Source organism: Oryctolagus cuniculus, chromosome 1, assembly GCF_051225735.1.
Source record: "Oryctolagus cuniculus isolate XC-2025 breed Fujian yellow rabbit chromosome 1, ASM5122573v1, whole genome shotgun sequence".
NCBI classification, from domain to species: Eukaryota; Metazoa; Chordata; class Mammalia; order Lagomorpha; family Leporidae; genus Oryctolagus; species Oryctolagus cuniculus.
In genome coordinates this window covers 231,302,087-231,424,507 of record NC_142867.1, presented here as the reverse complement: position 1 = coordinate 231,424,507, position 122,421 = coordinate 231,302,087, and the positions used below count along the sequence as shown (strand labels likewise).

The 122,421-nt window shown below is 57.2% G+C and overlaps 2 protein-coding genes across 4 annotated transcripts in view; one reads left to right on the top strand and one right to left on the bottom strand.

The window, feature by feature from the left end:
- Positions 1-8,544: 8,544 nt before the first annotated feature.
- On the bottom strand, positions 8,545-72,682 carry STXBP1 (syntaxin binding protein 1). Of its 3 annotated transcripts, none has more exons than XM_070057122.2 (20): positions 72,452-72,622; positions 44,645-44,694; positions 41,702-41,783; positions 40,104-40,180; positions 39,384-39,462; positions 38,535-38,638; positions 35,482-35,630; positions 33,294-33,378; positions 32,531-32,661; positions 30,842-30,949; positions 28,642-28,702; positions 27,419-27,484; positions 26,711-26,791; positions 23,745-23,883; positions 22,929-23,038; positions 21,989-22,090; positions 20,534-20,619; positions 18,006-18,160; positions 16,274-16,399; positions 8,545-10,381 (listed from the first exon to the last, which is right to left on the bottom strand). In XM_070057122.2, the coding sequence occupies exons 1-19, from the start codon at positions 72,486-72,488 to the stop codon at positions 16,290-16,292; spliced, it is 1,812 nt and encodes a 603-aa protein (XP_069913223.1). In that variant the 5' UTR covers positions 72,489-72,622; the 3' UTR covers positions 8,545-10,381; positions 16,274-16,289. The 3 variants fall into 3 exon arrangements, with proteins under 3 accessions (XP_069913223.1, XP_069913228.1, XP_069913226.1); XM_070057127.2 differs by lacking the exon at positions 72,452-72,622 and adding an exon at positions 61,272-61,358; XM_070057125.2 differs by lacking the exon at positions 16,274-16,399 and having other exon boundaries at positions 72,452-72,682.
- A 19,087-nt stretch (positions 72,683-91,769) lies between these two features.
- The window catches only part of NIBAN2 (niban apoptosis regulator 2), a 45,922-nt gene continuing 15,270 nt past the window's right edge, over positions 91,770-122,421 (top strand). Inside the window, exons 1-2 of the mRNA XM_051854992.3 lie at positions 91,770-91,965; positions 120,591-120,721. Of these exons, the coding sequence (XP_051710952.3) occupies positions 91,911-91,965; positions 120,591-120,721 (186 nt within the window). The 5' untranslated portion in view covers positions 91,770-91,910. The remainder of the gene's footprint in view (positions 91,966-120,590; positions 120,722-122,421) is intronic.

Here is a 122,421-nt window from a genome sequence, read left to right as displayed (position 1 = left end):
TATCTTTCCACTCTGTCTCTTCTCCTCTCTCTATAATTTTACCTTTCAAAGAAACAAATATAAAAAAAAATATAAAAAAATGCACAGTGAGAGAGAGAGAGAGAGAGAGAGAGATCTTCTGTTTGCTGGTTCACTCCCCAAGGGGCTACAATAGGCAAGGCTGGGACAGGCCGAAGCCAGGGTCCAGGAGCTCCACCTGGGTTTCCCATGTGAGTGGCAGGGCCTTGAGCACTTGGGCCACCTTCTGCTGCCTTCCCAATGCTTCAACAGGGAGCTCGATCAGAAGTAGGCGGCTGGGACTCCAACTGGTGCTCTGGGGTGGGCACCGGCCTTGCATGCGGACGGCGGCTTCACCCGCCCCGCCGCAACGCCGCCCCGTCTTGTCAGTTTCTTGCTGACGCCCCTCCATGGCAAAACCAGCCTTCCTGCTTCTTCCAGAGGGGGCTGGGGCAGGCGGGCAGGTAAGAAGGGGCCTTTTATGGTGGAGGCTCCCAAGCTGGGTTCCTGGGGCACCCTGGTCGGGGGCTGCAGAGGGTCTGCCCATCCAGCAGTGACCAAGGCACACAAAGCCCATTTTGTGGCTTTTGGCCCGGGGCAGGGGAGCAGTAGGTGTCTAACTGGCAGATGCCCTGGTTGGCAGCTGTGTGCCCGCAGGCTCTGCCTCCAGCCCTGCCCCTGGGCCGTGGCTGCGTGCCTGCTCCTGTCTCCCACTGAGACCGCGGCCAGGTCCTCTTTGTCCCTCTAGTCCCAGGTCTCGGCAGTTGGCAGGGGATGGCCTGGTTCCACCTGACAGTCTGATGCACAGGTGGGGGAGGCACAGTGGGCCTCAGCAAGTGTGCTGCGCTCAGGCAGGCAGAGCTGGTGAGCAGGAGGACCCTCGGGGTGGGTGGGAAGCATGTGTTTGCCATGGGCACTGGGTGGGCTGCAGAGGGGCTTGCTTGCTTAAAAGTGGGCTCCGGGGCCGGCGCCGCAGCTCACTAGGCTAATCCTCCGCCTAGCGGCGCCGGCACACCGGGTTCTAGTCCCGGTTGGGGCACCGGATTCTGTCCCGGTTGCTCCTCTTCCAGGCCAGCTCTCTGCTGTGGCCAGGGAGTGCAGTGGAGGATGGCCCAGGTGCTTGGGCCCTGCACCCCATGGCAGACCAGGAAAAGCACCTGGCTCCTGGCTCCTGCCATCAGATCAGCGCGGTGCGCCGGCCGCAGCACGCCGGCCACGGCGGCCATTGGAGGGTGAACCAACGGCAAAGGAAGACCTTTCTCTCTGTCTCTCTTTCTCACTGTCCACTCTGCCTGTCCAAAAAAAAAAAAAAAAAGTGGGCTCCGGTTGGGCCCTGGGCCAGTGTCCTGGACTCTCTGAGCTGTGAAATGGGGAAATCAGCTGCGGATGGAGCCGTACCTTCTTTTTTTTTTTATATAAATACTTGATTTATTTATTTGAGAGGTAGAGTTACAGACAGAGAGAGGTCTTCCATCCGCTGGTTCACTCCCCAAATGGCCGCAACGGCTGGAGCTGCGCCGATCCGAAGCCAGGAGCCAGGAGTTTCCTCCGGGCCCCCTACGCGGGTTCAGGGGCCCAAGGACTTGGGCCATTCTCCACTGCTTTCCCAGGCCACAGCAGAGAGCTGATTGGAAGAGGAGCAGCCGGGACTAGAACTGGCGCCCACATGGGATGCTGGCGCCGCAGGCCAAGGCTCAGTCCGCTACACCACAGCAGCAGGTGGGACCCGCGCTGCTCGGTCTCTCCCAGGGTGCCCGTTCCCTGCAGCAGGGACCATCCTGGGAGGGCAGAAATGCGCCCGCAGGAGGCAGCGGCACTGGGATTCTGGCGTGAGCCGCACGTGCCGACCGCGGTGACATGGGGGGCCCCATGGCAGGCCTGGCCGGTGCCCAAGTTCCAGGACCTGCAGAGCGCTGCCCCTCCCGGCCTGTGCGTGGTCACTGTGTCCCTGCCTGAGCAGCTCCTCCTTGCAGAAGCCTGGCCAGGCCTAGGGGCTCCTGGGGCCCTCAGCCGCCCCTCTGCCTCCCCACAGAGCCCTTCTGCTTCCTTCTTCCCCCGCCCTCATCTCAGGGTGTGGCTCTAATTTTCAGCGCAGCAGAAGACAGCAGCTCTGCCCCCCACCCCCAGCCTGGAGCCCACAGAGTCCTGAGGCCTGACCCTGCAGCTCGGGGATGCTGGTTCCTGAGCTGGGGCCACACCTCCCCCACCCCGTAATCCTATCAACCCACCTGTCAATCAGACTACGTGACCACTCCCCTTTTCAAAACTCTGAAGCAGTTGGTGAAGGGCTGGGCTGGCCCTCGCCCCTCAGGGACCCAGGAAAAGCTGGGTGTGGACGTGGCTCTCCCCTTCCTGGCCCCCTCTCCCTGCACGAAGCCCTCGTGTTCCTGTGTCATCGCCTCATCCTGTGATGGGCCTTATCAGGATCCACACCACGCTGTGCCTGCACTTAGAATTCTACTCCCAGTAAAAGGCAAGAGCCTGAGATAGGCCTTGGAGTCTAACCTAGCCCACAACACCGGGGGACAGGGCCAGGCTTACCAACACGGCTGCAGTCACAGGGCAAGAGTGACCAGCTGGGGGCTGGCGCTGTGGCGTAGCGGGTAAAGCCTCCGCCTGCAACGCGGGCATCCCATATGGGCACTGGTTCAGGTCCCGGCTGCTCCTCTTCCAATCCAGCCCCCTGCTAATGTGCTCGGGAGAGCAGTGCAAGATGGCCCAAGTGCTTGGGCCCCTGCACCCACGCGGGAGACCTGGAAGAAGCTCCTGGCTTTGTTAGGCAGGAAGTTAGGTATGAGCTTATGTGTGTGTGACAAAGGCCTCCGGAGAAGACTCCTACGTCCAACATTTTCATCTGCATCTCCAAGTCATCCCGATAATGCTTCAGGGGCAGCCCAGTGTTCCCATCCTGCCCTGCCCCCTCCTACCCGATAACCTGCCAGGTGGGGGCCCCGCCCCTTCTGCCTGACAAATCTCCCACAATCTCCCAGGTGCAGCCCAGTGTCTGCATGTCAAACACCCTGCTCCGGATCCCCATTCTCTAGGGGGTCCTGCTCACCCTTCCTCTGAACCCAGGATGGCCCAGCTAGGCTTCCTCCTGTCTGATACCTTCAGGGAAAACTCAGATAGGAGCTTCTTAATATTTACAGCCATAAAACCCTTTGTTTGGGAGATGTGTGAAGACAAAGACCCATCTCCTTAAAACCCCCGGCCTCAACCGGACTGCGCGCTCAGCCCTCTGCCTCTATGCTAAGTCGCCCGCCTGCCTGGCCAGGTGTCATCTCTCCACTCAACCATGTAACCTCGCTCCTTCCCCTGTCCGAGCGACGGCTCTCTCCCCCAGGTCCTGTCTGGAGAGGTGCCCATCCGTTCTTGCGGTTGTCCCTACCCTCATAAACTTTGCTACTTCTACTTTCCACTACTGCCTCACACCTGAATTCTTTCTTGCGTGAAGACAAGAACCCTCCAATTTTCTCCGGTAACAGCTTCAGCCTGGCCCAGCCCTGGCCATTGTGGTCATTTGGGGAGTGAACCAGCAGATGGAAGATTCTTCTCTGTCTCTTTCTGTAACTCTCAAATAAACAGTCTTTTTTTAAATAAAGAAAAGAAAGAGGGAGCAGCTGTGTTACCGGTGAATGGCAGGGTTCTTGTCTTCGCGCAAGAAAGAATTCAGGCGTGAGACAGAGTAGTGGAAAGTAAAAAGTAGCAAAGTTTATGAGGGTAGGGACATCCCCAAGAACGGATGGGCACCTCTCCAGACAGGACCTGAGGGGGAGGGTTTAAGGGGGGGGTTTAAGGAGATGGGTCTTTGTCTTCACACATCTCCCAAACAAAGGGTTTTATGGCTGTAAATATTAAGAAGCTCCTATCTGAGTTTTCCCTTGAAGGTATCAGACAGGAGGAGGCCTAGCTGGGCCATCCTGGGTTCAGAGGAAGGGTGAGCAGGACCCCCTAGAGAATGGGGATCCGGAGCAGGGTGTTTGAAATGCAGACACTGGGCTGCACCTGGGAGATTGTGGGAGATTTGTCAGGCAGAAGGGGGGGGGCCCACCTGGCAGGTTATCGGGTAGGAGGGGGCAGGGCAGGATGGGAACACTGGGCTGCCCCTGCAGCATTGTCAGGATGACTTTAAGATGCAGATGCATATGCTGAACACATGGCCTGTTACACACACATAAGCTCATATCTGACTTCCTACCTACCAGCTAGACCTCCAGGCCAGCCTCCCCGGGGTGGGGGTGGGGACGGGGAGACTGCAGGTGGGAGAGTCTCCCCAAAGCACCCCATTCTGGGGCCCAGGGACATCCCTGTCGCCCTCTGACGACTGATTCTGATGGGCCCAGGGTTGTGGGAGGCTGCCAGGCTACCAGCTCAGAGGGCCGGGAGGGGCGGGGCTGGAAGGGGCGGGGAGGCACCTGGAGTCTGATGAAGGCCAGAGACCCTGTCCTAGGCTAGAGAAGGGTGCCTGTCAGTGGGTCAGCACCAGGAGCAGGGTGCAGGCAGGAGCTGGGAGGGGCTGTGCGGGGAACCTGTCGGGAGACCAGGGAGTCCACCCTGGAGCGACAGTCGCGGCTTTTTCTTTTCTATTTTTTTTTTTTAAAGATGTAGTTATTTGAAAGTCAGAGAGAGAGAGGAGGGAGAGACAAGCCCATCTCCTATCTGCTGATTCACTTCCCGAATGGTGGCAATGGCCCAACAGCCAGGGCTGAGCCAGGCCAAAGGCAGGAGCCTGGAACTCCATCCTGGTCTCCTCCGTGGGTGCAGGGGCCCAAGCACTTGGGCCGTCTTCCGCTGCCTTCCCAGGCTCAATGGCCAGGAGGTGGATAGGAAGTGGGGCAGCTGGGTCTACAACCAGCGTCCATATGGGGGTGCCGGAGCTGCTGGTTCACGGGCTGTGGCTTAACCTGCTGGCTTTGTCTATGTGCTAGGTCCTGCCTTCGGGGCTCCACACAGAGGACATCCCTACCCCCACAGAGGCCCCTTAGAGGAGGCACTTGTGTTACTACAACTCTATTAAGAACTCCTGGTCACTCTGGGCAGTCAGGGGTTAAATCCAAGCCCAACTCCAAAGCCCCTCTGTCAATAAATCCTGCAATAAACTGAGGATTGCAGAAGAGGAGGCCATTGTTCTGTGGCCATGGTAACAGGTGCCTACCTGAACCAGTTCCAAACCCCGCTAATGCCTGAATGACTAATCCCTGCTACAGCCCCGCCTTGGAACTCCAACCAATCAGCAACTGTCTCCAGTAACCCCACCTCCACGGCCAGGGGAGCCAATCCCTAACCAGTTGTGCTGGTAGCGGCCCACAAATCCCTGGAGCCCTGGCTTCCTCGGACCTGTGGCTTCCATGCCTAGGGCAGCGTTTCCTGCTGCTTTGCCTTCAGGCTGTTTGTGGGCTAGAGCTGTGCCCGGTCTGCCGGGCTCTGCCGGGCTCTGCCAGCTCGGTGCCGGTTCCACTTGGGTTGGCGGGAGCGTGGTCCTCTGCAGAAGCTCTGGGGCCACCTCCAGGTGACATCCTGGCCTCCAGAGCCACCCTCCTCAGGGAGCGCTCGGGCCCCCACTCACTGAGATGCTGCGACACCGCAGGTTAATCCCGGGGGCGGGGACGGCTCTGGGGGAGCAAACTGGGCCTTGGAGCCCTTCCCTTCTGTCGCCTGTGACGCAAGACTCCGAGGGACCAGGAGGCGAGCTCAGCTCTGAGCAGCCCAGCAGAAGGCCAGGGGACAGCTCTCGCCCTTCCTGGGTCTCTTGTCCCCCTCTTGCCGAGAACTGCCTAGCGGGGGCCGGATGAGAGGGCCTGAGGGGGCAGCTGGGGCATGGGAAGCTGATACTGCTTTACTCGCTATGCCAGACATTTTTAAACATCACCTCTAGGTTACTTATGACACTTCATATGACCCACATAGTTCCGATGCTGTCATGTTTAGGGAACAGTGACAAGGAAAAACGCCTGCACATGTTCGGGACGGGCGCAATCCGGTTTTTTCCAGGACACCAGCACTGTGGCACAGATTTGCCAGCATCCCATGCGGGTACCAGTGTGTGTCCCGGCTGCTCCACCTCCAATCCAGCTCCCTGCTAATGCACTGGGAAAGTGGCAGAGGATGGCCCGAGTATCTGGGCCCCTGCCACCCATGTGGGAGACCCAGATGAAGCTCCTGGCTCCTGGCTTTGGCCTGGCTCAGTCCTGGCCATTGTGGCCATCTGGGGGAGTGAACCAGCAGATGGAAGGTCCCCTCCCCCTTGTAACTCTTTCAAATAAATAAATAGGTCTTTAAAAAAATATTTCCTGGGGCTGGCGTTTGTGGCATAGCAGGTAAAGCCACTGCCTGCGGTGCTGGCATCCCATATGGGTGCCAGTTCAAGTCCCAGCTGCTCCTCTTCCAATCCAGCTCTCTGCTATGGCCTGGGAAAGCAGTGGACGATGGCCCACGTCCTTGGGCCCCTGCACCCGCGTGGGAGACCTGGAAGAAGCTCCTGGCTCCTGGCTTAGAATCAGTGTAGCTCCAGCCACTGCAGCCATTTGAGGAGTGAACCAACAGAAGGAAGACCTTTCTGTTTGTAACTCTACCTCTCAAATAAATAAAATCTTAAAAAAAAAAAAAAAAAGGAAGGGGCTTCTGACATAGCTACACCATTCGAAGACATTGTGCTAAGTGACATCGGCCATGAAAAAGACAAATACTGCGGGATTCCCCTTTGGCAAGGTCCCTAAAGAAGTCAGTCACAGGAACAGAAAGTCAAATGAGGGCAGGCACTCGGCACAGAGGTCACGGTGCCACCCGGAGGCCTGCACCCTACACCGCTCACGTCCTGCTGGGAGTCCCGGCTCTGCTCCCAGTTCCGGCCTCCTGCTGATGCACACCTGGGAGGCAGCAGGGGATGGTTCGAGTACTCGGGTCCCTGCCTCCCATGTGCGAGCCCTGGAAGAGTCCTTGGCTGCTGTGTGGGCCTGGCCCAGCCCTGGCTGTCACAGGCACTGGGGCTACGAACCAGCGGACGGCAGCCACCTCTCTCTGTCACAGGAAGGGGCCCGGGGCGACAGTGAGCCAGGTGGGACAGGAAGGACACAGAAAACCTGGGCCAGCGAGACAGAAGCCCCACGGCCTGGAGGGACAGCTGACCCTGGGAAGGAGGAGCAAACGGTACCTCCTTGGCTTCAACGTTAACCCAGTTTAGGGCAGTTCAGAACGTTAAGATTCCGGGAAGCATCTGGCTGGCGAGGCAGCTGCTGCTGCTGCTGCGAGACCGGGTTCCTGGCGCTCCGCTGCATCTCCGAGCCTCAGCTCCGCGCCTCTACGCGGAGGGCCCACCGCAGCCGAGTCGGGAGGGGCCCTGCGTGGGCAGCAAACGCTGACATCACGACCCCCACGGAGCAAGTCTCCCCCCTGACAGAGAGGTGCAAATCCCACTGATGAGCCTCGAGCTGACACCCTCTCAGCTGTGACGGAGGCCAGGATGCGCACGGGGACGAAAAAGTAGAAGCAGCGGTTCCCGCACGTGGGGCCCCCTCCCCAGCGCCAGCTGTTCCAGCACGTGGGGCCCCCTCCCCAGCGCCAGCGGTTCCCGCACGTGGGGCCCCCTCCCCGGCGCCAGCGGTTCCCGCACGTGGGGCCCCCTCCCCGGCACCAGCGGTTCCCGCACGTGGGGCCCCCCTCCCCGGCGCCACCGGTTCCCGCACGTGGGGCCCCCTCCCCGGCACCACCGGTTCCCGCACGTGGGGCCCCCTCCCCAGCGCCAGCGGTTCCCGCACGTGGGGCCCCCTCCCCAGCGCCAGCGGTTCCCGCACGTGGGGCCCCCTCCCCAGCGCCAGCGGTTCCCGCACGTGGGGCCCCCACCCCAGCGCCAGCTGTTCCAGCACGTGGGGCCCCCTCCCCAGCGCCAGCGGTTCCCGCACGTGGGGCCCCCTCCCCGGGAGGTTCCCTGAGCGACCTCACCAGCCTCAAGGTCTGCTCCCAGGCCGCGCCAGCTCACCAGCGCACTGCGAGACTGGAGACGCCAGCCCGCGGCCCTGGCTCGCACCTCGGCTGCTCTGCTTCTGACCAGCTCCCCGCTGTCGTGCCTGGGAAGGCAGCAGATGGCTCCAGCACCTGGACCCCTGCCACCCACGTGGGAGACCTGGACGGAGTCCCTGGCGCCCTCCATCCCTCTTTTGGTCGCTCTGACCAAAGGAGAAAGGGGGAGAGCAGAGAGGACGGACGGACGGAAGTAAGTAAATCCTAACGAAAACAGAGCAGCAGGCCAAGCCCCAGCTGCAGTCTGGAAAGTCACTGCCTCTGCAGGCAGGATGCCTCGGCACTGTCTCGGCACGAGTAGGCAGCCGGGGCGCGCGGTGCCCGAGTCAGAGGGCGGCTGGCTGAGGAACGGGGCGACAGAAGAACCGCAGCTGCAGGCGTCGGGGCCAACAAGTCTCACGGATGGGCCCCAGGTGTGAGCACCGCGGACCTGCTTGGCCCTCGGCGGCTCCCAGCCTTGCAGGTGTGGCGGGCTCCTCGCATGGCGTCTTCCCAAACCCCCCCCCCCCCAGTCACCCTGGACACCACGCGTGGGTGCTGATTTCTTTATTGAGTAGACGCGAGGGCTTGTACAGAACGGTACAGAGATAATGCAAGTTTGTGCTTCAGTACTTCCAAACACGGAGATCCGGTAATGCCAGGTCAACAAGGCTCAAGACAGACCAGCTTTTCTAAAATATCCTTTTGATAAATTATTTTATATATATAAATAACAGAAAGGAAAGCCAACACGTTCGACGAACAAGGTCCTGAAGCGTGAGCATCGCGTGGTCTGGGGGGCAGGGACGGGCCAGCAGCGACGACGTAAGGAACGAACCGATGCGGGTACCTACAGTGCTGTCCCGAGGAGCAGGGGCTGCAGGGAGCGGGGAGCCGGCGGAGCCCTGAAAACTAACCTGGGGGGAGGGGACACAGCCGGCACCCGGGGCGGGCGGGCGGGCGGGGCGGCTGCACTAGCACACACCACGTTTGCAACGACAATCACGAGACACGGAGTGTCCACGGTCCGCGGGGTTAAAGGGCGGCTGGGGGCTGGGCCGGGGACGCTTCTGTGACTTCCACTGCCATTTTACTGCACAGCAGCAGAACGCGGCGAGCTCACACCGCGGGGCGGAGCTGCCGAGTCCCGCGGATGGCCGTCCTCCCGGCATTCCCTTCTTCAACTTTTGCTTTAGAGCGAAGTTTTGTACAGCTACGATTTTATACAGGGAATAAAATGATCGTTTTGTCTACAAGCACGAGGACACGCGACCGAGTACTCGGGGTACCTGAAACTGAGGACGCTCGACACAGCTGCCTGCTGAGCCGGTGCAGGGGCTGGGCAAGCCCAGTGGCCACCCTCAGGCCCAGCAAAGGGCCCTGTCGACAGCCTCAGCACCTGCCTCGCGCGCCTCCACGCCCGACTCTCCGTCCCTACCCAGGCTGACGCCACTCGGGGAAGGGGCGAGTGCGGTGACGCCAGGGAAGGGAGGGGGCTGGTCCGCACATTATGCCCAAGCGTTTCTCCCAGGGAGACCGAGATCTCTGGTGCAAGTCTGCTTTTTGCTTCTCTGGGCACCAGGACTTGGACTGCAGTGAGACTTCCCTCGTGCACACCTTGTGCACACGGGCCAGCAGGGGGCAGTGACAGGTTGTGGGCGACGGGATGCCAGCTGACACCCAGCCTGGCTGCCCGTGGAACCCTCAGCCCCACCCATAGCAGTGCCACTGGGGGCATAGCTGCCAGCGAAAGCGAAGAGGTCAGTGCCACCTCGGATGTTGCGAGGTGTCCCCAGAGGGCCACTTCCCAGCTGACCTGGATGAGAGCAGGCACCAGGGCCGGGAGGGGAACTGGAGTGCAGGCCGCAGACGAGTCCTCAGCAGGAACAGCCCGGTGGTTCTAACAACAACGCGAACAGCCCACACCAGTCTGTAAAACACCAAGCTGCTACCTTTCCAGACTCAAGCAATCTGCACGCGCCAAGCCGGGTTATGTACAAGGTCACGGCGTCACAGACCACGGGGAGGGGCCGTCCACTCATCCCGGCAGCCCGCGGACTTCTGCAGCGCGTCGCTGTCCTTTTAGGGTACATATAGAAGATACTCTTTAAAAAACACAATGCATGATTTTCTTTTGTTTCAAACAGAAGAGGGCATCATTAAACACAAGAACGCAGCGGCAACAGGGCCGGCCAGGGCGTGCAGAGCAGGGAGGCAACGGACAGGGGTCAGCAGAGTAACGGAGGAGGCGGGCGCGGGCCGCGGAGCACTGTGGGAGGGTCCTGTGGAGGAGGGCGGCTGAGCTCTTAACTGCTCACTTCTTCATCTGTTTTGTTGAGCTTCTTCAGGGTGTCCAGCAGCTTCTGTGGGGTGAGGATGTGCGTGGATCCTGGGAGGGGCAGAGGGCAGTGAGCCGCCGCTCCCCGCCCCCCGCCGCTCTCCACTCCAGCATCTGCACCAGGCCCCCTCCCCCACCCCGCCTGGGGCCCAGTGAAGCAAGGAGGGGGCTGGGGCTGGGAGGTCTGGGGCCCTCTGACGCTAGCCCTGGGAGACACATGGGGATTGTGGACAAACACCACACGTCCCCCGGCTCAGGCAGGGCCCCGGGGTGTACCAGGGAAGCAGCTGCCTCTCCACCAGGGCCCAGCGCCAGCTGCCAGGTGACGGGGTGGCTGCTTTCCCAGTTCTCTCTTGAACTCAAGGTAAAGCCAGGGAGAGAATTCCAAAAAAGGTGGTGGGGGCGGGGAAGGTGGAGCAGCGAGCCGGGTGGTGGGTGACTGAGTGCCTCAGGGAGGAAGTTAACCGGCAAAGCTCCTGGGGAATCCACTGAGCTCTGGGTGCTGCCCCGCGGGGGGACCTCAGGTGTGAGAGGGGAAGGGTGGGGACCTGAGGCCTTACCTTGCAGAGACCGCACATTGTAAGAGATTAGAAATGCTTGCAAAAATTCAAGCTAATGGAATTAGATATACTTCTACGGCAAAAAATTAAAAAAAAAATAGAAAACAAAAAGAAATGACGGTGTTTTTCCTAGGAAGAGAGGTCTAACAAGTGCAGTAAATAAAGATGCATGGATCGTGTGGTCTGGACATGGACGTCAACAGAACAGAAGAGGCGCGGTGGCGGGAGCATGAGGCCTGCACGCATGCAGCAGTGGGTTTCAAAGAAAGATCCTGGTGGAGAGAACTGAACAAAAGAGACCCGCACTTGAAAATGTGCCTCCCTGGAGCCCTGGGCAAGGAAAGGGCCTTCACGGGCTGGGGAGCAGCAACCCCTGGATGCCAGATTTCCCCTCCACGGGCAGGCAACAGAAGGCTGTGCCCGGCTTACTGGGCCCGATCCCAATACCAAGCCCCCATGCCTTTGCCCGCCGTCTGCTCAGCTGAGCCGGGACCGCAGGGCCTGCACGCCTTCTGGTCAGTCCAGACCAGCAGAAAGCTTGCAATACCCTCTCCAGTGTGAGGGGGGTCTTCCAGCACGCGTTCTCTCCAGTTTAAGCCCCAACCCTCACTCTCTGCTCCGAGAGGAGCCAGTCCGCGGCCAGCTCTTAGATGCTGAGCGCGAGCCCTGGGCACACATCCCGCCCGACCACAGTGCTCCCTGGTGGACTGGTTCCCTGGAGACCCGGCTCCTTAGGCAGCGGTGACGCGGCTTTGGGGAGTGTGTCCCTGGGCATTTTTGTTGTACTTCTTTTCCCTGAAGCACACTCACTTCGTGGCCAGACCAACCTTCCTTCTGGCCCTAAAGCAGGTCCAGGCCTGCCGCACACGCCAGGGAAAGGACAGCAACACTGCCAGTGCGCCCCACACTCTGGAGAGCCCCACAGCCAGAGGGCTGCGAGTCTCAACCCGATGTGCCGGTGTGGGGACACCGGGAGGTGTCCACGGCACGCCGCTCAGCCCTGCTGTCCTGGCTACAGGCAGGAAGCAGCCCCGGCTGCTCAGCTCTCCAACTCTGCGTGGAGTCCCAGGAAACAGGAGGCGGACTGGATCTCAAGCAAAACTCCGGAGGGCTCTGGTCAGCAGCCGGCCCTGCCTCCCTCACAGGCAGATTCAGGATTCAGAGGAGGCTACAAAGAGGTCAGGGAGGCCGGCGCTGTGGCGCAGCAGGTAAAGCTGCTGCCTGCAGTGCCGGCATCCCACATGGGCGTTGGTTCGAGTCCCGGGTGCTCCACTTCCGATCTAGCTCTCTGCTATGGCCCAAATCCTTAGGCCCCTGCACCCACATCGGAGACTTGGAAGAAGCTCCTGGCTCCTGGTTTCAGATCAGCACAGCTCCGGCCGTTATGGCCATTTGGGGGGTGAAGCAGTGGGTGGAAGACACCCCGGCCCTGCAGCCTCCCCTCCTCTCTCTGTGTAACCCTTTCAAATCCTCTGACTCAGCAACAGGCGCATCCCTGGCCTCCAATCACCCAGGCTCTTGAAGGGACAGACCAGTCAGAATTAACCCAAATGCTGGAGGCCTTTCACGCGTACTGCACTACGTGGGTCCAACTTCTCACCATGAACCTTGGGACCTGGACGGGCTGAGCCTATGGTCCACATTTTGCAAACGTTCTCATGTTGAACCTACAGGTGGCTGACCACGGCAGCCTTCCAGAAAGAGCAGGCGATGTGTTCTATGCTCCGAGGGTCCCTGGTATTCCACAAAACTAGAAGACTATGAAACATGGGGCCTATCCAAATGGCCACGTGTTTTCAAAGCTGCACAGCCTCTGCCAGGGCACAGTCCTTCCTTCTGCGCTGCCGGAATCTGCGAGAGTTCTAAAGACCAGCTGGACCAGCACCCCGGAATCTGGCCTACTGCTCAGACACCGCGCACGGGCGACAGCAGCCCAGGCAGCCGCGGAATGAAGGCCAGAGTGTGAGGGCGGAGTGCTCAGGGCAGGCTGGAGACAGGCAGGCCCAGAGCTGGGTCCCTGTTCTGGGCACCTCCTGGGGAACGTGCTAGTGACACCCGCACAGTCAGCTCTGGATTCGGATTCAAGTCTGAGTGCCGCTGAGAACTGACCCTACTCTGGAATAAAACAGACAAAAACTCTCACGAACTGTGCATTAATAAACAGGCCTCGTCCAGCCTCTCTGTTCCCCATTCGCTTCCGGCAGCCTCTGGGACATTCCCAGTCAGATCTCCCTTCTTAGCAGACTTGGAGGGAAGCTTGGCAGGGCCTGCTCACCACACCGTTCACCTCGGCCCAGGCGCGTGGGGGCCGGAGGACAGGGTGGGCCCTGTCACTGCACGGTGGCTGTGGGGACTCATTCACGCTGGGCAGGAAGACTCCTCTCTTGTGGCATGTTTAGGAGGCAGCTCAGGCTCTCTGCCCTGCCTGGGACTCTGGTCACTGAAAGGGCCACGCGAGGCTGTCACGTGCTCCCTGACCTCCCTGGCGCGAGGGCTCTGCTGCTAACTGAATTCTAAAATCCAACACCCCCATTTTATCTCAGGAGCCAAGAACACACAGTTGCCTCCATCCGTGCTCTCTCGTTCCGCTGGCCGCTGAGCCCTTCTCTCTCTGATCAGAAACGAAGCTCAGCACAGACTTCTGGTGAGGCTGTTCCATGAGCACCGGCCAGAGCAGGGCCTCTCGGGGTTTGGTCTGTGATTCTTTCAGACCTCCTAAGTGATCTGCTGTTATCTGTCCTTCTCAAAGTCTTAAACTACAACAGTACCTAAAAAAGTGCATGGGAAATGGAATGACAAGAGATTTACGCTGGCACAAAAGCTGTTCAGTCTATGCACACAGGGCTTTTCAAAGCATTCGTGTAAAGGGGCCGTGGCTGCAGTGCGGTGGGTTAAGCCTCTGCTTCACGCTGCATTCCGCGCCAGAGCGCTAGTTCAAGTTCCTGCTGATGTGCCTGTGAAGGCCACGGAAGATGGCCCAGTACTTGGGTCCCTGCTCTCCGTGGAGGAGACCGAGGGGGAGCTCCTGGCTCCCGGCTTTGGCCTGACCCTCCCTCGACTGAGCCAGCAGATGGGAGATACTTTTCTCTCTTGGTCTCTCCCTCTCTGTCATTCTGTGATTCAAATAAATAATTAAATCTTTTCAGGAATTCATGGAAAATGTGTATTATGAAAATGCTGCGTGTGGACTTCAACAACTTTTTGTGCCCTGACTCTTAGGGCTGCCATCACTGCACAGCGGGCCGAGCTGCCTGTGACGCCAGCACCCCTCACTGAAGCGCTGGTTTGAGTCCCGGCTGCTCTGCTTCTGAGCCAGCTCCCTGCTGATGTGCCTGGAAGGCAGTGGACGAGGACCCGAGTGCTTGGGTCCCCGAAACCCGTGTGGGAGCCCCAGATGGAGTTCCTGGCACCTAGCTTTGGCCTGGCCCAGCCCCAGCTGTTGCAGCCATCTAGAAAATGAATCAGCAAATGCAAGATCTCTGTCTCTGTCCCCCCCACCTATTTTTTTTTTTTAAGAAAAAAAAAAGAATAAACTCACTTTTAAACTCCGTTTTGCACAAACATTTTGAAGTCCCCTTGCACCTGGCAGCAAAGGCCGCCTACCACCCTGACAGGTGCACAAGGACCCCGATGCCTGCGACTGCCAACAGACCAAGATGCTTTTAAGGAATGCTTGTCTATTTTTTGAAAGATTTATTTACTTATTTGAAAGGCAGAGTGACGGAGAAAGAGAAACAGAGACACACACAGAGAAAGACTGATCTTCCATCTGCTGGATTACTCCCCAGATGGCCTTAAGAACTAGGGCTGGCCCGGCCACAGCCAGGAGCCTGGAACTCCATCCAGGTCTTGCACTTCGGTGTGGGACCATCTTTCACTGCATTCTCAGGTGCATTGGCAGGGAGCTGGATTGGAAGTGGAGCAGCCGGGACTCAAGCCAGCACCCATGTGGGCTGCCCACCTGTTGGCCTCGCCTTCTACAGGGAGCTGAGGCCTGGGTGTGTAGAGCCAGCCCCTATCCTGTCTCACCACGCCCTGGAGCATGCCTCCACTGCCGAGAGTGAACAGAGCAGGAGATAAACAGGGTAGCCTGGTGTTGCAGAGTGCGGATGGAGCACTACCCTCCTTATATAAGCAAGCAAGCTTCCCACGGCCACTGCCCTGGGGTTCACCAGAAAGTGAGAGTGCTAGCACTGCACGGTCTGAGGCGCAATGGGAATCACTGTCTGAGCTCCAAGGAGCCCCGGGACCCCGCGATTCAGGGTCTTGTCAGCTATGGCCCAGAGCCGGGCCCCGCGGTCACACAGGTGCTCACAGAGGGGCAAGGCTGAAGTCCGGGTCTCTCCACACTGCTTACAGGAGACGCGTGCTCCGTGATTCACTGGGCCACGTGTGTGCGCAGGAAGACGGGGCACTTGTAGGCCCATCGTCCACAGTGCACTCCCAGTCTGGCACACAAAGTGGCCTCATCCCAGCCGCAGACGGACTCAGGCTGTGAGGGGTGCTTCGGCAGCACCAGCCGCTCACACACCTCTCGGGAGGTCCCCGGACACGGGAGGGATGGAAAAGGAGAGGCAGGAAGAGGAGGATTCTCAAGGACAGTACGGAGTCCACCAGACAGACAGCAGGGCTGGCTGACACGCTTGGTGGGGAGCCACACAGGGGTATGCGCAGGTTTGTCCTGGGCCTTCCGGCCTCGCCAAGAGGGAGAGGGCTGTGCCAGCCACGGAAGAACTGCAATGAGGGCCGTGACTGGAAGAGCAGAGCCCTGCTGGCTGTGTCTTCTGCACGGAGGCACGAGGAGGCGCCTTCCCTCTGAGACGGCAGCTCCCCAGTCCCCGGTGCTCTGTGACCCAGTCAACCCCTCGGGGTTCGTCCCTCAGAAAGTTCCAGCCCCAGGAAAAGGTGCTCACACCTCCGACCCCCCCGCTCTTCCTGTCACCCCCCAGGATCAGGGTCCAAGGGCACCTCCCCTGAAGCCTGCCTCCTTGCACGTGGCCTTCCCCGGACTGTCTGCTGGCCTCACTCTGAAGCTCCTGCACCACACCACAGCCAGGATGCCCCACATACTCTGTGGGTGCCCACAAATGCACCCTGAGCCAGCAGGCGTGGGCACCGTGCCCCAAGCACCCCTCAACTCGCAGCTCCCTCTCTGAGTGGCGTGTAGCCCAAGGCAGGAGCCTGGCGGGTTTAGGGCAGGGTTATGAAGGCAGCCTTGGACACATTTTCAATCGGTGTTAAGAACTGCAAGCATTTTCTTGTTAAAAGAAAATCAAATAAATCATAAACTCAAAAGGGAAAAAGAAAGAAAAAGAGTGACGGAATAATCAAAGAAAACCCTTCGGAGTGGAAGAGTTTCTTTTCTGTAATAAGCTGCTTTTACTTTGTTTCTTTGGCTCTCACTCCATTGTTGGAGCCTGATCCTCAAAAGATACCCTAGAGGACTCCCTGAAGTCGGGGTGTCTCAGGTCCATGAGAAATTTGGTGGGAGTAAGAATGTGAGTAGAACCTGCGGGAGAACAGAGGCCAGCTGACTGCTTGAACACAGGTGCGTTACAGGAGCATGCCAACTTAGGTCTATAGGGCGTGCAGCCGATGGGGCACGAGGAAGCAAAGGTACACGCTCTCACGCACACGCACACACGTGCGCACACGCACACAGGCAGCAAGGCGGCTGGCATGCATGAAGCAGGTGAGGCCACACGGCGGGCATCAGCTGTCTGCGCGAGGCCCCTCCATGAACCTGCCGGGCCCCTTTCTATCCCAGGTCTCCACCTCCCGATGGGCAGCCTCGAATCAGGCCCCAGGGAAGAGGAAGGTTTATGCCTGGAGCCCGGCTGCGCCAGCCTCTGTCCAGGGAAGCTGCGTTTGAGCTCAGAGGGCCTCTGCACGTTCATGCAGCGCAGATGCAGGCCAGGGACAAAGAGCTTTGCCACTGGGGCCCATCAACACAAAGGCAAAGGCGGTACAGGGAGGGCTGGCGACCAGACAAGGGCAGCTGAGGGAGCGTGGGGGAGGTGTGTGGTCTCCCAGCGGACCCCGGGACTGAGAAGGCAGCTGGCAGCCCCAGGGCCAGCTTGGTGAACCCTGGCGCGGCGATATGGACTGGCCCACAGAGCTCGCCCACTCGGATGGCGACTTGACTCCTCTGGATTAGAGGTATAAAACTGACCTGTCATAGAGATAGTAACTGAGCCAGGAGCTATGACTGGTAGTGGGCTTTTGGAGCAGGGTGTCAGAGAGGCCTCCCCGGCAGGGGTAGCTCATATATAAATGGCTGAGGAGCCTATCTGTCCTTAGGCCCTGGGCAGGGTGCAGCTCACACCCCTTTCCAAATGCAGCCTAAGAACCCTGGCCTCACACCTTACACAGTGTGAGTGTGTTCCCCGAGGGCAGAGCCCCGGGCCCTGAGAGCCTCCTGCCAAGCAGTGTCAAAAGGGCCCAGGGGAAGATGGGACAAAGGGGCAGGCATCCGGAGAAGGCAGGCCTCTCAGCTCTCCTACAGCCCTGAGGCAGAAGCGAGGGAACCTCCTGCTGCGCTAACCGGCTCCCATCAGTGGCTTCCCCTCTTCTGGAAAACCAATGGGAAACACCAGCAAGGGTGGCGCGTTGGGGGAACCCTTAACAGAGTCCAGCAGTGAGGCTGACGGCGTTCTGGCATTAGCCACCCACACACCATCCGTCCATCCCGGATGACAAGAGGACGGGAGCAATGATTTCCCATCATCCACTGGGCCTCTCCTAGGCCTGAGGCCCCAGGCCAGGAAACTGGCAAATCTGATCCAGGCCTGGTCCAGGCTCTTAGTGGACAACTCCATTTTGTTCAGTGAAGAAATGGTGGCCCGGACAGGCCGAGTCACCTGCTCACGGTGGCCCCACCTGGCAACAGCAGAGCATACATTGAGCCACAGTCTGTTGGACTCTATCACCAGGCCCCGCCCACCTCATGACGCTGCCTCCCAGCCAGAGATGAGAGACACCCTTCTCACCGCACGCCTTTGCGGGAGTACGTGTTGCCGGGGCGGTGGGGAGCTGACCGACTGCGACACTGAAGCGTGGAATGCAGTGAAGTGCGGGGAGGCGGCTCCTTCCTCTGGAAGTGCGGCCCTACTCACCTATCAGCACCTCCCACTTCCCGCTGGCTTGGGTCACCTCGTAAGCACAGCGCATCTCGTTCAGGCTCACGCCCCCAAGGATGAAAATAATGAGGCGGGGGCCACTGCGGTACTCCCCAGGGGCCTTATTCTTGTGCCAATGTCCATAGCGGGCACTGGAGAGGGAGAGGGAAAGGTGGAGGGGGAAGGGGAGAGAGAGAGGGAGGGGGAGAGAGGGAAGGGGAGAGAAGGAGGGAGGGAGAGAGGGAGAAAGGGAGAGAGAAAGAGAGGAGGGAGGGGGAGAGGGGAGGGAGAGATGGAGGGAGAGAGAGAAAGAGGGAGAGGGAGAGGGATGGAGGGAGAGAGAGAGGGGGAGAGGGAGAGATGGAGGGAGAAAGGGAGAGAGAGAGGGAGAGGGAGAGAGAGAGAGAGGGAGAGGGAGAGATGGAGGGAGAGAAAGAAAGGGAGAGGGAGGGGGAGAGATGGAGGGAGAGAAAGAAAGGGAGAGGGAGAGGGAGAGATGGAGGGGAAAGGGGAGGGAGGGAGAGAGGGAGAGGGAGAGGGAGAGATGGGGGGAAAGGGGAGGGAGGGAGAGAGGGAGAGGGAGAGATGGGGGGAAAGGGGAGAGAGAGAGGGAGGGGGAGAGATGGAGGGGGAAAGGGAGAGAGAGAGGGAGGGGGAGAGATGGAGGGAGAGAGAGAGAGGGAGAGATGGAGGGGAAAGGGAGAGAGGGAGGGAGGGAGGGAGGGAGGGGGAGAGATGGAGGAGGAAGGAGAGGGAGAGAGGTTAGTTACGTTTGTCCACATCACACACCCCTCCACACCCAGTGGTTTGACCACACGCTCACCGGCACACCCGTGCCGAGAACACACCAGCACTTAGTGAGCGTGGGCTGAATTAAGCTGCGAGGCCATTTTTAAGCAGTTGGGCTGCTGGCAGAGTCGCTGTGAGCGCCTGTGCCGTGACCTCGTCGCCCTCTCGGAAACACGCAGGCAGCAGCCAGCCTCGCTCGGCTCTAACACATCACGAGGTTCGCTCAGGCGTCCACTCCAGGCCAAGTGTCTCTGAACTTGTCTGGGACACTGCTGGCAGCGGGCAGTGGGGACAAAACCTGAGGTCTGCACAGATGTGCACTGCGTGAGAGCCTCGTGTGGGCGGGGCCTCCCCACACCGCATTCCCAGAGACAGTCCTTGCTCACTGAGTCTCATGGGCGGAAGGGACAGAGGCTGGTCCGAGCTGTGCCGCGAAAGCCTCCGGCGGAGCCAGGGGTGACGGCTCTGCAGGGGTGGAACAGTGAGAGCAGGTTCCTTCCAGGTGAAGAAAATGGCAAAGTAAAACAAAGGGAGGGGCCAGCGCTGTGGTGCAGTGGGTTAAAGCCCCAGCCTGCAGTGCAGCCATTCCATATGGGTGCCGGTTCAAGTCCCAGCTGCTCCACTTCCCATCCAGCTCTCTGCTAATATGTCTGGGAAAGCAGCAAAGGATGGCCCAAGTCCTTGGGCCCCTGCACCTATGTGGGAGACCTGGAAGAAGCGCCTGGCTTCTGGCTTTGGATTGGCTCAGCTCCAGCAGTTGTAGCCGTCTGGGGAGTGAACCAGCAGATGGAAGATCTTTCTTTCTATTTCTACCTCTCTCTGTAACTTTCAAATGAGTAAAATAATCTTTATAAAACAAAGGGAGCCAGTCTCCTCCGGGCACTGAAATGCTCTGCCCTCCTTCCTGATGTATGCCAGCCTCAGTCACCTTCCAAATCTGGAGGGCCCAGGGGACCGTCCAGGCCCACACGGAGCCTCTCCCAGTCTGCTTCCTTGCGAAGCCATCTGTCTCCCGCTGTGGGCGCTCAGCCTGGCTGTGGCACTACTTGGCAACAAACACTCTGCCACCACCAGAGGCGATGCTAACACCACAGATGCTGGCTCAGGCCTCTGGCCCAGGCAAAGGCCAGAGCAAAGACAGGAAGAGGAGGAGTAGAGACAGGACAGGTGGGGAAGGCATGAAAAGATGGACAGAGGTGCACATCCCAAGGATGTCAGCCCTGGGAGCTGTGCAGGGACCTGCGCCTGCGCTGCCCTCTGCAGCTCATGTGTCCACCCGCCTGGTCTCAGAAGCCACCATGGACACACATTTTGCTTATCCACTCATCAGTGGATGGGTGACGGGGCTATTCCCAAACTTGGGCTATTATGAATGCAGCTGCTGTGGACCGCTGATGTTAAACAGAGTGACTAGGGAAGGTCAGAGAAGCAGCGTTGACTAAAGACCTCAGGAGGTGAGAGGCAGGCCGCCACGTGGATGTATCTGGAGACATCATTCCAGGCTGTGAAAAGCCAGTGCAAAGGCCTGAGGCAGAGCAGGTGAAGAGGAACGAGGCCCGAGCAAAGCAGAGGGAGAAGGGCTGTGTGCAGTGGGAAGAACGCGGACTGCACTGACTGATGAGAAAGGGGGGAGGGCTCTCGGGGGTCCCAGCGCCCCACGGCAGAACCACCACAGAGCTGACATCCAACCCGACACGGCTGTCCCTGCTGCCCCCGCCGCTGGGGATTCCACCTACCTGACAGCAGTGGTGCTGAAGGAGGCAGAGGAGCGAGTGGAGATGTAAGGGTAGTGCTTGGTGTCAAGTTTGTCCTCGATTGTATCCTAGAAAGAAGAGACAGAGGCTGTGTCCGCTGTCTGTCTGAAAGAGGCTGACGGGAACCAACGCAAGAGAACAAGTCAGTTAGCAAAAGGCGAGGCCTGGTTTGCAACAGAGCTCCTCCGTCGGCTCCCGCTGCTGGGCCTGGCGCGGTGCTCCGGCACGCCCTGTCCCTGGCTGTCACACTACCCAAGTTTGTACAGTGTGCTCTTTAGGTTGACAACGTTTCTCCTGCTTCTTTTCTGTCACCCAGGTGAGTCACAAGGGCTGCAGCAGTCCCTAAATCCCGGCGTCTGCACCGGCGAAGGGGCCGGGCACAGGCAGCGCTCTCCCGCCCCAGTGCCTCGCCCCGCCCTTCCAAGGGCCTAATTATCTGGTGGGTGGGTTCCAGCTACCTACCTCCGCTGCCTGCAGACCCACAGTCCTTCTAACAGCTATCTCTCTTTAGAGGGTGGGGAGGACGGGGAGGAAAAGGTGGCAGAGAACAAAAGAGGGAATGAGACAGAGGGGCTGGTCCTATCTGTGGCACCAAGCAAAACAAGGTCTACAGGTTTTAAAAACAGGAAGCTGAGTCACCCTATATATGTAAAATTATTTATTTTACTGTGCAATTCGGTGGGAGCACCTGGGCTGCTGCACACCAGCTAAGGGACTGTGGGCCAGTCCCGCCATCCTCTGCACTCAGTTCTGCCCGCCTGTCTGCAGGCAGCTTGGGCAGATCTCTGAGCCTAATCCCAAAGCCCTCGCAGTACAGGATTCTAGGCCAAATCTCTTCCCTCTGCAAGGAGGGAAGAGAGGATACCACGGGGCTCTGTGATGTCCACCCTGACACAGACTTACAGCCAACAAACATGGCTCTCTGGCTACACACAAAGCTGTGTGTCAGAGGACAGGGCAGTCAAGGGGACAGGGTCACTGCATGAACAGACAACTGCAGACGCCGAGCCCCCCCCCCTCCACGAGCTCAGACGAGCCTCCACACGGTACTGGGTGTGAGACAGGTGGGGCAGAGTACGGGAACACTGAGACCAGATGGGGACTGCGAAGAAAAGTGGAACTCAGGAGGCAAAGAACAGTGAGAACATTCCAGGCAAGGCCATGGCTTGAGCAGAAGAGCAGGAGTCTGCTTTGCTGGTGTGTGGCGGGCTCGGGAGGGGACCTGTGGGGGAAGGCAGGTGCAAGCCACAGTCACACTCCAGAGGCCTTGCCATGCCCAGCCGGGCGGGACGTGCTGTGTGGCGTCACCACATCCCTTGGTGAAATCCTCAAGGGGAGAACCTGCAGGTGTCATTGCCACCTGAGGGCAGGTGAATTGGGGTGCACCTGGGCACCCAGGGAGGAGCCATGGCCTGGCTCCCTCCCCCACCAACTGACCTCCATGATGTCTTTAATAATCGGGGTCCATCGTGAGAGCTGGTAGGTCTGCTCACTGATGCGCTCCTTCCGCTCGGGCTTGCTCCTGCGGCGCAATGTGGACTGAAAGGAAACACACACACACAGTTAGACGCTGCGTCAGGGCCTCCTGGGCCATGCTGACCCCTGCCGCCTCTGGGAACTCTCCCAAGGACCCCTGCGATGTCAGCCCTGGAAAACACGAGCTAAGGGGGTGGCTGCCTCTGAACAGCCCCGAATGTCCTGGGTTTAGGAACCTGGAGCAAACTTGATTCTTAATGAAAAACGACAAATGTGGGTCAAATAGTAACAAGAGTTCCCTTTCCAAAAAAATGAAAAAAAATCTGAGGAGTTAAAAAAAGCAGTTTGCTGTTTATTATAGGGGAAAATACTACTTTAGGGGCGACTTATTCCTCGATTTCATTTCAACTGCACAGGCTGCACTGAATCACTGCTGTTATCAGCTGGATCCCTCTGGAGGACAAGGCTCTAAGTCAAATTCCTGCCAGTTAGGGGCCTACGGTTGGTGGCAAAGGAAGGAGCTTCTGTCTTCACCGTCCCACAGGGAGTCTGTGGTTAGCTCACTGTGGACAGGAGCACACAGGTCGCGGCAGAGGGTTCTCGAAGGGCCCTGGAGGCTCGGCCCTGCCCAGCCTCCCCCAGAGCACATCGTGTGGTCTGGCCCCCCAGACAACCTGCCTGACTGGGTCCTGGACAGCTCCATGCAGAAAGCTCAGGGGTGGCAAACCCACCTGCCTCGACCTGTTCCCAACTGGACCAGGACTGTGTGCATCCACGTGCCTTTCTCTGATTTCACCTGTCCTCTCTCAGTGCTGGGTGCTGTGTGCTGGTCAGTGCGGGCAGGAGTAGCAGGACATGCAGCACCCCTCCCGGCCCTCCCACCCACACAGCCAGCCCTCACGTCAGTGACAATGGGCACGCCCAGGTGCGCCATGTTGGTGATGATCTCGCTGTCGTCCGGGGGGATCTGGGCGTGCTGGATCAGCTTGTTGAGGTTCTCCTCAGTGATACCTGTGAGCACGAGACACTGCCACCAGACCCCACCCCACATCACAGCTCCTGTGCAAGCGGGTGGCCACCTCCCCCATCCTCGCACTCAGTGGACTCATCGTTCACCCGTCAACCTGCCTTGAGGCAAGGAGGAAGCAAGGGCTCCAGTTCTGCTCAGGCCACTCTGTCCTGTGATGACCATTAGCAACTGCCTCCTGCAGCTGCAAGTTCACCTGTGCCCCACTGCTCACCAGCCCTGCCCACCCCGCCCTGTGTCAGTTTAGGTCGCACAAGAGCACCTCACTACCATCTTTTACACGGTGGGTGCTCCTGGACAACGGATGGGTAGACCTCAGTGCTTTAAATGCAGAAACTACAAACGTGCTATAAGTTAGGGTAGGTTACGCCTCCATGTCAGAGTGCCCGGGATGCAGCCCTAGGTGGAGACTCCACTTCCAATCCAGCTTCCCGCTAATGCACCCGGGAGCAGCAGGTGATGGCCCAAGTACTTGGGTCCCTGCCACCATGTGGGAGACCCAGCTGGAGTTCCTGGCTGCTGGCCCAGCCCTGGCGCCTTCTGTGCTCACCCCATTCGCAGACTCGACAGTCCGCCCCCGAGAGGTCCTGCATTTCCCAGAACAGGAGGAGCCCCTGGGATCTCCATTCTCCTCCCCTTGCACACCTCTCAGACGACTCCCCGCCCTCTCCCCTCTCCCGCCATTCCTACCATTCTTCAAGAAGATGTACAGGAGGATGATGCGGATTTTGTCGTAAGTGCTGACGTTTGCGTCCAGCAGAATGGGGACGATGGCTCTCATGGGGTCCTTGATCTTCTCCCCCTCGGCATCTGTGCCCATGGCCAGGTCCTGTAGGAAACACCCCTGTTGGCCCTATTTCTGGTGACAGTGGCTCTTAGAAAATTCATGATCCATAAACATCTGGAATTGAGGCCAGCACTGTGGCACAGTAGGTTAATCCTCCGCCTGTGGCACCGGCATCCCGTATGGGTACCAGTTCTAGTCCCGGCTGCTCCTCTTCTCTGCTATGGCCTGGGAAAGCCGTAGCAGATGGCACAAGTGCTTGGGCCCCTGCATCTGCATGGGAGACCAGGAAGAAGCTCCCGGCTCCTGGCTTCAGATCAGCGCAGCTCCAGCCGATATGGCCATTTGGGGAGTGAACAAATGGAAGGAAGACCTTTCTGTCTGTCTCTCTCACTGTCTGTAACTCTACCTCTCAAATAAATAAATAAAATCTTAAAAAAAAAAAAAGAGTCTGGGATTTTTGCTTGGCCGAGAGGGTAGTAACAGGTGCTGCTCTCTAGGCACATGGCAGTCGGCAGGAGTGCTTGCGGCTCCACTTCCTACTGCAACAGTGGGCACAGGTGAAAGCCCAGGCTGCCATTTTCCAACCAGAAACCAGACACCTGCCATCCTGCTCCCTGCAGGTGAGGGTCAGTGTGCCTGTGCCAGCTCCTCAGGGAGACTCTGGCTTGTAGTCCCCTGGGGGTACAAGGCTGTGCTCAAGGGTCAGGGCTTAAAAGCACACACTTCACGTGGCTAGATTCTTTTCACTCTGCTTTCCTTGGCATGAACAGCCTTGATATTTTGAGTCCTAAGTACTCCATGGTTTTAGTCTGATTTTCATCTATTTGACAAGGGGGGAGGGGGGAAAGGCTCCTAAACTTGTAAATAAGAATTCCAGGAGATGGAGGAGGAAATGAAGGAGACTGAAAGGAGCACAACCGCCCGGCCCTACTTCACGCCTCAGGCCAGACGTGGGTCCGAGTGGGCAGCAGGCTGGTCCAGCAAACCAGGAACCCTTCATTCTTGTGCCCAGGGACCCATGGCTACAACCAGGATCCTCTGCAGGTCCTACGAGTTGGCTGGGGAAGCCTATTGCTCACAAGGCCCCAGGAGCACACACTTTATGAGCTCAAGTTCACGGCCTTTCCTGGGTCTAGGGGAAGCTGACATTTCCCATGGGCCCTTTCGCCTCTTGGTCCTACACCAGCCTGGACAGCACAGATTCTGACAGCAGTTCCAGCACAGCTTTGAGCGCGCCCAAGGAATGTCAGGCTTCTGGAGTCTGATCTCCACCTGCATCCCTACTCACTCAGGTGCCCTTTCGCTCAGAGAGGACATGCTCGCCAGGATCGTCTGTAACCAACCGAGGTTAGCAGGGCTCCTTCCCTGGCAACACAGCAACACAGAGCAGGGCCTGCAAACCTACACGGAGGCTGCCCACGAAGCCAGAGCTTCAGTCTTAGCTTCACACTGAAAACGGAGTTTTCTCCTGTGAGAAAACCACAAGCCCGAGAACAGGGTTTTCCTGTGAAAAGGGACTCTGCTGAGGCTTCGGGAGCTTGGACGCCCTCTCCCCCCTCAGAAGCTGGCCCGTGCTTTAGCATGCTGTCATACTAAAAGGATGGAGGGCCAGGATGAGGGATTCCACACAACACCCTGAAAAACGTGCCAGCAATGTGCAAAAGCAGATGAGGAAAACAAAGGAGAGACCAACAGGCACCTCAAACACATTAGGGACAGGGACAGAGCTCCAATCCCAAACCCCCAACTTCCGGTGCTAAGTGTGAAGGAGGCCTAGGGAGCGTGTCCGACCCCTGGGCACTATCCCCTCCTGGCCCAAGTCTGTACAGCTGCTCTGGCCACAGCAGGAGGAGAATATTCGGCACATAGAATTCAGCCAGCCCTCTGGGTGTAAGCTTCAGAACTCCCCACATCCCTCTCTGGGCGCACCTGGGAAATCAGACTTTGGGAAAACTCAGCCCGTGCAGCATTCACACCAGCCTAGTCCCCACCACCCCGAGCGGCACTGCACAGGCTCCAGAGGGTTGAGATCACGTGGTACAGCAGGCTCTCCTGTCTCTATTTCCTGTGACTCTGCAGGGCAGTCAAGGTCAGGTGTCCGAATATGACTGGGGGAAGGGGTGGTAGGTGTTGTGGCACAGTGTGTTAAGGCAACACTTGCAACGCCCACATTCCCTCCTAGAGTTCCAGTTTGTAACCCCAGCACCCCCACTTCCCATCCAGCATCCTGCCAATCTGCGTCCCGGGAGGTAGCACGTGATGGTGCAAGTGCTTGGGCCCCTCCCTCCCACGTGGGAGGCCCGGAGGAGCTTCAGCCTGACCCAGCCATGGCTGTGGCAGGCACCTGGGGAGTGAACCAGCAGGTGCAAGGTGTCTCTCTCTCTCTCTCTCTCTCTCTCTCTCTGTTGCTCTGCCTTTTAAGTAGATGAGAATCAGTAGGTAAATTAACATTAAAACGAATGTGACTGGGTTACCAGGCACAGCAGAATTGCCACAGCAAAAGGAGAAGGTGAGGGGTGGGCACTGTGGCGCAGTGGGTTAAAGCCCTGCCTGCAGTGCCGGCATCCCATAAGGGCACCAATTCAAGTCCCGGCTGCTCTTCTTCTAGTCCAGCTCTCTGTTATGGCCTGGAAAAGCAGTGGAAGTCGGCCCAAGTCCCTGGGTCCCTGCACCCATGTGAGAGACCCGGAAGAAGCTCCTGGCTCCTGGCTTCAGATCGGCCCAGCTCCGGCCATGCAGACATTTGGGGAGTTAACCAGCAGATGGAAGATCTCTCTTTCTCTCTGCTTCTCTCCCTCTGCAACACTGCCTTTCAAATAATAAAATAAATCTTAAAAAAAAAAAAAGAAGGCGGCGGCGGAAGTCCTACCTGCTCCACTCGGCAGAGTTTATCTACGGTGCCTTGGTAGTGCTTCATGCAGTCCTCAGCAAGGTGCAGGTGGGTTGAATACTAGGGAAAAGTGCAACAGAGGTGGCTGTCAAGGAATTCCTCACGGATTCATGCAGCATCTACTGAGCACCTACTGCATACAGAACACTGTACTAGTGCTGAGAAGTGTCTGGGCTCGGGAAGGAGATTAAACATGTCAAAGCAGGCACACGCGCACCCCAAGGGAGAAAACGTTCCATCTCAGGAGAAGGCCAAACCACATTCTGAAAGAATGGAGAGGAAGGAGAAGTCCTTTTAGGGGCGGCTGGGTGGGGAACTCTGTGTGGGAGCGGGACCCAGTGACTTGTCTCTCACAAAGCTGTGGGGGAAGGGAAGGCGCGTGGTGCCCAAGGTGGGGACATGAACGGCGTGGTGACCTCCTGCCCCTCCCCAGCTCACTCGCTCTGAGGAAGCCATGGCCATGCCATGAGGACACTCCAGCAGCCCTGCAGAGGGGCCTCCCACCAACAGCGGGGAACAGCAGAATGAGTGACAGGAAAAGAGAAAGTGACGGGAAAACTGACGGCCTGTCCACACGCTCATTCTTTCTTCCTAATGAAGTTCAGGGGACCACAGATCCGGGTCGACGGCGCGGCTGCGGCAGCGGGGCCGGCAGTGCCCGTCGCTGTCACTCATGACGCGCCACACCTTGCTGAGCTCCTTCTGGTACTGCGGCATCTTCTTCAGCATCTGGGACAGGTCCCGCATGGTGGTCTGCAAGGCAAACGGAAGGCCCTGACAGGCGTCGCACGGCGGCAGGCCCAGCGCCGAGCACCAGCCGGCACCGCCCGTGCCGCGTGCACGCTCTGCCAGTCGACCTGAGTCTGGTAAGCACAAGGTCGCGTGTGTTTAGATTTCCAGGCCTCGGTCTCAGAGAGTCACGGTGTAAACGCATGATCTTCAGGTGGGGCACTGACTCGGGGGGTCTGGCAGTCACGCTTTATTCTAGGCTCACTGGACCAGGGAGTTACTGAGAACGAGGTTCTTGTCAAGAAGAAAGCATTTTCCTCTACACTCCGCCTCTCTGCACACCTGGCTCAGGCAGTCACGGTGCTGCGCTTCATCCCATCATAGCAGAGAAGGTGCAGCCGTGCAGACGGCAGGAAGCCAAGAGGGCTACAGAAGGCCGCACTCCGTATCCTGACAGGCGGGTCTGTGGGTCTCACACACGCACACACACACACACACACACACACACCAAGCATTGCTGGATGCAGGGCGCACACACACACACACACACACCCTATTCTGTTGTCTCGGCCCGGGCCTGGCCCCCTTCCTAATTAGGTGCCTCTGCTTTGTGTACCCACCCCACCCGATGAGCCTCTGAAATAGCGGGAACCCAGCCTATGGGAATGGCTACTCTGCCTGGCTTCTGTGCTACACGTTAAGCTCCACGGAGGGGCACCTGTTTGGCCCAGCAGTGGGCACCCACGTCCCACACTGGAGGGACTGGGTTCAGTCTGCTGCCAGCTCCTAAGTCCAGCTTCCTGTGAATGCAGACCTGGAAGGCAGCAAGTAATGGCTCAAGCAGCCGTCTTCCTGCCATCCTCGTGGGGGACCCAGCTCGAGTCCCTGCCTCCTGGTTCTGGCCTCAGTCAAGCCCTGGCCTGCGTGGCCTTGAACCAGCAACTGTGATCTCTCATGGTTCTTCTGGCTTAAAAAAATGAGTCAAAACAGTAACCGTCAGAGAAACAAAAAATTCTATAAAGTAAGTTGGGAGCTCCGCATCAGAGTCTTCAATGTAAAAGCAAGACAAAATGGCGTTAACTGAAGAGAGGACTATGACCTGAGACTCACTAGCTGTGTGGCAAGGAGGCACGTGCCCTGTCCCAGGTGTAGACAGGGCGCTGAACACCGGCGTGACTCACCTTCTCTCCAGTGTTCATCCTCTTGCTGGAGGAGAAGTCTTTCAGAGACCGGGTGACCTCCCTGCAAGACGAAGGAGGCAGCTAAGTTTCACAGCGACCCCGAGGGCCCTCAGGGGCTGGAGCCGCGCACTCCTCTTCCTCTGGGAGTGCGTGGCCACTTCTCCTGCCGGGAAGGGACGCTTTTAGAGTGATTTCCTAGGCGAGGTGAGACATCATTTTGGAACATTCTCAGCTGGGGGTCTCCAGAATGGGGTGTACTGGCGGCTCCATGAGCAGAGAGGAGAAAATGTGAGGACCTCTCTATGCTGATTTCACCTCATCCTTTTCAAATTAATCTTGAAAAATAAACACCTCTGTTGTAAAATCCACATGCTAATACAAGGCAGGTGTTTAACTCACAACAAATGTTATTGCTGGAAGTGTGGGTTCATGCATCTTAAGGCTGAGCAGTCAGAGTCTGGAGACCACTCCTCCACACTGCCCAGGGCAGCACCACTCACTCAGACGTCCTTAACTTCCCAAGGACAGGGCAGCTCCTGTAGCAGATTGTGTCTTTCGGAATCGGCAGGCCTGCTAGAACCAGTTCTTAGAAACATTCTGAGGGGCTGGCGCTGTGGCTCACTAGGTTAATCCTCCGCCTGCGGTGCCAGCATCCCATATGGGTGCTGGGTTCTAGTCCCGGTTGCCCCTCTTCCAGGCCAGCTCTCTGCTGTGGCCCGGGGGTGCAGTGGAGGATGGCCCAAGTGCTTGGGCCCTGCACCCCATGGGAGACCAGGAGAAGCACCTGGCTCCTGGCTTTGAATTGGAGCAGCTCCGGCTGTAGTGGCCATTTTGGGGGTGAACCAATGGAAGGAAGACCTTTCTCTCTGTCTGTCTCTCACTGTCTATAATTCTGTCAAATTTTAAAAAAATTAAAAAAAAAAAGAAACATTCTGAAACATTTTCAGGGCAAGGTGCCTGACATCAGCTCTTGCTCAGAACCTGCAGGTGAGCCGAAAGGGAGACTGCGGCGACAGTGTACACAGTGGTTCTAGCTCTTTCGGGGATGAACTGCTTATTATTATCATTGTGATTACAGAACGCTTTGGTTGTTGATTTTAAATTTATATGAGACAGAGAGCTCCTATCCATTGGTTCCTCCCCAAATGCCTGCATCAGCCAGGACTGGGCCAGGCCAAAGGTTCAAAACTCAACCCAGGTTTCCCATTTGAGTGGCAGAAACCCAATTACTTCAGCCATCACCACTCCCTCCGGGATATGCAAGCAGGAAGCTGGAGCCAGGAAGGCAGCTGGGAATCAAACCCGGGCACTCTGCTACGAGACGCAGGTGTGTCACCCAGCATCTGGTTGCTAGGCCAAATGCCTGGCCCCAGAATGACCAACATTCAAATGTTTAATGTTTATAAAGCATTTTTCTGAGAGGGGTATGAATTCTTTCCAAGAATCTTAAAAGCAACCCTTATACCAAATGGACTTTCTGACTCCATGAAATCAGGGTAGCTCAGTGAACAGAGAATTTACCATCCTTGGTTAGCATCCTGCTGACTTCGCCAAGGCAGTGGACTCCCCACTGGTGAGCTCTTTCCCTTGCCTGGGTGGTGTCCCCCGTGTCCGTGGGGAGAAAGCCCGCCTGGGGAGCGGGGGGCTCTTACTGGGACACCTTGGCGATGTGCCTTCCCCTGCCCGGTGGTGTCCCCCGTGTCCGTGGGGAGAAAGCCCGCCTGGGGAGCGGGGGGCTCTTACTGGGACACCTTGGCGATGTGCCTTCCCCTGCCCGGGTGGTGTCCCCCGTGTCCGTGGGGAGAAAGCCCGCCTGGGGGAGCGGGGCCTCTTACTGGGACACCTCGGCGATGTGCCTTCCCCTGCCCGGGTGGTGTCCCCCGTGTCCGTGGGGAGAAAGCCCGCCTGGGGAGCGGGGGCCTCTTACTGGGACACCTGGGCGATGTGCCTTCCCCTGCCCGGGTGGTGTCCCCCGTGTCCGGGGGGAGAAAGCCCGCCTGGGGAGCGGGGGCCTCTTACTGGACACCTGGGTGATGTGCCTTCCCCTGCCCGGGTGGTGTCCCCCGTGTCCGGGGGGAGAAAGCCCGCCTGGGGAGCGGGGCCTCTTACTGGGACACCTTGGTGATGTGCCTTCCCCTGCCTGGGTGGTGTCCCCCGTGTCCGGGGGGAGAAAGCCCGCCTGGGGAGCGGGGGCTCTTACTGGGACACCTCGGCGATGTGTTTGTGGCGCAGTGCGATCCACAGGTCGTCGTCCTCATCCAGGAGCACCTCCTTCACCCGCGCCTCTCCGATGCCGCTCGTCTCGTACCTGGGGAGGGAAGACTCGGCTGAGTGCTGTCCCCACAGTGCCATCACTGCTGGGCTGACACAGCCGCTCAGGCTGAGCGCTGTCCCCACAGTGCCATCACTGCTGGGCTGACACAGCCGCTCCCAGTGGTCACATGAGTGACTTGCTCAGGTCGGCTGCACGGCACACACGCAGCTGTAACTCCTCGGGCTCTGTTTTAAAATATGTAGGGCTGGCTGACAGGAGCTCTACCCGGTTTGGGGCATGGAGTCAGGTCGCACGTGGGTTTAGAGTTAACGGGAAAGTCAAAGCTCAGATCTGTCACACTCTGCGGAAGGACTTGGATCCCAACCCCCCCAAGCGTGTGGGGCCTAAACAGCTCGAGGCAGATGCACGCAGCAGGCCCTCCGCTCACTGTTACAGGCGACGTCAAGAACAGCTGGAGGAAGCAGGGTTCCAGGTACCGCAGGGAGAGAAGAGCAGACATTCATGCATAGGTTTAGAAGCTTCATTCTGAAACCACTCTATCTTCAGGATTCATGTTATAAAAGAAATGCATGAGGGGACCTGCGTTGTGGCACAGTGGGTTAAGCTGCCACTTGCAACGCTGGCAGCCCTTCTCAGAGCACTGGCTCAAGTTCCAACTATTCTGCTTCCCATCCTGCTTCCTGCTAATGCACCTGAGAAGGCAGTGGATGGGCCCTGCTATCGATGTGGGAGACCAGGATGGCGTTCCCGGCTCTCGGCCCAGAGACGGCTGTTGTGGATATCTGGGGAGTGAACCAGCAGGTGGAAGATCTCTCTGTCTTCCAAATAAATATTTTTTAAAAATGGCATGAAGGTGATGCTTTCATACACAGAAAAATCAGTTTTTAGAAGCTGTGTTTCTCAAGACTGTTACCAAAAAAGTGCTTGTTTTAAATTGTACTTATGAGAGAGAGAGAGAGAGAGAGAGAGAGAGAGAGAGAATCTCCCATCTCCTGGTTCATTCTCCAAATGTGTGCAACAAGTGGGATTGGGCCAGGGTCAAAGCCAGGGGTCAGTAACTCAATCTGGGTCTCCCGTGTGACTATGAGAGATAAAACTACTTGGGCCACCACCACTGCCTCCCAGGGCCTGCATTAGCAGGAAGCTGGCGTCAGGAGCTGGAGTTGGGAATTTAACACATCAGGTATTGTGATGTCGGAAGAGGTGTCTTAACTGCTAGGCCAAATGCTTGTTCCAAAAGAAATGTTTTTAATGAAGAAAATAGCTCCACTATACAGAAAGTTCAGGAAGAAACTCTTGTTAATCAACTTTATATATCATGATCTATAATTAGTAAGTTTCAAGTCTGTTTACGTGTGTTAAAATATTGCACTGTACTCTACATAAACTGGTGTTATTAATCAACTCTGAACAGGCACACACAGAGCAGACTACTGCGAGTTGTGACAACAGCTCTGAAGTTCCCGTCCTCCTGTAACTGGGACATGCCTGGAGATGCCACGTGAGCTGGGAAGCAGAGTTCACGGGAACATGTGTACGACAAATGTCCTTCTAGAAGTGGCTGAGTTTGCCTGCAGGGCCACGGTCCCTTCGAGCCTGTGGCCTTGTACTCACTTGTACACGTCATTCTCAATAGGCAGCAGGTCGTAACTCATAGCCTGGAAGGTCAGCTCGTGAAGCACAGGCGAGCTGGGGTCAAAGCCGCGGTCCAGGATCAGGAGCTGGGAGCGCGCCTTGTCCGGGCCCTGGTAGGAAACAGGCACTCGGATTCTCAACCCAGCAGAGGCCCTCTTATAAAAGGGGCAGCAATAAATGAACTCTGGATCTACGAGATAGCACTGAGGCTAACAGCAGGAAATCCCATGTGAGGCTCCAATGCTTCCATTTCATGAGGAGGGTCTCTGGCAGCAGGTCTGAAACTGGCTGGGGTTGAAGTGAGTTCACGTGGGAATGCACCCCCTGTGTCCAGCTACAGGGTGACCAAGCGCCCAGCATGCCTGACCGAGGACTTCGAGCTTTAAGTCCGAGGCAGTGATGGCATGTAGTGGTGGCTACATGAATGTATGCACAGAACTTTACACACAGAGTACACATAAAACCGATAAAGTCGGAGTAAGGGCTGGAGGTTGTAGCAAGGTCGGCTTTCTGGTTTTGCATGGCAGCACTGAAGATTTCCCAGGATACGCTCAGTGCTGAAACAGGGAAAGCTCTACCAAACAGAAACAAGTCGGCCACCCTGGGTCTGCTGAGCGCACCTGCTGCCCTGCCCAAGGGCTTCGGGCATTTCACCAGAGGCCGCTACGAGGAAAAGCAGCACTCAGCATGCTGGCCTGGGGCTGTCACATGAACAGCGTCACCAGTCCTGGCCCAGACTTACCTCCCCCATTGTTGGGTCATCAGCTTTGTAGGCATCGAGCTTGTCCTGGATTAGCTGAGCCAGCAAGGCATTGTCCTTGTACTCCCTGACAAAGAAGGAGCAACAGAGGTGAACGTGCTGAGCACCTGAACGACCCAGGACACCGTGGGGAGAGTAGGAGACGTGTGTGTCATCCACGTTACTTTTTTTTACAACAAAAATATATTCATAGATCACATGTCTAACGAAAAAGGGAAAATAAAGTGTTTGGCTACATGCCTGAAACAGAAATGATTTTCTTTTTCCTTTTTTTAAAATTACTTAATCAGAAAAAGAAGTGACCCTGCCAAGCAGGTGCAGACAACCAGGGTCCCCCAGAGGACTCCAGCACTCATCCTTCCCCAGCGTCAGCCTGTCTGCGCCCGGCCCTGTGACTCTCATGTCCTTCCATCCAGATTCCCGTGGGGTTTATCTCACGGGTGAGTGGCATTTCGGCTAATAAAGCCGGAAGGACAGAAGTGAGACCCTTGGAACCCTTCCCCCGGGCCGAGTCTGACAGCACCTCTGGGCTCTGCCAGCTGTGCAGAACTGTGGCCGCCTCCTGCCTCCCAACATCAGCACCACAGCAGCTCTGTCCCGGCATCAGCTCCTGGGCCACAACCTGGGCCTCATCTCTGAACTCCCACCGGCTTCTGCCAGGGGTCCAGGGACACCTCGTTTCACTGCGCTCTGCTTTACGGCAGTCCCTGCACACTGTGTGTTTCACAACCTGAAGGTCCGCGGCATCGGCTGTCCTCACTTCATGCCGCGTTTGCTGTTCTCTAGTTCAGAGATGTACACTGCTGTCTGTGTTCTGGACACAGTGCTGGTGCACACGGCACAGGCTACAGTACAGCGTAAGCACAGCTTCTATGTGACTCGCTTCACTGTGACCTCTGCTTTGCCACGGTGGCCTGGAATGGAACCCGCTACGTCTCCAGCGTGCCCACGCCAACACACTGGGAGGCCAGGCTCTGGGCAGCAACAAGGACATGTTTTCCAAAGGCCGGAAGTTCCAGCAGACAGAGGGCAGTGAGGATGGTGGGCGCCGCCGAGCTCACTTCCTGCCCACCCGCTCTGTTCACGGTTCCTGAGATGCACGCAGTCTACCTGTGCACTCTCAGCTTCTGCTTTCCCTGCCCCCCTGTCCCTGCCCCTCTTGCAGTGGCCCCTGCTTAGCCTCCACACTGCTGGCTTCCCCCCTCCCCCCGCCTCAGCTCACACGCGCACTCCCTCATCCCAGTGCCCCAGAGGTTACCCAGTGGTAACCACAGTGGACAAAATCCCAAACCTCACCTCTGAGGCCTCCAGAAGCGCTTCTGTCTCTCCCCATGACGGCCCTACAAATACACTGTGCTAGAGACTGACCCTTGCACCTGCCCTTGGTTTTCCCAACTCTAAGCACTCGCTCACTCCAACTGCAGGAGCTGACTGTCCACGCACTCCACCTCCCACCTCACAGGGCTGCTGAAATCTGAACCTGCCCTTCAAGACCCAGCTCCAACGTGACTGCCACCCTGAAGCTGTCCCAGAACCTCCGCCTGCCCAGGAGCCCCAGCACTTGGCCTGTCCTGTCCGGCAGCAGCACTGTATTCCAGATGCCAGTACCGTACACACACTTCTGGGCTATCCACAGCTTAGTGCCTCCTGCCCCCGGCCAGGAGCTGCCTCAGGCAGGGCTGTGTCATCAGCTTTAAGTCCCCCAGCACCCAGCACACAGCAAGTAACGGACGAGTGAGTGCCTAACCGTGAGGACGGTGCCCTTGGAGGAATTACTCTGTTTTCCTCCTTACTCTGCTACACCTCTGCAACGAAGGACTTCGCTCCTAAAGGCTAGAAAGACAGGGAAACCTGGGCTGCAGTTACACAGGGAATCATTTTAGTTTTCTAATAACTGAATATATTTATCGTTCATGCTCTTGTCTATATATACTCTATTTCACAAAAGCAATATTTATAAGATAACGAAACTCCTGGAAGAGAATTTTCAGTGAGAGACCCTCAAGCCGGGACCCTCGGGGACAGCCCCTCCTGATGGGCTCCGGGACAGCCCCTCCTCGATGGCTCCGGGACAGCCCCTCCTCGATGGCTCCGGGACAGCCCCTCCTGATGGGCTCCGGGACAGCCCCTCATGCAGGTGCCGTCTGAGGCAGGCTGCTGCGCTGCTTACCCCCGATACCGCACAGCCGGGTACTCCTTCAGGGTGGCGCACAGCGTGGCAATCTGCTCTGCCAGGCGCTCCAGGATGGGGTTTTTCATCTGAGCCTTGTGGGGACTGTAGAAGCTTTGGAAGGAGTCGGCAGAGTCCAAGGAGTACACCTGAGGAGGAGGAGAAGCACGGCGTGTGCGCGCAGAGCGGTGAAGCTGCAGCGAGCCCAGAGCGAGTGTTCCTCTATTCTACAAACGCGTGCCGCGCGCCTACTACAGCCGGCACTGCGCTAAATAGCTGGGCACTATTAGTGACCAAACACCCCGTCCCTGAGGAGTTTGCAAACTAGAAGGGGAAGGCAGACAGTTGACACAATGAAGAGGGCTCACAGAGCCAGCGTAGTGGCAAGTGGGTAACGGTGCCACCTACAACAGTGCTATCTCCCTGGAGCACCAGTTCAGCTGTCTGCTCCTCTTCTGATCCAGCTCCCTGTTAATGGACTAGGAAAAGCAGCCAAAGATGGCCCAAGGGTTTGGGCCCCTGCACCAATGCGGGAGACCAGATGAAGTTCCTGTTTCCTGGCTTCAGCCTGACCCAGCCCTGGCCGCTGCAGTCATCTGAGGAGTGAACAACAGATGGGAGATCTCTCTCTGGCTCTGTGTAACTCTTTCAAATAAATAAATCTTTTTTTTTTAATTTTTAATTTTTTAATTTTTTGACAGGCAGAGTGGACACAGTGAGAGAGAGACAGAGAGAAAGGTCTTCCTTTGCCGTTGGTTCACCCCCCAAATGGCTGCACCGCGCTGATCGGTAGCCAGGAGCCAGGTGCTTCTCCTGGTCTCCCATGTGGTGCAGGGCCCAAGCACTTGGGCCATCCTCCACTGCACTCCCGGGCCACAGCAGAGAGCTGGACTGGAAGAGGGGCAACCAGGACAGAATCCAGCACCCCGACCGGGACTAGAACCCGGTGTGCTGGCGCCACTAGGCGGAGGATTAGCCTAGTGAGCTGCGGCGCCGGCTAAATAAATAAATCTTAAAAAAAAAAAAAAAGAGTGTCTTGCATGCTACTGAGAATCAGTGAACACGTGAGAAAGTCACGGAGCAGGGGAAGGAAATGCGGCAGGGCTGGGAGGAGGGTCCTGCGGCTCGCGGCTCGCGGAGGCGGAGATGTCTGCGCAAGGGCTGGGAAGAGGTGGGCGTCCATCACCAGCAGGGGACTTCCAGCGAGGGAACTGCGTGAGGCTAGGGTATCTGAGGGACAAGGACGAGGCCAGGAGGACAGCAGGGTAGTGTAACACCACATGGGCCATTATAAGTTCAGTTTTAATAAACAAGGGATCAGCTGGAAACTGCTTCATGACTGTGGGCAACGAAGGAGCTTTTACAGACTGAATAACATCTCACCCACAGTAGTACGTTCCAAGTTTTCTTCTTCTTTTTTTTAGGAGGATTCTCAAAGCATAAAATTCCCTCTTAAACTACTGAGTCTAGGGGCCAGCACTGTGGTACAGTGGGTTAAGCCACCATTGCAGCACTGGCATCCCATATGGGCACTGATTCGAGTCCTGGCTGCTCTATTTCCCATCCAACTCTCTGCTAATGTCCCTCAGATACCCTAGCCTCACGCAGTTCCCTCACTGGAAGTCCCCTGCTGGTGATGGACACCCGCCTTTTCCCAGCCCTTGCGCAGACATCACCGCCTCCGCGAGCCGCGAGCCGCAGGACCCTCCTCCCAGCCCTGCACCTCCGTGGGAGACCTGGAAGAAGCTCCTGGCTCCTGGCTTTGGCTTGGCCTAGCCCTAGTAGCTGTGGCCATTTGGGGAGTGAACCAGCAGATGGAAGATCTCTCTCTCGCTCTCTTCCTCTGTAATTCTGACATATATAAATAAATAAATCCTTAAAAAGAAAAAAAGATTGGGGCTGGTGCTGTGGCAGCGCCGGCATCCCAAATGGACAGTGGTTCTAGTCCCTGCTGCTCCACTTCCCATCAAGCTCTCTGCTGTGGCTTAGGAAAGCAGCAGAGGACAGCCCAAGTGTTTGGGTCCCTGCACCCACGTGGGAGACCCAGGAGAAGCTCTTGGCTCCTAGTTTGGGACAGACCCAGCTTTAGCTGTTGCAGCCGTTTGGGGAGTAAACCAGGTGGATGGAAGACCTCTCAGTTTCTTTCTCTACCTCTCTCTCTCTGTAACTTGGCCTTTTCAATAAAATAAATAAATCTTAGGAAAAAAAAAAAAAAACTCTGCTGAGTCTCCCAGCCACCACTATTCTCTCCAAGTCCTCATGTACGTAAACTACCTTGGTCTTCTAATCGACTTGAGCTTTCTAAAAGAGTTTATTAGCTTTTTAATATTTGGAAACGTAATCTGGTTGAATACACTAAGCATATTTTTATTCATCCAAGTGGTGATGGACTCACACAGAAGGAAAAAGCATGCCTGCCCTCAAGCAGGAAACGGGCTTCAGGCTGCTGTGTGCTCACCGAGCCTCCCTAATCAGAACAGGGCACTGCCTGGTCTACAAGCCGAGCCACAAAAACCCAGCGTGCCCCGGTCAGCCTTTATCTCCGCAAAACGCAGGACATCCCGTTGTGTTTGCTGGAAGACGTTGGAACACGTCTGGAGTGCTGGGATAAATTCCGCATGTTCTCCCGCAATCTGCTTCGCCTTTCCTGGCTAACAGCTTTGGTTTTTCCCCAGGGCAGAGGTTTGGTGCTGTGGCCCTTGGCACCTGAAGGGTTAACGGCTAATGACGAAGGCCACCATCTGTTCCCTGGCACGTGACAGGCTGAGGTTATCTCCACAGAAACACAGGCTCTCGGCAGCAGATGGGGCGCTCTGATCCCTTCCCTCCTCTCCTCCCATGCTCTTTCTGGACTGGCTCCTGTTGGGTTGTTCGGGGAGTCGGCCACAGGCGTGAACGTGGGAGCAGGGAGGGGATGCGTGAAGAAAGGCACAGAGTGGGAAACAGCCGAGAGTAAGACAGGGCGCCGGGCAGACCCCACGGACACTGACGAGACAGCGATCAGGACAGGGTCCACCCCGGCGTTCCTGAGACAACTCGCAGCTCGGCCTCACCTGGGACTCGTACGGGAGGAACGCGATGTTGATTTCCGTCAGAGTTTTGATGACTTTGGCTGCTCGCGACTTCACCAGCTCATTAAAAAGGGCATCTGGACAAGCTGCAAGGACAACAAGACGTCGGCTCCCTGCCTCTGCCGCTCCGCCCAGCAGCCGCACGTGTCCAGCGGATTCCTGATATGCTCATGTTTTTAAGACAAATAGTTTACCCCATCCTAAGATACTCCATACCTAAAGGGTATGAAACGAATTCAAAACCACCTGTAAGGCCCTCCACACATCATGGAGAAGAAAAGGGCGACAGGCTGAGATACCAAAGAAAAAAACAGAAAAGATTACGAGGGGATAAGGAAAAGCCTTTAACATAAACACCGCAAGAGATGAGGGCTGGGTGAGTTCTTGTTGGTTTTCTCACCAGCTCTGCTCATCTGCTTCTCCCCTAGGATCAGTGCACACAACCCCACAAAATAAAATAAATTCCAGGGCAGCGTCTAAGGTTTTAATAGAAAAACCACGGACAGGAGTATCTTTGCAGCTGAGCAATGACGGCCACACGCCACAGAGCACCGTGACTTCTGACGGAACACCAGTAGCTTCAGGAGAGTCCTCCCCAGCACTCAGCCCTCGGTCCCAGAGGTGCTTGCTGGGCCATCTCTCCCCAGGAAGGGCTGCACGCGTGTCTACTAGGTTTGCATTTAAGTGCACTTACTCTTGTCTGGTACACGACTTCTCGAGAGAGAGTGAAGGATGGGACAAGCATGGCACGAGCCACCTCTCCCCACCGCCCTGCCTGGGTGTGGGTCAGCCGACCTGGCCCAGCGGCCGGGCAGCACACGCTGTACTCACAGTCGGTGAAGAACACGTGCGCCGCCCGGTACTTGGCAGTCGGTGGGTCCTTGAAGTCACTGATGAGAGAGTGGACGGACTGCAGACAGGGAGAAGAGGGGGGCTGAGTCCAGTTCCAGAGGCCGCGGGCCCTGCATCTGAACTGGGGTAAGCCCTGGCCGCCTTCCAGCCACCGCACAGGGAGGCGCTCTCTCTCACACACGCGTTCCGCCACAGCCTGGTCCTCACGACTCTACACGAGGACTGCCTCAGAGTTCCCATGAACAAGAGCTTCCGCAGCTCCGTCCAGAGTGCCGGCGTCAGCAGCCCTCTGGAGCCACTGAGACAGGTCCCTGAGACCCACAGAAAAGGAAGTTGGTCATAAACCCTCCAGGAGATTCATTTCCTAGGTGAGTCTGGACACTGACAAGACAAACCCGAGGGCCTCGAGGGCCTCGGGTACCGGAGTCTGGAGGAGGGTCGCTAATGCAGTAAGTGGATCTCCCACCTGGAGAGGCAGCCGGGGCCACAGACGCCAGCTCTGGCTTTCTGCACAGCTGCTGCACGTCATAAAGCTTAATGCACTCTCCACCTCTCCCTGTACAAACGCCCCACCTGTGGGGTGCGAGCTTACAGAGTGCTACGTGAGTGCTTAACCCAGAAACGGCAGGCAGTGCGCCACGGAGACGCCACGTCGGCACACTGAACCTGAGTGCCGGCTCTGCCCGTGGGGAGGGTTACCTTCTCGGACGGAGTGATGAGGTACACGGCCTCCAGGCTGGGGAGGGGCTCCCTGCGCTTGTTGATATCTTCCACAACTAGACAATAAAACAGTCCACCGTGAATAAGGAAACACGCTGGCAATCACACAACCCGGCACAACACAGGCTACCTGGAGACCAGCATGGATAAAGATCCACAGTCAGGGAGAAGAGTCACCGCCCTCACAGTTCCCACTTCAGCAGTGCGTCCACCGTCTCGCTGTGCCCAAGGTGTCAGAAAGCCTGCCGTCGGGTCACACTGAGTGTTCCTGCCCAGTTTGGCCTAAGTAAATCCCTTCTCCAGCGTGAGACAACAGGGAAAATGCTACTTCATTCTGCCAGGAATGGCTCTCACCTGTCCTGAAAACCCCACTTCCCTCAGAATTTCCATGCTGAGTTTCCTTATTAAAATGGGAGGATTTTGTCATTTTCCTTTGGGTATCACATGAAAACATCCCAAACACACCCTCTGTATACAGCGCTCTTCTCAACAGCTCCGAGATGAAATCATACTTTGTTAAGGAAACCGTGGACTTCTGGTTTCCTTCAGGGTTATACCAGCTGCTCGGTTGGAAAGAGCAGCTTTTGAGACAAAGTTCAACTTACTGGTCCGCCAACAACCCCGGAATTATAACACACACTCCAAAGAGTGAATGAAAGATAAACGTAGAAAGAACTCTATTGCACACGTCTGTGTAAGCACACTCCAGCTGAGAAAGAGACCCGGCCAGGACCGCGCCGTGTGCTGCCACAACTGCCTTCCCTCCAAGGAGACCCACCTTCCTGCCCGGAGCGGCGAGCACCGCTCCGGGGTTCCCACCTGCGTCTGAATTCCAGCATTCTGTAGAGCCTTCCGGGCTTCGACCCTGTCGTGGGGAAGCGGGCTCTAAGTGCCCCTTTGGCTCAGCACTGTGTCAATCAGATCTATGCTGCTGTTGAGAGCTGGGTTCGTCCACTTTGCCATTCTGCACTCTGCTGTAACTACACCACGGCTGGTTTCACTATTTTTCCCTGACACTTGGGTTACTGCCCATCTGGGGCTCCCAGGAACACCCTGGGAGCGCTCCTGCACACGCCTCCTGCATGCACACGCCGGAGCTCAGATCTGCTGGCTCACTGGACACGCCAATTGTTTTTCAAGGTAGTTGTACCAACGGACATTCTGTCACATAGGCGCTTTCTCCATCCTCATCGGCACTTGGCATTCCCAGAGTTTCAGTGTTCTAAATCTGTCAAGTTAAAACAGTAAGTGGTCTCTCTCTCTGGTTTGAATGGCATTTTCCTGACCACTAATGAGGGTGGGCATTTTCACGTACTTATTGGCTGTTTAGATTTCCTCCTTTGTCAAGTGCCTGTTCAGGTCCTTTTTCTGTTGGGTGGTCTGCCCATTTTTCTTGATTTAATCCTGCTTTAGGCATTTCTCTACAGATATTTAATGAGCACCTAGCACTAGACTTGTGCTAGGGATCCAGCTCCCTCAGGAGCTCAATACTATACAGGCAGAAGACTAATAAGGAAAGAGTAGAGCGCTCCAGAGAGAAGGCGCAAACAACGAAGCACAGAGAACGCCGCACTCACTGGTTATGCCCTCTGTCATGATGTCCGTCATCTTGCAGCAGGAGGACAGCATCCTCATACTCAGCTGATCCACCACCAACACCTGGAAGGAAAGAGCAGTCCAGGGCACGGGGCACCACCGTGAGCGCTCCTCGTCGGCTACGTGCCGACTTCAGACCTCCAGAAACAGAATGCTGGAGAAGAAGTGTTTCCTACGGACCGGAAGTCAGCTGAAATACATATCTGCTTTTACCGCTGCATCTACACCCAACCTTCTAGGACTCAGAGGTCCCTCTCACTGACTCAATTTTATAAACTTGGGGCCAGCGCTGCGGAATAGCTTGTAAAGTTGCTGCCTGCAGCACCAGCATCCCATATGGGCACCGGTTCTAGTCCCGGCTGCTCCACTTGCGATCCCACTCTCTGCTATGGCCTGGGAAAGTAGTGGAAGATGGTCCAAGTCCTTGGGCCCCTGCACCCACATGGGAGACCCAGAAGCTCCTGGCTCCTGGCTTTACAGGCCCAGCTCTAGCCATTTTGGCCATTTGGGGAGTGAACTGGCAGATGGAAGACCTCTCTCTCTCTCTCTCTCTCTGCCTCTCTCTACTTTAACTCTGCCTTTCAAATAATAAATAAATACATCTTTAAAAATATTAGTTTTTATTTTTCATGAAAACATAGGTACCCATAGAAAATGCAACCATGGCACCAACACTCAGAGAGATTCACATCAGTGAGTATTTTTTCAGAGCATAAACCTACTGTCAAAGGGAGAGGGGGGTCAGTGCTGTGGGGTAGCAGGTTAAGCCACTGCCTGAGATGCCAGTATCCCATAAGAATGCTGGTTCGCATCCTAGTTGCTCCACTTCTGATCCAGCTCCCTGCTAATATGCCTGAGAAAGCAATGAAGGATAGCCCAAGGGCTTGGGTCTCTGTACCTTTGTGGGAGACATGGAAGAAGCTTCTGTCTCCTGGCTTCAGTCTGGTCCAACCCCAGCCACTGTGGCCATTGGAAAGTGAACCAGTGGAAGGAAGACTTCTCTCTCTCTCTGCCTCTGCCTATGCTCTCTCTCTAACTCTGCCTTTCAAATAAATAAATAAATCTTACCTAATGAATTTTTAAAAAAGGAGAATGAACACCAGTGTCCACACACATGGATGGCCTGTGAGGGCTTCGTGCAGCTTCATCAGCACACACATCACCCGGGACCATCATAACCTTGGTTCATGTTGGCAGAGCTAGAACCTTCCAGAACTGGCCTACAAGTCTCACATGTGCAATGCTTTAGCTAGCCTTTCCTATCTCCATCCAGCACTCAGTAGAGGGAGGAAGACAGCAGTTAAACAAGGCCACTTCTCCTTCTTTAATGAACGAGATAAACGATAGGGAAGCAATGGACGCTAGACGCACTGTGCAGTGGGTGTGCACCAGAAAGCTCTCTGCTGCAGTACAAGAGCCAGTTGGTTCTCATTCTGAATGCCAGCTACCGCGACATCAGTTTAAAATTTGCACGTCCACAAATCTGTCACTGCTGGGAAGCGCATGAGAGGAAGATACGCAGCGAGCTCCTGCCAGAGGGGCAGGTGTTGGCACTGCAGCTTAGACGCCGTGTCCCACATCAGAGTACCTGAGCTGGAGAGCAGAGATCCAGCTCTGCTCCTGCCGTCAGCTTCCTGGAGCAGCCCCTGAGAGGCAGCAGGTTCCTGCCACTCACACGGGAGACCCAGACTGAATTCCAGGCTCCTGGCTTTGGCCCTGCCCGGCCCCAGCCATGGTAGGCCCTTGGGGAGTGAAACTGCAAACAGAAGACATCTGTCTGCCTCTCAGCCTCTCAAAATACTAAGAAAAAAGAAAAGGAAACTGATATTGTAGTGCAGCGGGTTAACTGCCGTTTGCAAGGGCAGCATCCCATACTGGAGTGCCGGTTCAAACCCCAGCTACTCCACTTTGACTCAGCTTCCTGCTGGTGCACTTGGGAAGGCAACAGAAGACGCTCGAGTACCTGGGCCCCTGCCACCCATGAAGGAGCTCCTGGCTTGAGCCTGGCCCAGAGGGTGGGTTGAGCGAACCAGAGGGTGGAATATGTCTCTCTCTTTCTCTCCCTCTCCCCCACACTCCCATCACTCTACATTTCAAATAATTCAATCTGAGAGAGAGAAAGGAAAGGAAAAGGGAAAGAGAGCTCGTACCAGAGGTCTCCCTTCTGGGTGGTAGGGATACCAACGCTGGCCGAAACGCAATCTTACAAGGCCAGGAGTGAAGCTTCCCAATGCTCCTGTGTGGATTAGCTATGGTTCCCAGGCACAAGGAACTCGAAAACATATGGGCTCCTGACTGCAGGGAAATCTGAGAGCAGAAGTGGCTGGTATAGTCCCTTCAGCAACACGTGAGGAAGCCCCAGTGAAACTGCTCGCTCTCCTGCCTAGACAACCAGCGACCTGCAAAGTGCTGAATTCACGCCCAGGAGACCGTGTGTCCCCGGGCCACCATCAGTCCGACTGCCTCCCTCCTAAATGAGTACACAGCTAACTTGCTTGTGAGTTGCTGCCACAGTTCTCAGCAGATGGGGGTAGACAGATGACAAGGTTTCTCACACTGCTGCACAGGCCCCAGGAAGGTACTCTACGCCACAAAGAAGGGTCTCTGTCTTCTCTCACAGCGAGCAGAACAGTTACTTCTACCCGCTTTACTAATGGGTGCCAGGTAAGTGCTGGTTGAAGTCACTCTGCCTGACCAGTGAACTTTAAGATAAGCTTTTGGTCAAGAGAATTCTTAACCAAGATCATTTAAATGAGAGGCAGAGCAGAGTAACTTTCTCCAGTCCAGGAGCTTTTTAACACTCTCTGGACACAGCGAAGCCCTCAACCCTGCCTGACGCCTCTCCTCCAGCTCTGCTTCCGTCTGTGTCCCGACAAACACTCACCTTTAGGGTCACTCCCCACTGGTTATCCTTGGCCACTCACCTTCCACTCCCCCTTCTTCTTCACCTTCTTGATCACATCATGCATGATCTCTAAAAAAGAGAAAGGAGGAAAAGAGGAAGGAGGGAGGGAAGGAGGGGGAGAGTGGGAGGGGGAAGGGAGGAGGGAGGGAGGGAGAGGGAGGGAGGGAAGGAGGAGGGAGGAAGGAAGACGGGAAGGGGAGGGAGAGGAAGACAGGTGAGTTCAGTGTTTCAATGGCTTCCATACTTGTCTATTAGACCAGGCCACTTCCCCTACACTTTATTTCAACCAATCTGTTGACTGAGCCACAGTCAACTCACCATAAAATAGTTCTCTTCACATTTTGTTTCAAATATTTATTATTTGAAAGGCAGAGAGAGAGAGAGAGAGAGAGAGAAAGAGAGAATCTTCTATCGGCTGGTTCACTTCCTAATTGTCTGCAACGGCCAGAGCTGGGTTGATCTGAAGCCAGGAGCCAGGAGCTTCTTCTAGGTTTCCTACACGGTTGTAGGGGCCCAAGGACTTGGGCCATCTGCTGCTGCTATCCCAAGCACATTGGCAGGGAGCTGGATCAGAAGTGGAGCAACCAGGACTCAAACTGGCGTACATACTGGATACCAGCACTACAGGCAGTGGTTTTACCCACTATGCTACAGCTCTAGCCCCTGTTCCCATTTCTGTAGTTCAGTGGTTCTCAAATATTTTAGTCTCAGGACTTATTCATACTTCAAAAATTAATACACAAAAGAGTACGCATTCATGAGGGTAAATATCTATGAACATTCACCATACCACAAATTAAATGGAGACATCAAATTAATGAAATTCATTTAAAATAAAAATAAGCCCACTGTATGTTAACATCAGCGGTATTTTAATGGAAAATACCCATATTTTCCCCAATAGAGAATTTAGGGGAAAGAGTGGCACCATCCCCCAAGTCTGCAATATGAAGTCTGACTTCAGAGAAGCCAGCGGGGCTCTCCGATCTGCCTTTGCAGCTCTGCTGGGAATCATGGCCGCTGGAAAAGCCCGCACGAGAGCATGGCCGTGAAAACGGCAAGTGGCACCTAGCGTGAAGCTAGTTCTGACCTTACGGACCCCCAGGAGGTCTTGGGTGTGAGAGCCGCAGGTGTCAGGTCAGTGGAAGGCTGTGACACGGTCTCAGGCTGGTCCCCGGCAGCCACGCTGGGTGTGAGGAGCACCTGGGCGCACCTGTGGAAGGCTCCCTCCCTTCCCCAGATCTCCACTCGGGCAGCCCCAGTTCATAACCACAGCCGCACACAAGCACACACCCAACCAGCCACGGAGGCTTCCTAGGGAATACCCCACCTGCCACTCTAAACCAGCAAAACACAAACCGGGAGTGGCCCACGGCCGGAGTGGCCATCGGCAAGAAGTTCCATCTTTCTCCAGGGCATGAAGCCTCCTCGCTCTGCCTTTGCCCGTCTGCAGTGATCTTCAGTGTCTTGTGTGTCACACATGTTCTGGGAGTGAGCGCTGTGTGCAGCCAGTCAAACCACCGCTTGGGAAACTCCTATCCCACATCAGGTTGGAGCCTGGTTACTCCACTGCTGACCCAGCCCCCTGCCAATGCATGCTGGGAGGCACAGAAGATGGCTCAAGTGCTTGGGCCCCTGCCACCCACACTGAAGACCTAGATGGAGTTCTGGTTTTGGCCTGGCGCAGCCCCAGCTGGTGTAGGCATTTGGGAAGAGAACCAGTGGATGGACGATCGATCTTTCTCGATTTCTCTCTCTCCCTTTCAAGCAGATAAAAATAAACATTTTTAAAAGGTGTTCTGAAGTTTTTGAGAACTTTTTCCTTCATTATTAAAAAAATACAGTCACTGCAGTAAGCTTGGAAAACACAAAGTATAAACAAAAAAATACCATGTATTACTTGTATACTTAAAAACAATCAAAAAGAAAAAATCATCTGTAATCCTGCCAGCTTTAAATGCATAATTTAGCTCATTTCTTACTAACTTTTCCACATACTTTTATGTTATTAATAACAGGCTGCAAATGTGATTTTATATCATGCTTTTTTTCATTTAAAATATTCGTTTCCTCATGTTAACCCAAAGTGCTTCCTGTGATTTTAAATGCCTTTGTAATGGTCCACAGTTTGGTCAACCATATTCCTGACATTCATTTAAATTACTTCCTCCCTTAGAGTGTGGTGAAACATTGGAAACAAATATATCCATCAACAAGACAAAGGTTAAGTAAATTAAGTTACCTTTATACAATGGGATACTACGCATCCATTAGAAATAAGGCAGGGGGCCGGTGTTCGGCCTAGCTGTTAAGATACTCCTGTCCCACTCAAGTCCTGGCTCCAGTTCCTGATTCCAGCTTCCTGCTAACACATCTGGGGAGGCAGCAGTGACGGTTCAAGTACTAGGGTCCCTGCCCCCCCACGTGAGAAACCTGGATTGAGTTCCTGGCTTGAAGCTTCAGCCCGTGCCCTGTCCTGGCTGTCACAAGGCATTTTGGGAGTGAACCAGCAGATGGGAGCTCCCTCTTTTTCTCAAATAAATAAAATTTTTCAAAAAAGAAAGAATGCAATGGAAAATACGTATTCATGTATTTACTGTCTCATTCAAAATAAGCGTCTGTTGAGTGACCACGGTTCACTGGTCACTGTACTGCCCACTGGGGATGACCAACGTCAGATCTGCTCAGCTCCCACAGGGCTGACACTCCAGGGAGGGAAGCAGCCTCTGAACAAGAGGAGCAACTGCAGCTTCTCCTAGGGGCAGAAATAAATAAGGTGTGGACAGCCCCTCAAACAGGAAGCCAGCCAAGGGCAGGGGTAGGAGGAGGAACAAGCCTAAAGGTGCACAATGGAGTAAGAAAAAAGAACGTGACATTGTTGGAACTGAGGATAGCCTGAGCTGAGGTGAGAGGCAGGGTCCTTGAGGTTAGGGTCCTTGATGAGGAGCATGGCATTATCGGAAGGGCACTGGAAAGCCAAGGAAGGTAGGGAGGGAATCAGCTGTGCTGTAGTCTTGAGATGGAGGGGGCAGGCACAGAAAGGCAGGGAGGAGGTCCCGAGGCGTCGGCAACAGGCCACGCGTGACTGGGGGGGCAGGGAGGGAAGGTGAGAAGTGGATGGATTTGATAAAGCTGCAGGAGGGAGAGCCACCAGGGCTGACTGATGACCTGGAGAGGGGCACGGGGTGGACAGAAAAGAAGCACGGATAACTCCTAGCCATTTAGGTTAAGCAAACACACTGATACAGAGATATTCTGAGGGAGAACTGAGAATATCAGCTCTATTTTTGGTTATTTTAAGATTGTGATGGGAAAAGACATCCAGGGGTGATTATGGAGCTGGTAGATGGAGGAACTGCAGAGCTTGGAAGAATGCCCTCAGCTGGTGTTAAAGACTGGGGCATCGCCGGCACCGTGGCTCAATAGGCTAATCCTCCGCCTTGCGGCGCCAGCACACCGGGTTCTAGTCCTGGTCGGGGCGCCGGATTCTGTCCCGGTTGCCCCTCTTCCAGGCCAGCTCTCTGCTGTGGCCCAGGAAGGTAGTGGAGGATGGCCCAAGTGCTTGGGCCCTGCACCCCACTGGAGACCAGGAGAAGCACCTGGCTCCTGGCTTCGGATCAGCGCAGTGCGCCGGCCGCGGCGGCCATTGGAGGGTGAACCAATGCCAAAGGAAGACCTTTCTCTCTGTCTCTCTCTCTCTCTCACTGTCCGCTCTGCCTGTCAAACAACAACAACCCTGGGGCATTATCAGCAAGTGGAGGTAGAAGGTAAGTTTGGAGAAAACCCGTGACTCCACCGGGATCAGCACAACGAGGACGGCACACGGTCTTCACTGACCCTGACACCTGTTTCCGTGAAACTCCACAGGTGACGCCAAAGTAACATGGGAGAGAAGGAGAAGGCCGCTGACCACACCAGCTCCTTCAAGAAGTTCTGTTCAGGGGACAGCGCTGTGGCGTAGTGGGCTAGCCCTCCACCTGTGGTGCCCGAATCCCGTACGCCTGCCGGTTCTAGTTCCGGCTGCTCCTCTACCGATCCAGCTCTCTGCTATGGCTTGACCTCTGCACTCTCGTGGGAGACCAGAGGAAGCTCCAGGCTCCTACCTATAACTCTGCCTCTCAAATACATAAATAAATAATTTTTTTAAAAGAAGTTTTGCTTAAAAAGGAAGCAGAGGAAAAGCATTAAACTAACAGAGTAGACAGAGATGTGAAAGCAAGTTTTTTTTCCAAAGATTGATTTATTTATTCAAGAGACAGAGTTACAGAGAGAGAGACAGAGATAGAGACAGAGACAGAGACAGAGAGAGTCTTCCATCCACTGATTCACTTCCCAAATGGCCACAAAGCCGGAGCTGGGCCAATCCAAAACCAGGAACTAGGAGCTTCTTCTGGGTCTCCTACATGAGGTGCAGGGCCCAAGCACTTGGGCCATCCTCCACTGCCTTCCCAGGCCAACAGCAGAGAGCTGGCCTGGAAGTGAAGCAGTCAGGACATGAACCACTGCCCATATGGGATACCGGCACTACAGGCAGAGGCTTAGCCTAGCGCACCACAGTGCTGACCCGGGACTGTTTGTTTTTTAGATATGAGAGTCAGTGTTTACTGTGGCACCAGTAATAAACCGGAGAGAAGGGCAGACCTGGAGTGAGAACACATCACTGGGAGGCTGAGGCCCTCAGGGAGGAGGAAGGGGTGGGCCCTGAGACACAGAAGTCACCGGGAGCTAGGCTCGAGGCAGAGAGCCCTTGGCGCTGGTGGGAAGAGGCCAGAATTGAAGATGGGCTTGCACGTGGCCTTGGAGATGTGGTGGCAGTGGGGAAGGGCTCCCCTATGGGAAATAAAGTAATTATGGGGAGGGGGCTTATGGGAAATAAAGTAATTATGGGGAGGGGTGAAGGACGGCGTTACTTGTTCCCGGAGGCTGCAGCGTGCCTTCATCACGATGCTCGGGCACCTCTGGGCAGTACTGAGGGGTGCTCTGAGGCTGATGCAGACTTAAGTGAAACCAGGCGGCACAACTGTGTGCCTTCCCCAGCAATGTCCAGCTGTCCAGCTACAGGGAACAACTGGTTTGGTTTTCACAGGTGAGTACAGTACAGGGAGAAACTGGTAGAAATATATGGCTGGCAGGGAAAGAACACATTACAACAATTTTTAAAAAGCAGATATGAAGAGAAAAGCTTACCCAAAAATGTCATTTGTGTGCTGTAAAGTCATGATAAATCTTGTTTTTTAAATATCTACTTTATTTGAAAGGCAGAGTTACAGAGATCTTCCATCTGCTGGTTTACCCCTCAATGGCCTCAACAGCTGCAGCTGGGCCAGACCAAAGCTAGGAGCCAGGAGTTTCTTTCCAGTCTCCCACATAGGTATGGGGCCCCAAGCACTTGGGCCATTTTCCACTACTGTCCCAAGTGCATTAGCAGGGAGCTGTTCAGAAGTGGAGCAGCATGGCCTGGGAAAACAGTGGAAGACGGCCCAAGTGCACCCACTCAGGAGATCCAGAAGAAGCTCCGGATTTTGGGTTTCGGATCAGCACAGCTCTGGCAGTGTGGCCATTTGGGGAGTGAACCAGCGGATGGAAGACCTTCCTCCCTCTCTCTCTCTCTCTCTCTCTCTGCCTCTCTAATAAATAAATAAATCTTACCAAAAAAAAAAAAAAAAAAAGTGAAGCAGCAAGGAATTGAACCGACGCCCACAGGGGCTTAACCTGCTATGCCAGGCACCAGCCCCCATGGACAACCGTTAGCTGTCCGTGTGTGCCTTCCAGTGTTGCCCAAGCTTTCTGGACGGGAAGAATGCTGTGTGTGTGTGTCAGTGAATATCTCTGTGTCCAGTGCTCTTCTTTGCACAGATATTCTGTCAGGAAAGCTCTCTAGGTACGGAATGAATGGATAAAGAGCATAAATGTCCGGGCTCCTGGTCAATTCTGCAGCATTATCTTCCAAAAGCATAATTCATACCATCATCAGTGCTGTGGGACTCTCCAAATTAACACAATAACTATAAAATCAGTTATATTTATTTATTTTTGCTACTATGATAGTATAAAGTGGTATTTCACTGTCTTTATTTAAATTTATATTACTGACAATGAATATGTTTTTTGCCAGTAAAAATTAATTTAAACTCACTGAAAAAAAATTTCGCTTGTGACCATTTGCTGGGGGAAGGCAGACACAGGAAGTAAATCAGACCAAGTGCCTCAGCGTTAAAAGACGCAACAAATGACTGCTGCCCCACGCTTCCTACCAAGTTACTTCCTTCCCGCACCTCGGAAGGCATGTATTTGTCCTGGGTATCGTTAACAGCCAATTCTATCCCTGCCCTACATTTTTAATCCAATACCGAAAAGGAAACACGGATTAGAGCCCATTTTAGCATTAAGAATCAAGTGGCTTGGGCTACCTCCTCACAAGTAATCCCTGGCGATCACTCCTCCTCTCCTTCCTAAACCTCCTTCATTCAGTGGGGAGAAGCCAGGGGGCCAGTGCAGCCGCTGCTGCCCAGAGGTCTGGCCACGACCGAACTGAGTGCATCCACGGCTGCTCCGCCTCCCACCTGTCCACCCAGCGCTGCTCAAAAGGCCAGAGCCTGCTTTGACCTCTCCCTGACACCAGGGATCTCACTCTGGTGGGTCTGCTTCCCTCATGGCCAAGTGGGCAAGAAAGTGGGTCCTCTCTCAACCAGACGCTCTAGGACCTGGGTGCCTCTAGAACTCAGAAAATTCCTCTCAGTCCTGAGATAAACAGCAGGTTGTCTAAGATTATCTGGCCCTCTTCAGCTGTACCCAACCCTCTAACTGGAACCCCAAAACACAGGACAGAGGGAGTGCCTGAGGGACACCCAGGCACGTAGCGCCCCATCCCCATGAAGCCCTCATGGCCTGAGGTCCTAGGACTGCCCCCTTCAGTGACCTGGGCCAGACTCCGAGCCCAAGGCATGTCAAAGCACTGGGAGTGGCATGATTAGCAGAAAGAAGCTGGGGAAAAACACAGCCAAAGCCCTCCAACCACGGGCAACGCCCACAGTCCGCACTCTGTAGTCCCACCCATAACAGAGGCACCAGGAGATGCTTGCCCAGGCGGGAGGGAATAAGGCAGTGCAACCCAAGGCCACAGCCTCCCTCCTCTTTCACCAGCCTAAGTCCAGGGAATCTCCAGAGCTGCTCTCACTCAGGAGTGGAAGTCCTTCCAAAAGGCACCCTCCTGACCCCAGTGGTGTGGGGCACAACGCTGGCTACTCAGGCCGTGGTTACTCCATCGCACACCATTAAGAAAAAATGTCCAGGGAAGTGCTGAAGGTGACAGATCAGGGTTAAAATCCAGGTTCAGGTATGCTCTGGCTGTGTGAGTTTGCCCAAGTTTAAAGCATGTTAAGCTTTAGTCTTCTCATCTGCAAAGTTAGAATTATAATTCTTTTTAAAGATTTATTTATTTACTTGAAAGTCAGAGTTACACACACACACACACACAGAGAGAGAGAGAGAGAGAGAGAGAGAGAGAGGTCTTCCATCCACTGGTTCACTCCCCAGTTAGCCGCAATGGCCGGAGCTGAGCCGATCCGAAGCCAGGAGTTCTTTTGGGTCTCCCACGCAGGTGCAGGGGCCCAAGGACGTGGGCCATCTTTCACTGTTTTCCCAGGCCACAGCAGAGAGCTGGATTGGAAGTGGAGCAGCCAGATCTCAAACCATCGCCCATATGGGATTTTGGTGCTACAGGCAGCGGCTTTACCCGTTACACCATGGCGCCAGCCCAGAATTATAATTCTTTAATGGCCTGCTGTGGTGATTAATGATTAAAAAATGTCAGTATAGGCCAGCGCCGCGGCTCACGTGGCTAACCCTCTGCCTGCAGTGCTGGCACCCCAGGTTCTAGTCCCGGCTGGGGCGCCGGATTCTGTATTGGTTGCTCCTCTTCCAGTCCAGCTCCCTGCTGGTGGTCTGGGAAAAGCAGAGGAATATGGCTAAAGTGCTTTGGCCCCTACTGCCTACATGGGAAGCCTGGATGAAGTTCCTGGCTCCTGACTTTGGCTGGGCCCAGCCCTGGCAGTTGTGGCCATTTGGGAAGTGAGCCAGCAGATGGATAATCTCTCTCTCTCGCCCTCTGTCTCTCCCTCTCTCTCTGTAATTCTTTTAAATAAGCAAATAAATCTTGTAAAAAAATAAAATAATCACTAAAATACCCATATAGCAAACTATATGACTATTTCACCAAAATCATCCAATCTTCTCAGAACTGCAATGAACACATGAACACATTTTGGAATAATGGTGCTATTGCACCAATGTACATCCATCATGAATGCAAATAAAAAATCGAACACAAGGAGGTAGGCCTTTGATGCACTGGTTAAGGCACCACAGGAAACCTGTATCCCACATACAAGTGCCTGGATTTGAGTCCCAGCTCCATTCCAAGTTCTGAAGTGGCTCTGTGTCACAGTTCCCTACCTGTAAGATGGGATGGGAACGGCACATGTGCCTCCTCAGGCTACTGTGAGGACTAAGGAAGTTAGTATGTGTAGAACACATAGCTCAGCACTCACAGAGTGCCTCACTGCTGTTGGCTGTCACCATCCCATTATCATCAACTTAAAATGGGATTCTGGCCGGCGCCATGGCTCAATAGGCTAATCCTCCGCGTGCGGCACCGGCACACCGGGTTCTAGTCCCGGTCGGGGTGCCGGATTCTGTTCTGGTTGCTCCTCTTCCAGGCCAGCTCTCTGCTGTGGCCAGGGAGTGCAGTGGAGGATGGCCCAGGTGCTTGGGCCCTGCACCCCATGGGAGATCAGGAGAAGCACCTGGCTCCTGGCTTCAGATCAGCACAGTGCACCGGCTGCAGTGTGCCGGCCGCAGCGGCCATTGAGGGGTGAACCAACAGCAAAAGGAAGACCTTTCTCTCTGTCTCTCTCACTGTCCACTCTGCCTGTCAAAAAATAAAAATAAATAAATAAATAAATAAAATGGGATTCTGACTCTCTTAATAAGGAAGGGCCCACTGGTCTCCAGCCGCTTTCTTACAGCTCCCCTATGGAGTTTGAAATATCTCCTGTTTTCCAATTTGCTTCTCTACATGGATTTTTTTCATGCACTCAATATTTATTGAATATCTGCTATGTGCCAGACACTCTTCTGGACATTAGAAAGGCTAAGATGGACAAGCTAAACAAAACACCTGTTCTTAAAGTGTTCCCATTCTGGTACAGAGGGGAGAAACAGGGAGTAGACACAAAGAAACAACAAGATCACTCAGAGAATGATCACTGCTCAAACAGAAACTACAAAGTTTAATGAGCTAGACTGTGCTGGGGGTTGGCAGACGGTCCTCTCTCAGGAGGTAACAAGGAGAAACCACCCCTGAAGGTCTGGGGGAAGATCTGCCGGCACAGAAGAGCAGGTGCACCATTTCCAAGTCGGGGCAGTCCAGGGACAGAGCGCCAAGTCCAGCGGGACCTAACGTGCTCCAGGGAGGGAGGGGATTCAGGAGGTGCACAGAAGGGTCACCCCAAGTCTCCCTGGGCCCTTAAAGCAATGCTTGCCGAAGACTACCCCAAGTCACAGGCTGTATTCTGTGCCTTGAACACTAAGCCTCATTTACTCCACTTCAAACATGACAACCCCCTCCCCTGCAGCACCCTCACTCCACCTTTCTGCCAGCTGGCAACTGTCTGCAGAACGAAGGAGCCCTGGGGTGGGGCAGCTAAGCCCTGCCCCTGGAGTGAGACGAGCAGATCCGTTCAAGGTGCTGAGGAAGGGGACTTCACCCATGAGTCCAAACCACCCCCAGCCCAGGCCCAGGATTCCGGACCCCCAGCCCAAAGACCACTGCTTGGAGAACAGTCTGAGAGGCCCTTTCTCAGGGACTGTTGGAGAAGACAGACCTCTTCACCCCTGACACAGGTGAGCACTGACTCTCCTGGTCAGTTCAAGTGGAAAGTTCTTCCCTTAACTGCCCCAGCAAATGCAGGGAGTGTGGTGTCAAGTGTAGATACAGATACACTCTGAGAAGAAGCATGTGCCATCTTAGAATCTCTATTTGCTAATAACAAATATCTGACTGAAACATGACAACCTTTGCCAAACATATTTTTAAAGGAAATATTAGCCGGCGCCGTGGCTCAATAGGCTAATCCTCAACCTTGCGGCGCCGGCACACCGGGTTCTAGTCCCGGTCAGGGCGCCGGATTCTGTCCCGGTTGCCCCTCTTCCAGGCCAGCTCTCTGCTATGGCCAGGGAGTGCAGTGGAGGATGGCCCAGGTGCTTGGGCCCTGCACCCCATGGGAGACCAGGAAAAGCACCTGGATCCTGGCTCCTGCCATCGGATCAGCGCGGTGTGCCGGCTGCAGCGGCGGCCATTGGAGGGTGAACCAACGGCAAAGGAAGACCTTTCTCTCTCTGTCTCTCTCTCTCACTGTCCACTCTGCCTGTCAAAAAAAAAAAAAAAAAACAAAAAACAAAACCAAGTTTAAAAAAAAAAAAAAAAAAGGAAATATTAATGGCGCAGCGGGTTAAAGCCCCGGCCTGCAAGCACCAGAATCCCATATGGGCACCAGTTCTAGTCCCGGCTGCTCCTCTTCCGATCCAGCTCTCTGCTGTGGCCTGGGAAGCAGCAGAAGATGGCCCAAGTCCTTGGGCCCCTGCACCTGCGTGGGAGACCCAGAAGAAGCTCCTGGCTCCTGATCAGTTTATCTCTAGCTGGTGTGGTCATCTGCGGAGTGAATCAGCAGATGGAAGACCTCTCTGTCTCTTTTTGCTTCTGCCTCTCTGTAACTCTGCCTTTCAAATAAATAAATACATCTTTAAAAAAGAAAAAGAAAAAACTTCAATCAATAATTCAGTCTCATGAAAAATATTGTCCACAACAAAAGTAATATCTAATACTTAATGAAAATTTACTACATGGGACATAATCCTTTAGTAAGTCTTTTTTTTTAAAATCTTTCTTTTTTAAAGAGATTTATTTGCTTATTTGAAAGGTAGAATTACAGAGAGAGAGGAAGATAAAGAGAGAGATCTTCTGTCTGCTGGTTCACTCCCTAAATGGCCACAATGGCTGGGGCTGAGACAGGCTGAAGCCAGAAGCCAGGAGCTTCTTCCGGGTCTCCCACATGGGTGCAAGGGCTCAAGTACTTGGGCCATCTTCCACTGCTTTCCCAGGTGCATTAGCAGGGAGCTGGATCTGAAGTGGAGCAGCCAGGAGTCTAACTGGCCACCATATGGGATGCTGGCATCACAGCCAGGGGCTTAATCTGCTGTGCCACAACACCAGCTCCAGTGAGTCTTACTTATAGCATCTCATTTAACGCACACAGCAACCCTCAGAGGTTAAGTATTTATAGTCACCCCCAATTTACAAAAGCTAGAAAACTGAGGCCCACAGAAGTGAGGCATCTAGCAGTTATATAATAAAATATACATAACCACATGAAGCTTACGCAGCATAAACTAGAAGTATAAATCAATTCTTTACCTCTACAGATTTAGTCTAGTTGGAGAAGTAAGATACCATACCCAAAGCTTGATGAGATTAAAATGTTGTCAGAACTCCCACATCCCATGGCGAGGGCGTAAAGTGGCAGTTCCCCAAGTGACTAAAGAGGAGTGACCACAGGCCCCAGCAATCCCATGAAAGCCTGGATTCTAGGGAGTACATCCAGAGGAATGCAAGCTCCCATTCCCATGAAAGCCCGGATGGGAATGTTCTCACCAGCACTATTTGTAAATAACCAAAGCAGAAACAACAAATGTCCATCATCTGATGCCTGGATAAACAAACACGGCATATCTACACAGCAATATCAGTCACGGAAAGGAATAAGGCATGGATGCATGTTACAGCATGCATGAACATGTATGCTAAGTCAAAGAAGTCCAGCACACAGGACCACATGTTGTCCTGAACAGGCAAATCCAGAGATGGAAAGCAGCCCATTAGCCGCCGAGGACAGAGTGAAGTGGGGGTGACATCTGAGGAATATGGAGGCTCTTTCTGGGTTAATGACAGTGTTCTTTTTTGTTTTGTTTTGTTTTGTTTGTTTGTTTGTTTGACAGGCAGAGTGGACAGTGAGAGAGAGACAGAGAGAAAGGTCTTCCTTTGCCATTGGTTCACCCTCCAATGGCCGCCGCGGCTGGCGCGCTGCAGCCGGTGCACCGCACTGATCCGATGGCAGGAGCCAGGTGCTTCTCCTGGTCTCCCATGGGGTGCAGGGCCCAAGCACTTGGGCCATCCTCCACTGCACTCCCGGGCCACAGCAGAGAGCTGGCCTGGAAGAGGGGCAACCGGGACAGAATCCGGCGCCCTGACCGGGACTAGAACCCGGTGTGCCGGCGCCGCAGGCGGAGGATTAGCCTAGTGAGCTGCGGCGCCGGCTAATGACAGTGTTCTAAAATTGACTGTGATGACATACGCACCATTCCATGAACATGCAGTCACTGAATTGTATACACCTTTAAAAAAATATTTTATTTATTTATTTATTTGAGAGGCAGAGTTACAGAGAGAGAGAGACCTTCCATCTGCTGGTCCACTCCCCACATGGCCTCAACAGCTGGAGTTGGACCAATCTGAAGCCAGGAGCCAGGAGCTTCTTCCAGGTCTCCCATGTGGGCACAGGGGCTCAAGCACTTGGGCCATCTTCCACTGCCCTCCCAGACCATTAGCAGGAAGTTGGATCAGAAGTGGAGCAGCTGGGACATGAACTGGCACTCATATGGGATGCCGGTGACACAGGCGGAGGCTTAATCTAATACTGCACAGCACTGGCTCCTGGATTGTATATAATGGGTGAGTGATATGGTATGTCAACTGTATCTCTATAAAGCTGTTTTTAAAAACTCATTAGGGGCTGGTGCCGCGGCTCACTTGGCTAATTCTCTGCCTGCGGCGCCGGCACCCCGGGTTCTAGTCCCGGTCGGGGCGCTGGATTCTGTCCCGGTTGCCCCTCTTCCAGGCCAGCTCTCTGCTGTGGCCCGGGAGTGCAGTGGAGGATGGCCCAAGTGCTTGGGCCCTGCACCGGCATGGGAGACCAGGAGGAAGCATCTGGCTCCTGGCTTTGGATCGACGCAGCGTGCCAGCCGCAGTGCACTGGCTGTGGCGGCCATTTGGGGGGTGAACCAACGGCAAAAGGAAGACCTTTCTCTCTGTCTCTCACTGTCTAACTCTGCCTGTAAAAACAAAACAAAACAAAACAAAACAAAAAAACAAAAACAAAAAACAAAACCTCACTAGGGAATTTTAGATGAAAACTTCAAACTCAAACAAGTTCCTTTCACTGTTTGTTAAAAACAAAAAACAAAGAACCACCACCACCAAGAGAGACAATGACACACAGAAATCAAACTCAAAAAACCAGTGCAGGAGCAGGCAGGCAGCCCAGAAGTCCTGACTTCACGTCCCACATCAGGGTTCCTGCTCCAGCTCCCGACTCCAGCCTCCTGCTCATGCAGACCCCGAGAAGCAGCGGGGTGGCTCGAGCGCCGGGTCTCTGCCATGCACATGGGAAACCTGGACTGCGCTTCCAGCTTCCAGCTGCAGCCCTGAGCACTGTGGGCATTTGGGAAGTGAACCAGCAGGTGGGAGCACGCTCTTTCTCTCTATGCCTCTCAAATAAACAACAAAAAATTAATGCAATATAGAACTATTCCATAGTGTCTCACCTGAAGACAGGTAGTCTGGCTTACTCCTATAAAAACTATAATTAAATTAGTATCACTTACTGTAATTTTATACCTAAATTACACTTTGCAGAAGAGAAAAAGACCAAGAGATACCACAAATTGTTATCCACGGGGCGAGGAAAGGGTACCACCCCCTCTGACCGATGCCTGGCAGCTGTTGAATCCAGTAATAATCTGAGGATGGCTCTACTCAGGGTTTGAGTTTTGGGTGGTGGGAGTGGGACAAAAGGGTAAGGCTGATGGGTTGGAGCTGTCACAGCTTTGGAGGTGGGTTAACAACGGCTTGAGTACGTTGCCCCAGTAAGCCTAAGCAGAGAAGGCCCAGCCTCAGGACATGCACACCCTGGGCCGCTGCCAGCACCTGAGTACGTTGCCCCAGTAAGTCTAAGCAGAGAAGGCCCAGCGTCAGGACATGCACACCCTGGGCCGCTGCCAGCACCTGAGAGGTGTGCATGACGGGAAACACCTGACACCTGAGAAACCAAATCCTAACCTCGGGGTCACGAAGGTGACTTCTCTCTTTCTTTTCAAGGAGATGCTTTTTTTTTTTTTTTTTTTTTGAGTCTTATTTTCCCATTTCATAAGGTTTATTTTTTATTTTTTTATTTTTTTGACAGGCAGAGTGGACAGTGAGAGAGAGAGAGACAGAGAGAAAGGTCTTCCTTTGCTGTTGGTTCACCCTCCAATGGCTGCTGCGGCCGGCGCACTGATCCGAAGGCAGGAGCCAGGTGCTTCTCCTGGTCTCCCATGGGGTGCAGGGCCCAAGGACCCGGGCCATCCTCCACTGCACTCCCGGGCCACAGCAGAGAGCTGGACTGGAAGAGGAGCAACCGGAACAGAATCTGGCACCCTGACCAGGACTAGAACCCGGTGTGCCGGCGCCGCTAGGCGGAGGATTAGCCTAGTGAGCCACGGTGCCGGCCTTCATAAGGTTTAGAGTGCAAAAAAAAAAAAATCTCTAAGCAAAGCCTCACAGACCTTGGGACCCCAGTTACCAGGAAGGACCTCTCAAAGTGGGCACAGTGGAGAGCAGCACCACGATTCCTAGCGTACTTGAGAGGCAACAGTCACCTCAGCTCCGCCCGAGGCTGCCTAGAACACAAGTTCCTGGGTTAGAAAGAGCCGTGGCGGCCGGCGCTGTGGCCGTGGCGCTGTGGAGTTGAGGGGTAAAGCCGCTGCCTCCAGTGCCAGCATCCCATACGGGCACTGGTCCTGGTCCCGGCTGCTCCTCTTCCGATCCGGCTCTCTGCTATGGCCTGGGAAAGTGGTGGAGGATGGCCCAGGACCTTGGGCCCCTGCACCCAGGCTCCTGGCTCCGGATCGGCGCAGCTCCGGCCGTTGCGGCCAATTGGGGAGCGAAGCAGTGGGTGGAGGACTTCACTCTCTGCCTCTCCTTCTCTCTCTGTGTAACTCTGATTTTCAAATAAATAAATAAATCTTTAAAAAAAAGAGCTGTGCAGTTACAAAATACATAAAAACAGAAAATTCGATCATATATGTAAACCAAAACCATCTACATCTTCTTAAAGTCAACAGCTTATGGTGGTCAATACTGCTGTGCCAATACTTGAACTAAAACATCAGAGACACACAAAATCGGTGACACGCCCCTCCGGGGAAGAACGCATGCTGCTACCTCATGGGCGCAGCTGAACAGGACGTCCTTAAGACAAAGGGCTGCAGGACGAGGGCCGTAACTTTGACACGAGACCGTGGAGCCAGCACACAGCACTCAGCCGCTTCTCCCCTTCGCTAAGGAGACCCGAGACAAGAGGCTGTGCCCACACAGCACCGGCGCGGCAGGCCTCATCTGTGAACGGCCATCTGCGCTGCCGACCTGTGTGTGTCCTGCAAAGGCTCTGCTCCCTCCGGAACACACGCTGATGACTGCAGTAATCCCTCCTGGAGCTGCGGAGCCCAGAACCGGAATCTGTCTTGGCAGGAACCCAAGACGTGGCCAGCATCTTAAACTGGCAGACGCAGCACCTAATGGCTCCAAATCACACCTCTTCTCCTGAAAGGCAGCTTCCCTGAGGACTAAAGGATTAGGGGAAATGCACTTTGAAGAGAGGGGAAGAGAATGGAGTATTTCACACAATCCAAGAAACCGAGAGTCGGCAGGGACAGAAGACGACCCAGTCTAGTGGTTCTCATCAGTGAGTGAATTTCCTTCCCCAGGAGACAGTCAGCATGGTCTGGAGACTTTTTCTTTCGTATTTATATATGTATTTATCTGAAAGCCAGAGCAACACAGAGAGAAGCAGAGTCAGAGAGAGGGAGGTCTTCATTCTGCTGGTTCACTACCACCCAGATGGCCACAAAAGCCAGGGTTGGGCAAGGATGAAGTCAAGAGCCAGGAACTGCATCCAGGTCTCCCACATGGATCTCGGGGCACAAGCACCTGCTGTTTTCCCAGGCCCAGTAACAGGAAGCTGGGTTGGAAGCAGAACAGCCGAGACTTGAACATGCACTCTGAGACGCCAGGGTTGCCAACAGCAGATTAACCTGCTGCACCACAACACCAGCCCCTGCAGTTTTGACAGCCAAGGCTTGGCACTGGGGGCGCTTCGGCATCTAACGGGTACAGGCCAGGGGTGCTGCTGAACATCCGACAATGCACAGGTTCATCTGTCCCAGATGTCAAGAGCATCAAAGCTGAGAAACCCTGATCTTGCCCATTTTACAAAGAAACTGAAGCCAAGGGAGATGAGGTGACTCGGCCGGGGCAGTGGCAGGAATCGTCTCAGGTGCAAGCCCGAGACTCTCCCCAGCCCACCAGCTAAGATGTAACTTGCTTTAGGCTTACAGATCAGAGGTATTAAAAAGACCCAGTCCTACACAGCAGAGGAGGCCACAGTTCAAGCCCTGTGGGGAACTTCCAACGCAACCACGCCACAGACGTCAAACGCACGAGACAGAAAAGCCTCAGGGAGGCTTCCAGAGGCAGGAAATGTCCCCGCCCCCACCTCACAAAGGTCCAGTTCCAGGAGAGCCGCTTCCTTCCCCAGATCCTCCTGGCCGGTCTCAGTAAGAAACCAGGAAACATCCTCCTTCCTGGGTCGGGCCCAGCGTCAAGCACAGGAAGAAGGTGGAGCTCCAGAAGAGGCGCAGCACTGAAAACCAAACGGAAATGGCTGCGCACACTCACTCGCGCTCACCACGCAGGCTGCCGGCGCTGCCCTCGGCACACTCACAGACACTCTGCTTCTTACGTCAAAACTGCCCTCATGGTTCGCAATGCTATTCGTTTGTTTATTTCCTTAGCCCGGCGAGCTGGCTCCCCACCTCCCCACCTCATTCTGCCATTTCACATAACCTCACGGCCGAGCTCCCTTCCTGACTTCTCGGTGTGGTGGCGCAGACCGTGTTCTCTGCACCAGTCTTCCTCCACAGTAAGATCCTGGCCTGAGCCTTCGCTACGTCTCTGTCATTTTCCTCATCAAAGTTTTCACAGGCTCCTCATGTAGACATTTCCATCTACACTGTCTAGAGCAGGGCCAGTCCGTTCCGGCCATCCAGCGGTAGCAGAGTGTGCAGGCAGTGCTGAGCTCCCGCCACACCTGGGTGTCATCTGGACATTCTGCTCAGACACTGCGGAAGGCGGTGTACTGGCCTTTGCCACCTGCCCTCAGCTGGCGGATGGGTGAGAAATGGCTGTGAGGTTTTCCTTTGCACACTGTGTAATTCAGTTTCAAATTCTAGACCAAAGACTCCTCGGTTGAGGATGTATACTGGGGTCTGGGGTCGGGGTCTGGGGTCTGGGGTCAGGGTCGGGGTCGGGGTCGGGGTCTGGGGTCCGGGGTCTGGAGTCTGGGGTCTGGGGTCAGGGTCTGGGGTCTGGGGTCTGGGGTCAGGGGTCAGGGGTCAGGGTCTGGGGTCTGGGGTCTGGGGTCCGGGGCATGGGGCAGGCATGAAGAAGGCAGTCAGAAGTAGCCTTAGGTTTCTGATAATGCCTTGTCTCAAAGTGAGCAGATGACCCAGTTCAGTTTGAAATTCCTGGCTCTGGGGTGTCCCAAACATCCGCTTTTTTTAAAAAAAATTTTATTTATTTGAAAGACAGAGAGGTCTTCCATCCACTGGTTCAATCCCCAAATGGCCACAATGGCCAGAGCTGGGCCAATCCAAAGTCAGGAGCCAGGAGCTTCTTCAGGATTTCCCATGTGGGTCGCAGGGGCCCAAAGACTTGGGCCATCTTCTACTGCTTTCCCAGGCACATTAGCAGGGCGCTGGATTGGAAGTGGAGCAGTCGGGACACGAACTGGCACCCATATGGGATGCCGGTGCTGCAGGACAGGGCTTTAACCCACCACGCAACAGCAATGGCTCCCAAACATCTGCTTTTAACTTGCTTAGCCAGGCTTTGTTCACTGCCCAGACCACCCCACTGTCCTCTCAGCAAGAATGAACGGGGGTGGGAAGAGCTTGGCACTTGGCTGTGTCAGGAATGAGGGCACAGTGGTCCCCACCTCCGGCGAGTGGCCACTCCCCTCCTTCCTTCCTGGAGTGCAAGTCTAACTTTACATTCCGAGTCTGTGCTCTTATTCTCGACAAACGACTGATTTAGCCCGCCCTGCCACTCCCGGGTGCCTGGCCTGCCTCTGAGCACCTGCCCTAGGATGTACCGCTCACAGGCGTCTGCAACAGCATCCTCCCCACAACCTGTTTCTTTGTTTTTTGTTTTTATCTCTCAGCCAGGGGCACAACCAATCTGACCGGCTGTGCACACTGGAAAACCAGGACTCTTTCCCAGCCCCATCTGCTCTGCATACTTCCCGTCCTGCACAACCTGACCCTGTCATATCCTACAGCCCCGCCTCCCTACCCACTTCTCTATCCTGCTCAGGTCACCATCCTCACCACTGACATCCCGCAGCCTTGTAACTCACTGCCTCCCACCCAGCAGCCAGAGAGCTTCCCAAACTGACTTCTGTGTCTCTCCCTGACTTAAAACCTGCACTGGCTTCCCAAGGCTCTTAGAGCAAAGAAAAAGGTCTCAACAAGGCTAAGAATGCTCTAGCATTTCTCCAGCCAGAACGAACCTTTATTTATTTATTTATTATTATTATTTTTTTTGACAGGCAGAGTGGACAGTGAGAGAGAGAGAGAGACAGAGAGAAAGGTCTTCCTTTGCCGTTGGTTCACCCTCCAATGGCCTGCCGCGGCTGGCGCACCGCGCTGATCCCATGGCAGGAGCCGGGTACTTATCCTGGTCTCCCAAGGGGTGCAGGGCCCAAGCACTTGGGCCATCCTCCACTGCACTCCCGGGCCACAGCAGAGAGCTGGCCTGGAAGAGGGGCAACCGGGACAGAATCCGGCGCCCCAACCGGGACTAGAACCTGGTGTGCCGGCACCGCAAGGCAGAGGATTAGCCTAGTGAGCCGCGGTGCCGGCTATGAACCTTTCTCATTCTCTTGACAACCTCAGACACTCCGCTCTGCCTGGCTTACTCTCCCCCAGGCCCCACCAACACCATCCTTCTGCCTGGCTGATCTCTCCTCATCTTCAGGGTCTCCCTCATCCCCAGGCCTTGCTGGGGCTCCCCAAGGGCCCCAATATCGCCCATGTGGCCTTTGTCAGGGTACATCCCCCACTGTGTGACCATTAGCTGTCTGGAGGCCCCAAGGAGGCCCAGGTCCACTATCCATCATTCTCAATCTGTGCACACAGTGGCTGAAGGAATTAAACACACCTGCTCCCAGAGCCCCCCACCCCCACCCCCGGCACCACCTCGTCCTGGAGCCCTCTGAAGTCTCGGAGGTCCCCGGGAGTCACCAGGGAGTGACTGCAGGAGGCTCTCATTCAAATGGGTCTTCACAGTCAGGATCCAGTGATTTGCTTTAAAAATTTACTTGTCTGTCTTGTCTTCATCTCTAAATGCTTTTCTTCCCACAAATAAAATGGGCTTTTGCTAGTGTGATAAACACTTAACATCTATTCCTGTCCTACAGGGCCAGCCCTTAAGAAAAGTGATTAGTAGGTACTGAAAGGGAAAGTGGGCGAGGATAAGAGAGAGAGAGGGAGGAAGACTGGACTCTGATCGCCAGAGCAGCAGTCACCTGCGCTGTCTGTGGCTCCTCCCTCGAAGCCCGGGATGTCAGGGTCAGATCAGAGCTGGGCAGAAGCAGGCTGCCCTGCTGTAACCATGGCAGAGCTCCCCAGGCTGCGGCAGAGTGGGCGGCGGCGGCAGCGCCTGCTGCCCTGCACCCCCGCCCCGCAGTTGGTTCCAGACTTCAGCGACCCTGAGCAGGCGGACCGACATCTGTGACTCCATCCACGAACAATCAGCCACTGATACTGGCTCTTTGTTGTTTTCCAAGCAACTTTTCCTGTATTATTTAATGTGGATACTGTGAAGTCAGAATTAACTTCCCAATTTATTTTTTTTTTTAAGATTTATTTATTTGAGAGGCAGAGTTACAGAGAGAGGGAGAGACAGAGACAAGGTCTTCCATCCCCTGGTTCACTCCCCAGATGGCCACAACAGCCGGAGCCAGGCCGATCCAAAGCCAGGAGCCAGGAGCTTCTTCTGGGTCTCCCTAGAGGGTGCAGGGGCCCAAGCACTTGGGCCAACTTCCACTGCTTTCCCAGGCCATAGCAGAGAGCAGGATTGGAAGGGGAGCAGCCAGGACTTGAACCAGCACCCATATGGGATGCTGGCACCTCAAGCAGAGGCTTAAACCATGACGCCACAGCACTGGCCCCAGAATTCCCAATTTAATAACACATCCCGGTAATCAGTCATGAAGAGTTACAACTGAAACGGTTAGATGGGTGCTTTACAAGATTTGACCAAAACTGCACTTAGTTGAAAATTCATATGCTTAGTTTCTTTCACTAGAAAACAAAAATAGGGGCCAGTGTGGCATAGCACAAAAAGCAGTGGAAGATGGCACAAGTGCTTGGGCCCCTACAACCCATGCGGGAGACCTGGAAGAAGCTCCTGACTTTAGCCTGGTCCAGTCCTGGCCATTGCAGCCAACTGAGAAGTGAACCAGCAGATAGAGGATCTCTCTGTCTCTCCCTCTCTCTCTGTAACTCCGACTTTCAAATAGATAAATGAATCTTTAAAAAAAGAGGGAAAAAAAGGAAAAAAGAAGGAAGGAAAGAAGAGAGGAAGGGAAGGAGGGAGAGAGAGAAACAAAAATAACTGGGGCTGGCATTGTGGCTTAACGCTGCCGCCTGCAGGGGCCAGCGTTGTGGCAACAGTGGGTAAAGCCACAGCCTGTGGCACCAGCATCCCATATGGGTGCCAGTTAAGAGTCCCAGCTGCTCCACTTCTGTTCCAGCTCCCTGCTAATGTGCCTGGAACAGCAGAAGATGGCCCCTGCAGCAGATGTAGGAGACCTGGAAGAGGCTCTGGGTTCTTAGCTTTGGTACAGCCCAGCCTGGCCATTGCAGCCATCTGGGTAGTGAACCAGTGGATGGAAGACCTAATGCTGCCTTTCAAATGAATAAATCTTTTTTTTTTTTTTGATAAAAAAAGAAAACTTTGTACTTTCCAAGTGAATTCAGATGCTCTAACAAGATGGATTCAATATTTATGGGTCTACCAGATGGAGTTCTTGGCTCCTAACTTCAACCTGGTCCAGCCCTTAGCATCTGCTGTGGTCATTTGGAAGTGACCAGCGGATGGAAGATGTCGTTGTCTCTCTCTCACAACCTGGAACTGCCTTTTAAGTAAACAAGTAAACAAGCCTTTTAAAAGTATACTTATGGGTCTACAGAGTATATCAATTGGTTTCAGCTTCAAATCTAAATCTCAACATTATTCCTCTGCTTGGAATGAAACTGTAATGTTAAATGGCTGTTAAGGAGAAGGGCTGGATGCCAGGCCCTGTTCTAGGCACTTCACTTAGTCTGAGTCACTTCACCCTCCAAACAATCCCACAAGTTACTCTCGTTAGCCTTATTTTACACTGAGAAACTGAGGCCCGTAGAGTTTAGGATAATTCCTCAAGGTTACATGGATAAGTTGCCCTATCGATTTCAATGATTAATATTCAAATAGTGCTCAACACATGCTAAATACGCTAAGTGCTTTGTGTATGTTAACTTGTTTAACTTCACAATACACCTGTAAAAAAGGATACCAAAACAAATTTTTTAAAAGAAATTTAGGGGGCCAAGGCTGTGGCGAAGCGGGTTAAAGCCCTGGCCTGAAATGCCGGAATTCCATATGGGCACCAGTTCTAGTTCCAGTTGCTCCTCTTCCAATCCAGCTCTCTGCTATACATACCCTGGGAAAGCAGCAGAAGATGGCCCAAGTGCTTGGGCCCCTGCACCCACGTGGGAGACCTGGAAGAAGCTCCTGGCTCCTAGCTTTGGCCTGGCCCAGCACTGTGTACATGCAATTTAACTCTCCACACTGTTTGCTATCCGCCATGTGTGACAAACTATTCGAGGCACTATGGGAAATGTCAAGGAACAAGACACAGTCCCTGCCTTCAAGGAGCTTATGATTTAACAAGGAAGAAAAATTTACAACAAATAACTATAACCTAGTGCACAATGCTATCATGATAAAGAACTGAATGGTATCAAAGAGTTGACGGAGAAATTCCTACTCCAGATAAGAGAGGAAATTCTATTGGGAAAAATAGTGTTGAAGAATGGGTCGGTTCCAAGGACAAGCAAGTTGTTTGAGAATCCTTTAAAAAGCGAGGTCCAAAAATATGGTATTTTTAGTAAGTTGGGAATGAGGACACAAGGAGACCCTCAACAACAGCTTAAATTTTTAAACTTTAAGCCTAAAAGGAACACAAAATCATTATTATTTCAAGAAAACATTTTTATCAAAAGCATACAGAAAGCACAAGATTTAAGTGCACGATTCTTTGAAGTTTTCCACTTTTATGTTTAAAAAACAGAGTAAAAATAACTTCATATGAAAATGATATGTGGAGGGGCCGGCGCCGTGGCTCACTAGGTTAATCCTCCGCCTGCAGCGCCGGCATCCCATATGGGCGCCAGGTTCTAGTCCTGGTTACTCCTCTTTCAGTCCAGCTCTCTGCTGTGGCCCGGGAGGGCAGTGGAGGATGGCCCAAGTCCTTGGGCCCCTGTACCCGCATTGGAGACCAGGAGGAAGCACCTGGCTTCGGATCCGCGCAGTGCTGGCCGTGGCGGCCATTTGGGAAGTGAACCAACGGAAAGGAGACCTTTCTCTCTCTCTCTCTCTCTCTCTCTCTCTGTCAAATTAAAAATAAAAATAAATAAATTAAAAAAAAAAGAAAATTATATGTGGATTAAAAATATAAATAACCTGATTTTAAAATGGGCAGAGGATCTAACTAGACATTTTTCCAGAGAAGATAAACAGTGAAAAGAGTCTCAACTTCATTAATCATCAGGAAAATACAAATCAAAACCACAATGAGACACCACTTCACACTCACTAGACGACTATAATCAAGAAGACAGGTAATAACAAGTGTAGTGAGTTGGGAAACTGGAACCCTCATACACCAGTAATGGAAAGGTAAAGTGGTATAGCTGCTTGGGCAGCTCCTCAAAAAGTTAAATACAGTATACTGTATAGCAATCCCTCACAGGTATTTGCGCAACAGAACTGAAAATACGTGTTTTTAAATGTAACACTTAATGCAACCTAGTCCATCAATCCATGAACATGGTATACCTCTCATTCTATTTATGCCTTCTTTGATATCTTTCATCAGGGCAGTGCAGTTTTCAATAAACAGATCTGGAACACAATAATATCAAATTCTAATCATTCATAGTTAGTATATGGAAATAGTAAATTTTTGTAAACTGACCTTATATCCTGAGACTTTGCTAAACTTTGTGCAGTTCTCTTTATCTTTGTTTTTTTAAGATTGACTGGCTTATTTGAAAGGTAGAGTTACAGAGAGAAAGGGAGACAGGGAGAGAAAGAGATCTTCTATCCTCTGGTTTACTCCCCAAATGGCCTCAACAGCCACAGTTGAAGCCAGGAGCCTGAAGCTCCATCCTGATCTCCCATGTTGTTGGCAGGGACCCAAGCACTTGGGTCATCTTCTGCTGCCTTCCCAGGTACATTAGCAAGAACTGGATCAGAAGTGGAACAGGGGCCAGCATTGTGGTGTAGAAGGCTAATCCTCCGCCTGCAGTGTCAGTATCCCATATGAGCACTGATTGGGGTCCTGGCTGCTCCACTTCCAATCCAGCTCCCTGCTAATGTGCCTGAGAAAGCAGCAGAGGATAGGCCAAGTCCTTGAGCCCCCACACCCAAGTGGGAGACCCAGAAGAAGCTCCTGGCTTCAGCCTAGCCCAGCCCTGACCATTGTGGCCATTTAGGGAGTGAAACAATGGATTTAAGATTTCTCTCTCTCTCCTCTCTATCTCTGCCTCTCAAATAAATAAATCTTTTTTTAAAGTTAACTGAATGAGTGACTGTAAAGTAGGAGAATCAGGGGAGTGGGCTTTGGAAGTCTACTCTCTGGCGTCACTTACATTAGATGTGTGATGTAGGCAGTTCACTGGTTCACTGCTGGTTCACTCCCCAATTGGCCGCAGGGGCCCAAGGACTTGGGCCATCTTCTACTGCTTTCCCAGGCCATAGCAGAGAGCTGGATCAGAAGTGGAGCAGCCAGGACTCGAACCGGTGCCCATATGGGATGCCAGAGCTGCAGGTGGCAGCTTTACTGGCTATGCCACAGCGCCGGTCCCATCAAATAAATAAATCTTTAAAAAAGAAGTGGAGCAGCCAGGACTCAAATCAGTACCTATATGGGATGCCAGCATCATAGGAGGCAGTACAACCAACTGTGGTACAATGCCAGCCCCTCTTTATCTTCTTCACAAATAAGAACTGATCCCTTATTTGTGCTACAAATTATGAAATTTACATTGCCATACAGAAAGAAACTAAAATATTACAAATAAATATGTGAGGCCAGCACTGCGGTGTAGCAGGTAAAGCTACCACCTGCAGTGCTGGCATCCCATATGGGCAGATTTGAGTCCTGGCTTCCAGGACTTCTGATCCAGCTCTCTGCTGTGGCCTGGGAAAGCAAGAGAAGATTCCCCAAATCCTTGGGCCCCTGCACCCATGTAGGAGACCCAGAGGGAGCTCCTGGCTCCTGGCTTCGGATTGGCCCAGCTCCAGCTGTTGTGGCCATTTGGGGATTGAACCACAGATGGAAAATCTCTCTGACTCTCTGCCTTTCAAAAAAAAAAAAAAATCTAAAACTACAAAACTTTTAGAAGAAAATTTAGGGAAAAATCTTTGGAGACTTGGGTTACACAAAGATTTCTCAGATAGGAACATAATCTATAAAAGAAAAATTGGATAAATTGTATTAGATCAAAATGAAGACTCTCCATTCTTCAAAATACATTATTAAAAGAATGAAAAGACTGGGGCTGGTGCTGTGGCTTAGCTGGTAAAGCTGCCACCTGCTGTGCTGGCATTCCCATATAGGCACCAGTCCAAGACCCAGCTGCTCCACTTCCCATCCCACTGCCTGTTGGTGCGCCTGGGAAAGTACAGAAGATGGCCCAAGTGCTTGGGCCAACGACATTGCAGCCATTTGGGGCATGAACCAGTAGATGGAACACCTCTTTTTCTCTCTCTTTCTCCCTCTTTTTCTCTGTAACACTGCCTCTCAAAGAAATAAATAAATCTTAAAAAAAAAAAAAAAACCTGAGAAGGAACAAGAGGCCCAGAACACTTCTCTTGTTCTTCTTCATATCCTTTTTTAAAAAATTATTTTTATTTATTTTAAAGAATTACAGGGTGGGGGGGTGTCCTCCATCTGCTGGTTCACTCCCCAAATGGCCACACCAACTGGAGCTGCACTGATCCAAGACCAGGAGCCAAGAGCTTCTCCCAGGCCTCCCATGCAGGTGCAGGGACCCAAGGATGTGGGCCGTCTTCCACTGTTTTCCCAGGCCATAGCAGAGAGCTGGATCAGAAGTGGAGCAGCAGGGACTTGAACCAGCACCCATATGGGATACTGGCAGTGCAGGCTGGGGCTTTAACCCGCTGAGTCAGTACTGGCCCCTCTTCACATCCTTGATGACATTCATTTAACACTTAACTGCCCTCCACGAGTCAGCCAGGTCTTGTCACCAGGACGTCTGATAAAGATCCCACTCCAGGGTTGGCACTGTGGCACAGCAGGCAAAGCCATCACCTGTGGCGCCAGGTTCCTGCCAGGCTGCTCCACCTCTGATCCAGCTCCCTGCTGATGTGGCTGGGAAAGCAGCAGAAGATGCCCAAGTCCCTGGGCCCCTGCCAGCCAAGGGGGAGACCTGGAAGACGCTCCTGATACCTGGCTTCAGCCTGGCCCAGCCCCTACTGCTGTGGCCATCTGGGGAGTGACCCAGAGGATGGAAGGTATCTCTCTCCTTCTAATTCTGACTTTCAAATAAATACATAAGTATTTTAAAAAGAGAGCCTGCTCTGTTCAAAGTAACTGCCAATGGCTGAAGCAATAATACAAGTACAAAAAATGTTAACTGCTATGAAGAAAATAAACACTTTCATTTCCATTTTTAATGAAAAATCATGATAGACAGTAGCTATGGGGTATTAATTTACATTGGAAAGACCAGGCTGTGACTGTGACATTCAAACTGGTTTGTAGCAGTTAAAAAAAAAATCCTTATTTTACTTTGTTACTGAAATAAAATTCTGTTCACACATTGGCCCATTTTCTATAGACTGGTTTGGTTTTATTTTTGTACACAGTGGCTTTGCTTTATTTTAGCAAAAAAAAAAAAATTTGACCATATGGCATATTGATTTTTTTTAAACCATTTTGCTTGCTTCTAAAAAGGGGGGGGGGGGGGAGGACTGAGGAGCCACCTGCATAGACCAGGTCCCGGCAGAAAGAATACAAACCCTTGACTTCTGGAACGCTTGGGGATTCTACCTTCAACCTGTAGTATCCAGATACAACATGCGGGAGAATGAAACGTGTCACATCCCCCATTTCATAGACTGTAAAAGGTTTCAGAAAGAAGCGGTATAAACAGAATAATGAAAGTTATTTTTTACTACAGTTGCAAGGAAATGGACACTATGTTTTAAATTAAGCACCACTGGTTTTAGCGAGTCTTTGACCCACGGGCAAATGCGCGTGTTGCACCAGACCCCTGTGCACCCTCGCGCCTTAAACACGGTGGCAAGCACAAGGTGCAGGCGTCAGAACCTTGCTGCGTGCGTGGGCACTGCAGGTGTACACCGGGCACTTAAAAAAAAAAAACGTTCAAATTAATTTTTGAAAATTGTGCATCTGGGGTCCCGTTTCTAAAAGAATTTGCTTCTGATCTACTCAGTCGGGTACGGCTATGCAAGGATATGCCTCAGCAGGGGGCAGCTCCCACGTCTCGCTACAAAGAACCGGGGGCCCAGCGATGATGCTCACAAAAGAACACCACACAGCCAAACGCATTCCCAAAAAAGCGAAATGCACATTTCCACCATGTTTATTCTTTCTCCTTTCTTATCCTCTCCTACAGAGAAAAGCCCAGACCTGGCAAAAGCCACCGCACGCTTCCCGTGATGCAGGCAGAGCCAGAAGGCTGGTTCTTCTGCACTACCCCCCATCCCAGGCACTGAGACGCCCCTTCCCCACAGCACCCCCCACCCGTTCACGCAGACCCGTAAACAACCGTCTCCCCCCGCACCCCGCGCCCCAAACGCGCGCCGACCGCACACTGCGGACTGCGGCTCCCGCAGGCCCGCCCCGCCCGCTCGCTCGCCGCCCCCGCCAGCTCCCGGGGTTCGCGACCCCACGAAGACCCCGCCTCCGGGGCCGCGGCCGGGGACGGGGCGGGGGCGGGCGGCGGCCCCCGCCCCGCACACCCGGGGCCTGGGAACGGGCGGGCAGGGGAGGCGCCCAGGTGGGGCTCGGCGGCGGGGCCCCGCTCGTCACGACTCGGCCTGCGGGCGCGGGGGCGCGGGGCGGGGGGCTGCCGCGGGGGGAAGGGCGCGGGCCGGCGGCGGTGACGCGGGGGGATGGCGGGCCGGTGCCGCTGAGGGGAGACGGGAGGTGAAGACGGGGGGCAGGCAGGAAGCGGGCCCCGGACGCCCGGGAGGGCGGCGCCGGGATGACGGGACCCCGCCGGCCGGCCGGGCGGGGCGAGGGGCCAGCCGCGGAGACCCCGCGCCGCGGGCAGCACCGCGACCCGCTCCACTTACTCTCTCCGACCACCGCTTTGAGGCCAATGGGGGCCATGGCGCCGCGCGAGCCTCCGGGCTCCGACCGTCCTCTCGCGTCGCCCGCGGACACCGCCGCCCTCCCGGGTCTGCGCGCTCGCCTGGCTGCAGCCCGCCGCCCCGCAGCCGCGCTCGGGACCGACTGACGCGCGGACGCGGCGCGGGGGCGCGGGGGCGCGGCGCGGGCCAGAGCGAGGCTGCGGAGCCGCCGGCGCGCGCGGGGAGGCGGGGCCTCGCGCCGGCCGGCGGCATCACCCGCGCCCCTCCGCCAATCGCAGTGCGGCCCGGGCGCTCGGCCCCGCCCCCCGGGATGCGGCGGCCGCGCCCTCCCTCCCCCCCCCACCCCTCGCGTCGCGCGCGCCCAGCAGCCGCGCGCACCCGGGGCGCAGGGTCCTAAAGTCCCCTGCGCCGCCTCCGCACTGGAGTGCCCGGCCACCAGCGTCTTCCTGGAAGCCCTCCGAGTCTTTCTGGGAGCCCTTCGTTAATCCGAGGCTAGATCTCGTTTTAGTAGCTCCCATCCGCAACCACCACGTAACCACGCCACCTGTCTCGGGTACCTGTGCCCGCAGAACCGCCGTTCCCTGACCTCTTATTGGGTGTCAGGCTCCTTGCCCAGCGCCCTGCGGGCGTCATCTACTTAAGTCCTCACAGTAACTGGGCATCGTTTTCCATCTCCATTTTCAGATTAAAAAAAAAAAAATGAGGCTCAGAGATACCGCTAAAGCAGCCGACTTGCTGTCAGGCTGGGGACCTGGCATTCCTTAGCCCTACTGTGTGTAAGTCGCCGTCCTGGGCGCTGGAGCTACAGCCAGGCACGAGACACGCTCCAGCCCCAGCCTTGGGACGCCCAGGATGCCCGGTCTGATGGACATGTACTGCGAGATGGACCCTGGGCTCCCTCCCCGACCACGTTTACAAAGGGACCCCAGGGCGGCTCTCACTGGACTTTCTTTGTTGCTGGGAGATGCGGCTTTTGAAACAGAGGACAGGGCTTGCTTCTGGCTTCGGAGGAAAACGAGTTGAGCCGATCAAAAATCAGAAAGGATAGGAGAGCTGGTGGTAAAAATCCGTGAATACTCACTAAGTATCTGGAACAGCTTTGTGAGCGAGGTCCTTCTCTATATTATTAAGAAATATGGTAACCCGGGGCTGACCCTGTGGTGTAGTGGGTAAAGCCTTCGCCGGTGACTCCAGCATCCCATATGGGTGCTGGTTTGAGTCCCGGCTGCTCCTCTTACGATCCAGCTCTCTGCTAAGGCCTGGGAAAGCAGTAGAAGATGGCCCAAGTGCTTGGGCCCCTGCACCCATGTGGGAGACCCAGAAGAGGCTCCTGGCTCCTGGCTTTGGATTGGCCCAGCTCCAGCCAGCCAGCCATCTGGGGAGGGAACCAGCAGGTAGAAGCCTTTTCTCTTTGTCTTTACCTCTCTCTGTACCTCTCAAATAAATAAATAAAATCTTTTTAAAAAGAAATATAGTAATCAGAGAGGATAAATGTTTTGTTAGTATGTGACAAAGAAAAGACTCGATTCTAGAATCTGAATTCTGAACCACTATTTTATACTGAACAAGAAAAGAAGCTGAGGTCTTTTCCAAGGTTGTGAATGAAGCAAATGGTGTCTGAGCCTGGATGAGGGGCCATGCTTCCTGCTTCGGCCACCAGCCCCAGGCAAGCAGACTTGATCATCTTCCCACCCCACCGCAGCCTCGGAAGATAGAACCCTCATATGGCCTCCCAGCAAGAGACAGAACCCTCATATGGCCTCCCAGCGAGAGAAAGTGTTACTGTCTCATCTCAAACGGCTCTCCTCCCTTGGATTGGGGACGTGTTGGTCCCCCTGGGAGCCCCTGGGGAAGGGTGAGATAGTTGCAGATGTGGAAAACCCGGGCACACTTGTGGTGGTGCAGGCTGTATGGCACACGCACCTGCCATGAAAATCCAAATTAGCAGCTAGGGGGTGCCGAGGATGGCCGGAGACTCCTCACAAGGGCTACTGGGTGCTGCCCAGGCCCGGGGCCATGTGCTCTGGGTGACACAGAGACAACTCCTGCCCTCAGGGGCTGAGGGGAGCCAGGAAGTCACCCACAGCATTGAGTCTCCATTCTGAGGAATGCGTCAGGGCTGTGAGAGGACTAGCAGGGCATGTGGCTGGGATGCAGTGGCCCGGGTGCAGCCAGAGGCCACTGGGAAAATGCCCTTAGCAGATATGCAGGATGTGAAATACCCAGCAACAGAAAGGAGTTTTGCTTTTCCAGGAACAGAATGTGATGGGGCGGGAAGGGAAGAGTGGAAGGGGTAAGGTGGAGGGAGAGTCCCCTCCCTGGGGGGAGCCCACTTCGGGGCTCTGGTATTCCTGGGTGGCCTTGAATCTGTGCCCAGCGACCTACTCAAAGGTCACAGGAAAAAAAATGTGGGAGTGCCTTATTTTCTACAGGAAGGACAGAAAAAAAGAAGAAGAAGAAGCCCACTATCTTTCCTGGGGATGTGTACCTGAGATGTTTACAGGGATGGCAAAAATCAGAACAGATGTTACTTTAAATAGGGTGGCGGGGAGAGCAAGTGGGGAGACAGACTGTGAACTCACCCCAGACCGAACCGCCAGCACTGCACGGTTGGCATCGCTCTGCGTGTGGAATCTGGGGGCTGCTTAGAGACCTCTGGATATAGTTGAGACTTGGTTTCCCCATGTGGGAAAGAGGGACATTAAAACTTGCAGGCCTCTCTCACAGGGTGGTGACGGCTGGGGACTCACACAGCACTACCCCTGTTCTGTAATTCGTGTTTACCATGGATTTGCTAGGTGCAAGCACTGTGCACAGAGCTCTCGGGAATTTGTGCTAGATTCTCACTGCAGCCCAGAGGGCTGGTGCTGCTGTCATCCCGGTGGGGGAGGGGGGACGTGCGCAGGGAGGCCAAGTCATCTGCCCAAGGTCACGTGGCTCTCAGCGCAGTCCCAGGACTCCGGAGGACTTATTGATGTCCAGAGGAGACTGTCCAGGGCGCAGCCCCAGTGCCCTGACCTCAGAACCGGTTTGGCGGTGTGGACAATTTGTTGCAGTTTGTCAGCAACGAGAACTTGAACCCCTCAGGGGTCTGGACCCAGGCGGGTCCCCAGCCCCTAGTCCCAGCTCAGCCTGCGGGCGATCCAGGGCTGCGGCCACCGGATGCGCCAGGCTGGTCTCCGGTTGCCGCCGGCCGGCGCGCAGGTGCGCCTACAGTTGCGCCTGCGCGGCCTGCAGCCTCTGCAGAGCCCAGTGCGGATCAGCAGCTGGGGTGGGAACGGTCCTGTGATTTACGCACGCGTCACGTGACGGCAAGGAGCCGGCCGAGTGGGAAGACTGATGCGGAGAGGAACCAGGAGAGGCTGGGTTGCGGGGGAGGGCAGACTGAGAGGGAGTGGCGTGGAGACAGTGGCGCCCAGAACGAGGAGACAGCGCAGCCAGAAGCAGCGTGGAGCGGACCGGAGACAGAGCCGCTGCCTCCACCGGACCCAGTGCGCCGTCCAGGTGGACCCGCAGCCTCGGGCCCGCACGCACCTGGGGCGGCGCCGCCTCGGGCGGGTCCCGCCTCCTCGTGCTTTTCAGCCGCATCCTGGGCTGCATTTCCCTACACTCACAGCCGCCCCCTCCTCCCGGCTGCTGGGCCGGCGGATCGTGCTATATTCTTAGGAGCAGTAGCTGAAGAATTCAAGACGACAGCGACGTTTTACCCGCCCCTGGCCCCTGATAAGGACCCGGTGAATATTACCTGTTGAAACCATTGTTGAAAACGACACATCGTGAGACTGAATTAAGTCAGCGCTGCGTACATCAATGAGCGTGAATCGGGCGAGTTCTGCCTGCGCCCTGCCTTTTTTTGCTGCGAGATGCACTGGCAGAGAACGAAAAAATGATTGTCTCCACTGCTGTCAGTCTTGCTCTCCCAAACACATGCTCCCCCTCTCGAGTTCACGGCTTTGGGGGCTTCAGTCCAGAATACAATATCAAAAGGCATTTTTTGTAAAGATTTGTCTATTCATTTGGAAGGCAGAGCTACAGACAGAGGGAGAGAGATCTTCCATCCACTGGCTCACTCCTCAAATGGCTGCAACAGCTGGAGCTGGGCCAGACAGGAGCCAGGAGCTTCTTCCGGGTCTCCCACATGGGTAGCAGGGGCTCAAGGACTTGGGCCACCTTCTGTTGCTTTCCCAGGCACATTAACAGGGACCTGGATCAGAAGTGGAGCAGCCGGGACTCAAACCAGGGCTCATATGGGATGCCGGCACCGCAGGCGGCTGCTTAACCTTCTAAGCCACAGTGCCGGATCCGGTTTGTCATTGTTGTTGTTTTTAATGTTAATAACACCATTCTGGCCCAAAGAATGCTGCCACCAGTCTACCCGTATGCCAACTCTGGGAGACTAGAGGAATCCCTCCCAAAGGACAAGAAAGGGGTGCTCCCAGGGAGGCGCTGACACTCCCTACTCACATACGCCCCCTAGTGGGCAGAGCTTTGGACAAGGTGGGGATGCCTTGTCCCAAGGTAAGCCCCTCGACCTTACCCCTCCATGTTGAGAGCCCCAAGAGGGGTCCCTCTGCTCAGCCTCGGGCTGAGGCAGCAGCACATAGAGGCAGGCCCATCACTCTGCGTGGACTCAGAAGCCCTGTAGTGGGAGTCTCAGAGCAGCTGATGTAGGCAGCTCCATTTGCCCGGACTGTGTGTGCCCCACTGTGCTGGGACAAGCCCAGAAACAAGGAGGAACCCCCAAAATGCCAGATGTTAGAAGTCCCAGTGACCTCAGCCAGTGGGGAACTTAAAGCTGGTTTAATGCAATTAAAAATAGAGTGGGTGCACGGCCTCCCAGCTAAGAAGCCTGCAAACAACACCAGAGTGCTTGGGTTCAAGTCCCAGTTCCACTCCCAATTCCAGCTTCTTGCTGGGTGCACCCCTGGGAGGAATTGGGTTCCCATGACCCATGTGGGAGGCCTGAATTGAGTTCCTGACCCACTGACTTTGCCTTGGCTCAGCCCTGGGTGTTATAGGCATTTGGGGAGTGAACAAGTAGATGGAAGATTCTCTTTCTCTGTCTTTCAAAGAAATGAGAGAGAGAGAGAGAGAGAGAGAGAGAACTGAGCTTGAAGACTGAGAAGAGATGAAGTCAAATCCAATCAAAGCCTTGATAGACTCCTCACGGTTCCCATACTGTGTGCCAAGGCACCCTGGGTGGGTGGAATGTTTTAATTTTTGGAGGGAAATAGAATACTCATCCTCTGTTGGACACTAAAACTAGCAGCTGGAAGCAGTCCACAGCTGCCACTTTATGCTCTGCTATACTCCTTGCTATGGCATCATATCGCTGTAAGACAGTTTTTGGCAACTTATTTGATAAGTAGCAAATAATTCATGAAAATCAATGTGGAACAGGAACTCAGAGCTTCCACCTTTGGTGTGATATCTGGGTTTAAGAAGATGCAGGGGCCGGCACTGTGGCCTAGTGGGTGAAGCCGCCACCTGCAGGGCTGGCATCAAGTCCCGGCTGCTCCACTTCCGGTCCAGCTCTCTGCTATGGCCTGGGAAAGCAGTAGAAGATGGCCCACTCGTGTGGGAGACCAGGAAGAAGCTCCTGACTCCTGGCTTCAGATCGGCTCAGCTCTGGCCATGGCGGCCATTTGGGGAGTGAACCAGCGGATGGAAAATTCTCTTTCTCCCCCTCTTTGTGTCTATAATTCTGCCTCTCAAATACATAAACATTTGTCTTTAAAATAAAATCTTTAAAAAGAAAAGAAAAACAAGCAAGGCCAGACCCAGAACACAGGACCCCAGACTCCCTGGAAACACCGTGGACCCTGCCCTGTGGCAGGAAGGGGGTGGGAGGACCAGAGAGGGGCGGGAGGAGGCAGGGGGCTGAGAGACAGCCTATGTTTAATGTTGGGTGGATGGGGGAGGGGCTTTCCCAGGCTGCCGGGAGCTTTTTGGGGTCTGCTTCCCAGGGCCCTGGGGAGCGGGGAAGCGTTGCTAAGTAATTATCTTCCTCTGCAGTGAGGCCTCTTGGAAGAGATGACTGCCTGGCTACCCACCCTCCCAGCCAGAAGCCGAGCCCCGGCGTCTCCCGGCTTGGGGAGGCCTGCAGCTCCGACAGTTAGCGGGAGGGGGCGCTACTTAGGAATGAGAACACAGGAGCACTACGTCGCACGCTGCTTGCCCCTACTTGGGGTCGGCTTCCTGGTAAGGCACCAGGAGGGCAGCAGGTGACAGCCCAAGTCCTTGGGACCCTGCCGTCCAGGACCCACATGGAGCTCCTGGCTCTTGGCTTCTGCCTGTCCTGACCCTGGCTGTGAACCTGGAGTGAACCAGGGGCTGGAAGGCCTCTCTCTCTCTCTCTCTCTCTCTCTCTCTCTCTCTCTCTCTCTCAAATACAAATTAAAAAAAGTCGGTGCCAGGACTCAGAAGCAGCTATACTTCCCAGCCCACCTCTGCTGAGAACTCTCTGGTTTCTACTTCTTCCTCCTCTGTCCCCACAGGTCCCACAGCTTCCCCAGGGGTAGGTGGGAGCAGGTGTGGGTGGGGGTTGGGGGAGTAAGGGCATGGATTCCAGGTGAGACAAACCCAAGTGGGAACTCCTGCCCAGCCACTTCCTATGAGACCCAGGCAAAGCCCTGCATTCATTTTTCTTAAAGATTTTTTTTTTTTGACAGGCAGAGTGGACAGTGAGAGAGAGAGGCAGAGAGAAAGGTCTTCCTTTGCCGTTGGTTCACCCTCCAATGGCCGCCGCGGCTGGCGCGCTGCGGCCGGTGCACCGCGCTGATCCGGTGGCAGGAGCCAGGAGCCAGGTGCTTTTCCTGGTCTCCCATGGGGTGCAGGGCCCAAGCACCTGGGCCATCCTCCACTGCACTCCCGGGCCACAGCAGAGAGCTGACCTGGAAGAGGGGCAACCGGGACAGAATCCAGCGCCCCGACCGGGACTAGAACCCGGTGTGCCGGCGCCGCTAGGCGGAGGATTAGCCTAGTGAGCCGCGGTGCCGGCCAAGATTTGTTTTTCTATTTGAAAGGCAGAGTTAGAGAGAGAGAGCGAGAGCGAGAGAGAGAGAGAAAGCTTCCATCCCCTGGTTTACTCTCCAAATGGCCATAACAGCTGGGACTCCGACTAGTGCGCTGACACGGGATGCTGGCGTCACAGGTGGCGCCTTAACCTGCTGTGCCACAGCGCCAGCTCCATGGCCCTGCTTGTTGGAGGCCCTACTGGGCGCTGCTTCCCTTTGGACCTGTTTCCTCATTGCCCAGAGGCCCTGGCTCTTTGTCCAGAGAAGGAAGAAGCAGGCAGACTGCCTCCCTGCCACCACCAGCACTCTTGCCCACTCTTGCTGGAGGAACCCCAGGTGGCCACCCTGGGTGGGCAGTGGAGGCAGGCAATGGCCTGCACCTGGGGGGCAGCCCCCTGTGAGAGCCCACATGGATCTCCCTCCCCTCCTCCTATGCGCTGACCTCTTAGCTCCCCATCCCTCCCTCTCTCTCTCCCTTCCAGGCCGTGACACATGCCCGCCGTGAACCCTGGCCGCGCAGAGGAGCTGTGTGAGCAGATGTTTAATGCACGAAATGACAAGAGCAGTTATTTTGTTGGCTGGGCCCCAGCAGTCTGAAGACATCTGTTTGCGACATCCCACCCCGGGGCCTAAAAATACCGGCGTGGGACACCCACATCCCATGCTGCAGCGCTGGAGTTAGAGTCCCGCAGCTTCCTGCTGATGCGCACCCTGGGAGGCACCAGGTGATGGCGCAAGTCCCCGGGTCCCTGCCACCCACATGGGAGATGTGGATTGAGTTCCTGGCTCCTGCCTTCAGCCTGGCGCACCCGTGGCTATTGTGAGCTCCTTACAGACAAGGGAACTGGGGCTCGGGTTGGGAAGGGACCCACCCAAGATCCCAGAGCTGCAGCCAGATGGTTAAGGAATTCCACAGAGGAGGAAAGCGAAGCCCAGCGGGCGACCGCTGAAACCAGGCTGAGCCCGGCACCTGCAGGTGGCGGCGAGAGGAGCCGGAACTGAGTCAGAGCAGGGCAGGGACTCAGCAATCCCCTTTGCCTCGGGCTCCCGTGTGATCATTTTGTTTATCATGGCATTTTTGCATTCTTTTTTTTTTTTTTTTTTTTTTTTTTTTTTTTTTTTTGACAGGCAGAGTGGATAGTGTGAGAGAGAGAGACAGAGAAAAAGGTCTTCTTTTGCCGTTGGTTCACCCTCCAATGGCTTGCCGCAGCCGGCGCACTGTGGCCGGCGCACCGCGCTGATCCGAAGCCAGGAGCCAGGTGCTTCCTCCTGGTCTCCCATGGGGTGCAGGGCCCAAGCACTTGGGCCATCCTCCACTGCACTCCCTGGCCACAGCAGAGAGCTGGCCTGGAAGAGGGGCGACCGGGACTAGAACCCGGTGTGCCGGTGCCGCAAGGCGGAGGATTAGCCTATTGAGCCATGGCGCCGGCCCATTTTTATTTTTAAAGCTATCACATTAGACAATTATTTTTCTCAATTACTGAGGGTTTGGACACCCCTTAAATGCTGTTGCCCCAGTGAAGGCGTTGCGGCACAGCAGCCACTTGGGGAGTGAACCAGCAGGTGGAGGATCTCTCTCTTCCTTTAATAACCTTGCCATATTGACACTTGGGCCTGGTAATCCCTATTGTGGGGGACGGTTTTCCGTGGAGAGGGACATCTAGGAGCATTCCTGGCCTCTGTGCGCTTAGATGCCAGTAGTGATGGCTCAGACGCTGGCATGTGTCCCCTGGAGGGCCAACCTGCCCCAGGCTGAGAGCCACTGCTGTCCCCACAAAAGCAAAGCTGGGCTGTGGGTATGTTCTCGTAGAGGCAGGACAAGTCCCCGCAGCGCTTTCTCTTCCCCTGGAGCCCAGTCTGCAGGGTACTACAAAGGGCCCCATGGGGCCAGTTAATACAGTACGAACACAAATGGTGAAGTAGGTACAACATTCACTCCACGTACGTTGATGACCACACTGCAGTTACACTATAGTTATCTAGAAGAATATCCTTGTGCTTGGGAAATACACACAGAAGCTTAGGGATTAAGACCCAGGTTGCTCCTCTTCCAGTCCAGCTCTCTGCTGTGGCCTGGGAAGGCAGTGGAGGATGACCCAAGTGCTTGGGCCCTGCACCCCATGGGAGACCAGGAGAAGCACCTGGCTCCTGGCTTCAGATCGGTGCAGCGCGCTGGCCGCAACACACTGGCCGTAGCGGCCACTGTGGGGGGTTAACCAACAGAAAAAGGAAGACCTTTCTCTCTCTCACTGTCTAACTCTGCCTGTCAAAAAAAAAAAAAAATCCAAGATATACAAAGTATATATGCAAATGATTCAGAAACAAGCCTAGGGCCAGCACTGTGGCATAGTGGTTGCCGGTTCGAGTCCCAGCTGCTCCACTTCTGATCCAGTTCCCTGCTAAGGCACCTGGGAAAGCAGTGGAGGAAGGCCGGAGTCCTTGGGCCCCTGCGCCCACATGCGAGATCTGGAAGAAGCTCCTGGCTCCTGGCTTTGGATAGGTCCAGCTCCAGCTATTGTGGCCATCTGGGGAGTGAACCAGTGGATGGAAGATCAATCTCTCTCTCCCCCCTTCTTCCCTCCTCTCTCTGCCTTTCAAATAAACAAAATAAATCTTAAAAAAGAAAAAGTCGTATATAAGTATATGTATTTATATTAATTTTTTTTTGACAGGCAGAGTGGACAGTGAGAGCAAGAGACAGAGAGAAAGGTCTTCCTTTGCTGTTGGTTCACCCTCCAATGGCCGCCGTGGCCGGCGCGCTGCGGCCGGCACACCGCGCCGATCCGAAAGCAGGAGCCAGGTGCTTCTCCTGGTCTCCCATGGGGTGCAGGGCCCAAGGACCTGGGCCATCCTCCACTGCACTCCCTGACCACAGCAGAGAGCTGGCCTGGAAGAGGGGCAACCGGGACAGAATCCGGCGCCCCGACCGGGACTAGAACCCGGTGTGCCGGCGCCGCTAGGCAGAGGATTAGCCTATTGAGCTGTGGAGCCGGCCACTATATTAATGGGTTATTCACATGAACATGTATGTGTGTATTTATAGAATTCTGTGTTCTGTTTGCGTATATGTATGTTTTTACAGTGTGTTTTTGTGTACATTTGATAGATAGCATTTTTATGGCTTAATGTAATGGTTTCCTGAGTGAAAGGTATACAGATGTGCTCTGCATTCTTGCAACCTTTCTGTGAATATGACATGATTTCCAAATAAAGCATTTGAAAAACCACTCTACTTTCATACATGTGGTTTGTCGGCAAATTGGTGCAAACACCTTGGAAAACTATTCAGCATTATGGACTAAAGCCGAACACTTGCCTGGGCCATGACCCGGCCGTGCCACCTCTGCATGTACCCCCGAGAGGAATGACCGGAAAGCTCACAGAGTTTATTCCTCGTATCCACAGGCTGGGAACAACACACGTGCTCCTCAGCCGGGACAATGCACGCATGGCAGCCCCCTGAGTCAGTGTGCAAATGTACACATCACAGGTGAGTCCTGGGGACCTCACGCTGAGTGCAGGAAATGAGACACAAAGGGGGCCTACTCCATGATGGCTATGTTTATTTAAAGTTTGCTTTTTAAAAAAGATTTATTTATTTATTTATTTGAAAGGCAGAGTTACAGAGAGAGAGAGCGCTTCCATTCGCTGGTTCACTCCCCAGATGACCACAACAGCTGGAGCTGGGCCACTCTGAAGTATCTTCCTGGTCTCCCATGTGGGTGCAGGAGCCCAAGCACTTGGGCCATCTTCTAGTGCTTTCCCAGGCCACAGCAGAGATGCTGGATCGGAAGTGGAGCAGCCGGGACTTGAACCAGCACCTGTATGGGATGCTGGCAGTGCAGGCAGCGGCTTTATCTACTCCGCTAAAGTGTTGGCCCCTATTTGAAGTTATAAAAACGGCCCTAGGGGCTATCAGAGTGCCTGGGGTTGAGTTCTACCTCTGTTTCTTCCCACACAACTTCCTGGTAGGCAGCAGGTGATGGCCCAAGTACTTGAGTCCCTGCCACCACATGGGAGACCCAGATGGAGTTCTAGGCTCCTGGCTTGGGCCTGATCCAGTCCTGACGATTGCAGGCATCTTGGGAGAGGGGGCCAGTGGATAGAAGACTTCTCTCTCTCTCTCTCTCTCTCTCTCTCACCCCAACTCTGCCTTTCACATACATACATACATACACACATACATACATTCATACATACACACATACATGCATACACACATACATGCATGCATACATAAAAAATAACAGCAGGCCACACTGGTGGGTGGTGACAGGGAGCAGAAGACAGGTCCCCTTTGGAGGAAGAGGGGCTGTGCTGGGTTTCTGGGGCTGGGAACGCTGTGGACCAGGCTCTGGGTGGATGTCAGGTGGGTGGTTATGGTCACAGAAATGCATCAAGTTCTGTGCTGGAGATTTGTACGGTGCACGGCGTATAACCTCTACGTAACACGCTGAAGACCTCACTGACATTTCTGTGTGGAAACAGGCAGATGCCAGGCCGTGGCCGGAGGCCACGGCCGTGATTCCGGGAGGATCCGCCGGGGGGCGCCACACACGGAGAGCGGACAGAGGCAGTGCACACAGAATTCTCCAAACGAGGAAAGAGGCGGCTCAAGAGTGAGCCCACATTGCACGGGGGGTTGGGGGGGGGGTGCAGGTATCTGAGATGGGGGTGGGGTCTGAGGGAGAAGCCAGGCCCCTGGACCCCTGCCCTGTGCCCCATTTCACCCTGCAGGAGTCCGGATTCAGTTCACAGCTGCATCCCAGCCACCACCAGGGGGCGATGTGTTCCTTTGTGACCAATAAGGTAGCCTGCATCTGAGGGGCAGGTGGGGGACTGTCCCCCAGGGAGTCCAGAGAACAGCTCCTCTGGGGTCCCCACCGGCCAGCAGGTCACTGTGCTTCTCACGGAGCACTCTTACAGGAGGCGACAGGATGAAAACGAAACCCTAGCATCTGAGTGTTGCGACTGTCGCCCATCCCAGTCCCGTCTTAGGCTCGGGATGGGACCACGATCGTACAGTGGGCCCCGTGCACCTCGCCTGCCTCCACTCACCCCTTCCCGCCCCAGGGAAGAGACAAGACTACCCGAGAAGGCGCTATACCATTCCTGGTCGTCTGACACTCCTTTCGTCCTGGGTGGGCTGCCTGCTCTCAGGGGTCGCTTCCTCCCGGGCCTTTCCCCCACCCCAGGCCAGGCCTGATGGTGGCTGGCACGCCTCCTCCTCTCCCAGGATGCCCTCGGGCCGCCTGCCACACCCTCCCAGTTTGGGGCTCCCAGGGCCCTTGTCTCAGCCCTCCATCTCGGCACCTGCCCTCCTGATGTCATCGTCTAGTGCAGACCTGCCTGCTCCTCCAACCAGGCTCTGATCACGTGAGAGCTGCCCTGGCCCGTGCTGCCGCTTCCTGGCCTCTGCACAGGCACCAGGATGTGTGTGTGTGTGTGTGTGTGTGTGTGTGTGGAGGGGGTGGATTCGTGGCTCCATTTCACAAAACCTGAGGGCCCACCCAAGGTGTTTGAGGAACCCTGAGGGCCACCAGATCCCCTGGGTGGGCGGAGGGGAACCTTCACATCTCTGGAACTCTTCAAAGTTATGGGAAGATATCTGATAGGGAGGTGGGGGGGGGGTGACTTGAAGGTAAAAGGCGTTATCTTAAAGTTCCCAGAACAGGAAATACTGGGTGAGACCAGGCTCCAGACGGCTTGTCCTTGGGCCTTTGCACTCTCCTTGCTGGAGCTCAGATTCCTGGCTTCTGCTTGGCCTTGCCAGTGGCTGGGGGAGCAGTGAAGATTCCACATGTCCACTCCCCTGCGTGTCCAGTGGGCTGCCTTTTGTCCTGCCAGTGGGGCATCGAGCTTCGGCGCGAGGTAGACCCAGGTCGGAACCTCACCACTCTGGCCTTTCCTTTCCCCATGTGTGAAATGAAGCCTGCAGGGAACTGTCCAGGGGCCTGGCCCCCTGGGTGAGTGGGAGGGGCCAGCTGTTCCATCCTCATCACTGCATTGACAAGGTTACAGTCAGTGCGATCTCTGGCCAGCATCACTGGGCACAGAGGGGTCTCGGCCCTGGTTTTGGGAGAGTGGGGTGGGGGGTTTTGCCCCTGGGCAGGATCAGCCCCCTCTCTGCGCCCCCCAGCCCCGCCCCTCACTCGGGGCTCCCTGCTGCACAGGTGTGTCTGCCAGGGCAGGTGTCAGGGGCTGGACCCAGCTCCTGCTGCTCTTGCCAACCCAGCTGGAGCCTGGCGTGAGACCGTTGTCCCTGTCCATCGTCACTGGCTTTCCTAATACTCATGGCGACACCGTCCAGGGCAGGGCAGCCCAGTCTTTGCTGGCTGCCTGCTGCTGTGTCCCTGGCAAGTCTGTCACACACAGTAAAGCCCAGATCGGGGCTCGCCCTGCCCCGTCTTCCTCTCTGGCCTTCTCTCTGCTCCTCCCCCATGCAACGGCTTCTGCCCACCAGCCCGCGTCCTCCAGGAGGGCAGGCACCGATGCTTGGGCCCTCTGGCCAGAACGTAGTTTTGGGCTCCAGGAATAGCCCTGATCTCTTGAGAAGACGTGAGGACGGGCATCCGAAAGACCTCAGGGAGACAGGAGGAGGAGGGCTGGGCTGGGCGGAGGTGGCTCTGCCCCGGGAGCTGGGCTCAGCCTCACCACAAACTTTAGTCACGGGAGGGCTGGGCAGGTCCTGGAAGGCTCTGAGTCACCAGCTGGTGAGGGGCAGCTGCGGCCCAGCAGGAAACCAAATCTGACATGGAAGAGGTGGGCGGGGCCGCTGGGGCCTGAAACCCCGGGAGCTGGCCCTGGAGGAAGTGGGCCTCCCTGTCCAGCCCTGGCTCAGCAGCCCTGGCTCCCCAGGCTAGGGGCCAAGACCCAGGCCCGGCGCGGCTCCCTGCTCTGGGGGCCTCGGCCTCTGCAGGGCTTGCGGGAACCGCTGACCCTAACCTTGCAGCAAAAGCCTCAACTGGAAGTCCAGACTTGCTCTGGTCCTTTCAAATAAAATGGAAATGAATACATAAAAACGCAAATTCAACAAGGGGCCTGCGTTTGGCCTAGCAGTTAAGACACCATGAAGGGGTGGGCACTGGGGTGCAGCGGGTTAATGCCCTGGCCCGAGGCGCCGGCATCCCTCCCATATGGGCGCTGGTTCTAGTCCTGGCTGCTCCTCTTCTGATCTGGCTCTCTGCTATGGCCTGGGAAAGCAGCGGAAGATGGCCCAAGTCCTTGGGCCCCTGCCCCCACGTGGGAGACCTGGAAGAAGCTCCTGGCTCCTGGCTTCAGATCGACGCAGCTCCGGCCATTGTGGCCAATTGGGGAATGAACCAGCAGATGGAAGACCTCTCTCTTTCTCTGCCTCTCCCCTCTCTGTGTAACTCTTTCTTTTTTTTTTTTTTTTATTTTTTTTTTATTTTTGACAGGCAGAGTGGACAGTGAGAGAGAGAGACAGAGAGAGAAAGGTCTTCCTTTGCCGTTGGTTCACCCTCCAATGGTCGCCGCTGCAGCCGGCGCACCGCGCTGATCCGATGGCAGGAGCCAGGATCCAGGTGCTTTTCCTGGTCTCCCATGGGGTGCAGGGCCCAAGCACCTGGGCCATCCTCCACTGCACTCCCTGGCCATAGCAGAGAGGTGGCCTGGAAGAGGGGCAACCGGGACAGAATCCGGCGCCCCGACCGGGACTAGAACCCGGTGTGCCGGCGCCGCAAGGTGGAGGATTAGCCTATTGAGCCACGGCGCCGGCCCTAACTCTTTCAAATAAATAAATAAATCTTAAAAAATAAAAGTTAAGATTCCTGTTACCTTTAAAAAAAAGACACCCGTGGAGAAGTCTGCGTCCCGTATTCAGTCGCTGGGTTTGTCCTGGCTCCGCTCCTGCCTCCAGCTTCCTGCTGATGCACACCTGGGAGGCAGCAGGGATGGCTCAAGGACTGGGTTCCTGCCACTCGGGGTCTCCGGACCTGGACGACTGAGCTCCTGGTTCCCGACTTCTGCCCCCGTTGGGGGCTGATACAGGCATTTGGGGAGTGAGCCAACTGATGGGAGCTCTGTCCTTCTCTCTCTCTCAGAATACAAACGTGCATTTAAAAAAAGGCTCAGCCTAGCAATCTCCCTACTAGAGCTGTACCCTCGTTGGCGCTGGCCTGGTGCAGACGGTGAGGCGTTGGGTCCTGGCCTCTCTGCTCCCCATCCGGCTTCCCGCGGATGCACCTGGCAAGGAAGCAGAAGGCGGCCCGAGTACTTGGGTCTGTGCCACCCCTGTGGAAGACTAGGACGGAGTTTCTCGCTCCCGGCGTCGGCCTGACCCCAGACGCGGCTGCTGCAGCCACCTGGGGAGTCAACCAGTAGAGGGACTTCTTCTCATCTCGCTCCCTCTCACTGTCGCTTTGCCTTTTTAAATAAATCTTAATAAAGTCATTTGAAGCATGCTGACTGGAGGCAGGGTATGGCCGAGCTGGCCTGCTACAGGGGGCCAGACAGGGAAGGCACTCTGGTGTGGGTAACTCTAGCTGACGCCTGAGGATGTCGGGCAGGGGGGTGCAAGACAGAGCGGGAGGATTAGGATTTTGTACGCCCCTAGATTGTACGGCGTGTGGCTGGGTGGGAATGTGAAAGTCCAGTCTGCGCAGAGGGGGGTGAAGGGAAGAGGGGGCAGAGGCTGGCGGGAGCCCCAAATGCCATGCTTAGGGGTCTGACTGTGTCTGAAAGACAGTGGGAGCCACAGAAGGTTAGAGGCAGCGGGAGGACATGGTGCCGTCTCTGGTTTGGAATAATCCATGTGGCAGGGAGGCCAGGAAGGGGCCTGACAGTTGCCCAGGATGGGCGTCACGGGGCTCCAGCAGAGGAGCTGGGAGGAGGTGACGGCTCGGCCACTGGAGGAGCAAGGAGAGAGCTGAGGAGGCAGAGGCCAAGCGACAGATGGGACAGGCTGGGCACTGTGCTTCCTCCCAGCCCAACAGTTAATACAGAGGGGAGGTCCGGGCCCGGTGCCAGGGTCCCTTCTGTGCAAGGGGCCATGCCAACAGGGTAAACAGAGTTGGACACCCGATACCCCTTAGAAACAAAATCCTGATTCATTCACACTCCCGCTGTTTACTGGCCCTGTTTGTTTTTTTTCCTCCTGGTCTATTTCAGGTCCGACAGGTTTGTGGGGAGCTGAGGCTCCCAGCCAGCTGGGAGGGAGCTGGACCACACGGCACCGCGGGCGAGGCAGGGCCCCTCCTCCTTCCTGCAGGGCGAGGAAGGGATCTTGGCCTAGGCCCTGCTGAACCTTCAGGGGCAAATCCCTTCCCGTCTCTGGGCCTTGGTCCAAGGCCTGGCTGCAGCCCTCGGCGGGCGCCGTGCCTCTCCCAGGCAGCTACCCTTCTTCACCTTTGAGTCCCTGGTTCCAGATGTGCCGAGGGTGGAGGCCGCTGGGCAGGAGCCACTTCCTGACCAAGGACTGATGACTCAGGGGCTGTAGGTGGCATCCCTGTTCAGGAGGGGCAGGCCCGGCAGGTGAGCCTGGTGAACCGATAGGGCCCCGCCTCCCCTCCTCCCCAACCCTGCTGTGGGCCTGCAAGGGGGCCTGAGAGCCTGGTGGGTGGGGACCCCAGAGAAGCAGCAGAGACGCCCTCCGAATCTTTCGCCTTGCCCAGCTGGCCTATTCTTGCTGTAGAAAGAATTCTTACAAATTAATAAGAAAAAAAAAAAAACACATTCCAATAACCAAGCAGGCAGAGGGTGTGAATTAAAAGAAAACCACAAAGGACCCATAAATATGTGAAAAGCACGCATCACAGTGGCCTCGAGCAGGGCGAGCGCTCCCCACGTCCTCGGCCCAGAAACCCTCCCCTGTCTGCCTGGAACCCTTCGTGGCACTGATGGCTGTGCTTGGTTTTCTTTGCTAAAAATAAGACAAGCAAAAAACCCTTCACTCCCCTCCCACCCAAAGACCATAGCTGGCCTGATTTATTAGCACGTAGTAGAGAGCTGAGAACTTTTAAATAACTTTACAGTCTTCCCAGAAAAAAAGTCATAAATGTCAGTCCTGGACACGCAATTTACCAACCCACCAGGAAGTCAGCCCCAGCGCTGTGGCCTGGGGCCGCACCGACTCATCTCCCTCGCCTGACACGCCCTATCCTAGAGCCTCAGTATGGGTTCCTGTGTGCAGCCAATGCAATGTATATTATGTAAATTTTTATTTATTTGGAAGGCAAAGAGATGGGGAGGGGAAAGAGACAGATAGGCAGACGGACAGTGAAATCTTCCAACCACTGGTTCACGCCCCAAATGCCTGCAACAGCCAGGCTGAATCAGGCCAGAGCCAAGAGCCTGGGACTCCATTCAGGTCTCTCTCTTGTGGGTGACAGGGACCCAAGCCCTTGAGCCATCACTTGCCACCTTTCAGGGTGAGCATTAGCAAGAAGGTAGAGCTAGAAGCAGAACCAGGACTTGAACCCAGGCTCTCCGATATGGGATGTGCACATTCCAACTGATGGATTCACTGCTATACCAACCTGTCCTAGAATATCATTCTAAAAATCCTTGCAGCAATTTAGTCAAGTGTAACATAGACATGGCCGGGGCTGGCGCTGTGGCGTAGCGGGTAAAGCTGCTGCCTGCATTGCCGGCATCCCATATGGGTGCAGTTTGAGTCCCAGCTGCTCCACTTCTGATCCAGCTCTCTGCTGTGGCCTGGGAAAGCAGTAGAAGATGGCCCAAGTGCTTGGGCCCCTGCACCTGCGTGGGAGACCCAGAAGAAACTCCTGGCTCTGGATCAGTACAGCTCTGGCCGTTGTACCCTCTGGGGAGTGAACCAGCGGATGGAAGACCTCTCTCTCTCTCTCTCTCTTTCCCCCCGCCTCTGCCCATTCTGGGTGCCCTGTGAAAGCTTCCTGCTCTTCAAAGCCAGCCCTGTGCCCGCTGTGCCCACACCCAGGAATGCTGCTCTCCAGGATCTGCTGTCAGAAGCTTTGCCTCTACTCCCGCCTCCAGAGGGTCCCCTATACTCCTGGGGCAGGGACCGCGACGCAGAGTGGAGGGACAGGTTCATTTATCGAGAGGACCACCCTGTGCCTGCGATCTCATCTAATCCTCCCAGCAATGCCTGCTGCCCTCGTCTGACCGAGGAGGACACTGAGTTCAAAGAGGCATGGCCACTTGTCCAGGGCCCTCGAGGGCAGGCAGCGTGGACTTCCCGGCCTGTCCACCCCTGGTGTCTTGTGGCTCCTAGACAGGTGTCAATCATGTGAGTGGTAAGGGAGTGAGTGCCTGCATCGCTAACTGGTGCCAGAGCTCCCTCCCCTGGTGCTGGCAGGCCTGAAGCACAGGTGGTCCTGCTGGCCAGTGCCAGGATCACCACTTTCTGCCTCAGGTCACGGTGAGAGCCAAGAACCGTCCCAGAGCGGGGTGGGGTGCGCAGAGAAGTGGTGAGGTCCCACTCACCCCGAGTAACCAAGGGGCTGCTGTTGGGGTGCAGGAGAGGAGATGTGGGCCTCAGCACCCCTGCAAAGCTTCTGCCACCCCAACTCACGTCCAGGGGTCTGGCATGTCGGCTGTTAACCTGACTCCCGTGCCAGCCTGGAAAACACTTCTCCTCTGCTCCTGTGACCCGGCCGTGCCCAGCCCTACAGGCCAGGACCCAAAGTCCACGCCTGCTCCAGATGGTGTCTCCTAAACTGTAAAGTGCCACTACTATCTGCTCTGACTCCCTGAACTGCCCATTCGCCGGGTCTGCTTGGCAACTGGGGTCCTGCACCTTTGGACCCGAGCCCTCCTCATTCTCCCCCACACCCCCCCCCCGCCGCCGCCCCGTCCTTCCTTCCCACCCCCCACCCCCGTAACTATTGTGCAAGACAGGCCGGCACACCTGGGCAGGTAGGATCAAGGCCAAGGATTTCCTGAGCGCGGGCGGCAGCGGGTAGGCGGGGGCAGGGCGCAGGGCGCGGAGAGAGCGGGAGGAGCCGGGCGCGGATTCCTGCGCGACGGCCTGTCCCCCACGTCCTCCGAAGCAGGGAGTCTCTCGTCTGGTGCAGGGAGGGGTGACACCCAGGCTAGCTCTCCCCGGGGCACCCCCGGGTCTCTCGGATACCCCCACCAGCTCCATCTCGTGCTGGGCTCGGGCCGGACGCGGGGCTCTGCGCCCGTCTCTCCCGACTCCCTCTCTGGGACCTTCCCTTTGTCTGCGACTCCCGGGCGGTCCCCGCGTCCCGGGCCCTGCGCCCCGCCCGCGCGCGGCCAGGAGGGGGCGGTGCCCGGGCCGGGGGCGGGGCCTGGTGGGGCGGGGCGGGGCGGGGCGCTGGGTCTGGGCCCGAGCCGGAGCGGAGGCCGCAGCCGGGGCGGCGGGAGCGGCGGGAGCGGGGTGGCCGGGCTCCATGGCGCCAGCGGTGTCCGCCTGAGAGCGCGCAGCGGCGAACGGCCAGAGCGGGCCGCGGCTCTTCCTCGCCATGGGGGACGTGCTGTCCACGCACCTGGACGACGCCCGGCGCCAGCACATCGCAGGTGAGCGACGCGGGGTTCGGCCGCGAGCCCCGGGCCACGCCCCCACCGCGGCCCGCCGAGCTCGCCGCCGGGGCGGGGGTCTCGACCGAGGCCTGGGGCGGCACGGGAGCTGGTGGGGACCGGGTCCCGCGTCCGACCTTGTTCTCTCCGAATCTGAGCGCCACTTCCCGCCCGCGTCGGAGCCTCTCCTTCCCCCTCTTGAGGGAACTCGTTCCCCCTTGCCCTCAGAACCCGGCCCCGGAGGACACCCCCCCAACCCACTACCCCAGGTCCAGCTGTGGCAGGGGTCGTCGCCTGCCCCCCCCCCCAACTCCGGATGTCCGGCCCAGGCTCATTCCAAGCCCACCCTCTGTCCTCTTTGGAGTCCTGCACAGCCAGCGCGTCCTGACCATCCCCCCAGCTGTCTCGGTCCCTAACTTGCCCTGGCCCAGTACACGTGGCTGAGGCTTCCAGGGGCTGGGCCTGTTAGGGAAGTCGGGGTGCGGGGTGCACTGGAGAGGGTGGGGCCCCTGCCCTGGCCCAGACACAGGAGGGTGCTCCTTCAGACAGTCCTGCCCAGCCCAGGTTTCTCAGAGGGGCAGCTGTCGCCAAGGCTCCTGGGCAAGGCTCCTGGACTCCTTCCCTGTCCCACCCCCCTCACTGCCCCAGTGCCTTGGGGAGGCGAGGTGGGATCTCAGACTGCCTGGAAGCAGCTCTGGCTGACCCCTCCCGGCTGCCCGTGGAGCCCCGGCATTTGTTTCCCAGATGTGTGATCTCGGACAAGTCTCTTAACGTGCCGGCGCCTTGGTTTTCTCTTCCCTGAAATGGGATCAGCGATGTCTTCCCTATGAGTGGGTCGGGGGACGACTTCAGTGAGCTCATTCCTGGCGCTTGCTCAGCACGGGGCCTGGCGCAGAAGGAGAACTGATCCATGGGGTGCTGGGCAGTGGGGGTTTGGGCACGGCCCGTGGAGACCGGAGGCAGTTCCTGTTGGTAGCACTTGCCTCTCCCTGTGCAGTGGGCCCTGGCCTGCGTGTCTGCCCTCACTGATTCCGTGTCCCTGGGGCATGTTCTCCACGCTCTCTTGAGATTAGGGACCCTTGAGAGCAGGGACCAGGTGTTCCTTCACCCCCTGTCCCCAGGTCCCAGGCCTGCTGGGCGCAGAGAAGGTGCTGGTGTGACCGCAGTCCTGGGCCTTTGGTTCCTCTTTGCTCCCGGCCTGGGGCTGGGCCCAGGGCTGGGGATCAGGCAGAAACGGGTCCGCCCCTGGGTAGCCTCTCACCAGTTGGGGGTTAAGTCCTGGAAAGCCTCCTTGGAGGACAAGGCCTGGTCTCTGGGAGGAGGAAGGGCCGGGGCGGAGTCTTCCTGTCCCCTCCCTGTTGGTGGCAAACTCCTGGGGCTCCATAACAGTCCCTCCATTCACAGCCTGCTGTCTGGGGCCCCTCACCCGGCCCGGGTGGGGTGTGACGGCCCGGGTGGGGTGTGGCGGCCCGGGTGGGGTGTGGCGGCCTTCTGTGGGGTTTTTCCTCCCCAGCCCGGCTTCTGGGCTGAGAACTGCCAGCCCTGTCCCCGTGGCCGTCTCTCAGGGGCGGGCACTGAGCCCGCACAAGGTGGAGTGTGAACCGGTAGAGCGGACTGGCCCTGTGGACGGGGCTGAGTGGGAGGGGGTGCCCGGGAACCTGCTGGCTCTGCTGGAAGCACTTCGGGGCTATTAATAACCCTCTTGGGATGCCACACATTCCAGGTGCAGGCTCACCTGAGGGGCTCCTGCCACGAAGGGGTGGGAGCGCCCTCCCTGTCTCCAGGAAGTGAACTTTGGAGATCTGGGTCGGAGGGGAATGGGGCGGGCGTGCCTCTGCCACCCCCAGCCACCTGTGCACCCTCTCGCCCCGCCCAGGGAGCACTGGGCGCCTTCAGAGGAGACAATCAGAAGACCAGAGCCCTCCATACCTGGAGCCTGGTTCTCCACCTGGGAGACACCAGCCTTGGGAACCTCCCTTCCCACGGTGCCAGAGCTCCCAGGCCTGTTTGGGTTCTGCGGCTTGGCCCGCATTTGTGCCCGCCGCGAGCAGGTGAGCAGGTGGATGCCAGCCTGCAAGTCCTGGCAGAGGTCAGGCGCGCTCCTGCCCAAGGTGCTGTTTTGCTGCCACGGCACCTTTCATCCCCGGGTTTCGGAGCCCCTGGCAAGCAGGGGCTTGTTCCCGCACCAGCAGCCCCACGGAGCTGGTGGCGAGCTGATTACCTACTAGGTACCTGCGGGAGCCTTCGTGGAGGAAGGCGCCATGGCCCTGGGGGCCCAGAGGCCTGCATATCCTCAGACTGGCGAGACAGGCAGGGGTGCGGTTTCCCTAGCTGCGAACCAAAGCATGGGTGCCCTGGATGGCTCTGCGGGCCTGGGGATCCCGAATTTCCCTATTGAACCCCTCCCCACACCAGGTCCAGACACAGCCTGCTGGCAGGGTGACCTTGGGCTCTATCTTAACCCAGGTTTTCTTATCTGTAAAATGGGAATAATAACAGTGGCTCTCTGCTAGGCACTGTGGGGGAGGATTTGATGAGATAAGGCGGGTAGGAAGCTCAGCCCAGCAGCTGGCCAGGGACTGCCTCACAGACAGGTGCTGTGGGTACCGGGGCTGTCCTTAACCTTCTGGTGGGGGCTCCAAGTGGGCAAGGAGATCCGCCCATGTTTGGGGTCCGGAGGAGACCGCTGCAGCTGTGGTTTGGGCCCTGTTTCTCTGGGGGTGGTCTGGGGCCAGGGCGCAGCCTTTTTTTTTTTTTTTTTTTTTTAAGATTTGTTTATTTATTTGAGTTACATATAAAAAGGAAGAGAGAGAGAGAGAGAGAGAGAGAGAGAGAGAGAGAGGTCCTCCATGTGCTGGTTCACTCTCCAAATGGCTGCAACGGCTGGAGCTGGGCCAGGCTGAAGCCAGGAGTTGGAAGCTTCACCCACATTGGTGCGGGGACGCACATTAGTGGGGAGCTGAATCGGAAGCCGAGAAGCCCGGTCTCAAACCTGGATGTCGGCGTGCAGATGGCGGCTTTACCGGCTACGCCACGGCGCCAGCCCCCAGAGTGCAGCCTTGAATCCTCCCGTGTTTCCTGAAGCCTCGGTCCCTGTGTTCCTTCCGTCTTGGTGATGGATGAGGGCTGCTGAGGGGGTCTGGAGGGTGGGTAGTGGTAGGACTCGGGCAGGTGGCTGGGAGGAGAAAGTGGAAGTGCCTGGGCCCCCAGGTGGGTTCTGAGCGTTACCGGGTTAGCTGCACGTGGCCTGAGCCACAGAAACCAGGATGTAATAGGTGAGGGATGCGGGGTGTTGTGGCCCCGGCAGGAAGCTTGGCTCTGGCTGGGGTGGGGTGGGGATCCCCCTTCTGTCTCTAGGAAGCTTGGGGCGCCTCGATCCTTGCCGGCCTTGTTAGCTGAGAGTGCTGGGAGGGAGTGGGCCAGTCCCTGCCCTCCTCTGCCCCTCCCTGAGGCGGGGCTCACCTTTCCCTCTGGCTTGTTGTTGTTGTTTTAAGTAGCAGCTTTGTTGAGACAAACCTCTTCTACGCAAAACCCACCCACTGCAAGGGTGCACCTCAGTGGTTTTCAGGGTATTTACGGTCTCATGCCTGTGCTACCACCCTTGGCAGTCACCCCTGTGTCCCCCATGTCATCCCATGTCCAGGCAGCTGCCACCACCTGTGCCTAATTGCAGGAGTAGTGCTCTGACGACGAGCCCGCCCCTCCCCGGAAGAAATCACTTAGCTTTGGGGTGTCACCGTTTCCATACACACCTCTCTGTGTCTATACTAATATCGCTTTGTTTATTTATTTATGATTTATTTATTTTATTTGGAAGGCAGAGAGAGAGAGAGAGACAGAGAGAGGTCTTCCATCTGCTGGTTCACTCCCAAGATGGCCGCAACAGTCGGAGCTGTGCCGATCTGAAGCCAGGAGCCAGGAGCTTCTTCTGGGTCTCCCACACAGGTGCAGGGGCCCAAGGACTTGGGCCATCTTCCACTGCCTTCCCAGGCCATAGCAGGGAGCTGAATTGGAAGTGGAAGTCGAGCCGGGACTGGAACCAGCGCCCACGTGGGATGCCGGCACTGCAGGCGGTGGCTTTACCTGCTACACCACAGCGCCGGCCCCTCGCTTTGTTTATAATAAGAGGCCCTGTTCCACATTCTATGGCTTGATGTTTTTTGCTGGGCAGTTCTTCCCAGGGCAGGACTCAGTCCACCTCATTCCTTTGTGGATTCCTTTCTGTGCCTGGGGCCGTGTGTTTACCCAGTCCCCTGTTAGTGGACAGTTGCGTTGTGTCCAGGGTTTTGCCAGCATTCTCTGTGCTGTGTGAGCTTCCTCAGGCTGACGTGCCGCTCTGAGAGTGGCCTCGCAAGAGAACCTTGGGAGTGTTCTGCTATGTTGGACGGTAGCCTTTGAAAGGCGGTGGCCGGTGACGCTCGCGGTACTGAGAGTACCAAGAGGCGTCTCGGTGTTGGTGGGATCACCCTGTCTGACAATCGAGTATGAGAAAAGGGGCTGGCCCTGTGGTGTAGTGGGCTAAGCCTCCACTTGCAGTGCTGGCATCCCATATGGGCGCCGGTTCGAGTCCCGGCTGCTCCACTTCCCATCCAGCTCTCTGCTATGGCTTGGGAAGGCAGTGGAAGATGGCCCAAGTGCTTGGGCCTCTGCACCCATGGGGGAGACCCGGAAGAAGCTCCTGACCCCTGGTTTAGGATTGGCCCAGCTCTGGGCGTTGCGGCCATTTGGGGAGTGAACCAACAGATACAAGATTTTTCCCTCTGTCTCTCCTTCCCTCTCTGCCTGTAATTCTACCTCTCAAATAAATAAAAATAAATCCTAAAAAGAGAGAGAGAGAGAAAGAGAGAGAAAGTTTACTTACTGGGCAAAACAAGGATTACCTTCTCCTGAGCTGAGTTTAATGATCTACCTCTGCATACTTGGGGAGTGAATGTGGGTGCCATCCCTCCACCCCAAGGCATGACTTCCCGATCCAGAGACACCAGGGTGGCCGGAAGCAGTCCCCGGGCCTCCTGGGCAGCTGCCCCCTGCCGAGGCCTGGGTCAGCCCCTGGGGGTGCAGTGGCCAGGGACCGCGCTGTCTCCTGTGTCGGGTCTTACATAACGTGCTTTTGTTGGCTCTGACCCTGCCCTGCCCTCCATCCAGCCTCCTCTGGGCCCTTCCAGTCTGTTCCTCTTCCACCGCGGTGCCCTGAGCGCCGGCCTCACCCCCTCCGAGCTGCCCCGGCCTCCTCGGAGGGGCCTCCCGCCTCACCCCGCAGTCCTTCCCACACACGCTGCCAAAAAGAGACCTTTCTAAACCCAAACTGGGCCAGGCCCGCCCTCCCTGCCGCCCGAGGAATGAAGTTGCAAGACAAGAACAGGCGTCAGTCATCCGCTGCCGTCCCGCGCGGGCCGCTTGCTCCTTTAGTGCTGCTTCCCCTGTGGGTTTATGTGGGGCCTGGCTGCCACCGTGACTCAGGCGTGTGTCTTGCCTGTTTCATAAACGCTCGGTAATAAACGTCTCTCCCAGGTCCTGCACACTGCCCTGGAGGTGCTCCCGGGGCCGCGCTCAGCTCCCGAGCCTCTGCCCTCACGCTGGACGTGGATCGTTTCATAGACGCTGGGTTCCTGGTCAGCTTCCCTGCGGAAGCCAGACTCAGCCCTGCTCCCCTCCCCCTCCCCCCGCTGCCCCTTCCCCCACAGCCTCCACCCATCTGGGCACACAGAGGCTGGGAGTCCCTGAGCCCTGGAGCATCCGTCCTGCGTCCTGGGAAGATGCCCGGATGTCCACGGCCCCGGGTGCCTCCCCAGCCTGCAGCCCGCAGGGGCAGATACCCTTCGGGTGTGGGAGTGGTGGCTGCTGGAGGAGGGCGAGGCAGTCTCGGGCTGTGAGCTTGGTCATCATTTAGCTGAGCGCTTACTATGCGCCGGCCTTGCCTTCGCTGTGTTCTGGCCTCAGGGGCAGACCGTGGGGAAACAAGGCCTTAGCTATTCAAACCGTGCTCTGTTGTGACTGCATAGTTCCCGGTGGCCAGACTGGGCAGGGGGCGAGGTGGAAAAGGCCCAGGAAGAGAGGCGGGGGTGGGGAGGCAGGGAGAGGTGGGGCGGGGGGAGGAGCCGAGTGGGAACAGAGCAGCATGTGTCAGAGGCTGCCCCTAGGTTGCACAAATAGATCCCACCCCGCATTACTCAGTCTGGGGCGCACAGTCTCTCTTTGACTGGTCCTGCCTCCACCGGCCACCCCCTCCTCCTCCGCAGGCCGGGCTCTGACTCACTTCGCCCTGGGTCTCCCAAGGCATCCTCCTGCGGTTGCAGAAATTCCTGAGCTGCTTTTTCCTTCCCCTGCCCCAGGAAGAAGGCTCTAGGGCTGGGCAGAGTTTTAAGGGAAGGAGCGGGGCAGATGCCTCAGCTTAGGGCTTCCAGGGTGGAGCCAACGGGCCCTCTCCCGGCGAAATGTTAGGGCCTGAGTCACTGAGAACGCACAGGTCTCAGAACCGGAGGGACAGGAAGTGCTTGCCCTGGAGGGCTCCGGTTCTGCCGCCTGGGATCCGGTTCTGCCCCCTGGGCTCCGTCCTTTTTTGGAGCTGGGCTTCCTCTGGCCCAGAGAGGTGAAGGGAGCCGCCCGGTGACACAGTGGATGGCAGGTTGGCAGAAGCAGGGAGCCCAGGGGCTTCTGGGCTCTGCCGCCAGGTGGCCTGGTGTTTCCGGCTAGCCGGTCACCTTCTCTGAGCCGGGGGCCCCTCTGGGGTGAGGAGGACAATTCTGCTTCTCAGGGCACCCAGTTCGGCGCAGCACGGGGCTGCTGGGGCTGCGGATGCAGTGAGGGACAGCCGCTGTGGTCGTCACTTTCCTGGGTAGACTTTGCACCCAGGGACATGCGCCAGGTCTGTCCCGTGGCCCCTGCAGCCCACCCAGCACCTGCCGTGTGCCCGGGAAGCTGGCATGCCTCTGTCTGAGGGGCACCAGCCGCGGCCCTGGGCATCTGGAGCGGCGGGATGGGCGTGTGGCTGCACGGCCGTCAGTCGGTCCTCGCATCTTCTGTCGCTTGGCAGACTTGAGGCTCCAGCCTGGTCCTCCCCCTCTGTGGCCTCCAGACTGCCTGCTCTTGGGATTCTCTGCCTCTGAAAATCCCTCCCTAGGGCTCTCGCGCCGCCTTCGCAGGCAGGGCTGGGTGGGCAGCTGTGCAGACCCGGAGCTCCGTGCCTCTGACGCCCGCCAAGCAGGTGACAAGCTCTGGCCCCAAATGCACTTTGTCGTTCTATTCTTCGTTCAACCAACAAGTGCCCGTGTGTGCCAGGCACGGTGCTGGGCTCCAGAACAAGCTGATGCCCAGACTCGTGTGGGGGCTGTCTCTCTGCAGGGCGAGGAGTGTCCCCCAAGGGAAGACCTTGAGAAGGTGCCGGGGGAGGCCGACTGAGTAGGGGAGGGTGGGCCATTGGATAGAGGGATGGGGGTGCGGATGCAGCCTGGGGGCTGGCCTTGGCGCGGAGGGGGCCTCTGGGGAGGTTTTGGAGGCATTTACAGGCAGAAATGGCCCAGAGTTGGGGGTGGCCAGCTGTGCGTGAGGGCAGATGGGGGGAGGTGAGCCCGGTGGTGCGAGGCCGGGCCTGGACCAGCAAGGCGGAGGGGGCACAGCGGGGGACGTGTGCATGGGGGACAGGGACAGCCCTCAGTGACCGCAGGTGGGGCTGAGGTCCTCTGATGTCTGTCACCCGTGGCCCAGCAGGTTTATGAGGGCTGCCCCTCCAGCCAGGGGTCCTGCAGTGATGGGAGACTCCGCCCCTTCCCCGCCATGGGCGGAGCAGGAGAGGGCTGGGACCCCGGGACCTGGTCTGAGCTCCTGTCTCCAGCGCCCGTCATCTGGCAGATGCCGGTCCTTCTCTGGGCCCCAGGCCCCTCATCTGTAGAGTGGGCAGAAGAGAAGTGGGCAGGTGCAGGGAGGAAACAGGGAGATGATGCTGCCAGGGCGCTTGGCCTTGCAGGGAGCGTGGGCTCGTGGGATCCTGGGCTGTGACCGCCATGTGCAGACCTCGGCAGGACCTGGGTGAGGGAGCCCCTGTACTCACGGTATCAGAAGTGCAGGGCGGGGTCCAGGGTGCTGAGTGCAGGGCCCCGGCATGCCCCTCCCCTCGCCTGGCCACAGTTCCAGAACTAGACTTGTGAGCCTGAGCCTTGATGGATTGCTGTGTGACTCGGGACCGACGCTGTGCCTCTCTCTGCTCCTGCTTTCCCACCCACTGAAGCTGCCGCCCCGCCTCCCATGGGGTCCGGCTGGCTTTGTGAAGCTTGCGTCTTCCAGGATCCAGACAGTCACCCCCGAGCAGGGGGCTCCCCCCACTGCCTGTGTCCCACCTGCCGCTGATGCAGCCACCTGCCGGGAGCCATGGTGGGTGCAGGCTGGAAGCCCGCGCCCCGGGGCCGGTGCCAGGTGGCCTTTGGCAAGTCCTTCCTCCTCTCTGTGCCTTGTCCTTACTCTGTCCATCTGTGCTATGGGCATGAGGACGGTCTCCAGGGCTCTTCCTGCTCTGATCTCTTGGGAGCCGGTGGGCCTTGGGCTGCCTGGAGGACCCTCGACATGGGGCAGTCACACTGTTGAGGGCAGTGCGGGGCACTGGGGCGGAGGCAGAGACGCGAGCCCTGATCTCACGGAGCTTGTGCCAGCCCAGAAGGTTCCATCAGGCTGGCCGCGCTGTGGTTCTGGTTGCAAAGACAATGGATCTTTATGTTTGCGTGTTGGTTTTAGACACCCGCCAGCCCTACTCAGGAGGCCTTGGCTGTGGCTCTGGGGGAGTCACTCTCCTTTGCAGAGTGCGGGCTGTCGGGAACAGACGGGGTCCCTGGCTCGGAGGCTGTGTGGATGCCGGGAGGAGCAGGCCAGTTTCCGCCGGCCGAGGTGCTGGGCAGGGGCAGTGGCGTTTGAGCTGAGATCCCCAGGGAGCTGGCTGTCATTGCGCCCCGGCCTGTCAGGGACAGAAGGCGCGATCCAGACATCCTGAGGGGGTGAGTGACAATTGACTTCTGTTTTGCTCCTTCTTGGTGCTTTTCTTGTTTAATTTTCTTATAAAAAATGTGATTTACTTGAAAGGCAGAGTGACAGAGGGAGGGGGAGACAGAGATCTGTCTGCTGTTTCCCTCCCTGGACGGCTGTAACGGCCGGGACAGTGCTTGCTGGGAGGTGAGGGGGAAAAGGGCACAGCTTAAGCTTTGGGGAGACCAGGCCTTGCTGGGCTGTGGGGCCGGGGCTGCCCTGGGCTTGCTCACGGTCCCCTCGGGCTGACAGAGCCCCGGCCTTGAGTTAGGGCAGCGGCTACTCAGGGGCAGAGCCTGTCCCTCCTAGCCAAGAAGGCCTCTTGGAAGTCAGCTAAGCCGTCCCTGCACCCATTGCGTTTCTGGGTAAACTGAGGCCCAGGAGGAGGAAAGGACACACCCCAGGGCCTCACGGCAGCACAGGAATCCGTGGCCCCGCCCTCTCTGACTCCTTGCCCCTCAGCGTGGACGGCCCCAGACAGCCCAGACACGGTTAGGGAGGGGGTAATTGGGCTGGGCAGGGCCCAGAGGTTATAATTTGGAAAACTGAGTAAACAAACAAGTCCTGGGTGAGAGAAGCAGGCCCTGTGCACGCGCAGACACTGAGCTGCTGTGTCCCGCTGCGCCACACCCTCCCCAGGCCCCCTCCCGAATTTAAGGCTGCCAGGAAAAGGGGAGGGGGTGGAGAGCGCCCCCAGGCTCAGCTCGCCCTGTGACTTTGGGCGAGGGCTGTCTGCCCTCTCTGCAGGCGGGGGCGACCGTTCTTGGCCGGGAGCGGGGCGTCTCCCTGCGCACAGGGCTGCCTCTCGGCGACCCGGACCCGGACCCGGACCCGGACCCGGCGTCTGTGCAGGCCGGGCGGGAGCAGCTTCCCTGGTTTTCTGCTCCGACTGTGGCTCCGTCTGAGAGCAGCAGCTCAGGTCTGCTCTGACGCGGCCTGCTGGGCCCGGAGACCCCCATGCCCTTGTGTCGGGGGGTCCCACAGACTTCTGTATCCTCCCCTCCTCCCGCAGTCTCCTGTGTGACTCCTGGGTCCAGCTCTGTGGGCCGTAGGTGGTCTAGCCTCAGTCCTGTGTGGCCTGGGGGGACTCCCGTCTCCACTCTGGGGCCCAGTTCCCCCCTGCTTCAGTGGTGGGGCTGGCGGAGGGCCTCCTTCAGAACCCCCAGGAGCTGTGCCCTCGAGGTCACGTCCCAGACCCTAAAGGCCCTGCAGAGCCAGGCCGGCGGGGGGAGCACCTTCCCTGGGCCCCGCCTCCGCAGCCTGGCTCCCGGCACCCCTTCTACGCGGTTCTCATGCCTTTATTTCTTGCCCCCAATTTATTTTCATTGTATTTGAAAGGCCTGGAGACAGAGCTTCCGTCTTCTGGTTCATTCCCCAGATGCCAACAATCGCTGGGGTGGCGCCAAGCCGAAGCCAGAGCCTGGGATTCAGTCCAGATCTCCCATGTGGAAGGGAGGGAGCCAAGTACTTGGGCCACCCTCCTCTGCCTCCTAGGGAGCTCATTAGCAGGAAGCTGGATCGGAAGCAGAGCCAGGATTCGAACCCGGGGCTCTCAGGTTGCAACGCCAGCATCTGAAGCGGCGTGTTCACTGCTGTGCCAAACGCCTGTGCCGTGGCCCTCATCTGTGCCGTGACCACCCAGTTGCTCATCTACCATGGGCTCCCTTGGCCTGGCGGCCGGTGTGGCCTTGAGAACAGCCTGACCTCGCCGGCCAGGGCTTAGCCATGGACGGCTGCTGTGGCTCCTTCTGCCGGTCTCCGGCTGCACAGAGAGCGACAGGAGCGCTCCGTTGGGTGCAAGGATCATGGCATCGTGTGTGTAGAGGGGAACAAAGGCACACTCATCAATAATCAATACCGTATCAGTGATCAGTAGTATAATACTTAGCAAGTGTTGGCGCGAGTGAGCTGGCTATCGGGTGAACGGCTCGAAGCCATGGGGTGGCTCTCTCTCTGCGTGGGGGCTGGCAGGTGCAGGGTGTGGGGAGCAGGTGGATGACAGGGCCGGGGGGCAGATTCACGCAGGTGCTGGGGGCCTGGGGCGCTGGTGGCCGAGAGGTGTGGGCCCGGGTGCCTGAGCGGCACATGCCTGCCCTGCCGGCTTCCTGCCTGTATTCCTCCCGCGTGACTCACTGCTTTCCAGGCCTTTGTTTTCGTCCTTGAGCCCTGAGGGTGAGGCCGGGAGAGGTCAGGCTCAGGGCCTCTCTCTTGGACAGGCGACCCTCCCCCCAGCTGGGTTCCTGGCCCTTCTGCAGCCCCTGTGTGACAGCAAGGGGTGGGACCCTGGGCCCTGTGCCAGGTCAGGTGCAATTGATGAGCACCTACTGTGTGTTTGACACTACGCTGGCCGCTGAGGGCTCAGCCAAACCAGGCTCGCCCCGCCCCGCCCTGCAGGGCCCCTTGCCCGGCAGAGACTCCTGGGATAAGTAGTTCCCAGCCAGTCGTTAATGGAGCAATGGTTTGAGCCCAAACTGCTGTGAAGAAGTGACGCGTCCCCAGTCCTCCCAGCAGGGCCTGGGCCAGAGGAGACACGAGTTCCCGTGGCCCAGCGTCTGCTACGTGGATGCGAGGGTGGACTCGGGGCTGGACAAGCCCCTTCCGCCCTCGGTGCTCCATTCTGTGTCACTCGTCTTGGAAGGGTGCTGGGTCAGGCGTGGGTGGGCCATCTTCTGGGTCTGAAATATTTATTCATTCATTTATTTATTTGAGAGGCAGAGACAGAGAGAGGGCCCTTCTACGGATTGGCTCCCCAAGTGCCTGGGACAGCCGGGACCAGGCTGGACTGGAGCTGGAACTGGGGACTGAATCTGAGTCCCCCAGGTGCGTGGCAGGAACCCAGTTTCTTGAGCCAACACCGTGCCTCCCAGGGTGCATCAGCAGGAAGCTGGAGTCAGGTGCAGATGCAGGAATGAGCCCAAGAACTCCAGTGTGGGGCCGGCGCCGCGGCTCAATAGGCTAATCCTCCGCCTGCAGCGCTGACACCCCGGGTTCTAGTCCCAGTCGGGGCGCTGGATTCTGTCCCAGTTGCTCCTCTTCCAGGCCAGCTCTCTGCTGTGGCCAGGGAGTGCAGTGGAGGATGGCCCAAGTGCTTGGGCCCTGCACCCCATGGGAGACCAGGATAAGTACCTGGCTCCTGCCTTCGGATCGGTGCGGTGTGCTGGCTGCAGCGCGCTGGCTGCAGCGGCCATTGGAGGGTGAACCAACGGCAAAGGAAGACCTTTCTCCCTGTCTCTTGCTCTCACTGTCCACTCTGCCTGTCAAAAAAATAAATTAAAAAAAAAAAAAGAACTCCAGTGTGGGACATAGGCGTCAGCCGCTAGGCGCAGCACCCAGCCCTCGTCGTCTGTAGGTGAGCGTTGGGACTGCGTAACCACAGGACAGGACGGGGTTGGTGGCCCTGAAGACTGCTCTTTGTGCATCCCCAGGCAGAAATAGGGGTGCAGAAGCGCTGTGACAGCCAAAAAGGACCCAAGTGCTGGATGAGATCTGTGCCGGGCTTTATCCCTGGAACCTATACTGGCATAATTACCATTCATCTTGGGTTCCAGCGGGACAGAAAGCAATGTATTAATAGGCATGGTTCGGGGCCTGCACTGTGGCATAGCAGGTAAGGCTGCCGCCTGCAGTGCCGCCATCCCTTATGGGCACTGGTTCGAGTCACGGCTGCTCCACTTCCAATCCAGCTCTCTGCTATGGCCTGGGAAAGCAGTGGAAGATGGCCCAAGTGCTTGGGCCCCTGCACTCATGTGGGAGACCTGGAAGAAGCTCCTGGCTCCTGGCTTCGGATCAGCACAGCTCCAGCCATTGCAGCCAATTGGGGAGTGAACAAGCAGATGGAAGACCTCTCTCTCTCTCTCTGCCTCTCCTTCTCTCTCCGTGTAACTCTGACTTTCAAACAAATAAGTAAATCATAAAAAAAAATTAGGCATGTTCAATGGGACAACATTTAGCCATTTAAAGTGAGCTTGTAACTTTTATGTCTAAAGGTGTATGTAGGCAAAGAAAAAATATGGAAGCAGATTCAACAAAGTTTAGATAGAGATTTTCTTGGGGTGGCGGGCTAGTGGTTACTCAAAGTTTTTCTTTGTCTTTTTTTTTTTTAATTTTAAAGATTTATTTGTTAACTTGAAAGAGTTACAGAGAGAGAGAGAGAGAGAGAGAGAGAGAGATCTTCTATCCACTGGTTCACTCCCCAAGTGGCTGCAGTAGCCAGGCAAAGCCAGGAGCCTGGAACTCCATCTGGGTCTTCCTGGGGTGCAGGGGCCCAAGCAGTTGGGCCATCCTCAGCTGCTTTCTCAGGCGCATTAGTAGGGAGCTGGACCAGAAGTGGAGCAGCCGGGACTCCCAACAAGCGCGCTCATGGGATGCTGGCGTCGCAGGCGGTGGCCTAACCTGCTGCACCACAATGCTGACCCCGCACCACCCCCGTTTGATGAGAGCCCCGAGGGGGTGGCAAGCAAGGCCAGGCTCTGAGAGAGGGCAGGGAAGATTCTGGAAGGGGGAACTTTGAACCAGGTTTTGAAGGACAGGATGGCTTTGGGCAAGTGGAGGGAGTGGCCTGGCACAGTTACCTGTCGGGGGTTGATTTTGGGGGGGTGGGCTGCACCCCGTTGAGTCCCAGATTGAGGAATTAGGGCTGAGAGTCCTTCCCCCACCCCGGCTGGCTGCCGTAAGAACAGAATTTCAGTCCCCACTGCTGTGGGGAAGGACAGCAGCAAACATTCACTGGGCCTCCACGGCCTGGCTGCTGGGGCACCATGACCATGGGCCGGTAGGACCCTGGGGGTTCCAGGCAGTGGTGGCACTTAATCCCACGAATACAGAGGCCCTGTCCACACTGGGGCTGCAGGCTGGGTGTGGGTGGGGCATGGGCGGCGAGGCGTGGGTGGGTGGGTTCCCAGCCCACCAGGAGAGGCTGTGACGCTTTCTGTGTCCCTGTCACTGTTCACCCAGAATGTGGCTCCATTCCGCCCTGGTGTCCAGTGCTGGGAGCGTCCCTTCCGCCTGGCTTCACTGTGACCTCAGCTCTCTATTTGCCCATCTGTAGAGTGGGGATATGGGTGCGAGTGTCTCCGGCTGTGAGGGCTGCCACACCTGGTGCCGGTGCCAGCCCACGGCCAGCGGGGTCCCTGCGGGATGGTGTTAGATCAGATGGCCTGGCCGTGAGCGCTGCCCTTCCTCTCAGGTACGCTGTGGCTCCTACCTGCCAGCATCCACTACAGGCCCCATAGCCAGAGGTGTGACCTTTCAACTTTGACCTTCCCTCTCTGTCATTCTGTATAAGCAATACCTAGACATCAGAGAAAAGTCAGGAAATATAGGTAAGTAATAGAAGAGAAACGGAGACGCCCAGTGATCCTTCCACTCAGAAATAATGGTTTTTGAGTATTTTCCGGATGCACTGTTCTGTGGCCTGGGGCCCCTGCCCGCACGTGGCTGCCCGGCAGCTGGCTGACGGCTCCGGAGTACTCCATGATGCGCCACTATTCTGTATTTCAATTGTCTGATTTTTTTTTCATGGTGTCAGCATGCTATGTGGGACAGCTTTAGTCGTGTCCATGGGATTCACCCACTGTCATTGGAGACCCTGCTCCGTGTCAGGCCTTGGCGGGGCCTGGGGGTGCCAGCCGGGGTGGTGGCCATGATCCTGACATTCCCAAAGTGCGACACCAGCAGAGGCGGGGGCTAGGGGTGTGCTTGGGGGCCCAGGGAGCAGCGCTGACCCAGACTGGGAGGGCCATGGAAGGCCCAATAGAGGGGTGGCCTCCAGGGTGGGACCGAAGGCGGAAGGAGGAGGAGAGGGTTGTGGGCAGAGGGCAGCTGTGTGCGGAGAGCAGGGACTGGGGGAAGTAGAATTCCCAGAAGTCAGTGCTGCGGTTCTGGTGGGGGTGACAGCACCCCCCTCCCCACCCCCGCTGTACATGCAATGCCTGGTCCTGCTTCAAAGTCCACCACTTCTGTCCCTTTGTGGTGCAGGTGTCACTGGCCTCGCTCCTCCTAGCGGGGAAACAGGTAGAGCCTTGCACCTGCTGGGGGAGAGGCCGCAGAGCCAGGCCGGCCAGCCCCACAGCCTGGAGCGGGAGGGGCAGGCTGGAAGGAGGCCGGCTCAGCTCCGATTTCCCAGGCTCCTGCAGGGCCGGATCATCTGACAGGAGCCAAGCAGGAAGATCCTGAGGACCCGAGCTTAGTGATGCCCTTGGTGGGGGTGGCTTTGCTGCCCCTTGGGCTGGCCTGGCCTGGGATCGGAGAGCCCCCCTTCCTGGTGTCCCTGGAGGTCCTGTCCCCATGCTGGGGTTAGCCTGCCTGTCTGGGAGAGCCCCCTGTGTTTGAGGACGCCCCAGGGACTGAATGTTGGAGCTCTGGTGTGCCAGGTGCTGGGGATAGGTCACCAGCAAGATGGACAGGGCCCCTGCCCTCAGCGGGGAAATGGACGCTGACCAGTGAAATTTTTTTTTAAAGATTTGTTTATTTGAAAGTCAAAGTTACAGACGGAGAGGGAGATATGCAGAGAGAGAGATCCGCCATCTGCTGGTCCACTCTCTGAATGGCCACAGCTGGGCTGCTCCAGGTCGGGGCCAGGAGCTTCATCCGGGTCACCCTCATGGGTGCAGGAGCCCAAGCACTTGGGGCATCTTCCACTGACTTCCTGGGCACATTAGCAGGGAGCTGGAGTGCAAGTAGAGCAGCAGGGACCTGAACTGGCGCCCACATGGGATGTTGCTTTACCCTCTGTGCCACAGTGCCAGCTCCTAAGCAATGAATTATTACAGCAAAGTCTTGGTGGCTAACGGGGTTTGACCTGAGCAGAGGGACGGTGATGGCGGGGACAGTGCCTTTTGGAGCCCGAGGCTGATGGGTGGTGCTCAGGATGCGTTGATCCAGGCTCCCCTGGGCCTGCCGATGTATTGGGAAGAGACGCTGGGAGGGAGCCAGGACCTTGACGGTCCAGCACTGTGGTGTCCAGCCTCTTCCCTGGACAGACAGGGGGCAGACAGCCAGCAGGGTGAGAGGCTTATCCCAGGTCTCCAGCTGCCGTCAGTACCTGGACTCAGGGCCCAGTGCTCATAACCATGCATCACCAGCCCATTTCACCGGGGCAAGAGTGAGCCCATCCCCCCCGTCCCTCAGGGACCCCGCGCAGGGGAGCAGACACAGAGCAGAGTGGCCCATGGGTGGGGGTCGGCACAGGTGGGGGTCATGCAGGTGCCTGGAGCAGGGACCTGAGCAGATTCCTTCCTCACCTCCCCTCTGGCCCCCTCTGGAGCCCCAGGAGACCTGCGGCCAAGGGCGGGGCCCGAGCCCACCACGGGCCAGCTGCTGCGGGCCGGCCCGGGGCAGTCTTGCTGTTTGAATAAACTTTCCATTTTCTGTCTGTGTGACCATCTCCGTGCCAGGGTCCCTGGCGCTGTGGCCTGGAATTGGGTTTCCTTCTGGCCCAGCTGCAGACACATGAGGGCATTTTCATATTGGCTCATCTTCCTCCCTGCTCTTCTCTCTCTCCCTCCTCCACCCTGCAAGCTGCAGGCGGGAGCACATGTCCTGTGTCCTGTGCCCGGTGGGGGGGGGGGGCAGGGAGGGGAGCGTAGCGGGGTGGGGGAGGGAGTGGGGAGGGAGGAGTCTGGGGTCCTGGGGCAGCTGGGGAAGAAAGGACACTGACCCTGCAGGGAACTTGGCTCCTGGAGGCTTGCTGCCTGCATCTGGCCCTTTGGTGCTGGGCCACGGGGACCGGTGGGCCTTGGTTACTCGCTCTTAGCATTGGATTTTACTGGGCTCTTGCCCAGGGTCCTGCCGGTGCCAAGCTTCTCACACATTTGGTCTCCTCAATAGCTCCCTGAGGCGGGCACTATTTATGCCCATTTTATGGTTAGAATAGCTGAGGCTTGGGAGGTCATGGCCAGCGGCAGAGCTGGGTCTGCCTTGTCCCAGAGTTTGTGTTTTTCCTACCAGGCTCCCTCCATGGCCTCCTCGCCAGCTGGACCCCCGGCCTCTGCTCGCACCCCTCCTGTGCTGGGGGAGCTCCCTACCTCCTGGGGTCACCTGTCCTATACTGAGCATTGAGACCGTCCAGTGCCCCCGCTGGCGTCTGTCCGCTTTCTGTGAGTCTCTGGGAGCAGACTCCGGTCTGGCCAGGGCGTGTCTGTGCCAGGGCATCCCTGCCATCCGTTTTCCCAGGGAGAGGAGCTACTGCCTGCCTCCCTTGGCACCCCTGCCCGGCACTCCGCCCTGACCCCACACAGCAAGCCAGAAACTTGGGGCTAACGCCCTCAGTCTGAAACAGAATAAGACAAGAAAACAAGAGGAGCACGGTGCAAGATACCAGGACAGCCAGGCGCAAGGATCCCTGCCCACGTGGCGCTGGGGGGCGGGGCGGGGCTGGTGCAGCTCCCCCCATCCTGTTGGTCCCCGTGGCCTAGGGGAATCGGAGGCTCGCCCACCGCCTCCTAGGAGTTGGTGACAGAGCGGAGCCAGGACTCGGGGCCCTAGGTGTCCCCAGCGGGTGCTGTCTCTGGGGATGGTGGGCCCGCGTCTCTGTGAGCAGCGCAGTGGCCGAGGGAGGCGAGGGGGGCTGCAGCCAGGGCTGGGGTCTGCGAGGCCGGGTGCTGTGGTTGGTTTGTGCCTTTGCTTTCACAGATCTCCCTCGATGTTTCTTGCTCCACTTTGCTTTCTGATTAATTGACCTCTGAGGGAAAGAGGGGAAGGGGGCTTGGAAGACGAGACCCCAAGCGTGCCCCGCCCCCGACTGCTGCCGCTCCAGGTGCTCTGTCCGTCCCTGGTCCGTGGCCTGAGATGTGCAGGGAACGGCCATTGGCACTTGCGACAGATCTTGCCTGCACCTGCCCGCCCTGCCTGGGCCACCATCTCTAACGGGCAGATGGCATCCCATCTACTTGTCATTGTTGTCCTTGGTAACAGAGCCTGTGGGCATGGCTGCTCACACTGGAGTGCCTGGTTCAAGTCCTGGTTTTTCTGCTTCCTGCCAGTGCACACCCTGTGAGGCAGCAGGTGATGGCTCAAGCATGTGGGAGATCTGGGTTGGGTTCCTGGCTCTCAGCTTCCATCTGGCCCAGCCCTGGCTTTTGTGGGCATCTGGGGAGTGAACCAGCGGCTGGAACATTTCTCTCTGTTTCAAATACAATGAAAACAAAACAAAACAAAACAAAAACGAGTGCATACTCGGTACCCTCGAGCCAGCAAGGGATAGAGTTAGAATTTGAACTGAGCTGTGATCCCTTAACCTGCACCTGTTAACCTTAACCTTAACCTTAACCTTAACCTTAACCTTAACCTTAACCTTAACCTGCTGTTCCGCAGGAGTGCGTGGGCAGTGTTGGGGAGAACCACGGAACGCTGTCTTGCGTCAGTGCCTCTCGGCTGGCGTCTCCTGGGCCTTCTGCTTGGCACACGCCCCCTTCACCTGGCCCCTGCCCCCTTCACCCGGCCCCTGCCCCTGGTCCTCTTGGTGGTGGGGCCGGCTTTGTCTGGCTCTCTGCTGCGGAGCACACAGGGTCCTGTGGTTGTTGAATGAGGGCAACAGTAAACTCTTCTGGCTCCAAGAAGCCTTGGAGAGCCTCACCTGACCGTGGCTCTGCTGCTGGCCACCGTTAGGGTCTGGGCTGGCCATGGAGCAGATGAGGATAGTGGGCCCTACCCTCCACCCCCCACCCCTGCCTCTTGGCAGCACTGCCCTGGCTATGGCGAGGGGCTGGCTCTCTGGCTGATCATGGAAGCAAGAGGAAGATCTCGCTCAGCAAGTTCTGCCTGGTGTTTCAAGGTGCAGCTGCAGCCTGGACACGGAGAGGAGAGCGAGCGGCTCGCTCTCAGTCCAGGCCCGCGGGGGGCTTCTGCTGATCTGTGTGGGCCCCCAGTCCAGGCTCAGTGCACCAGCCTTGGGCAGAGATGGACGTGATGGGGAGCACGGGCGGTCCTGACAGGTGGCCAGGTCCTCGGCTGTAACACTGGGCGGTCAGACGCCAGTGGGGCCCTGAGCGGGACGAGAAAGGAAGGGAGGCCGGCAGGTGGCTGAGGCAGTCGGCAGGGATGGGGGCCAGGTATGAGGGGGCGGGGGTGGCGCTTGCACGGTCTAGGCTGGGCCTCCGCATCCCCACGTTCAATGACCCTGGATTGAAAATATTTGAAAACAAAAACTTGCATCCGTACCGAGCGTCTGTAGCCTTTTCCCGTTGTCAGAGCAGCTGGCCTTGTGTTGGGGTTGAGACGCGATCCAGAGAGCGCAGCAGGTGCACGGGAGGACGCGTGCGGGTCGTGTGCAAATTCTGTGCCGTTTCCTTCGTGAGGGCCTCCAGCATCTGCAGGGTTGGGGATTTTGGTATCGGAGGGAATGCTGCCGCCTCGGCCGGGAAGACACCATTATCCCCAGGGCAGAGAGGAGAAAGTCCCGGCTCGGAGCGGGGAGGCTGCGGGACAGGGCGCTGGCCGGAGCAGAGCGGGGTGCTTGGCCCTCCCCGCTCCTCCAGGCTGCCTTTGACCCCTTCCTGGCTCTGATGATCTTGGGTGTGGCCTAGTCCGTGGCTGGGGATGGTGCAGGACATTGGCCTGGAAACGTGGCTCACACGTGTGGCAGGCGTGGCACAGCCCCTGTGGCAGGTCCGGGGTGGGTGGGGGAGGCCCGTCCTGCCCGGAGTGAGAACTGCTGGAGATCCCGGGCTTGCGGGCGTCTGTGCCCCCCAGTGCAGGGTGCCGGCTGAGCTGCAGGGCCGGAGGGCTTTGGTTTCCCTCTGTGTCAAGTATGGGAATCAGGTGTAAAGGCGTGGGCTTGGGTGGGTGGGTTCCCCTGGGCCTTCCTCCTCTCCCCACCCCCAGACCTGTTGTTCCCGAGCCCTGGTTAAATATTTGCTCATGAGAAGCATTTTAAAGGCAGCTTTGCGAACCCTGGCCGGCTCCTCCCCGGCCTTCTTGGTGAGGACACCCTGCCAGTACGGGCGGGCGCTGCTCTGTTGCCTTCCAGGCCCCGGCAGCCTTCAGGGCAGCCCTGTGGGCGGCTGAGGCTGGAGGACCTCACCCTGGAGTGGCTCAGTTTGCACCTGCTTCCCCAGCACCCACCCGGGCCAGGCAGGAGCTGGGAGCAGCGGACCCCGCAGAGAACAGGGGGTGGTGTGCAGAGCCAGGGTGGGAGGAGGCTGGAATTGCAGCTTGGAGGTGCCCGGGGGGCGGGGGCAGGCTGGGGTCGTGGGGCTGGGGTCTGCAGGAGGTGGTGTTTTCCAGAGGAGGGGGGGAGGCAGGAGCTGCCTGAGGAGGGGTGGGCAGAGGGAGAGCACTCACAGACCCAGGGCCTCCTGCTCTGGGTGCGCACGTCCCCCGGCCTCTTTCTCTGCACGTTGGGCCGCTCACAGAGGCCGGGGCTCTGGGCAGCCCCAGTTTCCCCGTCTGTCCACGGGAGAGCTCGGACGTGACCTCCCAGGCCCTGTGGCCCGCTCTCAGCACTAGACACGCAGGGCAGGAGTCCCGCCAGCGCCCGGAGTTAAAGTCACAGCTGAGTGCCTGTGTCCGTTTCCCTGGCCCTGGGCCCTTGTGAGCTACGAGCGCCACCATCCCCTGAGCCCTCCCCCAGCCACCGCGTGAGCTGGGGCCGCTGTGACGTCACACCCATCGCACGGTGAGGAAACAGGCCCAGAAAGGCCATTCCGAGCTCAGGATTTGTTTCTTGCTTCAGACTTGACCCTGGAACCCACAGGCGCCTGTGGGAAGCCCACCCTCTTCTCCCAAGGCCCGAGGTGCTGGGTGTCGGGATACAGTGACCCGAGGGGCTGCCAGGCAAGGCGGGAAGGTCCTGGTTCTGGGCAGGGACGGGAACATCCTCGGGGTTCGTTCTCTGGTGTGACTCTTCCCTGTGTGACCCTGGGCAGGTCACTCAGCCTCTCTGAGCAGTGTCCCAGGAGAGGATTAAGGGAAGCGAGGTTGCTAATGATTGTTCAGGCGTATCAGAGCCAGAGGGGCAGCTCTGTCACCTGCTCCAGCTCCGCTGCAAGGACTATTACAACCATGCAAACTGGCTGAGGAGGTGAGGAGTGAGCACAGCCTTGAAGCCTGGCTGAGATTTTGAATGGCGGAAGTGAGGGGGAGGGTGTCCCCCCCACCCCGGCAGAGGGCGGGGCACAGGTGACAGCCAGCACTCAGGGCAATGCCTGATGTAGGCAGGAAGTGGCCGGGGAAGTGGGGTGAGACCCTGGGTCTCCGAGTTGGTTTGGTGCCACCTGTCGGAGGCTGCTGTGTGCCAGGCCCCGCGGTGGAGCCCTGGAATCCACCGAGATTGTTCCAAAGTGCTCCACGTGATAACTCAGACGCTTGCGCAGCCCTGGGCGCCCAGAGTCAGCCAGCCTGGGTTCAGATCCCAGCTTGGATTCCGGCTGTCCGACACCTGGGTGACCTTGGACGAGCCCTTGACTCCTCTGCCTCTGGGGTCAGGCTCGGTGTCAAACGGTGGAGCTGCGCCGCACGTAGCCCGTGCATGAGCCCGCTGCCTGCCCGGCTGTCCTTGGCTGAACCCTGGGAATGACAGTCCCCTCCCAGCCCAGCACACAGGGGCACACACCTGTCAGGTGGCTGCCGAGCTGGCCCTGGCCTCCTGCCCGTGGTTGTTTGTGGGAAGAGGTTTTCCTCTTTAATAACTGACCTCAGACAAGGTGTGACCAGCAGAGCCCCTTCAGGGCCCTGTGGCCGGCAGGGAGGGCAGCCCTGCACCTGCCACCTCCCCAGGGAGGCAGGACAGTGTGTGCACACCCCCCGCCCCGGGCCCAGGCCCAGCTAAGAGCCCGGTGCGGGCACCAGCCTCCCTGTCTGGAGTTTGGAATGGCAGGGCGCTCGGTGACGCTTTGCTGCTCGGTGGGGCGGAGGCCCTAGCCCAAGATCGCTGCCTTGGGCCTGGGGCTCTGGGCTTCCTTCACCTGTGTCCTGCGTGCCAGGCCCTGTCCCATGTCGAGGGGGTCCTGCCTAGGGGGTCAGACAAGGAACAGGGAGTTCGTGGGGGCGTCCCCCCAGCCTAGGGACAGCACAGTGGGAGCCGAGGAGTGAGCCCAGCAGAGGAGGGAGGAGGGTCCGGCCCTGGGAGCGGCCTGGGGGACCCCGCAGCATCGTGGGGGCAGGTGGAGCTCAGCCTCTGTCCCAAGGCGTGGGAGCTGTGGGAGGTCTGGGGCAGCAGGGAGGTTCGGGCGACTCCCCCTCTGGTTCCTGTGCCTGGGACGCGTCCGAGCCGGCAGGAATTCAGAGGCTGTGGCAGGTGTCAGAGCCCCACGGGCCGTGGCCGGCGGTGGAGGCCGTGCTGAGCTCCCCTGGCCTCAGACTGGCCCCTGGTCAGCCGGAAGCCCCCTCACCCCGGTAGTCTTGTGCTGGGGTCCAGGGTGTGGCCAGCGCGGGAACTGGACTCTCCTTGCTCCTCTTGGCCCCCAAGTGGGGTCCAGGGAGGTGCGGTTGCCACGCAGGAGTGCAGAGTGCAGCCCTTCCTCCAGGGCCACTCGCGTGGCAGCCAGGCTGGCCCCTTGCCCTCTCGGCCGCTGCCCTGAACTGCCTGGGGCAGGGACGGGGCACTGTCCTGTCTTCCCTGGCCCTGGCGCGCTCCGAGGGTCCCCTGTCCTGCTGCCTGGTGGAGCCTGTCATTACCCCTCCCCTCGGCCTCGTCCCTGATTACAGGGCCTGAGCCGGAGCCTTCTCTCGGAGACCACACACAGGCCCCGTCCCCAAGGTGGACATGAGATGGACTCGCCCAAACTCCAGCTCCCTGGGAGTCCGTACGGACTCCGTGTCCGTTCACAAGCTGTGCATCCCCAGGGAAGTCACTTGACCTCTCTGGGCCTCCGTGTCAGTCTCTGTTAAGTGCGGGCAGGGCACGGAATGCAGGTGTAGTCAGGTGTGCCGGGCTGGGTAAGGAAGAGGCTGAGCAGGCAGGCCCGGGTGTGGCGCTGGGGGCCTGGCTGCCCACCCAGCCCTGTTGGGGTATGCCGTGTGACCCTGGGAGAGTGTCGTCACCCCCCTGGACCCTGCGTTCTCCCTGTGTGCCAAGTGGACGTTGGAGATGGTGGTGCCTGTGCCGTGGCACAGGGGCACTGAGGCCATGGCCTCCTCCTGCGCCCCCAGTGGCCTCCCCCCCGCCCCGCCCGCCTCCCCACCCTGGACCTGCTCCCTGTGCTCTGGGAACCGGGCTGGCGGGTTTGGAGCCCGCCCCACCCCACAGAGCGCTGCCACCTGCCTGGTTTCAGTCTGCAAACCTCTCAGGCCTGAAACTCTGAAACTGGGCCGGGCCTGTGGGCAAGGTGTGGCGCCGGAGCCCACTGGGGGGACCGGACGGGCCAGGGCCGGCTCTGGCATGGGGCCCTGGGCTCGGGCCAGGCCGGGGTGGGACCGGGCGGGGCCCCGTGGTTGATGCAGGGCCGCGTGTGATCGGGGCCGGGGTTCCGTTGTAAATGGGCAGTGGGGATTTGGGCGCAGGCTCCCGGGCCCTGGGCTGGGGCCCATCCCTGACTCCGCCACTCCTCCGTGGGTGGGCAGGGACCTGGGTTCCCTGGGGCTGCGGATTTGGGGGATGGATTCGGGTAGGGTGTGGGGCGTGGGTGCCGGGCATGGGCACCGCGTGGCTGGGTCCTCAGCTCCGCATTCGAGGCTCCCCAGAATATTCCTTCCCCTGAGCGTCACCCCTGCCCTCGGTTTCCCCATCTGCAGAATGGGCCCAGTACCCATCCCCCAAATCCCCAAAGAGCCAGGGGACCTCAGGACACCCTGGGCCCCCCCAGCTCTCGCACAGCCCCCCATATCTGCACAGGAAGCAGCGTGACCCGTAAACTGTCAGTTTGGAACATCAGAGATTAGCGCTCTTCCGGCAGCCCGGGCTGCTGTCCACGCTGGTCCTGGGGTGGCCGGGCTGGGGGTGGCTCGGCCCTGCCCACTTCCTAGGGGGCCCAACTCCCGCGAGCCTCTCCCTCGCAGGGTGCAGCGCTGTGCTCTCCGGCTGTGGAGCTCCCGTAACCCGGCTCGTGCTGGCTCACGAGGTCCCACAGCTGGGAGACGGCAGGGCTGAGGCTTGAACCCAGAGCCTGGGTGTTGGGTGGAGACAGTGCCAGTCCCCGCCAGTGGCAGCCCAGGCCAGAGCTAAGTCACCGGCAGCTCAGAGGAGGCGCAGAGCCCTGTCATTACCCCCAGGTCAGCTGCTGATGAGATTTTAAGTAAGCTCAGCTGATGGGGCCCCACCCGCCCATTTTAGAGGTAGGGAAGTTGAGGCCTAAGTGAGGGTGAAGGTTCTCTGCCTGCCAGCTCTGGCCAGATGGCAGCGAGTGGAAGCTGGAGACCCCAGACTTCAGCCCCTCACCCCCGTGTGACCTTGGGAAAGTCATGTGGCTTTCCTGAGCCTCAGTGTCTTCATCTGTGAAATGGGGCAGTAAAACCTGCTCTGCCTGTCTTGGGACTGGACAGGGACCAAGCGAAGGGGCAAGAGGGTAGGGCCCCTTGGGTGAAGAGGCCACACGGGCTGGGGTCTGGGGCAGGCATTAATGAGGGGGGCCTCCTCTCTCCCCTTCCAGGCTGTGTCTCTGGTGCGTCACCAGGTCTCCCTGGGCCTCAGATGTCTCCTCTGCAGGTCAGAGGCCGCAACACCTGTTGGGCCGCACGGGCTGTTGCACACACGGCCGTCTCCGTCTCGGTGGAGGCAGAGTTGAGCCTCGAGTCCCAGGGCGGGGCTTCCCTGTTTCGGCGGCCTCACTTCGAGGCTGGACTCTTGGCTCCAAAGGAAGCCCTGTGCTGGGGCGGGGGGCCGTCCTGGCCTCACGTCTGTCCGTCCGGGCTGCAGCATGCCACGTCCGTGCAGATGCCACGTGCAGGCAGCGGCCTGGGGTGGCCAGTGGCTCCCCGCGGTGACAGAGCCCAGCGGCGGCTGGACACGGAGGGGCACCTGCTCCCTCCTGGGCTCATACGTGAGTCAGGACACACACACAGGCTGTCTGTCACACGTGTGTGCATGCGCACATGCACGCCCCACCCCCGTGGCCCTGCTTCCCCAACCCCCTCCCCACTTGCCTGCTCCATGTTTCGCCCCTGTGGGCACACCCTTTGTGTGTCTCAGTCTGTTAGAGACTTGGCTGTCATTGTCGGTTATGATTCTTCTGTGGTTCTTGTCCCAGTTCCTTAGTGGGGGAAAAACTTTATTTTTTTTTCAAGCTATAAGAGTTACACCTGCTCATGAAAATCTCACCACTGTTAGACGCTGAGTGCTGCTGTGGGTCACCCAGCACTTCCGGAGGCCTTGGGCTTCCCCAGGCTCCCCGTGTCCCGTTCAGCGCTGGGATGGGTTCTGTGAGCTCGTGCTGCAGACGAGGGGCTTGGGGCTCCCGGGGCGGCTGGCAGGGCTGGCCTCCTCTGCAGCCGGACTCCACTCCCACCTGTGCGCCTCGGCGCCCGGAGGCCTGGCCTAGATGCGGGGGCTGAGTCAGGCGGAGAGGCAGGGTGCATGAGAAGGTGGGCTGGGCCAGCGCCCACCCTCAGACCGCCCCCACCCCCAGCATCTCTGCAATGGTATTGGGGTCTCCTGGGACCTGGGCCCAGGCAGAATGGCCAGGAGAGAAGAAGTGGGGCAGAGCAGCACAGGACGCGCCCTGGGCACCTCCCGGGCAGAGGCCCACCCTCAGCAGGTGCATCCATAAGGCCCGTCTCCGCTCCCCTCCCCTGCTCTCCCCGGGAGGCCTTCCCCAGGGCTGCGCTGGGGGACCCTGGCCTGGCTCCTGCCTTGTGAGTCCTCTGTCCAGGCTGAGCTCCAGCTGAAACTGCACCCCGAGTCCTCGTGTCCGTGTTTCCGGGGTTCTCATCTGTATCCTGTGGCGGTCCCCCCCACCCCCCGGCTGACTTAGGACAGCCCTTGGCCGTGTGCTTGGGACCCTCTCTCTGCCCTGAAGCCCTCTCTCAGTAGTGATCTGCTGAGTGGACAGTGCGCCTCCCCCACGGCCCCGCCCCTCCTGGCCCCGCCCCTCCTGGCCCCGCCCCTCCATGGGGTGCACAAAGGGAGCCTCCCGGCCTGGCCCTATCCTGCGGGTTGCAGCCCTCATGAGTTCACTGCACAAAGCCGGGTGCCGAGGGCCGCGCTCCGGGCCGCGCTCCGGCTGCTCCTGGAATTTCAGGCTGCTGAGGGTTTGTCTGTAAGTGGTCCAGCCCCTCCCAGCCGGCTAGCAGGGCCTGCCTGTGATTGCGGTTGTGAAACGGCCGTGGCTGCGGCTGTTCTGGGTGCAGGGCGTGCCGGGCGTTTCGCTTCCGCCCAGCCCCTCTCCTGTCTCCATTGGCGACGTCGCCCCCGGCCCCCAGCGCTCCTCTCCGGACTCTGGCCCCGGGATGACCTGAGTAACCTGGGCACACCCACCATGAGACCTGTAGTGGCTCATCCCCGCGTCCTGCTCCTGGCCTGGCCTCCCCACCCCCAGGGCCTCTCTGCAGCAGAGGCCGGGCGCAGGGACCCCAGGCTCAGTCCTGATTGTCACGTGCTAAGGGCTTCTGTGGCCCCGCCCCACCCTGGCCTCGGAGCCCCTGGGTGGGATGTGGGATGTGTCTGGGGCTTCTCTGGCCGGCCTCACCCTTCCTGCCCCCCTTCCCCGTCCAGCCCTGGGGTTCTGGGCCCAGCTCCTCTTTGCTTGGACTCGATGTCGCAGTTGTGCTGAGAGCAGGCTGTGGGCGGGTGGCTCTGAGTTCAAGTCCTTACGCTGGGGCTGGATGCAGAGTCCAGCTCTGCTGGAGGCTGGGGGCCCAAGCCCGCCCGTCCTGCCAGCTTCGTCAGCTGCTCAGGGCTGACAGCCGGGGGGCTGGGAGCCCTGGGCCTATTGAGGGCCTCACCCCGAAAATGGGACAGCAGTGGCGCTGGCCCCCACGGTTTCCTGCAGACTCTCAGGGGACCAGCACTCCGTAGGCGGGAGCTGTGACCCTGACCGTGGGCCTGGTCAGCGCTGTCCGTGGGCCTGGTCTCCTTTTCTGTTTCCTGGTCTCCCCTGCCCCTCCCCGCCTCATCATTTTTCACCCCCCCCTTCTGAGAAAGTGCTGGTTGTTTGTGGTTTTTAAAAACCAAGCATTCAAGCAAATTCCTCATTTGTTTTCCCTTCCCTCCCCCAACCAGAATCTGGACCTCCTCCTGGGGGGAGGGGCACACAGGCGGAGCCAGGGGCTGCAGGGGTGGGTGGGCTGAGCAGCTGTCTCCGGAGGGTGCCTCCTCAGCCCCGTCTCACTGAGGAGGGTGCAGGGGTAAGGGGCACGTTGCTCTCAGCCTCCTCCCTGGCTGCCTCCTCCTGGCTGAGCCCCAGGACTGCATCCAGTGCCACCACCCACTGTGGCTTTGTGCCGATGAGGGAGCCGGAGCCTCTGTGGGTCTCAGGGCCGGGGTGGCACAGGCCTGGCCTCACAGAGCTGTGGAGAGGGTGACGGGAACCACTGTCCTGCCTGGGAGCCCTTGGTGCCCGGGCACTGAGCGCGGGCGGGGCGGGTCCTGTCAGCCCCTTCTAGGAGGAAGGCCCAGGTCTGGGGGACTTGGGAGCCCAGACTATGGCAGCGGCAGTGGAGGGGGCCCGTCCCTCAGGAACCCACTCCCCTCCCCAGGCCTGATTCTTCATCTGCAGATGGAGCTGCTTGGGCAGCACAGACACCCCCGGGGGCTCCGGGGCTCACTCTCCCCGCCCAGAAACGGCCCTAGCACAAGAGTGGAGCCAAGACACAGAGCGTCCACCGCCGGGTCCCTCCCCAAACGTCAGCGGCCCTGGGCTGGGGGCCGAAGCCCTGAGTCCAGACCTCTGCCCAGGTCCCCCGCATGGGTGGTAGGAACAGAGTCCCTGAGTCCCCGCTGCCACTGCCCACCAGGGTCCCTCCCCACTGCCCACCAGGGTCCCTCCCCACTGCCGCCGCCCACCAGGGTCCCCACTGCCGCCGCCCAGCAGGGTCCCTGTTAGCAGGAAGCTGGAGGCAGGGGCTGGAGCTGGGCATCGGACCAGGTCTTCCGCTGTGGGTTGCAGGTGTCTCAACCGCAGGGCAAACACTCGGCTCTAGATGAGTTCAGTTAGAGCGTTGTGTGTGTGTGTGTGTGTGTGTGTGTGTCTGTTTAATTGGGGTTATGGAAGGATCATGATTGTAAGGTAATTCAAATGCCATAAAAGAAAATAAAGCAGAAAGCCGAGTCGGCTCTGCACTCCGTCCCCGCACCTGGCCGGGGACCTCCCCGCACAGCCTGGCACCGCCTTCCACGCCTTTCCTCTGTCCAGGCCGCCACTCTCCCTGGTCTCCCTGGGCCCTGACTGTTCTCCCGTGGCCCTGCCGCGCCCCTTCTTTGCCTCTCAGGCCCGGCTCTTCCCCGGGAGCCTGGCTGTGCGTCTGACCGCGCTTCCCAGCCGTGCGGTCAGAGGCTCCCTGGTGTTGCTCGGTGCCACAGCCTGGCTTCCGTGCGCCTTTGCGGCCTCTCGCTGGTCTGTGGGGTTTTGGGTTTTCTTGGTCTGCGGCCGTGGCCCACGCTCCCGTCTGGTCTGGGGGGGTCGCCCTTTCCCGACACCTGCGCAGGAGCTGCAGGCCGGCCGCCGAGCCAACCGTGCCCCCTGCACCCGTCCCTGGGGTCTCCGGATCCGTGCCGACCTCACCGTCTGCGTGTTCTTCCCTTGCAGAGAAAACCGGGAAGGTCCTGAACGAGTTCCTCCGCTTCTACGAGGACCAGTATGGCGTCGCGCTCTTCAACAGCATGCGCCACGAGATCGAGGGCACGGGCTCCCCGCAGGCGCAGCTGCTGTGGCGCAAGGTGAGCGGCCGGGGGGGGGGGGGCGGCTTCCTGTGGCCCCAGCCTCAGCGCTCTGGGCCTGGAAGCTGCCTGGCTCCAGCCTGGGGACGGTGCGAGTGGCTCGGGTGTGGGGCTGGGGAGGGAGCCGTGCAGAGCGGGGAGCAGCTGCGCCCCCCAGCTGGCAGCCGAGGCCCTGGGTCTGAGCACTGGGCGGGGTAGGGCAGGGGCCCAGGTCGGCCCCACATGTCCTGGGCTGGGGTCGTTCCCTCTCAGTGCCTCTCTGTCCCCCCGGGTGACCAGGAGAGAAGGCCTGGCCCTGCGGGGCTGAGCTCTGGCCCTGGCTGCCGTCTGCACCCACCATCCCCTCTGGGGAGTCTGAGCGCTGGGCCGGTTGTCCTGGAAGCGGGGTGCTAGCCGGGTGAGGGGTGACCCCAGTGCTGGCGTTTCTGTGGTGGGCGGGCTGCGAAGGCCCTTGCTCTCCTGCCGCCCTCTCCCGGCTGGTCCTGTTGGCTTCCTCCACACTGCCCTGGTCATCCGGGGCAGGGCTGTGAGTGGTGGGGCGTGCTGGGCTGCAGCCCTCCCTCCGTGCCCCTCCCCCATGTCCAGCCTGTGGTCCTGTGGGCTGAGCTCGGGGGCCTGGGTTCAGATGCTCCTGGGAGCTGGGAGCCCCAGCCCTGGTCCCACCTCAAGGCTCAGTCTCCCCATCCGACAGTGGCGCCCCCTTCTGAGCTGTGGGAGAGAGGAAGTGGGGTGTGGACAGGGCGAGCAGACGGATGGCCAAGGGGGCTGGGGTCCTGACTTGCCGGGTACCCTCAGGTGAGGGTGTTCCCTGCTGAGCCTCAGTTTCTCTGTCTGTCCAATGGGCGTTCAGTGAGAAACACCACAGTGGGCTGGAGAGGGCAGAGCAGTTTCCTGGGGGGGGGGGGAGATGGGCAGTTTGTGCGGCTGGAAGGCTCTGGGAGGGGATGGAGTGCGAGCGGCAGGGAGGCCCCGGCTACGGGTTTGGGTTCCTTTCTTTTTAAAAAAGATTTATTTATTTATTTGAAAGAGTTACACCATGAGAAGAACAGAAAGAGAGAGATCTCTTCCATCCCCTGGTTCACTCCCCAAATGGCCGCAACAGCCAGGGCTGGGCCAGGCTGAAGCCAGGAGCCAGGAGCTCCATCTGGGTCTCCCACATGGGTGCAGGGGCCCAAGCACTTGGGCCCTCCTCCGCTACCCTCCCAGGCACGTTAGCAGGGAGCTGGATTGGAAGTGAAGCAGCCGAACTCGAACCCACGCCCCTGTAGGACTGGGTTCCTTTCAAAGCCATCCCCCTCCCCAAAACCAGCTGTGCCTCTTTGCCCGAGGCCCAGGGAGCAGCGTCCACACAGCTCACTTCCAGGCTGGCTTGCAGGATGCCCTGTCCGGTCCCGTCCCCCGTGGTGGGAGAGCCCGGTGCAGGCTGGAAGGAGCGTGGGCCTTCCCGTGGAGTCTCTGCTGACGGCTCAGCGGCTGCACCGGGCCGGGTGCTGGGACCGCCCAGGCGGGCAGTGACCGGCTGTCTCGCCGTGAGGTGGCAGGGTGAACGCAGACAGTGGCAGCCTGACCTGGTCTCGGTGGCCCAGGAGGGCCTCCTGGAGGAAGTGCCACCCGGCCCAGGACCTGATGGCTGCTTACTGGGAACAGGGAACGGCGAGCGCAAAAGCCCGGGGTTTTGGTTTGCCTGGGACCAGAGTCTG

Coding starts and splice junctions, on each gene's coding strand:
- STXBP1 (XM_070057122.2), bottom strand. CDS start 72,488: ATGGCCCCCATTGGCCTCAAAGCGGTGGTCGGAGAGA. Junction 27,485..28,641: donor GGATGAACACTGGAGAGAAG/GTGAGTCACGCC, acceptor TTTGCCTTGCAG/ACCACCATGCGGGACCTGTC. Junction 22,091..22,928: donor GCGTGCCCATTGTCACTGAC/GTGAGGGCTGGC, acceptor GTTTCCTTTCAG/TCCACATTGCGCCGCAGGAG.